Source organism: Leptonotus elevatus, chromosome 5 (assembly GCF_054856555.1).
Source record: "Leptonotus elevatus isolate MCC_2025b chromosome 5, RoL_Lele_1.0, whole genome shotgun sequence".
Classification (NCBI taxonomy): Eukaryota; Metazoa; Chordata; class Actinopteri; order Syngnathiformes; family Syngnathidae; genus Leptonotus; species Leptonotus elevatus.
The window spans coordinates 17,775,285-17,919,463 of record NC_141243.1 but is presented as its reverse complement, the minus strand read 5'-3'; the positions used below and the strand labels follow the sequence as shown (position 1 = coordinate 17,919,463).

Sequence of the window (144,179 nt, the reverse complement as noted above, 5' to 3'; positions counted from 1 at the left end):
CGTTCCTCAAATAAATCTCGTACACACAGAAACATTTCAAGACTTGCGTTTGTCCAAAAGAAGACGCTGAGGACGTTTAACGGCTGTAATGCATATGCCAAGTCTGGAGTGGCGCTGTAGCGCAGCCACAGGGAGTTAACAGAAAGCGTAGAAGAATCAGCATTTAATTATTTCAATCAATTCCACACTGTTCAAAATTCTGATCACAAGAAAAGCAAAGTAATATTTAGTATGACATCAGGTTTATTTTGGTTATATATATATATATATATATATATATATATATATATATATATATATATATATATATATCACAATATCTGATGTTTTTAACAAACCAATCCAGAGTAAATCAAGAGTCAAAATTGGTAAAGAATTGGGCAAGTTTCACTATGATGAATTTATTGGAACGAAACACAGGTACCTCGGTACAAGTGAATACAAGAGGTTGCCGTGGACTCCCGGTTCAAGACGGCGGCTAAGTCTGCACATCCTTAACCAGCCGATGTTTGTCCTAGTGGTTGCGCATATATATATATATAAAATGCTGGCAGTGGCAATGTACTTTGTGCGCCGTTTGAACAGGAAATACAAATTCAGTTGTTTTAATGATAAATGATCATTATTGCATTGAAAAGGAAATCAATGCAAAGCACAGATCTCAGAACAAAAATGGAAGAAAAAAAATGCAATCATGACAAATTTTTGGATCCACAGAGAGCAGCCAACAGGGGGGGGGGGGGGGCAGAGCCTCACTTGCCTACCCCGAGCACACGACCCACCCTACTGCTTCCAGGTGAGAAACAAAGTATCTGACTTAAGAATTCTGAACTTCATTAACTAAATGAAATACTATAATACTAATACTAAACATATCAAGTGTGACTGTTTTTATTTTGTGCAAATGTGAAATATTTGGAATTGTCTTCTCGTTATATCTGCCTATAGTCTGCCTTTCCAACGATGCAGTAGTCAATTAATCATATTGCAGCGGGGCATGTCCTGCCTAGAACCCGAGGAAAGCTTCTTCTAGAACAGTGTTTTGCAATCCTGGTCCTTGGGGCACACTATCCAGCCTGTTTTTCCACGTCTCCCTATTCCAACACAGCTGAGGATCGTTTTCAGGCTTCTCCAGAGCTTGCTGATGAGCTGTCATTGACATGAGACATGGAAAACAGGCTGGATAGTGTGCCCCGAGGACCAGGGTTGAGAAACACTGTTCTAGAAAAGCAACTTGCTGTTTACATCCTAAGTTATGACCAGTGAAAGAGCAGAGACACCTCATATGGTTTTTGTGAAAAGAAGCAGTGAACCAGAAGAAAAATGGATCAAACTAATTCAACTAAATCCGGCTACTGAAAATAATAAGAATGAAAGCTTCCTAAAACTATAAAAGGCAAGACTATAAGAGTCAAGTACTTCTAAAATTGCAGTTAATGTGACGCTCCATGCACTCTCATATCGTGCATGGGTGTTACTTGAAATATTTGTGTGCGTGTGCATGCGTGTGTTTGTTTGGGGGGTTTCATCATCCTTTACTACATAAATATTATTTCATGGCCATGTATTCATGGTGTATGACAGGGCTTTTAACATATTCAAATGAGATGCATGTGTATTCTTTCTCTGAAAAGGCTGGTGCCTGGTCACAGAGAAGTGCTGCGAGGGTAGCTGGTATAGTCATGCATATTCAAATCCACTGCTGGACATGGCTGCCCTAAATAGTCGAAGAGCGTGCAGCACTCAAGGGGGGGGATTGTTTTTCATGTGCTGTTTTATTTTCTTCACCACTTCACTCCTTTATTTCACATAAGCATACAGTATATATTTTATTATTGTTCTTTGCTCTACGTGTATTTATCTGTCTATAGTATAAGTTGGAGAAAAAAAATCTAAATCAAAAAATCATTGATGATGGTCCACAAAACTAGCTGTGCACATATTATAATTTAAACAAATATATCAATGATGACTCTTCTGTTCCACCGTTCTCTAGTCCTTGTTAATTTAATTAATGTTTTTCAACGCTTAAAGTATAAACATGGATCCAATTATTCTCCAAATATAAAAGTTAAAATGATATACAGAGTGAAATTGTGAGTCCCGACTAACGCTGTACATTGTGACACTTTCTTTTATGAGGCATTAAAAGGAAGCTTCTTCTCACACCACCAAACAAAGCCTCTCTGGAAGAGAATCTCATTATGACTCGTAATGACAAATTCAGCCTTTGCAATTATTTGCTGCCATTTCCAGGCTATATCTCGCAGAGAGAAAATTCAGTTAGTGCACGGTGGGCCATAAACTCAGTGAGGTAGTGGCCCAGCCTGGACAGTGATATACTTGCTTAGGGCTATATTACTGATGAAATGCAATGACGTAAATAGGACATTGGTGTTGTTTTCACATAAAAAAAAAAAAAAAACTACGTTTCAGCTTACGTTGCACATGATTGCGGTTGTTGGCATTGTTTGCTATGGCCACTCACACACAACCTTACTGAAGAAGTGCAACATCTTTTGCAGCGAATGCAGCATACTGTATGGTAATCAAATGCACTGCATTGATCTCATGCTCATCAACAAAAAAAAGCTTTTAAAAACATCCGTAGAAGTTAGCAATGGCTTTTCGGGCTTGTTGTAATTTTAATCAAGTCCCATTAGAAGTACATTTAAATGTCTGCTTGACAGACACAAATGGAAAAACATTTGAAGACCATGGCAATGGATTGATTTGCTTTATTTATGTTCATTCCCTTGCTATTTCAGAACAGGACTATAAATCATAATAAGGCATTGCCTTTTCATTCATATTTAAACGTTTTCTTATGACTCGTGATGATTTAGGCGGACATTGTTGTCAGTTCAGTGCTCGGCTGTCGTCGTCCTCTACACATGTGGCCTGTATGCAGGGTCCTGACCTTTGACACTATTATTGCTATGCGGACACTAGTATTAGCCAATTAAACCTAAAGGTCTACATGAGGAATCAGAAAAATATTTCAACTCAAGTCTTGTGTATTTTATGCCTATTCCTCACAGAAATTCTAGGACTAGATTTAATGTAATAGCATTGCGTCTTAAAGCGTCGTTGTAAGCCTCACTGCATAATTTAGCAATTACTAAGAATGAATCTTATCAATTATTGGTATATTTTGATTAGCATTGTTTGAAATCCATAAAACCTGGTGTATTAATTGGCACATACATTTTGTGGAATTAAGTCAATTGCAGTGGTTTTGAACATTTTAGATGAAGTATTAAGCTCATAAATGATTCATTATTTAGTCAAACTTTCTTTTTATATATGAACAAATAAATTCCTGACAGTAAAAAATGCAAGAGTTACAGTATAATGTAAAACATAACATTATAGCAGAGCACTCAGTCTAAAGGGGGTTAACATATTATTGGTAGTTGACCTAAATGTGAACAAATCATAAAGTCCCTCCGTGTTCAATAAAATTTTACTTTGAAAGCTATAGTGAAAATTCATCTTGAGCTAATATCTTTAATGATCTTTTTCAATAAAAGACTCACAGTGAAGGAGCCCATCTATATGAAATAACTACTTCCAGATCGCAGAGGCCATCAGAGTGACAGGCGGGTCAAGAGGTCGTCAGACTGCCGAGCGTGTGCAGTGGGCTGTGTGAAATAAAGGACACAGGGGACAAGTGAGCGCGCCTTGTCTGACCACCCTCAAAATATTGGCTGTTCTTTACTCACTGCATAGAAACCAGTAGAGAACAAAAGATGTACACATTTTCTTTCACTAGATACACAAACAGTGCTCCTGTTTTTATGTCAAAGTGTGGTGCATTTATGGCAAGAAAAAAAATCAGATGCGGATACATTATATGCAGATGACACATCGATAAAAAAATAAAATAAAATAAAAGCTTACAAAAGAATGCTAAACTGCTTATTTAATTCCAAACATTATATCAGTTCTATGGTCCTAAACTGAACACAGTTGAGTGTGCTGAGGAAAAATGTTTTGTTGAAACGTCGCTGTGTTGTTTCATATATCATTGATTAGACAAAATAAAAAAGCCATAACATTGGGTCAGGGAACACAGGGTGCTGACATTCTATCACGGCAGACACATATTGACTGGTCCTCTGAAAGTAGTCACTCACTCATCAGTGTGAGGCAGCCTGATTGAGTTGCCAGCAGCCACTAAATGAGGCCTCCATCCAGCGTGGGACGAAATGAACTGCAATCTTTTCAGACCTTGTTGCAGCTCAGAGACCAAGCGAGTGTCTGAGTGCACGTGTGTGTGTGCGTATGTATGTCTGAAAGACTGCTTGTGTGAGCATGAGGGAGAGACAAAGATAAAACACAAGAGGATTTAGAATAAGTTTACTGAGAAAGAAGAAAGCCATGAAAACAGAACAACTATGGGGTTCATTGATGAGAAAAAAATATATAAATATAATATATAAATATTATACATATATATATATATTACATATAATTAGAGCTGTCAAACGATTAAAAGAGAAATTTACATTTTTTTAATCAGATTAATCACATTTTAGGATTTTGATTAATCACGATTAATTGCATAATTAAAAATACTTTTCAGTAACATTTTTTTACAAATAATGTAATGAGGACGTCTTCAACATTTTCTGATCCACTGCACACTCTAATCCTCTTTTTCTAATCAGTTAATTGGTTGCATCATTTAAAATGACGAATCAATATCACACTTGTTTTTTACAGTCAGTACATCTTTTTAAATTAAATAAATTATTATGAAATTAGTTTATCAATGACTATAAGATGCAGCCATATTACTTACTATTAGTTTAACGTTTTTTTCCACTTTTATGTTAAGAAGAGTATGAAAACTATAGTATGTATTAAAGTATGAGGAAAAAATATTTAATTGTACATTTCAGTGTAGATTTAGAACAGATATAACATTTGCGATTAATCATTAGGTAACTATGAAGCCATGTGATAAAATCTGACACCCCTAATACATACATATATATATATATATATATATATATATATATATATATATATATATATATATATATATATATATATATATATATATATATATATATATATATATATATATATATATATATATATATATATATAAAGCATGCACTGTATCATACTATCTTAAAACCGTTAGATCACACTGATAAATGGTATAAGCAGTGAGAAGCAAAAGGGCCATCCCAGGACACTTTAACACGTTTCCCAGCATCCTCACTTCTCGGACTCTCTTAGTAATGCAAAGAGAGAAAAGCATGCAGTTAATTACGGCTAATGAAGGCGTGTTTGACCAGAAGAGGAGGAGGGGTGCGCATTAAGAGAGAGAGAGTCAAGCGGCTTGAACCAGGGGGTTCCACGCACAATTTGTTTGAACCTGGGTCCTCCTCGCTCTCTGCATGCTAATTTACCTTGGGGCTGCACCGCCTGTTTTTAAATATCGTTAATTGACTTAAGAGCTCATCAACGTGCTTCGTCTTCATTAGGTTAATGAAAAGGCCCAATGTTTATTTTTCGTAACAGATTGTAGCAATGACATAATCTAATCGGTTACTTCCACTTCCTGAAGGATTGAATCTTTCTGATGTGAGCGGTTGGAGCCATTGGGATGCTGCACATTTGTGAGTGTCTCCTACAAAGCAGAGATGGCGTAGGAATGAGAAGAAACACATTTGGCCCTTGGCATCAGTCTGTTTTGCCCCTCTCTAATCGCCAGTGTGAACTAACAAGTACTAATGGTAATTTTTGATGTGTGGTTTGTTGGGGTGGCTAGCTAGAAATGTCTTTTTGAAAAAGAGACACCTCTGACAATGTGACATGTGTCTATGTATTACTAATGGTGAGCAATAATTCAGAAAAAATTCATGTCTAGGACTTGCGTTATTAATTTGTACTCTGTGGTCTTGTGAGTTTTAAATTCATTATTAATAAAGTCTCACGCTTTATTTTTTACAACTGACACAAACTGTATGCACTAATTAATATGCTTTGTGGAGTAATGCAAGCCACAGCTTTTAAGTCTAGAATGTGGCTACTTTTGACATTTCCACATAATAATAACAAAAAATGTTCAAGTCAAGTGTTTGCTACTTATATTTACTGTATATTTATGTAACAAATCATTAGTAAACCAGTTATTAAGGCCACAGTGCATGAGTACTCTCGCTGCATTTGTCAGTATTTCATATTTTATATTTCATGTCGACTGGCGACATTCCCACAGTGGCACACCGAAAAAGTGGTACCAGAAATGACACATTTTACTGACCAGCACAGCCCTTTGTCACCCATTTGTAAAAAGCTACCTAAACATTTTGCCTTTCTGTAGCAGAAAATAATCAAGAATAATTCAATCCAACTTGTCATTTGCCAACTGGAATCACCTGTCAATTACTTTTTTTATTTATTTATTTATTTTTGAGAACCACTGGTCTACATCATATCAAAGCGACAACTTTGTTGTTGTAATGCAGAATTCTACCCTAGGGGGGCGACAGGAGCTACATATTGCAGCTTTAATAGCACACAATACACGACGATACCTTTGTAATTCTCACGTTTGTCTTGCTTCTCTATACATAAACACTGGTAAAGAACATTTTGATTTGATTTTTATTTATTTATTTTTATATTTGCGTGTTTATTTTCTGTGTGTAAGTTAGTCTAATTTGTTTTAACATTTAGGCAAAGTGTGTTCATCTTCCTCTCGAGGCCAGTAACACTGGGGCCTATCTATCTCGTGGTTAGGCCCATAAAGAGTGGCGGGGTGGTAAAAATAAATCAAATCCCAAGCCTGGGCCAGGTCTGGTACTTTTCACAGTATGGACCATGTGGTCATCAGAGGGCTGCAAAAGCTCTTGAGTGAGAACTTGCGAATCCTCCCAGGGGCTGTTCTGGGGTCAGCTCAGCCTCGTATTGCCATAAACAGCTCTCATTGCAGCCAGGTTCCTCCCTAAGCATTCTCTGCTCACCGCCCATCCTCGTACTCCCTTTCCAGCACCCAAAAGCAGACGTTTCCAATAAATCATTTGACCCCACCCCACTCCCCCCTCTTCTTCTTTGCCACTTGTCTAGAAGCCCCCTGTCTGTCCCCAACTTGGCCTGAGATGATGCGTTCAGCTGAAGTCACTTAAATAAAAAGATCGCAGTGGGAGACATAATGTGTTAAAGTAATAAGATGGTCTCTGGCAGGTCATGGCCCCTTTCCCTGCTCCAGTGCTCCTGTGGAGGCTCTTTGAGTTAATGGGCTGTGGTCAGTGCACTGGTGAGCCATAAAGGCTGCCCTCTGAAACTACAACCCCATTCAGAACATGGGCTTCTCCAAAAGCCACTAACTGGCCCATCTTGATAACAGCACACCCAGCACTATTTTCCACAGTACATCTGACACTCCCAGGCCCTGTAAATCTTCCGTATTTATAATCTCCACTTGGACCTTTCTCCCCTGACGGTCATCTTTACACAACTGTCCTTGCTTGTCAACCAGTTTTCTGATGAAATACAATTTCCGAATCCATATCCAGCGAGTCGCTGTGTTGACTGATGAATAAAGTTGTAAGCAGAATAGTGTTACGCAAATCATCCAGTTGGGTTTCAGCAGCAGCAGGTTATTTTTCTGTGTGCTAACCTACAGTACCTCGGCTCGTGTGTGTAATCTTGCTGAACGGAGGGAGTGACTGTTAATGAATGTAGCTTCAGGGATTAATGAGAAGAAGCAGGGAATGTGTCACGGAGAAGTGTTCTGGCATGGCGGCGATGGCACCTCAGCCCCCATCTATGCCTCCACTTACAGTGATTACATGTGAACCCCTGTCATCTTCTATAAGTGGTTTTATGAAATTGTATTAAATGCCATTGTTTATGCCTCACTTTTCACTTCCTCATTGGTCTTCCACCATTGTTTTGTTGCCCACCCTTAACACGCTTCATTTAAGTTTCGCTTTAGCTTTCATCAATGAGGCGCTATCATGTTTAGGCAAATTAACCAATTATTCTTCTTGCCAGATTCACAGAACCTTGTGTTTCTGAGCTCACATTCATCATTTTGGTTGTGAATGATTAATTTTTCATGGTTCACGTGGAGATCAGTAACAACACCAGACTTTTAGTGAAACAGCAGCTGCTAAAGTAGGACAATTTGCCAGAGCCAAGACTCCGACTGATAACATTTCCGTTTATTTAAGCCAGCAGAGCAATCCAATTGATGGCATGGTTGGTGACGGCATAAGAATAGAGGCCTACACTAATATTTTTTCTTTCTTTTTTTTTGTGGGGCATACAACAGCAGAGGTGGTCTGATAAAAGTTAAGTCAAATCCTTCTGGCAATCAGATCAGGAAAATATTTTAAACTGCACCCCACTACAGTTCAGAGGGAATTGTTGTTTTTGTTTCATCTCAATGAGTTTGTCTTTGGGAGAAATTAGTCGATTAGCTCCTAAATATTTCTTATTATATTGAAAGTAATGTCATTGCTTCTCAAAATTATTTAACCACATGCCATAAAAACAAAAAGAGATCGAGCAAAAAATAAATAAATAAAATAAAATAAATAAATACATAAGAGATCGAGCATCATGAAATATGGTGACCAGATGTCCCATTTCGTCTGGGAAAGTCCAGTTTTTTAGCTTTGGGTCCCGCAGCCTCATTGTTTTGTCCCAATATTATGCAAGTCCCATCCCGGTGCCCTGTTTTTGCCGTGTAAAGGCCTATGTAAATCACACAGTTGTTATCGCGATTCGTACCATAAACCCATTAAGACGGAATTTGCTGCTGAAATGTCAACCAAGATAGCATTTAGCATTAGCTTAGTCAACCGCAAGTGACAAAATGGCCGCCCCCTCTGCCTAATTCATGTTCCACAAAAGCAATATTAATCAGAAACATTGTTTAGATTAGTAGGGCTGCTTAGAACATGATTTTGTAAAGAAAATCTTTGGCTTGACTGTCGTCACCTTCTGGATCTTTGTATTCCACCAATGTTTATTTTTTAGAACAGTATCTCACTATCTCTGCAACATACTGACACGTGCGAGGGGGGAAAACAGCCAGACAGAATCCCCGCCTCCCCCCACCATGGCTGTAATAACCTCCTGGCTTTGGAGCAGAGTCTTTGAGAGATATCCTTGAGCCTCACCTCCATCTCTCTAACAGGTCACACAGAGATCCAGGAGATAGTGGGCCATAGTTAAGGTCCAGATCTGCTATCGAGACTTGAATGATGGAGGAAACCATGTGGCGACATGTTTATTGTCACCCAGATGGTGCACAATGCAGAGGCTTGGTGAGCTACATCCGGCCCTAATATAATTCATTGGGTGGCACCATTGTGAGGTGACTGATAAGACCTTCACTTTGCCTTGCACTGGTCACTTGTCTCAAGGAGACTCCAGAGAAACTTCACACTTTACAAATGGTGGCCAAAATATCTAATCCCACCTCTGTTGTACTTGCTAAAACTTAGTGCTGAGAGGTCATTTATAATAAGAGAATTCTCCTTTTGGTCATTTGGCTCTCGTATTAAGAGGAGAAAAGCAATCCCTTTGAAAGAAAAATAATGATAGGCAGACACGAGGGAGTAGAAGTACTTACAAGAGCCCACCCAAAGTGGGACTTGAGGTTTCTCAGTCCATGACTTAGGTGTGGCTGTCCACACAAAATGAGGTCTCCAGAGGGTTTGTGCTTTGCTTTGGCATGTCAAAATATTTTGTCACCTTCAAGTTCAAGAGAAAAAAGCTGAGAAAATATTATTGTCACAAATGATTTAATTGTGCTATGTTTGTTGACATTTGGATAGTGAAGGGCGACTTTTGATATGGTGGTACTGCTCGGATCTGTTTCCCATCCAACCATTGTAGAGCCCTTGACAAGGTAAGTGTACATAATTGCACTCAGTTATCTAGAAATCTGTTCACCATTATTCATTGGCTGATGTCATCTGTGACATAACACTTGAAGTGTTAGTTCAAAGTGATCATGACCGCAGACCAATTGACTTATCAGTATGGACGTTACACTGGAAAATATTGACAATTCATCATCAGTAACCAATTTAATGCACTTTTAGGAATCATAACGCTTAAATTTGCAAACACTTTTGGAGAAGTGTCCCTTATATATGATATTTGTTAGGCAATTTACATAAGCTGTATTTCTTCCCACCTCTTTTTGTGATTTCTTTTTATTGTCTTGTTTGTTCCTTTTGTGCTATTTTTCTGTTTTGCCTGTACAGTTGTTTGATGTACAAAACTTGCATGTTCAGAATTTAAAAAACAAAAAAACAAATAAATAAATAGTAAATACATACATCCTAAGCCTAAGACTTAACTCTCCCCAGCAACTTTGTCCAGCTTTTCCAGGGGTAGCCGTGGCATTCCTGCTTAGAGGACCAAAACTGCCAAAATTAAAAATAAATAAATAAATAAATGACTAAAAGTGAAATAAAAAAACGTAAATAAAAAAATATAATTAGAAATTGAATTGAGGGGGTAGGTCCTAAGCGTGTCTTGGGTTGGACTCTGCCGTTGCAATTTGCCTTTCATTGGTCGAGTGAGCGGCTCGGCGAAAATTTGACGACTATCTTGTCCACTGTCACCACAACTTGCGACTTGAGTTGCTCGACGACAAGAGGAACTCTCTAATGCAAATCTGCAAGACTTCCTTGTTCGCCAAGCCGCTCAATCGACCAATGAAAGGTAATTTGCAACAACGGAGTCCAACCCAAGACATGTTTAGGACCGCCCGCTCATTTGAATAACATTTCAACCTGGAAGTATGGACCAAAACTGCAAAATTTTAAAATAAATCAATGACTAAATGAATAAATAAATGACTGAATAAATAAATAAATAAATAAATGACTAAAAGTGAAAGTAAAAACGAAGATAAAAATATAATTTGAAATTAAATAAATATATATGTATATATATTAGATCCATTTTTATTTTCACTTTTAGTCATTTATTTATGTATTTAGTCATTTATTTATTTAGAATTTTGGCAGTTTTGGTCCTCCATATTCGCTGGCCATCCATCGAGACACATGAAGAGATTTACACGCCTATAGCACTATGCCACGTAAGATAAACACAACAAAATAACCTGTGTAGCGTGAAAATTTATTGCTAAAGATTTGCAGCCCTTTCCTGTGGTCGAATATGTGTTATTTATTACTTAATTAAAACACTTGACCCTACCGTATAAATGTTAGCATCATTTAAATTCGACCGATCGTATGGTAGGGTTTTCGTTTTTTTCATTTTTGTATGTTTAATTTGTTATACACACTGTATTTACACAGTTATATAATTAGTCAAAGAATATGAAACAGCTTACCATTTTATAAAGTTGTATTTTAGTCATTTGAACTGGAAATAAATTATTCATAAACTACTAAATGTTGTTTTTGTTTTTTTTGACAAGCAAAAATAAAAGTAATTTTGTGAAAAGAAAAGCACAAAACACATACGAAAAATCTACCAAATGGTGACCCAAACTCTGCATTGTGCCCTTTGTTCATTAATTATTTCAATCACTTGAGTGTTTCATTCGTTTTAAAAGATGTATCACAGCTCCGGATGCCATCATAGGTGTTTACATTGCAACAACCTTCACAAAGATGATAACCGCGGGGGGCGGGGGAGTTGGGGGGGAGACCTCTGCAAAATAACAACAAAATGAAAGTGAAGACATATGTCATGAAGCATCTGAGTAACCATTGTTTCACTAGTGATACATATATTACATTATAGCTGCCTTAGCAAAGCAACTTCAAAACGTGTTGTACGTTACATATTTGTATGTATTAGATGTCAGCTCGCATAGATGCAGCAGCTTGCGACTCTCCTTCAAGATGCTTTTTGTTAATATTTGTGTTTTTATTGGTCGCTGTTAAAGCTAATCCTAACTACAGTGGACTGGGTCCCCTGACAAAAGGGTTATGGAACAGACTGTTACATTGAATTTTACAAGCTTTTATGTCATACCGGAGTATATAGCTGGGACATAGGGTGCTCTGTGGATTGTTTTGTGACCACACCATTTACTCTTCTTTAATAACCTGAAGCACCTGTGGTCAATGAAATGTATCGTGAGAGAAATTGCGAGAATCACAGCTACAGATCCTTAGATAGTTGTTTTCATCCACTAACATTTTATACTGCTTCTTTCTTTTCACTAGAAAAGCCATGAAGACTATCATCACGTCCCTTGTTGTCTTGTATTGAAAATTTAAATCAAAAGCTTTACAATTTATTCATGATGTTTTCTCTAGGTTGTAGTGGGAAAATATAGTATGATTGACACAGTACATCACACTATGCAAAGCTGGGACATTAATTTAAATATGGTGACACTAAAACATCTTAAATACTTTTAATATTGCATTTATATAGCTGAAAATCTCACAAATAAGAGCACATTCTTGCCCATTTTTAAAAAATTTTTTTTAACTTAATTTAGTGTGACAGGAGATTTTTATGAATGAGCTGTGGAACACTGGTTACAGTATTTTATTTTAAAAGCAAACAACGAAAAAAATGTAAGTGAGTCAAAAATATTTTGTTTTGGCGTATTTGACACAAATACACCAATTCTACTACTGTACTTACTAGATGTATTGTAATACTAGACAAACAAAATTGCACATGGGTGGTTCTTAGGAAGTATGGTCCAGCCAGATGCTCAAACGCTGACCCACTTTGAGAGTGAATATTTTTTCCCCTCACATTTCAATGCTTGCAATTTTACAGAAGTGTGGAACTGCCAATGTGGAGTAAACATTTTTGACAGGCGAGTACGTTCGAATGTAATCGCAAATACCTTCAAACCTATTTAAACTCGCAAATACATTCAAATGTACTTGCAAATAGTTCCAACAAACTCGCAAAAATATTCAAACTCGCGAGTACCTTACAACGTACTTGTAGGCTAAATGCTACAAACATAGCATATTTTCCCATAATGCCACGGGGTATTACTTGCGCTTGTAAAGTCAATACCCTGTTGTCTTACGGGAAATAATGCAGAGCCTAAATCATGCGCTAAGACATAATAATAAATCATAAAATATATGAATAAGCAGGGTTTTTCACTTAATTTTCAAACATGTCGGTGTTGGCTAAATGCTTTAAAAAAGTGTTTGTTTTTCACTCATGCAAGCGCAAGTAATACCCCATGGCAGTATGTTCAAACATATTTGCGAGTATGTTTGATATTTAAATATGATTGAACGTACTCGAAAATACTTTGTAATGTACTCGCCTGTCAATGTTTACTCCACATTGGCAGTTCAGCGCTTACGTAGAAAAATGCAAGACACAAAAATTTGATATGTTGTGTCGCTTGCGTGTGTATGTATTTTGAGTGTACATTAAAATGTCTTAGTTTCGAAAACAGTTGTTACCAATAAACTGGCAGAATGTCAATGCAACACAATATCGTTAAATCAAGTCCCACGCTGTCCATAATGTGACAATATGTCTGCATAACATTTTTTGGGTGTGATACCTTCTGTGTCCACCAGGTGCTTCCAACCATTTACGCAACAACACCATATACTTCCACCGGAACGACTTTAGTAAGTTGAACCAGAAGTTCAATGTGTTCATTGTGCAATATGATGTTAACATAAAAAACAAACAAATAAACAGCTCTTTTGTTTATTCTACAATGACAGCTGTGTGTCGAGTGTGGGGTGTGCAGGTTTATTGGAAATATTTGTATAATAACATGGATCACAGTAGTTACATGCAGTATTTCTTCAGCAGGATTTGACACGTGATCCTCAAACGTAACAATGTGTAAAGTGATGGCCAATGTTCACCATTTGGAGGTAATTTTCTACACATAGTTGGTAATGTGTACCAATTTTTCAACTGAATAATTATGCATGAAGGTTGTGAAGTTTTTCAGGTGTAAAAATAATCAATTTAAAGACTTGAGTGATATGTGCTTGGTGCTCAGGTACAAAGTTCTCCGATATGGAGCGATAGAGTACCACGACATTCAACAATAGGGTTGAGTGAACTATTTTATTTATACATAGCACACTGCAGGAAGGTTTGGGTTAAGCATATATTTTTTTACCAGCATTTTTACCTGGTTTTGAACAAGTTTATGTTTGGGATCTCATGTCACACTTCTGGACCATACATTCTGAGAACCACTCATATGTAAATGGAAATGCATAATAAAAAAAAATCAAATGCATTCAGTCATGAACTTTCAGTTTATGTGTTTTATTTTCAGTGAGATCTGTAGTTGGAGCTCAGCCTATCGAGGCGGCATCTTTATTCAGATGGAAAATGAATCCTCAGGAACCTGGCCAGCAGCTTTATTGTGTATGCAGTGTGTGGCCAGGTTCAAATTGGCAATCAATTATCCAATTAGGACTGACAGAAATGCACATCAGGAATTCCAGCCCATCAGTCCAAGCTTCTGATTGGAACACGATTAGAGGGACTTAATTAAACCCTAGGTGCTGGGTGTTTAAACATCATTTGCAAGCGTCTGAGAGCTTGCAAAACACGCATCGGGACACTGAATTCTCACACTGAATTCTCCATAGCCAGGGAAGGCAAAAATGGTATAAAGAATGTCTCTTGGAATCCATCGTGCTTCTGACCATGATGGTAATTCAGAGAGGTGCACAGAGCAGCATGAAATTGTCACATTACAATGCATACCCTTGGGAAGATCAGACCAAAAGAGATAAATAAATGGCAACATTGCACACAGTACAATGCAATAACAATAGCATCCACGATATTGTGCTACATTAGTCTTAAAACCATCCCCTCAGTTTAACAGGTCCTGAATAATTCAAGAACACCCCCACCATGGAGAGCACTACTAAGTGTGATGTGCGGAATGAAATGCAGCGCGCTGCTGAGATTCTTGAGAATGTTTAGGGGTGTTTACTTGGCCGAGCTCGGCTTCTCCTGTGTCGTTCTTTAGTGCCTCTATTGATTTCTGAGCTGTTCCTTCCTCCCATGTCAGGCTGTGCGAAATGGAAGGCCCTGCATTTTGATGTCCGCTTGTGAATTAATCATTTTTCCCCGATAGTAGAGCTCAGCTCAGTCCCTGCAGAAGAGCACCTTATCACGGCAAATAGGATTCAAAGGGAGAGGAGCTGTACAATCCACAGCTAATTGGATGAAATGGCGATGCTCTTTCCCTCTTTTAGGGGCCAGCGTCCACGGAGCCCCCTCCACAGGGATCTCGCAGCCACCAAACAGGTTATTACAGTTTGTCCTAAGGGAGCATTAATACCTTAGCCCTTGTTCAGACATGCAAATAATCTAATTCAAGGTCTAGCTAATTAACAACTTAGCTTCAGTAAAGATAAAGCGGCTCAATAATAAGGCCGAGCTTTTTTGTAGGGGAGCAATGCAGTGGTAAGCTCAGATTCGCCAATGTCACAAAAGCACTTTGGCCACACAGAGATTAGGAAAGAACCTTGTCCAGTGGTGAAATATAAACCTTACAGCATGAAAGGACTGGCCACATAAGACATGAGGTGACATTAAAAAGACAGCAGGGTTCAAATTTTGGGGCAAGTGGGGGAGGGGCACTAATGATTGCGCCATATCTCTCTCTCTCTCTCTCTCTCTCTCTCTCTCTCTCTCTCTCTCTCTCTCTAGAATACTTCATTTGTCAGTATATTTGAGCAAATTCCACCTTTTAAGTAGAAATGAGACCTACAATAAATACAAACATATATATATTACAAAGAAGAAAAGGGCTCACTCACCAGAGTGCAGAAATCTACTGAACAATCCTAAATTTAATGGGTGTCATAATGTTCATCTCCATCCATCTCCTGCATATCTCAGAATTGTGTTATACATGCACTATGTATAGTATTTAGTGCTGTCAAAATTAAAGTGTTAACTAATTAATTAATCACCCAAAAATTATTGCAATAATTATGTATTAACGCAGATTAAGCTCACTATCTATTTTGACCACAGATGATCCTTCAGCGGATGGTTACGTTAACGGTAACACGGGTTATGCTTCAGCAATAAACATAACTACATGCATTAAAGTCAAGCATTTAATGTTTGCGTATGACATTCAAAACATTTGTTCATGTCAAACTATTGGTGTCATTTTTTTTTTCCTTTTAAATTATGCAAGTAATTAACTGATTAGAAAAAGATGAGGATGAGTGTGTGCAGTGGATCAAATAATATTGAAGACGTCCTCATAACATTTAATGTCAAAAGAATTAAGACAGAACAGGGACTCTTCAAATTTGCTGGGCAAGAAATGTTAATAAAATGACTTTTCAATTAAGTGATTAATCGTGATTAATCAACATTCTAAAATGTGATTAATCTGATTTAAAAAAATTATCATTTGAGAGCTCTAATAGAATTTAATAAAAATTAGTGATGTTCGATACCACTTTTTTCAGACCGATACTAGTATGAGTACTCAACTCTTGAGTAGTCATTGATACCGATACCAAGCACCAATACTACCAGAAACTTTTGATACATGAAAGGGCCCAAAAAAACAATGACAAATGATTTTTTAATAAAGACCGATATATCCCAGTATATGATTTTTCCTTAAAATGTTATGAAATTAACTGCTATTTTGTTATTAATTCCTGGTATTGGCCTTTGTACCACTACGCTCCCATCCCTAATACAAATACACTCACACATAAATATTGGAACACACACATGAAAACAAATACTTATAAATATGGCAAGTTATCCAAAACTGCTTGGCAAACAGAAAACATTAAACAGCAATTAGTAATTTGGCAGAGCTATTAAAGTTGACATAGATACTGAAAATAAATGTTCATTCAACATTTAATGACAAAGTGCAAAGCTTTGACGGGGTTCTATAACAAAAAAATTATTTTTTTTCTTTCTTTCTTTATCAGAGAGTTGAGTGACCAGATGGATATGTCAAAATGTCTTTGACACTTAGCATGCTTAAGTCTAATAAGCGTTTCTACTTGAGTGCTCATGCAGCCCACTGCAGGGCGCTTATTTGAATAGTGTCTGTAGGCTGTTTTCTTGTATCAAGCAGCAGCAAAATGGAAAATGTTTTAAGGCATCTTTAGCTTTACAAGGCTAAAATGTTAATTCCGTTTTAGCAAGGTTACATGGTCAAGGTTGCCAAATTAAAGACAAGCACTAATCACCCCTGCCTGGGAGCAAGCGCAGCTCTGAAGCAAACACTGTAGAACATTGCTTGCAGGCACCACTGTAATGTCTGGCGACACTCAGCCGCTCCGAGCGCCTTCTTCTGTTATGGAATTGGGATTTACAGCATCACATTGGCAAGTGTGACATTCTGATATTGTACTTCTAAGTATTGAAAACACAATGATAGTGTATATCAGACTTAAATAAACACTGACCTTTAGACATTACAACATTACCATCAGGGGAGCATCATCATTTATGCCACTGAAATGATGCAGACAGGAAAATCTGCATCAATACTTTGTTTGACTCAAGTTTAAATAGACCATGAACAAAGTGTGTTCACCCATAATAAAATGACTGACATTTGCTAAAAAATAAACGGACAGGCTGATTTTTTTCAAAGGTTGGGGAAAGTTCAGTGTGTGTTTGTGATTAAATACATGTTTCTAGAATAACATGCACATTATCTATGAGTGGCGTGGGTCAGTGGTAGAGTGGTTGTTTCCCAACCCATAGCTTGTGAGTTCGATCCCATGCCATTGTGACCACATCGAAGTATCCTTGAGCAAGATCCTGAACGCCCAGTTGCTCCTGATGCTGCGTCATCAGGAGGTGAGTGAGTAGTCGAATGTGAAGTGCTTTGCGGGCCTTGTAAGGTGGAAAAGCACTATATAAATGAATTTCCATTATCTGCATCTTCTTCAAGTGTAAAGCAAACACAAGCTCCATCCTCCATGGTGCCGTCAGTTGTCATGGAGGCTTCATGTGCCATAGTCCCGTCTTCCTCATGACTTCTGTCAATAGCTTATTGATGCAAAAAATAAATAAAAAAATCCTAACCCTTCAATATCAAGCGGTATCGTCTTCAACTTGAGTCGTTACAACTTAGGATGGACACTTGTTTCATGCCCAAGAAAGTTGACCTGTCTATCTTAGTGTCTGTCATGTTGTGCACAATCAGCAAATTATCTGCATGCTTCTGCAGCCTGGTGGATGTAAATGACATGGGAGGCTTTCCACCAAAAACGTTTTGCAATGCCACCCAGGCGAGTCTGAACCTTGGGCGTGTGGCATGACTGGTTTTGCGAAGATGTTTTGGTTGACTGCAAGAACCTCACATGGAACAAGGACTTGCAATGCACACAGCATTTCTGGTGTCAGTATAATTGGGGCGGGTCGCATTTGCCTCTGATGATGATCCTTGAGAAGTGCTTACATGGCTTTTTACCAATATTGCAAGAAGTCCCCACGATGTCACTGTGGAGACAGATCTATTTTCCAGAGAACATGATGAATACACACACACACAAACATGCACATCTAATACACATACATGCACAGTTATGCACTTTGAAATTAAGCGAAATATTTCATTCACAATGAGACAACAAATATAGTTTGTCTGTGCATAATATAGTCTGCTTTACTGATTGGTTTACTTTTAGTACCTCTGTATTATTTCCAATCTTAATGAAAGTACAGCAGCATGAAATTTGGTATACCAAGTCTTAGAGTCCAATCACTCTCTTTAATAGCTTTATAGTGGCCAGAAAATCAAGTATTCATGAAGATTGAAGATGATCCAGTGAACTTCAATTTAATTGGTGCAAATTAAAACAATCCATCTTTTGCAGCTGTCTATCTATCTGCTATCACCACTTCATTGCTCGTCTTGCACCTTGATTGCAATTATCTTTTAATAGCAAAACTTGTCAGCGATGTCTCTCCCTTCTGATTTACGTCCCGTCCCAACACTGTTGTTCCACTTATATAATTCATGTTTTAGTGTAATGCGGAGTTAGCCTTCACTGGGAAGACAAGATGTACTGACACCATCCCCTCATCTGCTGCATTGCAGTGACACATGAAGAACTGTCTGTCTGTCGGCTGTTATATGCACCAACTCTTCCACAATTAACAAATAAGCATGTGCGCATCATTCCCACGGAGTTTTTCCAGAGCATGATCCATTAAGGAATTACAAAATAAATGCATAGTCGATCACATTTTAATTTTATTTTATTTTATTTTTTGACGGCACTAAATGATTTGATTATTTTGACAGCTAATTCAAGGTGCATTGTTCACTACCAAGAGACATTTGCTGAGCTATGGTCTGTTCCGACAATATGTAACTGAATCATTATTTTAATAATAATTGAGATCCTGCCAATGGTTAGCAGTGACAAGAGATTAAAATGCTTTTCCTGACAGACTCAAGATTTCATGAATGATGGGTAATGTAGCATTGGGAAAGAAACCCATTAACAATTGCTGAGCAAAGTAATGAATACAATACAGTAGAGATGTTCATGATGACTACTGGCGTTAGCTTCCTAAGGCATCGCTACCGAGTCTTTAATCCAAAACAAGCTTTCTGAAACATAAAACGGACCTCGGAATTACAAATGGATGGAAATTGCCATGTTCATAATTGTGGTGTTTTCTTTCAAAGAGGAGCTTACTTTAACCCGAGGAATATCGAGGTTAGCATATAGCAAGCAGCTAGCTGACGCCCGCCCAATCCTCGATGCACATTCCGACGGACTTTCCGACTTCCGACGTCAGATTGGGTTATCGAGGCTTGAGAGGCAAATGTTGACCGTACCACAAATTCCCTCAAAATAAAGGTGGAAGTCTGCAATTAAAACACATCTTGTCCGTTTCATTTGAAATCCAGTGTGGTGGTGTTACAGAATGTGATTGAAGAGATGACTAAAAGGTTCACTAGCTACTTGAGCTCAATCACACATCATGTAGAGAGAGTAATAATACATGAGATATCATTACTCTATATTATGACACATTTTTGTCTTATGTTCATCAAAAAAGACTTATTTAATAATTGTTATTCTGTTGTATAAATGGCAACAGATGGATACACATAAGTTGGTTTTACCTTTTGCCATCCAATTGAGCAGTTATTTGTTATGCCTGCCACTAGCATAAATAGAATAATAATAATCATTTAAATGAAAAGACAATAATAATAATAGTAATTAGCTGTGAATACTAAATAATATACACTTTTCTTTTAACTCCAAGACATAATTGATTTTTCTAAAACAGAACTGAACTGAAAACCGTGAGCACAAAACTGAAGACCGAACCGAACCGTGGATTTTGTTCTTATCCACCCCTAATATATATATATATATATATATAGTTTTGGGAATTGTGTGTGCATTTCCACTGTGCCCCAAATAAACCAGGATGTTCTCCATCCATCAGGTGACTACATGGAGAGCTGACCTGTCATAAATTCTGTGTGTGGGGATGATGACAGGGCCAGAGAGCCAATCTTCATGAAAGAATAAAAAAAAATTGTACGAGTATCCCATCCCCCATCTCTCCCTAAGCCCTTTGCCTACCACAGCTCACCCTTTACCCTGGCTAGTGGAGCACCCTTTGCTCCTTATCTTTCGGCCTTTCTCTCTCTGTCTCTCTGTCTCTCTGTCTGTCTGTCTGTCTGTCTCTCTCTCTCTCTCTCTCTCTCTCTCTCTCTCTCTCTCTCTCACTCACCCCTTCTCTCTCCATGGGTAAGCAGGTAATCATGAGCTGTCACAGAAAGGTGACCCATTAATGTGATGGATACGGTGTGAAAAACAAATGGTGTGAAACGTGTGGATTGCTGTCCTTACTGCACCTTGGCCTTTTGTTCTGTCATATCAATATCCACACAGGGCCTCATTACACCGCTGCACTACACAATGAGCGGAGAGCCAGCCAGGGTCAAGACTGCACCACGCTCCCTTTGACTGCTCTGACTGGGCTTTTCAGCTCAACTATCACCCCAAAGGACTCCCCCCACAAACAGCCACAGAGCAGCCTCTGGAGCCGTCAACCCAGACTAAATAAGCAACCCCAGCAGTGTATGCATTTGACGCGCTGACTCTTTTGTCCATGCATAGACTGTATGTCTACAAACAAAATTGTCAATTTGGTATAGTTACAATATATAATAGGCTCAAGCCTCGATTAGCTTTTTGTCATGCCATTAACGCGGATCCCAAAAAGTAGACTCAGGTCAAAGTGCAAAAACGGGGGTTATTAAAGAAAAATGCACATGGACAGTGTACGCAACAAAAAGTGTTCACACACACGAGACATGACATAAAAGAAACAAATAGCACCAAAATTGACGCAACAGAAAGTTGCCGCTAATCAATGCTTCAAGTGGGAAAAGTATCAGTACGCTATTTTATTTGACTGCTGCCAGGTAAAATAGGTGGCACTGAGCAGCTAATTATCAAGATCGTTTATGAATAAATAATAGAAAATAAATATACAATAAAAAAATGAATCTTGAATGAGAAATGTGCGACTGCATTTGAATGCATCTTATGTCTCGTGTGCATGGCGAGACGTCCATGTTACGCTGGAGACTTTTGTCATATTGTAGGAAGGCAAACTGAGATGTCAAATGCATCTGAGAAAAGACAAGGCATGCTGACCGTTACGGCACCACGCAGGCCAACTTCAGAATACAAGCCTCCTAATGCTATTATATTGGTGTCAATGTATTATTTGAGAAGCTTATATTTTGAAGTTAGCCCTTGTGTTGGTGGCATTTAGTGTTCTGAGTATTTTTTAAGCCTCTTGGACATGTGTAAATGACGGCACAGACGGCAAATAAATGTTACTAGAGGAAGAAGAAAAAAAAACTTGTTTTTTTATTTTATTTTTTTAGACAAAACATGACAAAGTACAAGAGATAAATAGAACAAGAGAGGTTACTACATGTGATGTTCCGGTATGCCATAAAAAGTCCCAGTGTGTGTGTAAAAAACGATAAACTGAAAACAGAGACATGACAACTTTTTGTAGTTAAACATGAGGTAGTATTTTAAATGGGCATCAATAATGCGACTGAAACATTTTCTGTGTTACAGATACAAAAACATAATAATCATAATCATAATCATTATAATAATCATAACAATTCTGCTAAGATTCACCTTCCTTTCCAATAGATCACGTTTTCCCTAGACTATGACAAGCAACATCATAATAATTGAACACCCACATTGCTAGACTTCGTGTGAAAAATAATCAATAAGTCGGACTTATGGAAAGGTGTATGGACTCATAAATTGCTTCAGGCATACTCCAAGATGGGCACTTACAGTTTCAAAGAACCATACTGCCAGTCAAGGTCAAGAGTAGATGTGGCGAGGAGCTATCACAGTCTTGGCCTAACCCCGTGTTGTCCATTATACTTGGCCACTGGCTGGTCAAGCACTTATTAAAGAGTGAAGCTAATTTCGCTGCCAGGACCTGTGATCCACAGTAGCAGCTAATCAACAATTAAGATATACTATAGATTACAATCAATTGATTTTATGTGCAAAATCTGGGCATCTATTCAGAATTAGACAAGAAGCTAAAAAAGGCCATCAAAGATTGATATTAAGGCCTAAAAACTTTTCAGGCCAGAAACATTTATAATACCAGAATAGCTGAATGGTTCTGGTTCCCTTGCCTTTACATATGAGCATTGCATAACTGGAAGTGAAACACCGCGGTTGTCTGTACACGTAAAGCAGTGTAACTAATGCCAATACACCCTGCGTGTCCCCCTTGGAGGTCTGAAGTGGTCATCTTGAGTGCATCTTGGATGAGACTCTGTTAGGTAAAGTGGTTGCAGGCCACAAACGAATCAACTGGGGGTGTCCTCTTACATCCAGGCCTGGTGATGAATCGAGTGCTGCAGTCACCCAGGCTGTCAAGTCAGAGTCGAGCTGAAACAAACTGTTATGACTGTATTTTGGTTTGGGTCATATCTGACTGTTTTGGGGTTTGGTGGGTTGATGTTGTCAGTTGCTATGTCTCTTGTGATGAACATTTTTAGTTATGCAGTTTCTATGCCGTGATAAAGACGTGGTCAGTTGCTATGCAGTTGATATGGTCCTTTAATTGTTCATCTTAAGTCCTGCATTTTAGGATCTGTATTTGTGACTCTTATTTTGCCCTATACGCCTTTATTCTGTTATAAAGAAGTGTGCATTGCCCTAGCGAGAGTAACTGAATACATACATCAAGGTTCCTTAGCCGAGGTTTTCTCTTAGCACGTTGAGGTTTCTTCCAGGCAAGCTATCTTCCCATGTGTTCTGCATCCAGACCTGCTCGCTATGGTTACCTTGTGACTTTTAAGTTCTGCAACCAGCCCGTTCAAGGCTCTTGGAAGCTGAATAAGTCTATTCAGTCAGGGGTCAACAATGAATTTTGTGGACAACAGAGGAGTGACAATGGTCCATAGCGGTTCCTAGTGTCTATTCTCACCCTTCTCCTCCTTAACCTCCCTTCTCACTTCTCTCCCAGTGATGACCACATCCCCACTGTAATGTACCTGTGTGTGAAGGACACTCCGACCGGAGGGGCTATCACAGACACAATCTCACAGCACTTTAATAACTTTGAGAGCGGTCAGCACCCTGTGCTTTAATAACACTCCCTGTCAACTCACCCCACACAGCACAAAATTGTCTCGTTGGAATTCTTTATGGTGGGGGGCCACAGAGCTCTACTGATGGGGCTGGAATAAAGCTGCGATCACCCGGCTTCTTCCCTCTAAATGGTTTTTCAAGAGCGTATTTTTATCTGTGGCTCAAAACAAACATGAGAGAAGACAGACACTGGCCTCATGACAAAGCAATAAGCTTTGAAAATGAGCGCTGTTGTCCTTGAAAAAAATAAATAAATATATATATATATATATATATAAAACTGCTTTCCGTGAATCTAAAGTTCACTCACACATAAGATAAAAATGTCACAGATTGAATGGCTGTTGAGCGCCCACATCACCCATATAACTCTCTCAGGGAACATGTGAAAGCAATTGACAGGTTACATAAATCCGGTGAAAGCTCAGAAAGGCATCAGAAATCTCCAAAATAAAGTTATGAGTGAACTGTGTACCGGTACTCCTTTTGACTGTTGGTTCCCCCAATCGGTTTCCACCTTTGCTTATTTGGCTTGCAAAATGGTGTATATTAAGATGGATTGCTTAGATTTATGTTCTCACTGCCATTTGCCTTATCATTAAGCAAATATGTGATTATCTGTTAAAAGAGATTACAGCCAGTCGCATCACAAATGCAGCATGTTTGTCTCCAGTGTCCATATGAAAGGAAAATTCAAGCTGAGCAAATGAAGTGTAAATCTCTGTGTGCCGCACACAGTTATTGGCTGTGTTTCCCTGGCTAATGGTGGGCTGGTTCTATGTTCTCTTGTGTGTTTTTCCTTTTTTTTGTGATGCATTTGAGATTATAGCCTCTCCTGCAGCAGTGGAGCTGCAATCCTGCTTGTCCCTCCCTGCCTAGTACTGCTGATTAACATAATCAGCCAACATTAGTTATTCATGTGATGTGCCGAAGCGCTCGGGGGTCAAATCTTTGCCCTGTCTAATAACCTATGTTAAATATTAAAGAAGTACATGGGCTGCCTGATTTACATGCCTCTCATCCTGCCTTTGGATGTGCATGTAGTATGAAAAAAAAGTCACTCTAGGCCTGTGGTCCATTATGCTTAAAATTCAAAATGTATATAATGTTTGAGGAGATTGTTAATGAGAGTAACTGATGAGACCAAAACTGTATCCAATACAAGATTATGTGCACAAACGTAGATGTCAAGGCGCAAAATAAGTGGTTTCGCATTGCAGTTTGTGAGTCAAAATTTGCATTTTGCACATCATTAAAACACATTGAATAACAAAAATGAGAATCACATTCTTTTAAGTTGTTTTGCTGATTGGCTGAATGGGTCTTAATAAGCTTTGCTGGGTTGGACGAGCTCACATCACCTACACACGCAAGTAGTCGGAGGTCAAGGCAAGCTGTGCGCTATTTATGCTACACCAGCTAGCTAGAACAAGCTTTGGCAGGCTAGCTAGTAAGTGTGGCTAAACATGTTACAGAGTCACTATTAAGTCAGTAATCGTCGCCTAAATGGCGACGAATAAGATACACTTCTGACAAGTATCATTCTCACGGGTTACGACAAAAGACGGAGAAGTTATGCTAATTGCTTTAATATTACAAATGACATGTAATCGTTTAAGACCAAAGTAAGGTGCTTGGGCGGCCGAGTTGCACTTTTCACAGTGGTCTGGATGGAATCACATTAAAGCAGAGAGTATACAACTTTGAACAGAAAAATAGCAGGCAAACTAATAAGTGTCTGAACTCTGGAGAATTTCTATTCGATAAACAGAACCGGAAGCCGGAAATTAATTAAGCTCCGTTACAGCCTACGTCATCCAGGAGGAGTAGCCATGAGCTTAAAAGTATATTAATATCGTGTAAAATATTTATATCAATTTAGCTTTGCCAAAAGACCATACAACCGATTAAAAAATGCTATGCTCAAACTACAATTTATATTTGTGTTTAATGTTTCCCCACTAAAAATGCTTTTGGACAAGAAAATACAGTTTGCTGCTACACACCATGTCAAATTAAAAAATAAATGTTGTTGATTAGATAAAAAAGAAAAACAATTGTTAATTTGCTCCTCAAATGAAGTCATTGATATTAGCAAAACTACTTCACAAAGAAAGAAAAAAATATTTTGAGTCTTGCATGTTCATGTACAAATACAGACAACAAACTAGTCAACATAGTAGCACTAATAATTGCACTATATGTGAATGTGCACAGGGGACTTTTTCCACTTGGCTTCTTCTAAATGACCCCAGTGGGCACGCATTAACTGAATTGCTGCATGTTTGTGTGCCTGCATCTCTTGATTAAGGACAATGAGCAGAAAGGCTACCATAGTGCCACGAAGCCCATGCTGGGTGTGCCAAGGCACTGGACGGAGGAGAGCCTATGGGCTGCAGAAAAGGAGGCCGGCCACAAAGCCCGGGGAAGTCATTAGGAGACCAGTGACCTCACTGGTGCTGAGCTCAAAGAAGCTGCCCAGTGGCATGATGTCATACTTCAGATGTCAGTCTTCATCATGGCTTTGCAGTGAAAAATCTAAAACTGTGAAAATCACATCATGCATCTGCTGGCCTCATCTTTTTTTGAATACCAGTTGCTGCTTTACCTATGAATTGTATCTCTAAGTATCACATCTACTCTGTGATCAATGCACACTCATGTGCTGGACTTAAATTAGACTAGATTTTCATTCAACACTGGGATGCATACATACTGTACATACCGGTACATAAAGCATCTGCCTTACTGTGTGGCAGTATAAAAGGTATCCCCAACCTCATTTGAGTCAGTTTTACCTTTCAACTTCAAAGTACTGAGAAAGTCTGCTTGTGTTCCTAGTAGTCTTTGTACCAGGAACTTAGCTGTTCTCCCTGGGAGCTATAAAGTCCCTGAACTTACAGTACAGATCGTTTGTAAGATAAATAGAAACACAGATATAGCAGCAGGTGGATCTCAAAGGTGGCACTACATTTCAGACTGGATTTTTAATGGCAAGCAGGAATGTTGTAGTGAATGGATGCACAATTTCTCACCGTATTCCCACACTGTGTAAGACAAGGAGGACAGAGTATGTAAACTAATGAACCATAAACTCTCCTCAAGGCTTACCTTTGTAATGCTCAAACTTCTTTCTATTTATTTTATTTTTGCCCAAGAAAATAATGGCCCTTACTGTCGGTGCGTATATGTTGGTGTGTTGATATTTAGCAGTAGTTTGCAGTTAGGAGCTACTACTGGCCCAAACACTATCATAAGAACAAATCTACATTCAAAATTCACATGAAATGTGAGGAATAAGTGGTTCAGAAAATGGAGAGATGGATGGTAAAAAATTATTTACAACAGTCTTTCATCTTTATATCATAGCATGCATCTTGGCTGTACAGCTTCCAGTCACGTGTGGCTTTGTCCAATCAGATTCCAGCCTTTATGTGTTGCCATGTTGCCATGAAACCTTCCCAGGGCCTTCAGAATTCTGAGTGCTGGTGCTGAACACACACACAAAGGTGAAATGGTTCCTTCTTATTTTTAACCAATCATATTTTGGACTTGTCACGCTGCACTTTTGCAAAGGCTCCTCAGAGTGATGTCAGCATTTTTCCATTTAGTGACTGCTGTGTACCCCTTGTTGTGCACCATAAGATGAGTTTACATGGAGATGTTTTTCTCATTCTGATTGAAATGTTTACAATAAAGATCTCTGGCCATGTTATGTGCTCAGGCTTGCTCTGCTTTGTTTCAGGTCAGCTGATTGACGGTGGGTGGATCCGCCCAGGCTGCTTTAAAAGGCAGCTGTATCTGTTGGTTACTTGTCGCTTCGCCTCAACCTCGTCTTGTTCTCGGATTTTTGCAGGTTTACACACCCCACAACCGTAACGTGTCAACTGTTTACATGTGCTACTATATCAATCAGAACAGCCGTGTGACACATGGAGATTGATGTAAACATCACATGATTTATCATTATGTAGTTGATTTGTCTATTTAACACAGTAGTTGTGATTGTTTTGACATTTTCATTGGAGCAACAGCTTGATTGAACTATTGACTATATTTACACGCAGTCAGTACTTGACTCATTTAAATATAAGTTAAGATTTTGTCTAGAATTAATTTTATAGCTTCATTATTTTTCATGTACAATTTGAAAATACATTTTGCCACTTACTGTCCACTGAAAATGACATCAGAGGTAGCGACCAATTACGGCTCACCTGTTTTCTGGGTTTGGTCACGTGACGTTTACAAACTGAGCCAATGTGCTAGTCACAACACTGACCCCTGGGGGAAACTACTTGTTAGTCCAAACACTTTGACTGGACTCACCCAGTGTCACACTTTCCTGACCCAGCTCAAGCCTTCCTCCCAAAAACGGCATCATTCAAAATTCCTCAGTAAAATATCATGTTGAGTTATTTTGAAGGGGCAGAAAGTTTGCTTTACATGGTAGCAACCAGTCATGTTTTTAGTGTGGTCCAATGAAAATATATAATTAAATGTTTACAGAAATAGATGTGTACCCACTTTTCAGAGATACTGCACTTTTAACTTCCAGGCAACATAAAGTCTGAAAATGTGCTCAAATTTTGTAGTACAGTTTCCCATCATATTATTGTGTTAATTATACAGCATGCTTTTCCAGAAAGGTAGGGTACATTTTCCAACTTTGGGGAAACATGCAATGTGCACTATAGTGAGTTGGATCAGAGATTACGTGAAAAACTCATATTTTATATATAGTGTTATAATATCACTAAAATCACAAAAATACGCCAAAAAGTAATGGGTCCACACAGCAAAAAATGTAATGTCAACATTTCAGGGTCACATTTTTTAAAATTGTATTTATGTTTGGGTGGGGGTTCTGTAATTTAATTTTTTTTTATTAAAAATGTAAAATGGTGTCTAAAATAAGCATTCTTTCACAGTCACTGTATCATCTCACGCAGACTCTATGGTACACCCAATTTGGAAGCACATCACCCACATTTTATGACGTGGCGACTGAAAAGAATAGACTCCTCGTCTGAATCTCTAACAAACATATTTATTATAAATATTGAAGGTTCCATTCACTTAAATGAGAGCCGCAGGCCAGAGCCTCGATGGCCGCCCAGCCTGACGGCCGTGGCCCTGCCTCAAGTGTGGCGGCTTTCAGAGGGCTCGGACGTCAGAGAATCGTACCTTTTTCTTTTTAATTGTACTTTTACCTTTGCTGTTGGTTACTATAATCGACATTGCATTAGAGCATAAATTCGACCCGTTCTTGGCGTTCTAGTTTAGCACTTACAACATCCCGGACAAGATTGTGCAACCAGCAGGACTTCCGTGAAATGTTCTTCGGTCATGCAAACGACATACGTGGCAGAGGTAATGTAAACAAAGGTGGGGCTATGGCTAGGCTAAGCTAAATGCTAACCACCCAACCTCAGCTGCTGAGCCTCTCGATCTCTTCAACGCCAGACCCATAACACACAAAATGGTTGATCTGGAACAATAACGCTGGTACGCGTGTATTTACTTGTTTACTGAAGGAAAAAGTGGAAATACTCTGGTGCCGCCCATCAATAATTTTGTTACTCATCAGAAAAATGTGCATTCCGTCATTGACCCGGTGTGGGTACCAGATATGCTCGGCCTGCAAAATTGTATTGGGGTCCTTCGGTGGCTTGCACGCATGCTGATGACAACACACTACAAGATCCATGTTTTGTGGCTTTGGGAATCGGTTCGTGGTACTGGTTAATGGTTATTCAGTGGGAAAACATGGACATTTTTTATGAAGAAATATCTCACTTACATACATTAAATCTTACAGCCCGATCATATCTGGTACCGACAGCGGACAGGAAATATCGGGGTTTATGCGAAAGCACCCCGAGTACATCCTCCCCCTTCTCACAATCATAAAAATGTAACTGGCTGTGTTTCACATGGAGACAAATGATCAAGGTGAACGAGAAAAAAAAAAACATTCAATGTTGTTTAATTGGTGTTGCCGTAATGTGACGTCAAAAGGTGCAGGCCGAGCACATCTGGATTATATTGAAGAAAACCCACTTGAGGCAATGCTTAGTCTGTCAATGTTTTATCTTAAATCGTTGATTGTCAACAAAATGGGCATCCATCACTGCCCACCTCTGCTTATTGACACTTTGACTTCAAAATATCTGTATGACATATTCTATGTTTGTTTCTTTTACATTAAATGTGACAACAAAGGCCAGGAGTAGTAGTAAAAAAACAACAACAGCATTTTAATAACACATTGAGGCACTGGCAATAGTCTGCTTGTGTCTGAAGGTTTCTATAGTTTAGATTTCAATGAATGATGTGCACTAGTCATACAGCGCTCATGCAAAATGAGCTCTCTCTCCATATATAAATATGATGGCAAGCCCGACGTACTTGGCAGAGACCAATGTCCAGTGGTGAGTGGATGAATGGGCCACAATATTGCACAGCGTGAACGCAGTCCCACACCGCAGCGGACTGCGTTTAAATCAAGCGGGCGGTCATACTCGATGTGTACATCACCACTGAGGCATGGTGAGCAATGAGACGCCTGTACAAGGCCCCTGCCGGCCCATTGCAAAACTGGACTGCTGAGGCCCCTGGGCTGCCTAATCAAATCTGAAACCATCACATTCACTCGGCTCTCAGGCGAGGATGCATGCAAAAAAAAAAAAAAAAAAAAGTACATCACCAATCATGTGCCCCTCCCCCATCACTTTCTATTATAACCAATTTTTGCTAAGAAGGCAAATGCAGGCTGGAAGTGTAGCATTTATTTTCAACACTAAGAAGCTTTGTGCTCTGGCAGATGTTAAGAAAATAGAATTGCTTAATCCAGCCAATGCAATGCTTATGATGCACACATAGTACAATATCATTCACCAAGTGCAGCTGATAACTTCCCTTTACCCTCAATCCCTAACTTTGCAGACCTCTGAAATTGATGTGTTTATTTAGCGTGTCCAAGCCAAAGCAGACCAGTAATAGCCTTGTCACGGGGGCCAAGATAGAAGCCCATTGCTTCACCATCTATGCAGAATAAATGCTTTCCTTTGATGGAGATTTGGTCCATCTAAATATAATTAGGCAAGCGTGAACAATGATCTCCATGAAGTGCGGAGTACTAATTAAAACAGTTCAGCAATACAGCATTTCAAACATGACAATAAAAATAACAAGAGGATGGATTGCACACTGTGCCAGTGATTCCAAGGATATCAGCTATTCTAATAGAATCATATCTTGGCAGGGAGAACGACTATAAAAATAAACGTAAGTAAAACATCAATCAAGTCCCCTCCAGTTGAATTTATTAAGATCAGTTTTAAACATTAAATAGGCATCCTTTTTTTTCAAAGTATCACTTAGGTCACTTATATACAACGATATGGCAGCATTTTGATGAATAAGTACCTGCAGTCAAAAACTGCCAACTGTCTATCCATATTTAAAGCCGCTAAAGAAGATCAGAATAATAACAAAAAGGTTGTGTGTGCTGTCCATGTGTGTGATTCAAAGAGGCTGGTCTCCAGAGAGCCGCATTGATTCCTAAATGAATGCAAGCCTGGAGAAAAATGGATTTCTTCCTGAAGATGTGACTTTATATCTTTTCTTTAAATCCCCGCAGCACTATGTGCATTTGATTACACTGTGAGGAGGAGGAAATCTTTGCATCTTTATAAAATATTCATCAGCATGGATGGGTGAGGCAAGGCTGCGTTGATGGTTGCTGGGTGATGGTAGAAATCTTTGGAAGTTCAAGCGGATGCAGAGAGAATTTGGTGTCTGTTGTGCAGAGCATAACTCATGCTGTAAGTAGGCCAGGTAGTTCATGCTAAAGCTGCTTTAAATCATCTGGAACACTTTTTGATAATGAGCTTTGTTTATGGTTTTGCCTCATCTTTAATAAATGGTATATTGCATACAGTAAATGAGCTGATCAAGTGATTTAGTGTTGTGAATCAGCCACAGACAAAGGTTGCTTGTGTTACAGCATCTTTCATCCATTTTGCACTGACAACAGATTGATTTAAGATACGATTGTGATTTAATTAGTACTGGGTCTTTTATTATCCACTTGGCAGTCTCTGCTCTGTTTTTCTCGCATATGCGTTATTATCCGCTTGCCTTTACATGCATGTGGTCAGGCAGTTAATTATAAATTCAGTCTTCAACACCCTCTCGTGCATCGTCCCAGTCTGACGTTCTGTACTCCCTTCTGACCCATTCTTTAACTTGTAAAACATGCAAACAATAAATAAATTATTGACTGCCTAAATGAGTGAAGTACTTATTAGATATCTGATAACAGAATGGTGAGTGTAGTGGCAAATACAGCTCACCTTCCTTTGTCACTTTGTCTGCAGGGCAGAAGAAGTGGCTCGTGCTCGGGCTCGACAAGCTGTGAATAATCATAAAATAACAACAAGGATGGAAGCTAATTGAACATTTTAAAATTACTTTTTCACGCTGAGCACGCAAGTTCCAGGATGTTATTTGGACACGTCATCTTGTAGTACTGTTCAAATGTGTAATGAGTTATCCCCTACATTAGTAACCTCAATGTATCCCACAGCGCAGCTTGAAATGTAATAAACAAGAATGGCCACTTCAAAATATAATTCCACAATGCATTGCGCCAATACATGTAAGATTTACCATGTCCGTAATATTCGATTTTTGGCATGAAACAAAGTTGTGATTTGTAGCGCAAACATATCTTAAAAGGGACAGTGTGTAGACTTTAGCGCTATCTACTGAAGAGATAATAATTCATTCATTTTAAAATCCCACTAGTAATTTCAATAATATGCCCCCCCCCCCAAAAAAAAGATACCAAGTAAATACTGGTATCAGTATCGCCGATACCGATACAGTACCGTTACCAATTACTTTTAGGTTCATATAATATAAATGTTTTTTGTTTTTTCAAATTAAACATTATTTTTAGGTTCTTAAACATGCCATAATGTAATATCCTAAACGGAAACATACCTAGACTGTTGTTAAAAGTTACAATGTAGTAATAATAATCTTCATATTCTTATTCCTGTCACGAGTGCGGAGTGGAGGACCCAAATGCAGGGAGGCAGGGGAACCACGGCAGGGAAGCATGTACAACTAAACACAATTTATTTAACAAAAACCCTACCAGGGGTACTGGGTGAACAAAACCAACAAAAATCTGAAAATACCATAAATCTAAATAACAACAAAACACCATAGTGGTGACAGCAACAATGATCCAACAAAGACTGAACAAAACCAGGGAACTAAATACAAGCCAACTGACGAGACAACGAGAGACACCTGGACAAGACACAAGTGGCTGGGGGAGATGATTGGATGACACAAGGGAACAGGATGACGAGTACAGGTGCGAACAAAACCTTACAATTCAGACAGGACACCAATCATAACAATTCCCTGTCGCTCTTCTGCACTCAAAGAAAACGTCAGCCACCGAAGTTCCTTTGGTCTAACACATATATTATATTACTTCCATTTTGTGTTACACAACTAGCTCAACTAGTAGTTGGAAAAGTTCAAATAAAGCATAATATGACTCTTAGTGTAAATTGTCATTCACTGTAAAAAAAAATAAAAAATACAATATATATATATTTGTTACCGCCAGGGCCGCCTACCACTGTCATTGGTGTGCGCCGCATGCACTACAAGGTGATTGTGCGAGGCCCATGAGAAACCTAAATAAATAATTGTAAAGGATCGATACTAGCGCTTTGGTATCGATACAATACTGATACTCACTTTAGTATTGATTCTATCAATACTTGGATCGATCTTTACAGCCCTATCTGATGGTGCTTGCAGGGAGTATCGGACCCACTGGGTCGACCACAACTTGGTGGTCTTGGCTAAATCCAGTGATTTGGGCTAGCTTCTTCTACTAGCCACTCTTGTAAGCTGCTCCAGTGAGTTTTTGCTAGCCACTCCCGCAAGCTCCTGTTTGCCAGACTGCTTGCTCGCTCACTCCAAATTGTAATTTGTAGTCATTGGTGTTAGGCTTGTTAAGTGTGGCACAGCAGTGCACATGCTTCAAAACTGTTGCATTCTATTAGTTCACCATTAGATGGCACTAAATCATACACATTGTCCCTATAACTTCTTCATACCTCAACTGTGTAGACCCCTACCTGGGCGGCCGAATATGAACCCAAATGATTGATGTCAATAACTTAAAACAAACAAACATAAAAGCACTGGAGTGGTGTATTCATTAATGAAAAAAAAATAATAAATAAATAAATAAATAAAGCAGCTTAACAAAGTTGACATGGGGTGCTAGATAATGAAAAATACATTTCTCTCGCCACATTTTAATGTGATCCAAACGTTCTTTCAAAATGGATTCCTGCTATTCACGTGCCAATCAATCACAAAGTTTGATCCTAGGTTGAAAATGATTTCTTTGGCTTTTGCACTTTCATGGTTGGTGGAGGCAAAAAATAGAGGTGGGAAGTGGTAACACACACACACACACACAAATTGAGTGGAAGGGCTTGTCAGAGGAGTAATACCCCTTGCTTGGTATCTTCAAAAGTGACTGGATGACAAACATGTCTGTCAGCTCTGTGCCAATATAGTTTAGAGCCTCTCGTGATGGGGCACACACCCAATGACAGAAGCAGGTCATTTCCGTTGCCTGGCATCATAAATCCACCGTCTGGCCCCTGTCCGGCTGCTGATGCTGCAGAACACCACACACAGTGGACCTGTCGGAGCACCGTGAGCTACTGCACTGTCCCTGTGGCACAAAGACACACGCGCAAACACACGTTCAAAGTACTTTTTTCATCTAAAGCATTTGCCTTGGCCAATATACTGTTATATAGCGTCTTCAGTGTACATGATATGAATCTGTTGTTCTTATGTAGGGTTGAAATTCTTTACAGAGGTTCTTTCCCATGATCCTTGGCAAGAAAGAGAGCAAAGCTGCCATCCTGTGGCTCACCTGTCCTCGATGCACAGCCTGACATCCCCTTCTGCAACAAAAGCTACATTTAATATAGCGTAGCAAAGCCAGAACACGGTGAGAGCACATCAGCTGGCGTTTAACGGATACCGCACGTAATGTATTCATATTTGCTCAAGGTTAAAACAAGGAATAGTTCTCTTGGCGTCACATCTCTTTGGCCCGCGTTTCAACACGAATGCCAATACATGACATCTCCACTCAGTAATACAAGGGAAATAAAGGATGAATGATTGAACGAGTTGGCGTTTTTATAACCTTCCGCTGCACTTGTGCCACTTGTGTTGCTCTCCTCCGAAGACACAAATGCAAATAGGCCATTGAGCATCATTCCCATTTTGCTCTAACACGCAGTGACACTTTTTAAATTCAGATTTGAAGCCACCTTCCTAAGAACAATGATATGGAACTCCTCCATTTAGCATGGGAAGGTATTACCGTTTGCCAGCATTAGGCCAGGGATCAAAATATGCGCTTTAGGGAAGCCATGACCGCATTCAGGAAGCCGTGTCTGGGGTTGAGCGGAATGCTAAATGCCATACATCCTCAAGGTTATCTCTGAAGACAGAGCCCTTTCGGAATCAGCCCCTGCTTTATTTTTCCTGAATGCATGCATCAAGTCAGCTGAACGCAAAAGATGAAGGTGACTCCTGGAATGAGTCAAAAGCTTGTGCTGTGTGCGCTCCGTCGGCGGGTGTATAGCAGGCTACACCTTGCTGTGTCGACAATGAATGGTTGCGATTTGCCGGGTTTGTTCCAGTCCATGCTGTGCATGGACTGGGATTGGGCAGGGGTACAGTAAGCCGGGGGGCTAATACAGTACATACAGTAGCTTGAAATGTGAAAAGTGTCATTTCTATCCCCAAGTCCCTGAATATTGAAATTAGGTCATCAGTGCAGCAGAGGCCAATTGTCACCCTCATATATCATGGCTGCCCCTGCACCCAAGGTCTCATTACACTATACATGGTCAATAAGCTATTAGCATGCAGCGCACATTGTGGAATGTTCACACAAAGACAATGTATCTACAGTTACGGTAAGGAGGAAGCATTTATTTTTTTAGCACCTTATCATCAATTTATCATATAAGAAAGACATTGATAAACATTTAATTGAGGTATATTTTTATGAGAGCGGGGAAGAAGGGAGGAAGCTTAAATAGGCATCATCTTTTTTTCTTTTTTTTCCTTCTCCAGCATCCGTTTACCAGTATGATATTCATTTGGTGGAAGCTGTGCTGCATAAACAAACAACACCCAAGGCTACCAGCGGCTGGTTAAACAACCAGAGGCTGTTTTCTCTTTTCTCCATCACATCACATTTTGAATTCTGTGTTGGACCACAACACTCTCTGCTACGTTTATTCAACAAATAGCTTCTATGCACACACAATTTTAATGTATATTATTTATACTTCTCTCCTTGCAAGTTGATATACTCACTCAAGACAGTACATGTCAAACATCGTGTGAGTTTACTGTAATTGTCTTTGTAATGATTTAATGGTTTTCACTTCACTTCCTTCCATAAGTCGCAATGATATAAACGCCCCTTTGTTTGTCTGCATCCTACGTTTCTTCTGCCATTACGGCGCAATAAAGCGAAGGCATCAACATTCTTCTAACAAAGCAAAGGCAGATTGAGGCCCCTGGCTGCCAGAGCTGTAACAAATGGGCCAAATCATTGTCACGAGCCATGTTTCTTTCTACTTTAACGTGGTTACATGACTGTGCGGGGACATTTATGGACTGTCTGATCCAGTGCTGGCAGATTAAAACTAAATCAAGCCAAACCAGTTTAAACCACTTCTGTGACAACTCATCCAGCACAGTACATTTAAGAACAAACATTTTATTAACAATAAAACAACATTGTTGATTTTATTTTTCACCTCTGATTCAATATATTTTCCTCAACATTTTTTCCACCCTGAGCTGAGTACCTTCTTCCTGCTTGTGAAAATGGGGTTTGTATTGATGAGTCGGGCCCAGTATTGATTTCCCATCATTCCTGGTGTGGACATTTTCTGGTCTATTATACTACAGTCGCAGCATATTCCCACAGCAGCCGTAAAGTGGATATATGGACAACCTGACCTTGGCAATATGGAGATAATGAAATATCCTTAATGACCCTTCCTGAAAGATTTTACAGGCTGGACTATAGACTGCCAACCTATGTACAATAATAGTTAGCAGAGGAGTATTTTAGAGGTCTGACTAAATGTGGAGCTTGCAAGACATATTGGGAGGACTGTTAACTTGTCTGTTTTACTAGGTAAATGTAACCTACATTATATTTAAGGACACAGTTATACAATGAATAAAAAATGACTCTATAGTGGATATGAAAGGTTCACTCGCCCCTGTTAAAATGCCAGGTTTTTGTGGTGACATTTTTATTTGACCAATATAAATAATTTCAGAAGGGTTTCTACAACAAATGTGAAAATGAAATCACTGGAGGGTGTAAATCAAAACTGAAATAATCAATATTTGATTTTGTTACAACAGTCAGTATTCGCTGATTTTCCAACATGGCAATCCATTCAAGAACGTATTTTCCAAGTAACAGGTAGGTAAAGCTGCTTATTTGTCACATGTAGAACATACTACAAACCATGCCATGCCAAACTCGCATTTATGATACATGCCATTTGTATGAAAAGAACATACACAAACAGTAAAGCCCCAAAATTAAATGTACATTAATTAGGTAACTTCTTGCTGTAAGGTAGTTTTGCTAAACACACTTCCGCTTTAATGTGTGCATAATGATTTTCTTCTGGAGAAGTTTTTTGTTTGTTATTTGGATTTTTGTGATGAAAAAGAACAGTTTTTCCATTGGATGTCCAAAGGTCCGCCCCTTTCTTCTCCATTGGCTGCACTATTCTGCCATGGTTGTACAAATCAAACCATAACTTATTTACTCCATACCTTTAGTGGATTATTTTGCAAATATTAGAAAGCCTATCTTTATTAGATATATTGCCCTTTTACCCCTGAGCAGACTGACAGACAGCAAACTGAATAGTATGAAAAAGAAAGGTTTTTCATTTATGTTAAGCAATGCTTCTCACACTGAGCCGTAACTCATCCTCTGTGAAATAATTTGCAATAAATTTTGTGCGTGTGATAAAAAAGTGCCTACTTATACATATGGGAAGAGGTGCACCAATAAAACTAACTTCAGGACAATTAAAAGCTTTAATATGACTGTAATGTTTCACATAAATCCATCATCCCCGCATCAGTGACTTTACTCGTGAATCACTTGCCGTGCATCATTTCTAGCTACCAACAATGGATAAAGCTGTAAATATCATGTACTCCAAGCGGTGCTAAACCCACACTGCTGAAATGCGGAAATATGAATGTTTGAAACTTTTTTCTTTTTAAACAGCATCCTATATGGCATGGTAGTTACAATATGTTTATATGTACAGGATGTAGTTAAGAATTTAAAAAAAAATCCCTTTTAGGGGACACCCCTGCACCCAGTAAGTTTAAAAACCCTTGACGATAAAGAACATAACCGGTCATCGGTAGAAATTGACTAATTAATTCAGAACTCAACCGAGTTAAAACAGTGTGCACACAAAAGTAATTTCTGCGCGTGACTCAAATTTCCCTTCCATACATACATTATAGCTAGATTAAATAGCAAAAATAATCGGTAATATAGCAAAATTAATCGGTTAATCGACAAGTAATCGATTATCTAATTAATTGACAACTATTTTAATAATTGAGTAATTGTTTGGAGCCATTTTTTAATTTTAAGTTGTCCAAATTCTGTGATTTCAGCATATCAATTTGATTAGTCGATTAATCAATTTAATAATGGAAAGTTTATCCATCCATCCATCCATTTTCTAAACCGCTTGTCCCCACAATGGTCGCGGGGGGGGGGGGGCTTGAGCCTATCCCAGCTGGCTACGGGCAGTAAGCGGGGTACACCCTGAACTGTTTGCCAGCCAATTGCAGGGTACACAGAGACGAACAACCATCCACACTCACAATCACACCTATGGACAATTTGGAGTGTTCAATTAACCTGCCATGCATGTCTTTGGAATGTGGGAGGAAACTGGAGTACCCGGAGAAAACCCACGCAAGCATGGAAAGAACATACAAACTCCACCCAGGAAAGCCGAAGCCCGGACTCGATCTCACGTCCTTTGCACTGGGAGGCGGACGTGCTAACCAGTCAACCACCGTGCCGCCCCGCTGTGTTTCATATGGAGACAAATGGTCAAGGTGAACGGGGGGAAAAAAACATTCAATGTTGTTTAATTGATGTTGCCGTAATGTGACATCGTCAAAAGGTGCGCTGGACCCCGATACAATCTTGCAGGTCGAGCACATCTGGATGATATTGACGAAAACCCACTTGAGGCAATGCTTAGTCCGTCAATGTTTAACATGCTAACCAGTCAGCCACCGTGCCATATATATGTACATATATTTGTATTTATATATATATATATATATATATATATTTATATATATACTGCATGTACATATATATGTATTTGTTAGCAATTCCTCGAAACAATTCACAAGTTTCTGATACGTGTCTGAAATAAGTAAAGAAAAAGAAAGAGAAAAAGTTGAAACTCTAAAAAGTGTAGTACAGTAGGTATTTGGGTGTCAGAATTGCTTAGGTGTCAGTACTTGAAAAAAGGAGATCATTATTCCCATGTCATGCTGACAGTTGTTTCAGGGCTCGGCGCCAATAACAGACGATAATCATACCCGCAGCGAGACGGCAATGAACTTGCCCTACCACTCTACTGTCTTCACAACACTTTCATCATTCTCCACTTCAAACACAAAAGCAGCCATCTCCTTTGATGTCATTGTCAAAAAATTGAGTTTTGTTCGGTTGTATTTAAACTCCGCCCCCTCAGCTAAAACCTTGATGGTGCCGTGCAAGAGACAGTTTGAACATGAAAAGAGCAGCTGTGTTGTCTGACACATGCCTTGTATGAGCCTCCATCAGGACACGACGTAGCCTCTGCCCAGCTGAGCTCACCATCTTCATGTATATAAGATCAAGAAATAAAGAATCCACTGGGATAAACTCGGGACTCATCAGGAATCAGGTCACAGTTTTTTGGGAGGTCATTTGAATGAAGTTGTTATAATTGGTTCCCTGAAATGTTTTTTTTTTTTTGCGGCAGCAGCACTATACACTGTGGTCGTTCGTCAATGACTATGAATTTCTATTGGGAATTCGAATCTCATCTCTGTTTTGTAATGACAGAACTTCAGTATAAGTCTAGCGGAGTCACAGAACTTTCCCGTCAGCTAAACAGAACCTAGTTGCAGAGGCATCTGGCTGAGCTTGTCGGCTCCAGCAGATGCAGTTGCTTCATAATGACTATAATCACAGCAGATAAGCAACTAGTGCATGGGAAGGAGGGCGGAGATTAGATGGTGAAAGGAACAGACGGAGAGAAAAAGTAATTGAATCTTTTGGAGAGGCGTTTAGATGAAATCCATTGGCTATGTGGGAGATGCTTTTCAGTGAATGACATTTAGATTACAGAGGTGCCTCGTTCGCCATCACGGTCAATACCTCCTACTTTACAACGGCACTACTCACAGATTTAGCAACACGTACTCTCAGCACCGATTTTAGAGTGTGGATATTCTCAGGAATTAGGGGGAGATGATTTGTGCTGTATTATTGCCGAAATATACAGCATAGCAATAACGCAAACGTTGAAAATTTTTCTGAAAAGGAACAAATCCTGCTCATATTATATCAAATCAAGTCATACGATGTTTATTTTAGTTTTCTTACCATCATTTAACGATTAATGTAACTACATCTGAGGTCCCCATTTAGGTAAATATATGGTATTGATCTCACGATACAATAGTATCGTTTTCAGAACAGGTTTTGTAAAAAATACACTCTTAAAACAGTTGGGACAAAAATATGGGTCAAAAATTGACCGATCCTCTACTTGGGTCTATTTGACCCAAATTGACCCATAAAGTGGATCGGTCCACTTTTGATCCATAATTGGGTTACTTTCCACCCAACTGTTTTTAGAGTGTACACTCTAAAAACAGTAAAGACCAATTTTTATGAGTTGCACTAAAAGACCCATTTCTTGACTCAAAGTTGTGTCAAATTGACCCAAGTAGAGGATCGGTCCATTTTTGACCCATAGTTGGGTTCTTTTTGACTCATCTGTTTTTAGAGTGTGCATCTTCAAATCATATATTACCGTGCACTTCTATCCCCGTACATTTGTAAACCTCCAAAATGCCATGATTGCTGCAGCAATAATCATGCTATGCTTAAAATAACAAAAATGTTAATTGAGAAATTTCTTACCTTCAACAGGTCATTTCATACACTCTAAAAACAGTTGGGTAAAAAATAACCCAACTATGGGTCAAAAATTGACCGATCCTCTACTTTGAGTCAAGAAATGGGTCTTTTAGTGTGAAACAACTCATAAATATTGGTCAGATCCTTTACTTGGGTCAAAAAATCGGGTCATTTTGCATGAAACAACCCAGAAAGTTGGGTCATATTGACCCATGAAGTGGATCGGTCCATTTTTGATCCATAATTGGGTTACTTTCCACCCAACTGTTTTTAGAGTGTACACTCTAAAAACAGTAAAGACCAATCTTTATGAGTTGCACTAAAAGACCCATTTCTTGACTCAAAGTTGTGTCAAATTGACCCAAGTAGAGGATCGGTCCATTTTTGACCCATAGTTGGGTTCTTTTTGACCCATCTGTTTTTAGAGTGTGCATCTTCAAATCATATATTACCGTGCACTTCTATCCCCGTACATTTGTAAACCCCCAAAATGCCATGATTGCTGCAGCAATAATCATGCTATGCTTACAATAACAAAAATGTTAATTGAGAAATTGCTTACCTTCAACAGGTCATTTCATACACTCTAAAAACAGTTGGGTAAAAAATAACCCAACTATGGGTCAAAAATGGACCGATCCGCTACTTTGAGTCAAGAAATGGGTCTTTTAGTGTGAAACAACTCATAAATATTGGTCAGATCCTTTATTTGGGTCAAAAAAATTGGGTCATTTTGCATAAAACAACCCAGAAAGTGGGGTCATATTGACCCATAAAGTGGATCGGTCCATTTTTGATCCATAATTGGGTTAATTTTTCCCCAACTGTTTTTAGACTATATGAGATAGATAATAATAACAGATAGTATGTCGTTGTTATTATATTAAAATTAGATTGGGTTCTTATTTCTTCTTATTTGGCATTCTATTATTGCCATAATCTCGTTTCTGGTCAAGAAATTGACACTATTATACTAAAACCTAAACATTTATTTCCTTCTCTTTACAGCAAACATACAGTGAACTGCTGAACCGACATCAAGTTAATGACCCCACACCCATCGAGCTTTCAGCCATCGCAGCCCCCGTATTGACACAGACCAGCATATCCTTAATGTTGGAGGGATCACATATCGCCCTGGTGACACCCTTCAAATGTATCACAGATTAATGATATATCACAGTGAGAGATCTACAAAAACCATTAGTAAGCCTGACAGCCTGACGCCAGATTTTAAAAAATTTCCAAGTAATCTTTTTGATTTATGAAAGTGTGTCCAGGTTCATCGGGAGTGATTCCAGATTTATCACATCCTGGTTAGAATTATTAATGATTTTCAATTTGTAAATCTAATGCTGCCGTGTTGAGAGGAGCTCCGCGGGATCACCAAAGGCCGCTATCCGAGTCTGATGCTTGCTCCCCGAGCATGATTACTTTATCAAAATATTGCAATCTTATATTTCACTTAGTTTCCACTCTTGCAGAGCCGTCCATGCCGCCTTCATTTCTCCCACCTCACGTACGACCGCCACACACATTTGTCAAAAACTGCTTCTAAACACCAGAGCGGCCACGGCTAATCTTCTGAAGTTACACATTGCACTATTAGTTGCAAGTTCCTGACACATGCACTTTTAAGGACCTACTGTGTCAACATGTCAAATGAGTGTGGCCCGCCGACGGCTGTACATTGCAATCTTTCTCACTGTTGATGAGCAGCACAGCAAAGATCATCATCACTTTCCAAAGATAGCCGAGAAGTGTTGAGCTTTGCTTGAAATGTCACGTCAGTGCATCTATGCGACGGTCCGACTGTGCGTGTTCATAGCGCAATCGGTTCTTTGTGTGGCATATGCCCACTCAGACATGAACAAGAATGGCACTTTGCAAGTAAGCACGATGAACATGCACGACTTGTATGGCCTTGACACCTTTTGCTGAAATGAGCTTTTTTGCAGCGGCAGCCATCAGAACAAAGCACTTGATGTGCCCAATAAAAGTAGAAAGACCTCACATGCAGGCTGGCGCGCAGCAATTACTTGAAATGCTCTTCTCTATAAATAATCACTGGATGAAAATGTTGCCAACCTTTTGTGACAGTTGCTGTTCACATGTTTCCTTCTCTATGGTACATCTCACTTTGGTGGCAATCAATAGATGTGTGAAAGTGGTTGATAACCCTCTCCAGTCCGTGTCCTGGTCTCAGATAAATACATCTCTTGCATGCCACATCCATGATTCATTGCTGATCGTGCCAAAGTGAATGTGTTAGGATTTGGAATAGCATCTCTTATTCAAAAGACTCATTGTTTCCCCTTCTCTGAGCACCATAGACATTACAAGGATATGAGGCTACACTATGGATTATACATTTTGTGTAGTATAAGTAAGTCTTTGATACAATAATTATATTTAGGAAATATAGATGATATTGAGTTTAGATGATGGTTAGGCTCCATTAAAGAATGCAAGTCTCTGTAGCACCCTCTAATTTAATAATTTCATGAACATGTAATGTAGTAACGCTTGAAAACTACATTTTCACTTAACTTGACAAAAAATTGTATACAACTAAATACAAATTCCTGACTGATATTGCAATCACATTTTCACAGATATCAGATAATGTAATACCTTATTAAATTATTATATCATATACTGTATATTATAGCATATCCCAGAAGTCTTTGCGGCACAGCACCACTAATCAAGTGGGTGGAGCCTATTTTGATCAAATCAGACAACTGCAGAGTTCCTTTCACACTAAATAAATCACCCCTGTCCAATAACAGTGACCTCCTTTTAAATCAAACAGTGTTAAAAATACACTTTGGGGGTTGAATCAACTCCGAAACATTTAACACCCAAAAATTAACACTCTAATATTTGTTGTGAATTTATATTACAGTCTTAGATTCTCAAAATACAAACTGTAAACTTAAAATGAACATATATTTTACATTATCTGTCAGTTTTGAAGGGGGAAAGAAACACCTGAAAATATAATAAATCCCCCAAAATGCAATAAGGCACAACATTATCGGTGCAAATCTTATTACAATATCAGTCAAGATTTTTGTTTTACTGCTTTACTGATGAAATTATTACATGAATGGGTTTTACTACATTTTTAATCTAGTTAAACTCAACTTTTATTACTTTTTCAGGCGTTATTAGATTTTCATAAAATGATTACATTATAGGGTGCTGCAGTCCCTGAAGAAAAGTAAGAAAACCAACAACAGCCTAATCCATGCAGATCAGAAGTGTGTAAAAAAGAAAAAGAAAAAAAGTGTTTTAACGGGGTCATATTCTGTATTTTTAGCATTTCTTGGCTCTGTACAGCAACAATTTGAGGATGCCAGCCTTCGAGCAAGCTGTCGACTGACAAATAGCCACCTGCAAGAGCACACATTCTCTCTTTTAAACAGTTTTGTATGGATTGGGGAAACTTGATTTTACATCTTAATTAATGGACCGGATATTGTGATTTTCCAACAGAATCAGGTTAACGGTTACCTGGCTTACCCAGGTCACGTGCTACCATTGGTCAAACTGATATCGGCCTGTTGTTTATCGCAAGTACAAAGATTCTGATTACAGGTTGAAATGTAGCAAAAAATTGTAAAACAGCAAAGCATAGTATAAGGTGTTTGTTGTCCTTTTTCTTCAGCCTTATTATGCACAGTTTGAACATTAACACTGCCTTTAAACATAGCTGAAAAAACAACAACAGTAACTTCAATATGTGTTGTGTTTTGTGTATAAAAAGGAAACATTACACCTAAATAAAGGTGTAAAAACAAACAGCTGTTGAAGATTAAATGAAAATGTATTTAATACAAAAGTTAAACACAATTGACATGAACTGTATATAGGCAGAGATTTTTTTCACGTACAATTTGAGGGTGTCCAGTAGCGTTAACATACCACACTGTGGGAATCACTGTTCTATGTCATACTTCAATGGTAACATTGTTTAATGTGTAATAAAGTCGGGTATCATCTGTGATGCAGTGATTTGCTTTCCGATACACTCTCAAAGCATTTTTACATGTATTGTTAATTTTCTTTGTGAGTTGCCGTTCTGAATTTTCCAAGAATTTTATCAATTTCACCCTTCACAGTATTATTCATTTTTAGAAGCCTCAGATGGCTCAAACTTAAGATAATGTCCCTTATTAACATCTCAAGTAACATGCACAAGTACATTTTACAAATCCAAAGCAATATAAATACTTTACACACATTATACACGAACACGCTTTGATCAATACCTATCAAATATGATCTTCATAAGGGTGAGTAGTTGTATTTTATTTTTGTGTTATACATTATTCATAGCCTGTATGATTAATACAAAATGCTTCATGATGCAGACAGTTTGAGCCTGGAACAGATGGATTTGATTGATGATTTAAAGTTTTAAATTGATTTTTTTTCAATAAGAATTTTTTTCAAGTGAACTACTACTGTAGAATTTAGCGCCATCTAGTGGTGAACTAATAGAACAGTTCGTAGCGCGTGCATTTTGAAGCACGTGAAAACACATTGCCTCAGAAAGGCCACACTTCACAAGCCTACCACTAATTACTGCATTCGCAAAGATCTCCGTCGGGTATTTGTGGCAGAGAGATGGCGGTGAAACATGTCAGCCTCTTGTAAGGCACGGTGCGGCCTATGTAATATAACTGGTGGTTACTAGACCTATGATTATATATTTAAAAAAATTTAAATGGAAAAATTGTGTAGCAAGCATTTATAATAACTTGAAAACCTTATTTCATTTCAATTGCATGTATGTGACCGTTACAACTCCAGATTTTGTTGTACAATAATTGTCATGGTTACTACACTTCCTAGCCACGCATAATGTATTGATTAGTGATGCATTGAATATTCGGCCACAGAAAATTTTGGGCCGAAAATGGCATAAATCAGCATTTTCGGCTTTCGGACAAAATAAAATTAAAGCCGAAAGAATATGGCCGAAAGAGAGTGTTGTGATGACGCAAGCAAAAAAAACCCAAAAAAACCAACAACGCTACAAGCAAGCAAGCATCTGCTTGAATTAAACACCAAACACAGGGTGAGTGTCCGCCTTGCTGCTCGTTGGTGTTTCACCGTGTGAGTACCGGCAGCTTCACTGCGCACACCGGAGGAGAGGGGCGTCGTTTGGTAAACTATTGTCCAGAATTTTGGCGTTTTGAAAAAAGAGAGCGCTGCCGAGAACTGCACTACAGGTGAGCCACTCTTTCTCCTGCAGCGCCTTCCTTTTTTTTTTTTTATTAAAACCCCTCGAGCACTTCCACTTTTTCACTTGCATTCTGGTGACCGTGCTAAATACTTTAGCTAATGTTAGCACTATTGCTATCAACTGTTTTAAACAAGTAAACACTTACCACTATCTCCGGGTGACTACAGACCTGTACAGGACGCTGTGTGTGACTTTGCAGTCCGTTCCCGAAGCCTATTGGCTGGTGCGAAGAAATGTATTTATATAGTTTTAAACGTTGGTGAATATGTAAATGTGCGGATTTTAAAGTGCGCCGCACCATGTCCCGCCCCAACGCGTAATCCGCACCGCACGCATCCGTGCCCGCCAGTGTGAACTACTGTACATTGACTATAAAGTGCAATCGCACCGCCAGAAAATGCTCACCCTGCGTTTAGTGTTTGATGTATCATTCGCCAACATGTCTGTGGTGTGGACGCATTCCAATTTATATTGTGCTTTGGTCAAATGCCAGTGCCAAATAAATATTTCCTAATAATATTAAAATTTTAATTAAATTATAATAAATGCAATGATAGTAAAAAAATTGCATCATTTTTTCCGGCGTTTCTGTTTTCGGTCATACATTTCTCATTTTCTGTTTTTGGTTTCGGACAAAAATTTTCATTTTGGTGCATCCCTGGTATTGATGTATCTAAAATGTTAAAAAAACAAAACAGAAAGAGACACAATGAGAAAATTTCATCTTGGAAGTATTCAACATCTGTTTAGGCTCGGCACATGAAAACCAAATACACCTTTGAGTCTTTGTCCAAAGGAGCAGCAAGATGGTTACACAGCTCTTGGATGCCTTATTATAATATTGTGGTTGGAGAGACAAGACTGCAGAAAGTAGCAGGACTTCATTAGTGTCAGACAAGCAATGATAGTAATGAATTCCAGCGGTTTGGGAGGACTCTCTGCCAAGGTCTTGATATTCATGCAGTGAAGAGCTGTGCGTGTTGATTGCGGATACATGACAAATACAGTGCACAACACATTTATTGCATAAGCCATCTCTTGAATGATTGCTAATCTTTTTTTTCTTTTTTCTTTTTTAAATCATGTCATTGTCAATTTTGTAAATGACATTCCAGCTCCAACGCAATCCCTCGGATACCACTTTATTGCCAAGTTATATTTTGTTATGAGGTTGTGAGGCAATGGAGCCTGATCATTTTGTCCATGTACAATAAATGACCTTTTATTGAGAATGTCAATAGGAGGATCTGGTTACCTATGTTGAGCGAGGGGGAGGAACTTAATTGCTCCCAGTGAGTGCAGTCTGAGGACTTGATTAGACCTTGAACCACTTCTCATGTTTTTCATTTGTGTGGTGACGACCTTCCTCCTGACTCAAATCAGCCCGGGCTCATTCCACATCTAGCGCTCTCTGGAGATTCATGCCCCAGCGACTCTCACTGCTCCGAGAGCTCACTTCATTCTGGTAACTCTTACTCTTGAAAATACCTGTTAGCTCTATCAATAGCATACATCCCATTATATTTATACTGGAGGATTTGTTTGTTTTTTTCAAGATGAGGAAATATGGGCATTTAAATGTCCATCTACTGACTAAGCCAATGACTAAATATTTTTTTTAAATTAGATCAAGGAGCTGCAACAACAAAAAAAATAGAAAGAAGGACGTGGAAATCACAATTACAGCACCCCTCTGACCCACCTGCCATTAGCAAGATGAATTAACTGGGTCCATGCTAGTGACAACAGCTACAGAGGGGAAAATGATCCTGGTGCCGCAAAGACTTGGACTCCCAGACAGCACCAGGAAGCAGACAGGGGCCACTAAACCCCAGGGAAGGGGAGAGAGACATGAATAAGATAAACACCTTCACTAAGGCTGCAATTGTGAAACAGTGACAGAGGTTTGCTCGCATGTTAGAAAATGAAAGAGAGCAGTGCAACACAGTGCACAGTGCCCATACATTTTCTTTCTGTGGAACAGATTAATATGGAGAAAAGGGCCATATTGCAGATGATTTGGGTGAATGTAAGAGCAGTATATCTGTATTTTTGTATTTGTAGTTTAACAGTTAGCAGCCATTCCCCTCTTAAATATTATGACAAAAAAACAATTGGATGTAAGTTCTGCAAAACCAAACATTCAAATTGATTTCATTAAAATGTACATCATAAGGTTCAATTCGGATATGCATCATTGGATATCATCAGATCTCTTCCAAAAGTGGATACAAATGGTTTATTCTGAGTGTACAACCCCACTCCACAGAAATATGTGAAATTAATAAAGTGTACTACATTACTATACAATACTGACATTGAGTATTTTTATGTTACTTTAACTCACGAGATTTTTTTTCATGTATTAACTGTAAAAGGAAAATAGTGTGCTGTGTGTGTGCGACGTGCGTGATTGCATTTTCTATCAAGTGGATGTAAAAAAAAATCTGATTTTACCATTTCAAGGGCTTTTTAAATGGATGGATAAATATGTGACATTAGAATTTTGTCAAATAAGAATTATTTATTTATTTACCTAATCTGCTGTTTAACTTTACTTCTACCCGCCATTGTAATGTGGTTTGGAAGAACACAACATTTTATTGTATGTATAATATTTGTATTATGTGATATTGGTTCAATTTAGAACACTTACATGTCTGCTATATAATTAATACGAGTGCACAAGAAAGAAAAACAAATCCTGTGTTGTCAGGGTTACATTTGTTTTTCAATTCACTGTGTTTGTTTCTTATGCACCACAGTGAAAAGGGAAGCATATCATAATATTGCAATTCTCCTATAGTTGTTCTGTCCTGTCCATCCATCTATCCATCCATCCATCCATCCATCCATCCATCCATCCATCCATCCATCCATCCATCCATCCATCCATCCATCCATCCATCCATTTTCTGCTGTTTCTGCAAACTGCAGTCAAATCCAACTGGCTTTGGTCACCACTTTGAATTGGTCACCAGTCAATCACTGGGCACACATAGACACAAAAAGAAAAAAAAAACTTCACGCCTATGGCTATCAGTTCACCTAGTATACATGTTTTTTTTGTTTTTTTTCTGTAGGATGAATCCAATGCAATCGCTGTAGACAAAGGTCTGAACAAGCCTCTGACTATGAGGCAGACAGGCCAACCAAATGTTCCACTGTGACGACCAATTCTTAATCAATCCCTATCAACTAATGCACACATGTGTTTTCCAGGTGCTAATTAATGTGCCATATAAGTTTTAGAATCTGAATTTTTATTTTCTGTTATTGTTTTTGTACTTTGTGTATTGCTGTTGTGAGAGAGAAAAGTAGAGAAAGTCCCCCCCCCCCCCTCCATAAGTGACAAGAAATTCAAATGAAAACTATATCATTTCAACACATTATGAAGCAAAGGACAGTCTGCATGCAATGTACATGTGAAGTCCGGAAGAAGTCTTCTCCCACTGTTGAATTATGTTGTTATTGACATTCTTTCAATTACCAATCAGGGTTTTGATACGGACAAGTCTAGAATGCACATCATGTAAATACTGCACATTAAATTTCTAATGTAAATTAATGATCCCTCTGGGTGGCTTGTTTAAGACGAGTCAAAACATTATGAAGGTGCTTTTGGACTAATACTATATGTCCTCCATAGGACTGATCTGTATTTGTTCTGCTGTGAATCATAGGTGGCCCAAAGCTGTCTTGATAAATAGCTTCTCCAAGCAAGTATGGTGTATGCTCTCTGACACTATAGGTCACATAACCTTGTTGTCAGGACTAAGACTAATGCAATGTGAAGTGTCAAGTTATTATACTGAAACTAGACTGTGGAGTGCAACCTGAGCCACTGTGGTGATAGCAAGTGGGAGAACAAGCCAAGGTGAATGTAAAAAGGTCATAAAAGGGGAAGATACAGAGCAAATGAGAGGGTACGGACGGAAAAGCCTCGCTACTAAGTGGCTCTTGTTGGAGGGGGAAAAAAGCACCGTGGGTCTCGGTGGCCGGCGTAAATCATAATTGGCCGCCGCATGCACAGCACAATGCTGACTTTATAGTCACACATCATTCTAGGCAGGCGATGTGTGTGTTTATTTCAGGAAAACTAAATAATGCAGTAATAATCCTCCTCGCCCTGTCTCACGAGCAAATGTCTGTGCACCTGTCAAGAATCTGCAGTGCGCTGTCTATTGAGAGAGTTGCAAGAAGAAAAGACGGTATTATTACAAATCTCTGTACTGTAAATTGTCTGCAGATGGCAAAAACAAGGCACAGCTGTTAATACAGTGCGAAACACAAAATATGAAATATAAATACGTAGCCAGGGACTGTGAGCAAACTGCATCATGCACTAGTCTAATGACTTCTTATTACACTTAGCAAGTCTATAACAACACTGCACTCGATGGAGCAGGGAACATCTTGTACACATTATCTTCTTGTTTCTACGGAATACCCAAATCAGTAATTATTGTTAGAGTACAGATTTGAATCCATTTCTGTGAAAACCCAATTTGCCAAAATTCATTAAAAAAACGATATTGTGGATGGCTATTCATACAATATATTTGTATTATCAAAATACTGAGGTATGCCATTCTGAATTATAACGCAGGATCAAGGTTCAAGAAAATGGTATTGTCATTTTTTTTTCTTCATGATGTTCCAAACCCCTGAATGCACCCATATGCATAGTTTAAATTCAATATCATAAACAAGTAAATGTCTTTGTCCTATATAGGTTAACTAACATTGATGTATTTTACCACTCACCCACATAATGGCACCTCCCACCTGATCATAAAACAAACTTGTGAATTGTTTGCACTTTTTGATCAAAGTTAATCTTGGAAAATGTAGTAAGCCTCTTTAAAAGTTAAACAACATTTTTGCAATCTTATAATTGTGCTATGTATTAGCTCAATGGGCTACTATTTTCATGCCCAGTGCATGTCTACAGGAGTGTGAGGCACGGGCTGAATCTGCACAGAGGCGGATTAGACTAGGCTTTGGTATTTTCACTGATGCTTGGTACAGTAAAATTGTGCATTGTTTGTGGCATTGTGAGCGTGAACTCATGGCAGACAGCACAACACAAGAAGGGTAGAGGGAGGAAATTGTGCCTGCTTGCCGTTAAGACGAGTCCGCCATCCTGGTTGTCGCCTGTTTGACGAAACCGCAGCAGTGCATACAAGAGCAAAACTAAAACTACTGTATCGATCTCATCACGCCAATATCGATCAAATATTGATATTGACTTAATATTAATATATGATCAAAATTACCACCAACGCACACACAAGCTCTGTCCAAATTCGTAGGGTGGATTTTCATATTATCTTTTGGACAAACCTAAATTAATTTTAATTTAAGCTGGACAACGTGGATACGCACAGTAAATACTAACACATATACAGTGCAGGAAATGTAGTTTATGTGGATACTGCAGTACTATGTGATCAAGAAAGTAGCTTCACGACCCAAAAGCTATTTGAAAACAGTGACCACACTACTCAGAAATTATAAATGAGTGAAACAGCTACTTTCGTAACATCGAAGTAATGGTGTCCTGAGACAAGCACATGATTATATTGTGGTTTTTATACGTACTGTATGCTTATGCTCATATACCCACATCTATTTGAACTCCCTCACAACTGCAACAGTAATATGATGCAATTATATGTTTTGCATTTCAATATTCACATCCACTCTAGTGTAATCCATTGTAACACGGGTCTGTGAACAATGCACAATGAGCAATACATCAAATTATGAAAACTACAGATTTGATCTAATTTAATAAAGACTCTACTATACAGTAAATGATATATTTCTCTAATTTAATCGACACTTGCTTGGTGCGTATTGCTAATGTAATTCTACATTTCCATATTTAATGAGGCATGCTTTTCCTAGTGCATTTTACTTACTTATATTGTCATCTTTAATGAACTTATGAGAATTCTCTAATAGGTATAATCTCAGAAAACGTATTGTCTTTATTGAAATGGTCCTCGGGCTAATTTTGCTGAGTACAATGCTTAAAATCTAATACTTGAAGTTGAGGAAGTAAATATATCTATTTGTAAAAGTATATTGAGCTAATGGGTTGTAATGCAAATGGCAGAGAAGAGCAGTAATGGACCTTAAACTCCAAATGCTTTCATATTCTATTTCATATTCTATTCTGCTGTATGAACATGCATATGCACTGTGTTATTAGAAATCAGTATTTAGCTTGTGCTTACCAGTTTAGTGCTTGACAGAAAGACAAAAGAGGAACGTTAGCAAACTGCGATACAAATACAAAAATGTCAAGTTTTTTTTTTTTTAATAAATCAAATGTTATCAATAGTTCTCACCTCCGGCATGACTTTCCCCCTTAGCATAAAGCAAGGGTCAACAAAGAAATTGACTAAGAATAGACTAAATCACAAAACATTGACTGAAAAACAAAAATGCAAGTCCTTACCTTTACTCCAATGGTTGGCTTGTGCACAGGAAAGGGATTAAGTGCCAAGATTTAAGAAATGACTTTTCAGAAAGGCATATCATCTTCGAGTTTTATGATAGTTTTTAAAAATATATATTTTTTGTGTTTTTATTGTTTCCAATTGTTTGCTACTTTTTAATGTATTGGTTTATGAATAAAAAATATTCTCATTATTATTATTATTATTAATAATAATAATAATAGTAATTATTATTATTATAATAATAATAATTATTATTATTATTATTATTAAGTGAGTTGTGTGTGTTCTTAATTATGACACAAATGTCATATGTTCACACAGCTCTTTATTAATATGCGGAGGTTGCATCGTAGTCACGTAACGTCGTAAGCCACGGACCTACCGCAAAGAAATGATTTTCACAGAAAGGTGTTCAACGAAGTTCTGCACCGGTTGAATGGACAAATATGCTCTCTTGGGAAGCTGTCTGTACATTGCACTTAAATTAGACTCAAGCTGTTACATCTCACTTGTCTCTTTCCTGCCCATCTACAATTGGGCTAAGACCAAAGAAAATATTTGAAGGTGCCAGTGTGAAATCTATTGATAGCAAAATTGATGACGAAAGTATCCAAGTGGATTGAGCTGAGCACAATCGCGAGTGAACTAGAGAAAATGAGAATAAATGGATGCCAGTTTCCATGTGAAATTGGTACCCAATGATCCATTAACTCTACAGCGACCATAACTAGACTTCACTCCAATGTTAGCTCCATTATTGACCGCAAATCAAGTTACATGCTCAACTTCTATCCTGTACTTTGGATTGCTTCCCGAGACCTCAGGTATGCCTGCGTTACAAACCACCAGACAGTTAATGTGTCGAATGAGTCAATACACACAATAAAACAAACAAAAAAATACATTCTGTCATCAAAGCAAAAGTTTTATTTATGTTTTAAATTACACAACTACCACAAGGAAGACTTTTCAGTCCAGGGTGTCGTCCGGTTAGAAAGCAACACTAAACATGATTATTACATTTGAATCACTGCCACAAATCATTTGTCATGACTTTTCAGTTTCAGAATCACATACAATAGAAAAAAGAGAAAAGAAGTTTGAACCCTGTTGAACAGAGCTGGAAATATACAGTTCTGAATACTGAAACTTCTATGCATTACAGTCTTAATAGTGATTTTTTTTCTTCATTTTTTGGGGTATGCTTTAGTAATAAGATGAGCAACATTCAAAATGTTTTTTTTTAGTATTTACAACAGTTGTACTGTTAATTCATCGCAATTTTATCGCACCCCTTTCATAAAAGCCACAGACCAACAATGCACTCGCTCTGCTATTTTTCATGGTATTAATTGTATCAGATCCACTTTTTGTTTTTTTGTCATTTTAAGCTGCAATATAGCAACAGAGTTTTATTAAAAGATTAAAATATACATTACATTACATAGAGAATGAGGAAGTTTACAGTGTTGCAAGATGTTATCAAAACAAGTAAAAGAATAAAAAAATATGTAGGGCAAAAAACATGGTGATGATGTTTAGAGGTAGTATGTGAGCACTCTAAGCTACATGAATGGTGGAATTTGTTGGTATGAGTTGTAATGAGGCAATAAAGCTGTGTGTTGATTGTTGGGAAGTTTATGTACTTTTAGGTTATGTTTTGTACAAGTTTTGTGTCACGGGCCTTGCGCGTTATGATCAACGGTGGGGGATTCAATGACTTCCACAAGCAGTACAAAATGTTTACATATGTACATACCTCATACATACATACATACATACATACACACATCATCACATGATAAAATATGGGATGGTGTCATGTTGTGGTAACGCAATCAATTACACTTCTTTATGTTCCGGACTATGAATAAACATTGGCTTGCACTCATGGACGCAGCTGTAATGTAAATTAATTCTCGGAAGTAACCACAAAGCTGCCATTGAGCTGTCAACAGTAGCATTGTTACAGTCACATTAACAGCTGCTTTAATCCATTTATTAGAACAAACGCAAAGAAAAAAGTATTTTCAAAATAGAGAGGGGGGAGGGGGGAGTAATACATTTGACATTTTAAATGTCATGTAAATACCCATCCTGTATTTTCAATACAGAAGACAAAATGAAAATTGGACGAATGCCAGAGGGCTGTTTGATATTTGCACATGCATTATGTGCGCTTACCCTTCAACAAACATCTGATTTACAAAGAAAACACTGAGACAATCATGAAAAAGTTGACTCTTCATGATAAAAAAATGTTCATCCTTACATGTGGCATGTAGTCGTTGGGACATTACAAATGCACACAAAAAATACAATAAAAATGTGGCATGAGGCGGTTTTGGAGGTCCTCTGCAGTTGTGCAGCCAGTTAAGAGTCCTTGCCCATCTTGAGGCTTAAATGCATTGAGAGTGGATCAATTGGAGGTATCCGAGTGCACACTGCCGGGTCCTTCTGTCGCAGATATTACTGAAGATGGAGTTGTTGCATCTTGCCACCCCCCGTTAGTCTGAGACACAAACAGGAGAAGGTTGAGATGACTATCACATTCTTTGCAATAAGATTACAGGACAGTTTTAATCCCAAAATTGTCACACTACTCATAACATACTATGAGCCCTTAAATGGCAATTTGTAATTTTAGGCCATTCGAATTATTGTCTGTAACAGAGCGGTATTAGATGTAAACATACATGGGCAAATTTGCGTTGCTTCTCAACCAATAGGAGAGATGCCTCAAATCAGTGTCTAAGCAGAGTTCAGCAGCGTCCGGCAGCTTGTCGCTACATATTCTCCTGCCAGTCAGGAGGAGGGAGGGCTCGGCCTGGCTGAGGTGGGGAGAGCTGAGTGGAAGTGACAAGGCAGGGCCTCGCCAAGAGAGCCAGTCTTAGCCAGCCTGACTTTGCCTCGCTCCAGGCATGACCTAGCCTTTACTGGATCCGTCGACGTCACCATCAACAACGCTAAAGGTTAGTCTATGCTAATATGTCTACAAAGCACTTTCTGGATGAAAACAGATGCAGTGCAACAATGACTTAACCCCAAAAAACATTATTATTTTGTGTGTGACTCTTGATTCTCTTTTTTTTTTCATTTGTATTTCATTTATTTTTTGGGGGGAGAAGGTGAGGATGACTCAGTAGTGCCCGTTGCTATTTTTGTCAGGATTGTGCAAAGCTCCAGTGAGCCACTAGGCACAGGTCTAGAGCGCACGTGGAAGTGAGAAACCTTGTGAGAAAGTGAAAAACACTTGATCTAGCTGGGGGCTGACATGTCGGAAAAGCTTAAAGTAATAAGGCTTCAGCAGAGACAAAATGACACCGGAAGCTGCCGGTACATACGATCGCATTTTCTCGCATAGAGACTGTCAACTATTTTCCACACATATTATGACTCAAATACGTCTTGTGTATATAAGAGAATGTCAAGTTGTGTATTTTAAACAACACTGCTTTAAGAATGGCCCGCTAGCTTAATGTTAACATATATTAGAAAAACACCATCAACATGCTAACAAATAGCATTGATTGTCTTAAAACTCTTGCAGCAATGGGCGAAGCAAAACATGCAGACAGATAATACAACAATACTCACAGGCATTTATTCTTTATCTGCTAAGAAAAATGACTAATATTACAGTATCTTATTGAGTAATATACTTACAGTAATAGTAGTAGAAGAAAAACTGCTATTCTTCTTCGTTTCTGTCTGCATGACTGTATTATACTGCCTTCTGGTGACCAAGGATTGCACACCAGAAGGAGCAGTGCAATGAATTAAATTGCAGCATTAAATTATGATGCACACTTTGTTGAATTACTTACATTCTATTTAATTACATTAGTATGTTTTTTTTTTTTTTTTTTTTTTTTTACAATATTGCTATTGTACTTTTATTGTGTTATTTACCTTTATTTAAGAATGATTCTTTGTTTGGGGGGGAATAGATTAATGGCCTTTAAATTAATGTCAATATAATCAGGGGCAGTTAATTGGAGATACAAGGGCTTTGAGTATTGTGTATGCTCACAGAACAAATTAAACTTGTATCTGAAGGCATCACTATGCATATGTGTGTGTTTTTAATTTATTTTTGTATATCCTATTGAAAGTAGGACACAGTTTTGGACCCTGCACTCACATTTAAACTGTGTGGACTGTACATGGTGTTCCGGCCAAGAGCATCACTGTATCCTGCCGTCTGACTGATAACATGGCGCAGGGTATCCACCTGAAGGAACAGACAAGGTGGACAAGTTGTTTAACTTGGTGTGTGGCAGCTTGACAACATTGACTGTACACATGCTCAGGAACAGACACTAACTTGGGTGAAACAGCATCACAACTCTAAAGACAGAAAGCGTGCTAACCAGACCAGACCTGATAATAAAGCTACAAGATTACTAGCTTGATTACTGTAATTCATTTACATTTGAGAACTCACAAAGAGCACAAGTAACAAAATCTGCAACACTACAACTGCTTTATTTGAGCATGTACCGTTATTTATATTTATACTTTATTTATATTAGGGTTTCTCTAGAAATCAGCAAATCTAATATAATGCTTTTAATGCCGTTTTTAATGCAACTTAAAACAAATGTCATGCCCACGTCATACTGCATATACACACATACATACATACGTAGGGCTGCCAGTCTTTAATAATAATTAATCACATGATTTTCATAGTTAACTTACGATTAATCACAAATTAATCACACGTTATTACATTACACAGTTAAAACGGAATTATGTAGAATTTTCTGCCAATAGGTGGCATTTGTGTTTCATGTTGGATGTTGGTGACAGAAACTGTACATTTTTCTTTTCAAATTCAGAGCAATTGGTATTTGGAAGATGAAGCAACTGGTGGACTCCAGGCCATTTTGTTCACTGTAAATTACAAGTAGTAACCAGTCCCTATAAATACACCTATTTTTTTAATCACATTTATTATTGCTAAATTTTGTTATAGAGACTCCTTTGCCGAGCGTTGTACGTAAAAAGAACATGCACAACAAAGTTTCTACATCAACTGTATTTAAATTTGTAATGCCTCGACATCATCTTTAATGCTTTTTTAAAGGTATTTAGGGCCTTGATTTAGCTAAATCTATTTATGAATTGTAATGCTTTTAATGACCTGCAGAAACCCTGTATATACTCCAAATTGTATAGCGATAAATATATTATAGATTGTGGTTGTAAGTGCACAGTTGTGACCACTGCGCATTAACCTTACAAAATGGCAGACGGCAACAACAAGCAATAACACAATGAGACAAAAGAGGGTAGAGGACAGTAACAAACGGAGAACACGTTACCAAAAACCCAATACCAACCCAAGAGGTCAAGTCAAAGCCAAATGCATTCACCAAATGTTCACTCTGGAATCGTAAATGTATTGTGGTAGGCTATTATAGTTTGTCAGCCAAATCTTCAATCCAAAAATGATATCATCAGTAGAGACTCTGTCGTCAGAGAGCCTGACTGAGCAACTCTGGACTTCACTCACAAGATGTGTTTTTGTATGTTTGCTTTAACGTGCTTCAGACTGCACTGAGGATGGCTCAGTACACAGGCAAGACAAGGACAGCTCTCTGCACCGGCAGTGAGGAACTGTCCCTGATTGTTAATCCTACCTGTGACTGTACATTGGCTCCGACTTGTGCCCCTTGGTAAGAATCCCCATTCAGACTCTGCATGCTCAAGTACATGTCCCCAGAGTTTGGGAGGTTAAAAGAACCTGAAGAACCTAGAGAGGGAAAATGTAAGTAGCTGAATAACATGAACGGGCTACAATAGGACTGCACATTCACGCACAAGTAGACACGCACCACACTCGCACAGCACAGTCTGTCAGTCTGAATAAATGGGACCCAACTCAAAGAGACACATACAAATATACTAGAGAAAATGCCTACAAAGCAAGCAACTACCAGAGTGAAGGACAAAATCAAAAGAAGCAAATAAACAAACGAATGGGGACGATATGCAGGAGGACTGAAGAAGGCTTTATATTTGGACCAACATGATGGGCACAAATGAAGTGAGAATCACACGACACAAGGGGCTCTACATGTGGTTGGTCGCTTAAGCTCCCAATTGCTCCACATCATCTACTCCCAATCGAACACTGGCGGAAGGTATCACATGGTAAATGACAAGAACAATAAGAAGCTTATGAAAAGACCAGTACCAGTAAACATGTTGGTTAAAAGAGTGTTTTTGCTCTCTGCAGAATCCAGCTGAAACTCCTCATCTTTCATCTGGAATCCTGGGTGCAAGAAAAAGGGACCACTTCATAAGCTTACCAAATCCCGGTGCAGTTCATCCCAGTCCAAACCGATCACATTCTACATTTTATTCATCGCACTTAAACGGGCTTTTTGGTATGGAAGGGGAAGTCAACCCCAAAAAATTTCTTTAGAATAATATTTTCTATGCAGCCTCACTAGTCTAATAGAGTATTCTGATTCATATTGAATTTGTGGAATATATGTTAAGTAGAAAAATGTACCTGTTTTTATCGATCTCAGGTGGCTGCCATTTTGTCACTGGCTGTTGTAGGGAAAATGACATCAAAGTTGCTCAGGACTCAGATAACGACCAATCACAGCTCTCCTCTTTTCTGAAGGTGAGCCGTGATTGGTCGTTACCTGGACCCTGAGCAACTGTGATGTCACAAAACGGCCGCCCACTGAGATGGATAAAACCGGTTGGAGTTTACTGCGTAATTCGTATTCCTCAAACATAATACAGTATTGCGGTGTTTAGACCAGTGGGAGCGGCAAAAACATATTGTAAAGATTTTTTTTTTACTCCAATTTAAATAAAATGCAAATACTGATAAAATAAGCAAAATCACAATGCTTCTAGCTGCTATGTTTACGCTTATAAAATGCCCCATTCCATGTGTCTACATACCATTACATTTCAAATGACAGCAGGTTGACAGAAAAGTCAAGAGAAAACAAATCCCATGGCAATATTCAGATATGTTTTTTTGTTCTTTTCCAAAAATACATGTATTCTCGGTTCACAAGTCAGGAACGCTCCCTTTATGCATGAGTTTGCTTGGCACCAAGTGTCTTATAGACGGAAGACACTGTGATCCCCAAGCTGGGAGCTGAGCCTGTCACTCTTGCCTGGGTGAATGGTGCATGAGGGAGGGGGGAGGGGAGGAGTGGGGGAGTGGGGGAGGCGGCAGGTTAAGGCCTGAGGTGTAGGGTAGGTCTACTTTTTTTTTTTATCTCTCTCCTTCATTATGCAGGAGTGCCTACCAGAGTTAGGTGTAGTAGGGGAGTTGGCCTGGCTGTTCTGCACTGCAGCGGCTACGGCGTGCGCCGCGTTTACAGCAGTCTTGGCGGCATACAGGTTGGCCTCCTCCTGAAACTTGCCAATATTTTTCTTGTAGCGGATGCGTTTGTTGCCGAACCAGTTGGATACCTGCGTGGAAGAGCACAGAGGGGAGGAGCAGAGGAGTCAGACGTCAAGCAGCCACAGCAGCGTGCACTGTGCAGTGTGACTGTTTCAAGATGTCATGTTTGGGTCCATCAAGTACCCAATTCCCAGCCCCTGCAGCAATGTCCACTGGGCACACGAGCTAATTAAGCCATAATAAGGAGCCACTTGTGTCTTCTCATGGATGGGAGCCTGACATGCTCTCAGTTCTGTCTCCTGATAAAACCCAAACACGAGGGCCCCCTGCTGCTTTCGACATGTCCGTTTTTTGCGTGGTTGGCTGTTAAGGATACACCCCTTCCTTCAGTGAGATGCACAGACGAGTGAGTGATGGGGGAAAAAATGCAATGCAACAACAAATGCATATGGTTAGTGGTTACCTATGTTTGTCTTTTGAAATTTAAAAGTTATAGTACATTAGATTTCCCACCACTACAAATAATCGACTTTCTTTAAACTTGCATGGGCTTCCAGTTTGATGCACACTTATGACATGTACAGTATATATATATATATATATATATATATACATATATATTTTTTTCAATTTTAAGTTATCAATAATTACTAATTATATCAATCTATGTGAAGGCAGCGATCACGTTAATGTTTTAATGCAGAAATTGATAGTAATTATTAGGGTAATTCAATGCCATTCTTTTTTTCAGTCTGATACCAGTACAAGTATTCCGTTTTTGAACTGATACGAACTGATACGAATTACTTTTGATATATAAATTTTATTTTAACATTAAGACAAAACTTTGCAAACAAAAACATTCTTTGAGAAGCAGATGATGATTTGCCAAAATGTCAAACTGCCAAGGAGGACTATACTCAATTTCAGATTGTCTTTGCCATATATGTCAGTAACTGATATTGGCAAACTGCACGAGTACCCGATACTAGGGATGTTCTTTTGAGTAGCCACCGATACCAAGTAGTGATTCTATTAGTACTTTTGATACTTTTTTATTTTTTATTTTAATATATCCAAACATAGCATTTTCCAATTAATGGCAATTCTTTATTCTTCCAATTTCTAGTTTCTGATCGTAAAATGGCCCTAAGACCACAAGTACCGATACCTTGAAATAAGGTCTGTTATTAGCCCACTACCTGGTATCAGTACTTGCTCATCCCTATACCGATACCTAAAAATAAAGCCAGCATCGGCCGGATATTTGGTATTGATATTTTCCCCATCCCTAATAGTTATCAACAATTATGAAACAAAGTAGGAGACAGATAAGTATCACTTTGCAACACTTTACTTCTATAAATCTCTGCAAGTGTTAGTGAACTGGGGCTACTGCTCTAGCATCTTCCTGTATTAAATACAAAACTGGCACACAAGTTCATATTTGACCCCCTTTACTAGGGTATATTACAGCCAGGGAATAGTAACATTAGTTAGCCATGAAATTATTTTAAAATTACATGTCTATAGGTAAATATTTCAGTAACATAAAAGCAACTACTTGTAGTAAATAGTGCGCATAAAATGCTCTAAGTCTACTTTTAACACCCGCCAGTGTTAAAATGATATGCAAAAAAAAAAAAGAAGATCATTCTGTAGAAATGGAAGTCTACAGAATTGGACAAGGATGAGTTGTGTAAGCAGAGTAGTTTGAAATGCAAATTTCAACATATAAAATGTGAAACATTAGCGAGACCCTGAAAAGTTGTATGAATCTTCTGTGTTGATGCTAGCTCTGTGATAAGAGCAGAATAATGATGAGATGATGCATGCTTTTAATAGTTCTATAAATTAGAGTGTCTCATTGCCGTGCTGCCGCTGCACCCATTCCATCTCGCTGGCCTTGCAGCCCACCGCTGGACCAGCCAAAGAGCAGCTGCCCCTAATGACGCTTTATTTAATTTCCACCCATGTGCTTAAATTTTAATATCCGCAGCAGCCAGCCAATGTTGTGGCATAAAAAGTGACTGGATTTGCAGGACAACAGATCATTTCTATCCTGCACGTCTCTGCGCTCTAAATCTTTAATATCTAAGCAATTAAAATTAATGACCATTCAGGCGAGACCCACTGTCGGCAGCAGGGTTTCCTTGACATCAATTGTTTGATGGCTTTACCTAGAGGTTAAACTAACAAGCAAGGTTTAATTGGAAGCAATGAAAGCCCTGGCTATCATCCTTTTTACTTAACCCGCTTAGAGTGGATTGCAATGATGTAATCTACAACCCAGAAATTGGAAATCACATATTTTACTAAAATGATCATTCTTATCTCACTGAAACTTTTCTTTGATATGCATAATTTAGTGAACATGTTAATCTGTTTGCCAGCGAATATTAAGTGTTTACAGTTCAGGTTCAATCAATTTCTGTGTTTGTGATAACCTATAATATGAGTCCACCACTATATTTGAACCTGAAGAGGCACATTGTGAGGCAAACCCTTAAATGTCACATATTTTCTTCTCCTGCCCATTGAACACCGGCTTTAGAGGTTCTCCGGGTCAGCCTACTATCGAGCAATGCAAGGTGTGGATCACAACCTAATCTATAGAACTAATTCGCTTCCATCTTGGAGAAGGCCACGCATCCAGTCGACTGCTAAGTAAGGGCAGAGCCGGGGTGTTAACAGGAGAATACCTGACATCAGCAGCCTTGAAGCCAGCGATCGTGTAATGAGCTTGTGGACTGTTTGCAAGAACACAATAGAGTTGCTCCACATTTTGAGAGGCTGAGAAGCTGTTATACTCTAATTGAATCAATAATCCTCACTCATCAATGAAAGCACATGATCAGTCTGTGACTACAGTTTGGACAACCGTGAATTTTCAATACAAATGGAACATTTTTCCATCAGTTATCTGTGATCCATAAATAACTAAGCACAAATCTTTGTTTCTCTAAATCAGTGGTTCTTAACCTGGGATGGATTGAACCCCAGGGGTTCGGTGAGTCAGTCTCAGGGGTTCGGTGGAGGTCAAGACACACACCCGACTCAAATGATTTGTGATGATACACTCTACTTAGCCATCATTGGCTGCAGGTGATCACACTACATTGCTTGGCCTATCGGGGACTTCGGTTCGCTCAGTAGTCCACTTGTGGCAATTGTGTGATTTATTTATTATTGTAATCCCTTCATACTAACTAAGGCGAGCCAAAAAAGAAAGTGGTCGGACAAATATGTGCAATATGAATTTGCATGTATTCACGGAAGGCATAGTGTTTCACACGATTCAAATCTGGGCCCTCTGCTATATCTTCTGCCCCTGGGTTCCATCTTAACTCATTCAAACCCAAAAACATGTCAACACTTTTTTTTGATACTTTGTCCTTCATTTCCCCCCCCCCCAATGTATTTACACGTTTTTTAATGTTTTTTTTGTTTATTTTTTTATTCAAGAGGATACAGAATGATTTGATGCAGCTTCTGACATGAAGAGGTGGCTTAAATCAATCGTCATTATTACAAAAAACGGCCAGCAGGTGGCAGAAGAGTATAAAAGATCAGCCAGGACCATGTTGCAACAAGCTCTTTTTGTCAATGTTTTCACCAGGAATGTGAATATTGATGAAACGTAGCTATATTCTAATGCAACAACAAACTAACAAAATCAGTCTGAACAAAATCCATGTTTTTATGACAATAGAACACAATATTCTGTGGGCCTTGCAAAATCAGTCAAAATCTAGTAATACAGCAAAGGGGGTTGCTTAAGTGAAAATGGATGTGAGTGAATGAGTGAAGAAAACAGCTGTGGTTGTTTTAAAGTGCTCTATAAATATGGAGTTAAGTGATGGGAGTTAGCATCCTAACTGCATAGCTTGCATGCCAAGTTGAGCAATTCTTGTCCAGCACTACTGAACCCTATACCTTTGTCTTGAATTTGAAAAAAATCGCATTCAATTATTCAGTAAAGAAGGGTTCGGTGAATGTGTATAGCAACCTGGTGGGGTTCAGTAACAAGGTTAAGAACCACTGCTCTAAATGTAATCATCTAATGCACTGGGGTGTGGCTCAGGAGAGAGAGAAAAAAGGAAATTATTGTTAATTTTCAGATTATATAAAATATCCTCCTAAATTAAATATGCATTGCGGCAAAGAAAACATGAAACAATTTAAATGGCAACCTTACGAACAACAACGCAGGTTGTTTCGTCAGCACTGATGTATTGAGCAAAGCTTCCGACTGATATTGGCATACCGCTCACGATGGATGGTTTTTGCTTGATGAACTGTTTGAATAATCAACAAAGCCCGCAAAAAGAAATCAGGATTTTGATAAATGACTTAACTAAGCCTACGGAGTAGCCACGGCGATTGGATTGTGAGCGTGTAAGGCTGTGGCACTGTGAGGGATAACACACTTAGGGTGCACGAGGCATTAGGGTGAGCCTCGCATTTGGCTACTCACTTAAAATGAGCTAAAGCATTAAGAATAAGTCAATAGTAATGTCTGCTGTGGCCTCTGTTTGTCGAGGAGTGCGCCACTAATGGGGCCTGCGATGAGTTCAAGTGAATTTTTAAAGGCACTCTAATTCTTGCAAGGACTGATTTGTTCTCATGGGGACGGGCACAGCGGCCTCGGAAAAGAAACCTAAGTTCCACTGGTGGCCATTTCTTTAAGTGTTGTAGCGTGATTGTGTAAGAGAACAAAAGGTGGATATTCAGAACACCACACATCCTGTTGATGCCAAACAACAAACAAACAATGGTAAATGCAAAATAGCATGTGACACACACTGTAGTCTGTACACACAAAATATGATGAGGAAAATTAGTGTGCTTGTAAAATATGAGCTGACCAAAATAGTCAATGGAAGTGTGCAATTTAAAGGTGGGATGTGAATTGCACTATTTTAAAAATGTCAATTATATTCAATCTTCTTCTTTGAATTAATAATAACATTAGCAATGATCTAGTTGTGTGAGAGGGAGGGGGTCTGTGCAGTGAAGTGGCTATTACAAACATAAACAAAAGAGGTAACAAAGAAATGAAAACAGTGGATCAGGAGAAGTTATGACATACCTGAGATACTGTGATGGTGCTTCCCACCCCCTGAAGGCAAAAAAGAATGGGCTTTTACAGTATCTGACTCTTCATGACTACACTCAATATACCCCTTAACACTCCCCTCCCCACACATAACAAAACACTGCAGATGAATCGTTACGTTATAGATTCATGTCTCTCTGATATTGTGCCTCATGAGGACGAGCATAGAACAATATAGCCTGTTTGTGTTAAGCGTCGAGATGGTAGTCAGCAGGAAAATATCAGGGGAGTGTGCACAATAATAATTTAGATGTGGGTGGGGGTGGGGGGGTTAGGTGTGAGAGATATTGCCTTCTGGTTTACACCCAAAAAGGAGGCAAAGCTATCAAGCCTTGAAGTCACATTTTGTAAACTTGAAAAAAGATAGCAGTCTTAAAATATCATATTACAGTGTTTAATTTAACAGCGAGAATCGTATTTTTCTTCCCAGTTTATGACCTAAGTGAGTGACAGGCAGGAAAGAGAGGACATGTAGTGGATGGGAATGAGTGTCGAGGGGCAGGTGGATGGCAGGGGAGAAGGCGTCGGGCCAGTTAAGGAAGGACAGCATAGTGCTTTGATTGAGGCCAAGATGATGGTCCTCCCCTCCCTGTGGCCCTGCTCAGGCTGCCTTGACTGAAGCATCATTAGGCAGTCACAATGTCAAGGTTAGCTGAGGACGCTGTGTCTTGCTGGTGTAACCCACGGTAAGGGTCCCTCTAGGCTTCCCCGCTTCCCCACCAGCTAATGTTGGATGCGCGCTACCCACCTGGGAAACTGTGATACTGCACTTCTTGGCCAGCTCCTCTTTGGCCTCCTCGCTCGGGTAAGGGTTGCTGAGGTGCGAGTAGAAGTACTCGTTCAAAATTTCCGTCGCCTGCTTGCTGAAGTTTCTCCTTTTCCGCCTGAGTGGGGAGCAAAACGAGAGAAAGGCCGGGCGAGCCTATTAGTGCGACCAGCATTAACTCATCCATTTGGATCACACAAATTGCACAATCAATCTCGCACATAAATGGTGAAAATGATGAGGAATGGGCTCTAAGGGCCCTGAGGAGCAGGATACTGTACTGTGTCCTGTCCCGTCAAGACAGAGACCGCGTTACGACCAACACACTGACAAGCAGCCACGCAAACAAATGCGCGCACAGGCACAAAACACATACAATGTTTAATTTGGTCTGTTGGTCTCCAATTTCCAGTCCAAGCGTGTAATGTGCAGAGTTTAGCGCAGTGGTTGGGTGGGCTTCGTGATGGAGCGCAAAGCCCAGTCGGAGTGCATCTCGGTGCATTATAGAAATCACGGCATGCACAGTTGAGCATTGTTCCTTAAGTGCCACAGCCCCAGGGATCTCCAGCAGAAACAAGCAAACTCTAACTAGATCTGGGTCCGCTTCCCTCCCAAGGGCACTACTTATCACATTCTTGAGCATTTGCTTATTTGTTGCCGTGTTTACTGCGCCCAGCGCAAGCAGTGGGCAGCAAATGTGCTTCCGCTCGGCTTGTTTGGTCTAAACTTGTGTCGAGCCTCGCAAAATTGCACAATTCCATGCTCAACATTTGCTTTACACATGACCTAACCCTCAATGCACTTTGTTCTCAGGTGGGAGGGGATACAGTCATTGTCTGGAAAAATCTGCATGCAAAATATTATTAAAATCATGCATCTATGCTATAACAGACTGTTTTGACCAGAAAGTACAAAGAATGACTTTGAATAAAAGGAAGGCAGGAAAATAGTAGATTTATTTTTGGAAAATTCAAAAACCTACAATGCATTAACTCAATCAAGGTGAAGTTTTGGGTATGTGTGTACTGTATGTGACACCAATTTTGTAGATTGCTAGATAATCAAACTGAACTATTAATACAATTTTGGAGGTAAGTATTTGAATAGTCCCCCCCCCAAAAAAAATGTTTTATTTATTTGTTCCCTGGACAGTAGCTCAGAAAGTAATAATAGTTCTATTTTTTTTGTAGGATTTCCTACTATTTTTTTGTGAGAAAAAAAAACTATGTATGTATGTATGTACTAGGTATGGTATTATACTTGGGGCTTGAAAATTAATTTTCACATTTAGACCAGGGGTAAGGTCCTCGAGAGCCACTGTCCTGCCTGTCTTCCATGTCTCCCTCCACCAACACAGCTGATTTGATGAACAGTTATCAGGCTGTGTTGGAGGAAGGAGACATGGAAAACAGGAGGGACAGCAGCTCTCGAGGATCAGGGTTCCCTACCCATGGTTTGGATGTTTACCAATACCTAGGTAGGTACCGAACCTAGTACTAGTGCTAAAAATAAATAAATAAATCAACTGGAATCGCTGATTTCAAGTGCATTTTGTACACACCAGAACACATTATGCTTCACATCCTGTAATTTAAAATCCATCGTTTAAAAGCACTTACAAACAGCATTAAAAACGTTTAAAAGCAAAGTATAAAAAAAATAGCTAAATAAAATGACTAAGAGTATACAGCACAAGAACAAGATTTTTGAAAACTTGATTTTAAAAATACCTTGAAAGATCTTTAAGTGACAATGTGTATTTTTTTTGTTACCATCTAATAGCATGCAACAAACTAAGTTTGAAGCGCTTGAATTTTACTACGACGTTTGCTAAGTTTGTCTCTGTCGGGTATCCGTAGCAGAAAGATGGCAGCGAAATACTAGACCTACGATTATATAAAAAAAAAAATAATGTACGTTGATGTGATGGAACATATTTTTTGCATGCTATTGAAAATTAATAGTGGGTTTTTAAAATGAATAAACATTGAAAAATCAAAAAATTCTACACACTGTTACTTTAATTGTGATTTTGGCGTGTGTGTGTGTTACTCACAGGATTTTACGGTAAATGTAAGAACTGTTGCACAAAGGTTTGGGTATATTCGTCAAAGTGAAACTTGAATAACATGCACTGACCTGGCATCGAGGAATCTGGAGCGCAGGATCATGACAGCCTCGCAGGTGCTCTGTTTGAGTTGCATTTGGATGGAGCTGAACTTCCGGTGGATAATTCCCACCATGCGCTCGATCTCTTTGGGCGAGATGGGCCGCGTACGAGACTGTTCCCGCAGCAGGTTCATCACATGGGTAGTGAATTCGTTACACGCCTGTTGAGGTGAAACACAAAGGAAGCCAGTCAGTTTTGTAAATGTCACACTCGTGAGCTCTTTAGAACTCCAAAAAGCCCTTTGATCGCTCCTCCACAATTCTACACATTTTTCATATAGGAAATGAGTTCATTAGATGAAAAGCTCTTCTTGTTAAAAGCTTCAAGTGAGTACAGTGTTTATATATTACTTTGACATATTAGGTGAAGTCATGTATGAATATAAATGCCAATTTGCAATTTGGCTTTGGCCTAATGCAGAGTGAATTTAAACAGCTTTCCGTTAAATCAGTAATTCATACATGATTAATTAGAATAACCCATTTATGCAGTGCACACTTTAGCTCATTACTCTGAGTAAAATTCGTTAAGTATTTACATTTAGATAATTAAAACCTGGAAAGACCCCTAAGAAAGATGCATTCACTCCAGGCAAAGTGGTGCATGCCCCTGTAAACCCACCTCCACTCACTGAGAGTAAATTAAGTCTAATTTACCTCTCTGGCTAGATGAAGCATTACTGCTACATCTTCTTCTATTTATTTTTATTTTTTTACCGTAATGTTTCTGTGTTTAATGGAAGGATCAAAGCACCAGCTGAGATAATCATACTTTTACCAGACAAAGTTCACTTACAGTTACATATACAGTCATTCATTTTCTGTTTCTTGAAAATGCTGCTCTCAGCCTATTACTTGCTAATTAACATTAGAATGCATTTAAGGACCTATAGTGTCCAGATGGCCTATATATTACTATCAACTCCTCTTTTTTTTTTCCTCAAGAAAATTAAACTGGCAGTCATTTCCGATAATATCAATCTGTTTAATTACTAATTGTTAATTACCCAGGGAACAGCACTTTTACATCGCTAAAATCAATATGGCGCCATGTCTTGGTGTGGCGTCGTGACAGAACTGGAGAACAATTTGGTGCATTTGCGGACAAAGGAATGCAAAACTATTAGTTTGATCACACTTCAGTGCATGTGTTTGTTGCCCTGGTCCATGTTTACTTCCAAACTGGTATGGTTAACATTATTAGCAACATAAATAACAAAATAAATACATAAATATATGCACAGAAAGACTACCCTGACTGAAACCTTTTTCTGACCAAAACAGTTCAGTTCATTGAGTCGATCGCTGCAAATCTTTCTGGTCCTTTTCGTTTTGCTCTCTTCAAATTTCTCGAGAAAATGAAGCTTCATGAAGCACTTTTTAAAATGTATTATTTTTATTTGATTTATCTTTTTACTCTTCTGCTCCTGGTTTGAAGATAAATGATTGTGCAATGGAAATTGATTACATTTCAATTGCATCTTTAAATGAAGAGTACTTCAAGGAGTCAAAAAGTATCAGAAGTGCTGAATGAAGCTTCATTAGCCCATCACTACCGTCTAACACCTGGGAGTCTTCCTGCTTTGAGGCACTGGTGCTAGTGCAGTGGTTCTTAACCTGGGTTCGATCGAACTCCAGGTGTTCGGTGAGTCAGTCTCAGGGGTTCGACAGAGGTCAAGAAACACACCCGACTCAAATGATTCGTGTGGATACGCCTCGCTTGGCCATCATTGGCTGCAGGTGATCATGCTACATTGCTTGGCCTATCTGTACTACAGGGAATTTGGTGCGCTCAGTAGTAGACTTGTGGATGTTGTGATGGTACGTCGTGTGATTTATTTATTATTGTAATCCCTTAATACTAATTAAGAGGAAAAAAATGGAAGTGGTCGAACAAATATATGCAATATGAATTCACATGTGTAACGGAACATATGGTGTTCCACCAGGTTCAATTCTGGGGCTTCTTCTGTTTTCATTGTATCTAATATTTAGAAAATAGAATAACATTTCCTTTATATATATATATATATATATATATATAAAACAGCAATTATTATCATCTTGATGCCAGGGAGATCTTAACCTCCAGACAATAGAGACCATGCTTACCTGTTCATATTTCTCCAGCTCCGTGTGGTAGATCTGTCTGATCTGAGTGAGCTTGGCTCTGTAGTCAGAATGTTCAATAGAATTGTCAGCTGCCCCGCCCGAGGCAGCGGCTGCAGCTGCGGCGGCTGCCGATCCGCCGCCCTTTTCTGGTCCCGCCACGCCCTCTGCCAGCAGCATGTTGTCTAAACGCATGAGCTGGGGGTCTGGCGGGTCCTCCTCCTGGGCGCCCCGGATGCTGAGCCCTGCAGCAGCACACAGACAAGAGAGAGAGGGACTCGGATGAAGCGATGCAGTGACATACATATAACAGACACTTCTTTAGGTACCCTACTGAGAGGTGCCCTTTAGGAGTAGCTGAACAAAGCAACCAAAATATGGGAAAGGCTTGTTTTGCATGACAAATTACAGCTGCAATGATATTGGGGTGTTCTTGTTCCTATAATGTTGTGACAGAAGTAGCCCAAGCTGGAAAAGCAGTTACAACCACTGTACACATAGATACATACTGCACATGTATGTACAGTACATTTGCATTTGAAGCTGATTAAAGCTGACTTAGCTGTTGAGAACAATTAAAAGTATAACGTCTACATAGTCTGCCCCAGTGTTTACCCCGCAGGTATGTAGTCAGCGCTTTCTGAGAATGCAGTGTGTTGCTGTCGCCCATGTCTAAGCCTGTTCTTTTATTTACACACAGCAGTGCACACTGTGTACGGTGAGGTTGACATGACAGCAACATCCATAAACTGACAAATGCTCAATTGTGAAGTGGCACTCCTACTTTGTGAAGAGATCCTAAACAGAAAACTATAACTCCTGTGTCTCATTTTTGACACAGTGGATGTCAGGAACTTGGCAATATACCTGCTTGTTTTTTTCTAGTTTTTCTTTGTTTGCTATTAAGATTGAAAGTGCAGCACTGATTTTTCAGCATTGTTTTTTGTTGTTTTTTTTGTAGGACAATGAGAGCCCAATAAATTTTATGTGAAGTGTTCGTTCATTAATTCTGCTCATGCAATCAGACCCTGCTGTTCTCTGTCTCACCGGTCTGTCAGTAGGTTGTAATCACCCAGTAGATAGCATGCATGCACACCTGCACACACTGGCTGTGCAGCTTTGATGCCAGGCTTTATAATATAAAATTAAAACAACACAATGAGTCAATATTAGGACTGTGTACCGATTCAGATGTCCAAAAACAATGTGACACAAGATTCACTTTGATAGATTTTTTGATTCTGTTAAGGATTTCCCGCAGTACCAATTTACAAGTTATATAAATATTTATATTTTAAATTTATATTATATATACTTTTTAGGGCCTGGACAAAGGGCCATTATCAGCACTGGAGATTCAGATTTTATGTCAACGATCTAGTCCCGAATAAACTTGAATGGCTAACTTATTGTACTTTTCCTGAAAACCTCGAAATATTAATATTATTTTACATATTCACTTATCTCATTCAAACATATTGAGTGGTTGAAGCCTACATTGGCCGTTGACACAGCGTACCAACCCCACGAATAACTTACTGTAAATAACTTAAGCACCAGGAAAAGGAAAAAAAATAGAAAAGGATGTCGCATGTTGTACCCTGGCCAATGGGAGAACCAAGGATGTTGTTTTGTCCCATTATAAATCCATCTGCTTCGTGTGTACTAGCTGCTTTTAGCTATGTCCTCGCTAATGCTAAGATTGCTAATGTTACGCTTGTAGCTTCATCCTTGCTAATGCTATGCACGCTAATGCTACGCTAGTAGTCCTTTTCTGTTTCGTCAATATAAGAAAATACGTTTAAATTTCCGTAAATTTCAAGAAAACAGCAAGATACAAAAACAAACTTTTAGGTCTTTAGATAAAATTATATTTTCACTTTATGTAAAATTATATTTTCACATGAATTTATAGGAAAAATATGTATCGAAAGGATTGATTTAAGGTTTTAATGAATCGATATCGGGCTATGAAAAGAAAAATTATTGTGATTCAATTAGTCAAATTTTTAAACCCAGTCCTAGTCAGTACTATAACAGCATTTAATTTGATAAAATATGACTCAATAGTTGGTAAGTACAATGAGTGTCTACTCAAACATTCTGATTGCCACAGTTGTTTCAGTTCAATAATCCCTCTCACAATTCAAGGATTTTAAACAGCTCATTACAGCTACATTAAGATACAACTGGCCTCTGGATTCTAAATAAGAAGATTAATTATGTCAGCTGGCAAGCAAGCAATCAGAGACGGCTTTGACTGACTGGCTGACTGACCCTGTGTATCACTCACAGGAGTGAGCACTAGAAAGAGAACGTGTGTTTTAAATGTGCTCTTTTTAATAACCAAATCAAAAGTAAACAACAAACAAATAAAAATGAGTAACACCTTCTGTATCCACTCCACCGCTGATTCCACGTTCTGTTGAGCTGCAATGTCAGTGAAAAACAAATTTGCCTCTATTTATGGATTGGCTGGCTTTGAGTCTTTGAGGTGTAATGGTGTGAGAGGAGTGGATGAATGTGGCTATTTGTGTTGGAGACATTGAGATGCGGGACAAGGCTCCATCAGGCTCGCACAGCCAAGCCAACCATGTGGACAATATGCCGCTTGCTCCACTAACCCTCGTCCACATCATACAGCATCTGCACAACTCTCACACCCAAGGCTCTCATTGTGAGGGGAACCGTTCCAGGTTATGCACACACAAAAATGGCACACGATTCAAATGTTGATATATTTCAGCATGCTCTAATAGCTGGTGGTTTGTCTGCCACTGTGGTTCATATTTTCCTAATTCAGTATTTACTCGCTCTCAGATTCAAGTCAAGCTCCCAGGCTGCACTTTTCCTTGCTGTTGCGGGTGGTTGTAGGTAGCTAGGCACGTTTTTCATGTCAGGTATATTAAATATAACTCTGGGACGCGGTGTACATTTCCACAGCAAACCCAGTTGTCACTTTTACTCTACTCACTCTGTGTCCAGGGGAAATGCAGCTGGGGGAATTTACAGGGCTTTTCAACTAAATGGACATAAATCACTAGTTTCATTCAAACTAAATAATCACACACCATAAAGAGCTACTTGTCTCTCACCGTATTTTACCACAAAGTTGGTGTGTGCAATAACGTGGCCATTCACAGCAAAGGAAAACAGAGCGCGACATTAGTAAGTGACATGTAATCCTGTTAGTCCGCTGACATGCGTAGTGGCCGTGACATTTTTATCATACGTGTCCATTTCTATTTGGGAAATCAGCAGGATAAAAATGATTACTCTGCTATCCCGTGAAGCCGACTGCCCCGCAGGAGTCCACCGACGGTGTATTTGAGCCACAATCAGCTCCGGCAGGTCATTCATAACACACAGGTTTCAAAGGCTGATGTGTCTGTTTTCCATTCAAGTCAAGATTAGAAAAATATAGCGGGAAAATAGCAAAAATGAACGAATAACAACAGTGCAATGTGTGTCTCTGCATCTTTGTTGGGGAAGCTTATGTTTGCAGAATCACTGTCTCAACTCAGCATCATCACCCGGCTCTCTCCAAATAGACCCCAGCCAGATAATATCTTTAATTTGCTGTGTGGGTGACAAATCTCTATAGTAACTTGCAAAGCCATAGTCACTTTTTGAAATGCTGCTTGCCTGCACAAATCTTTATCCCATTTTTTTTTTGTCTGACGATATGGGTATTAAAACAAGTTTGGGCACCCGGGTTAATCCACCGCCACAGTCAAAGTGGGATTTATCTCAGTGCGAGGGAACGTGCATGAGTCGTGTCACCTTGGCGCACCTCGTTTACCATTGCAACTTGAGAATGAAAAATCCATAATTGTTCTGGTTACTTCACCGAAGGCCAATGACAATGGCTCTTTTAATTACCAGAACTCATTTAATGATGTAAAAAGAAAAGAAAAAACTAAATCAGCCTCATATGTCATTCAAACAATAAAGGTGGCGTATTTCCTCTCTGTGGATGAGACAAAAGGAGAAACGATGTTATTTCTCTATCGCTATCTCTGTCAGTCAGTGGTGGTAAAACAGAGGATCATAGAAGGAGTATGATGTCTCCAGGTAGTTCAATTTCAGAGTGGCAAGGTACTCGTTTTCCGATTGATTGGTTTATTTTTTTGTGGTCTGCTCAACCCGAGATCAAACCACCACAGGTCTGTGCTAGCTAACGTGCTTTATGCTAGTCTTTTGACATGGCATTTGGCTCACACATTGCACATTTAAATTTTCTATGGAGCAGTTTTTAAATTATTAGCATTATGTACAATATCCAGATGACCTAAGAACTCAATTGTATACATATGCAGTTTTGATTCTGTCATTTTTAATAATGTAATAAATACGTGCCTTTTTTTATGTTTGTAAGGACATTCATCTAACGCTACGTCCAATTTCATACTTTTTTCACAGCAGGCAGTTTCCTGTAGTAGTCAAATTACATTTCATCACATTTTGAAATCTAAATAATCTTCACAAATTGCAATGATCTAAAGTCCATAGCTTTTCAAAGACCAGAAAGCTTGTTTTTATTGAGTACGACGGCCATTTTGACTTCTGACGTGAATGTGACGTAAGTCCAAAATTGTCCTTACGTAAACTTCACAAATCACTGTATTCAACAATCAAATATGACCAAATGCATAATATATACAAATTAATTCACATTAATATGAAACACATCATTAGACTAGTTACAATACTCGCCGAAACTAGTAACTAGCATAAACTGACATGACATTACACACAAGCATATGCTAAAATGTACAATAAACACTTGACACGGGCATTTTAAGGGATTAAACCGACCCTTTGGTATCTACACACAATAATCAACATGTGTGATCTGTTTTATGTCACGAATGAACACTAGCAGCAAAATAACATGATTACCTCACTCGGCTCTAGACACGAGGGGCGTTCAATAACCGCTCACAGTGTAGGATATCTCAAACATAGACAGAAACTCAATCAATGAATTAAACGTCAACAACTCGTAATACTTATTAAACAATGTTGGCTTTCTAACACATGGTTCTTTTTGTTGATACAGGTTTTGCAGTTTGATACAAGTAACGCATTTGCTCGACAATGTAGCTTTTAATCCCATATAACAAATTTCATTGTGCGCCTTTAGTCTCGTCCATCACTCCCTGCTTGAATCACTGACAGTGATCCAAGGGCTGCCTCAGGCCGCTTTCCTTTCCTCCCACTTCCCCTTCCCTTGTGCCGTCCGTTATTCTGTGGGCTTAGATGACCTTTGGCCCGCTGCTTGTTTACTCTCATCACTGAAGTGCGAGCAGGAGAGCCATAAAGGCAGAGCCCTGCTGGGTTAATGTGGCCTGCTCAGGAGGAAAGGGGCAGCGTCGGGGTCCTCCACCTCATTCTGCTGCAATGACTGCACCGTCAAACACCAGACAACATATGGGAAGATATACTGCTGCATGTAGATGTAGTCCAGATTTGTGGATTTATGGTCCCAAAAAAACCTTTTCACCGGTGTGTTGCCGTCTGATGACACACTATGCGGTTGTGTCCACCACAGGACATCCTTTTCATTACAAGTAACCCTGACCTCATGCTGCTCTGCTCTCAGCCTGTGCCTTTAGTGCACAGCTCCAGCCACATATCGACACCCTGTTCATCTAATTGCATTGATCCGGAAAGGTCTCCCAAAGCTAACTAATCGAAACAGAATTTATTTTCTGTCAATATTTGCAAAGGTCATCTCTCTTAAAGGTGTGCAGTAGACAGTGCGAGCAGGGGGGGCGTCCGGGTAGGGGAGGAAGAGGAGGAGGAAGAAGGGCGAAGCTGTGGCATCTAGCCTGTAACTGGGTCTCGGCCAAGGTGAGCTTGAACTCCAGGTTGGCAGTCGGGATCCAAGGCTTCTAATCCACCGTGTTATTAAAACTGGCTGCCAAAGCAACACGCTAGAGAATACAGAGAGCTTACAGTATTTATTTCACAAAGGGGCCAGTGTCACCACTGCCGTGTTCCACGTCTCCTTTGACTTCACATCATCGTCTTTGTTGAGACGCCTGGATCAGTGACTTCCAGCTCCAGAAGCTGGGAGCAGGATCAAATTACCACTGAAAATCTTTTGTTCTGACAAATGAAACATAAGGATCCGCTTTCACTGATGTTCTGAAAAGACTTTTTTTTCTCTTTTTTTTTTGAAACCTTGGCCTACATCTACATGGCACAAAGGAAGTGAGCCTGCCTGCGGGCTCTCTATTGCATGTACAGTAATTAACATTCCATTAACACATTAATACACATTAACTATTCCCAATGTTAATGGTAGAGTAATTACCATACCTGATGCCACACTGTAGGGAGGCAAAGCACATTAGCTACTTTGTGTGTCACTGTCTCGGCTGAGTGAGCTAAAATGGAGAGATTTGAAAATTGCTCATAGCCTTTGTCTACACCAGAAATAATATCAATATATTTATACAAACAATTGGGCAAACATTTAAAGAAAAATACTATGACCAACAAGTGTTGCAACATTTGTCAAACCTGAAGCCATGTTGGATGACTGACAATCTCTGATCCACTTATAAAAGGTGTTTGATGGGGTTGAGGTCAAGACTGACATGTTCCCACCAACTGGGTAAAAAATAACCCAATTTTAGTCAAAAAAAAAAAGATTGGACCAACTCACTACTTGGGTAAACTTGACCCAGCTTTGGTGTTGTTTTGTAAATAAAATACAAATGTTTTTTTATCTTTCTACAAAACAACTCAAAGTTGGGTCTAACTGACACAAGTAGCATGTCGTTCCAATATTTTAAACCAAAATTGGGTTATTTTTTAGCTTAAGTGTATGCACCCTTAAAGCTGCTGGGTCTAGAAGTCCCCAATTTGTATTTTAAAAATTAGACCGGCATGCTATTTGGGTGAATTTAATCCAACTTTAGGTTGTTTTGGAGCAAAATAACTTTTGTTGTTGTTGTTGTTGTTGTTGTTGTTGTTGTTGGTATAAAACAACCCCAACACTAAAGCTGTTTTGTTGTTGAGTGAAATAGACCCTAGCATTTTGGTCAAATTTTTCACCCAACATTTTTTTTTCTTTACCATAAAAGTATACACCCTCAAAACTGCTGGGTCAAAAAACAACTACATTTTGGTGAAGAAAACAAAATTGGTCCAAAACGCTACTTGGGTCAATTTGACCCAACTTTAGGTTGTTTTGTTTTAAAATAAACCAAGTGTAAACCAAAAAAAAATAAAAAATATATATATATATATATATATATATATATATATATATATATATCCCAGGTTGAGGGTGAATACAATTTTGTTTAAAAATTGGACCAACACGCTTTGTGGGTTAATTCAACCCAAATTTCTGGGTTTTTTTATAAAGTAACCCTAAAACTTGTGATGTTTTTAAACAAACCAAACCAAAGCTGGATCAAAATGACCCAAGTACTCTGTCGGTCCAATTTTTAACCAAAATTGGGTTGTCTTTTTGACCCAGCAGTTTTAAGGGTGCATACAAAACGCATGCAAGCATGTCTTTGCGGACTTTACAGACCAATCCAGAGCCTCGCAATTGTCAAAAATGTCTTGAAAAGTTCACAAAATAAGATTCATGTGAACCCAAGTGACCTTACCCAAGCCCAATTAATTAATAATTAATTGAGAAGTGTGTCTTAATACTTGTGTACGCACAGTAGCGCACAGCTTTCAGAAGGCATCATAATGCACAACATAATGTTTAAAAATCGATGGCTACATTTTGCGAGTTGGGTGGTTGCGGAGTCAAATGATTCAAGGAAGAACACCACCTAAACAGGGGAATCCCTGTCGAGAATGATGATGTATTTCTCACCACAGTGAGTGATAAGCTAATCAGCTGTGCTGACAGTGAAATGTTAGAGCCGCTCAGTGCCAGAGCTGGGTCAAGACTTCCCCCGTCACACACCCACAGTATACAGAAAACAGGCAGCAACTGGGGTAGCGGTGGGCCGGGCTCGGATGATGAGTGACGAAAAACGGTCGTAAAAGACGATCTCTGTCAGGTCAGGTAGCCTTGATGATCATCCCCACCTTTAACCACCCAACAAATGTCTGCCGGAGTGGCGGAGGGTGGGCTAAGGTGCCACTCATGACCTCCGAGTAAAGACGTGGGGAGCTGGGGTGGGCACAGCGCAGGGAACAACAACCCAAACGAATATCTTAAAGACATTTTGCAAAGCACACTAAAATTAATCACTGTCCTGCAGTGGCATTGACATTTGTGTGAAGTGACACCCTACATGACAAACTAGGATGTGAGGAGGCGGGTGGAGGGCTGCCGAAACAAGAGCCACTGTCACTCTCAGTGATCAGCCGTGCACGTGAGTGTGCGCGTGTGTTTATATTTGGACATGTGAGTGGCCGCTTTGTTTCCAGCTCTCGAAGACTCCATGTGGGCAAACGGCCAAGTGGTACAGTGATGGCTGACCAGGCCCGTTGGTGGCGGCCGCACGCAGCGGTCGGGGAGTCTGGCCAAGTAAGTGGACAGGACCTTTGCTACAGATCACAAAACACACCGACCCACCAGGACTACGGTGCAGGACTTCAACATGGGGCTGACATGGTTCACAAGGTCTGCTTGTCACATGAATGAGCTGCAATCAACGAGATTTTGTATAGCAGAACTGAACATCAAGTGTGATGTACTCAAATGGGTGGATGGATGAATAGTCAGACATATTGTATGACAACATTGAATTTCATCATGCTGTTATTTATTTGCTCACTTTTAAATTGCTTCATTTCATATTGTATATTTCATCAATTGATGGTCTTGAGCTGCTTTCCTCAATTTTCTGCAAAGGTAGACTGATTTGTTATTCAGACCCCAAGCAAATAATGCAAATGTGGCACTGAAAGCCACTTATGAAATACCCCAAGGCATCTAATCAGTCCTCCTCTCGTTCCAGCCTTTCTGTAGCCTCCTAATTAGAGGATGGAGATTGCGTGAAACCAGGTCACACAGCAGGTCTTGTACACACAGATAAACATACAAGATTCGCAAGAAAAACTTTGTCCAGACACCAAGCCAAGACGTATTATTAATTATTCTAAATACTAGAAGTGGACAAAAAAGAATCCAATACATTTTACATTTACTTTCAAGATAAACTGCACTTTTGTCAGTGTTCTATCTTTTATTTTGTGTGTGCGTCTGCATGCATACACATGTTGGCATGTGTGCGTGTGAAGGCTACATGGACGCATAAACAAAGAAACGGCATTGGTAGCATACAGCCAACCATGATCCACTGCCAGAGAGATTATTCTTTGCAATGGCATTCCTACAAGAGAGTTGACAGTCCATCATTTAGATTTTGCAGTGTATTCACGAAAAGGCTGCATTGCCCGAAGCAGAAGGAGCTGCTCTTTCCCCCAGTGTCTTTTGTAGGAACGAATTCAGCTCTAAATTGTAAAGCCCGAATCCTTTGCAAGGCATGCTGGCGTGTTAAGGACTTTGCTGTGAGGCAACCGAGGTTACGACTGAGCTTGATTCTCAGGGAGAACTGCTAAAGCTCACAAAAACACATCCACTTCTTGTGTCTTAGGCTGCACGCACCTTCACAACAGACTTGTTTCGGGAATCATCCGGAGCCTGATGTTGCAGGTTACAACTAGGTCTGCAGAGTGCAGTGCGAGGAGTGGGTGGGCGGATCAGGTCCGGGCCAACAACAGCATGTGACAGAAGCAGGCCAAAGAGGATGCTGAGACACGCACAGACTTAACAGGCAGCCGGCCTGCCATCCACTCTTTTTCAGCTCGCCTTAAACTCAACACATCACTTCACATTCATTGCAAGTGTCTCTCTGATGGACAAAATAGAGTTTGGGATTACCATAAGAAGGAAGTGGAGCAAGATTCAAAACAAATAAAAAGCTGTTTTCATCTAGATAGGATAACCAAAACATTTTAGAGCACCTAGCAGTGCAATGAGTTGTACACCACTGCAACCAAAACAGTAAACATTTTAATAAACCTTTAAAAAAATACATTTTAATCTACAAATCAATTACTCTGCCAAATAAAACTAATGATTTCTGTTGCATTTTCTTATAAACTGAAAAAAATGTGATGCGGTTATTGTATTCGTTCTTATTGGCCCACATATCTCCACTGGTTGGCATGGCTCAGTGGGAGAATGTCCGTCTTCCTTCCGTGAGGTTGTGGGTTCGATCCTCACCCCTGGTGACTATGTCGAAGTGTCCTTGAGCAAGACCCTGAGCCCCAATTTACTCCTAATGGACGTGGTAGCAGTCGGCCATTGTTGTGTGAATGTGAGGCATTGTAAAGCGCTTTGGGCGACGTATGGTGTAGTTTAAAAGAGCACTATATAAAAAGCAGTCAATTTACCATCCAAATATCGGTTATCCGCTTCCTTGACTAAAAAAATTCTGTATCAATCCTGAGGGGAAAAAAACTCAGCACTTATTGCCAGAATTCTATTTTACTATGTAACGAGTTAGACCGGAAGTGAGGCCATTGACTGCGACTTGTTCTTCACGTTATCCAAGATGAACTGCACAGCCCCCCTCATGTCACCCCTTGTCATCTGTACCCAATCCCCCTCTGCATCAAATCCCCTGCTTGGACTTCAGTGGAGCAGAGATGAGGCGCCGCTGAAGCAACACAACAGCTCCCGTTGCGTCTCTGCACGAGGCGAAGGGGGGGTTGGAGGGGGGTAGAGCAGGGAGCCCGTGCCCATAATTACAATAATTAACAGTTGCAGATTTAATTGGATGGGAAGGCATTAACAGGGCGAACACTGTGGACGTGCTTGCAGGGGAAACCTCTGCTGCAAGATGCCTTTGTCTTCCCGGGCACCTAATGGCGCTTTGACTGCGGTTGGCAAGTGCTGACACGACACAACACAACCTAGCGGAGGGTTCAGATGGCAGGGCTTGTCAGGACTCAGATTGGAGGTAGATAATTAGGTGACAGGTTAATGAGAACGGCAGCGCTTGATGCCATTTGGTTACTGTATGTCGGCAATTAATGACTTTGTTTTTATGTTTTTATTGTTCACTTGAGTGGAAAACAATAAATTATTCACCAGATGCCTGAATTCTGTTTCAGTGGCATAGAAACTTAATACAGGTTTGTTTGACTGTGTTGGATCTGTAATGCTTTTATTGTGCCGTAACTCCAGACCAGTTCTTAACCTTATTGGAGGTACTGAACCCCACGAGTTTTCTTTGCACATTCACCGAACCCTTTATTGAAAAATAAAATATGATTTATTTATTTATTTTATTTCAAATTCAACACATAGGTTTAGGTTTATTGGTGAATGAAATAAACAGGAAGAGTAGCCTTTTCATGAAATCTGTCTCTCTTCACCTTTAATTCATAAAGTGTTGTGTTCTTTTATTCCCCTTCTATATGCAGCTTAAACCCCTTCGGACCCATAGATGATTGCAGTAGACATGACATATTTGCGTGTCTAAAATAATAAAATGCATAATTCATGTCAACACTTCTGGTTCATGATTGGATCCTAGCTAACCAATCACAATCGCAAGTTGATTTTCAATTTACAACACGTTACAGCCATACTATCCTGACGTCCACTATAACAAATACAAACAAATTAATATACATTTAAAAAAAATCCATGTTGTTACTATGTGGGAAAAAAGTCAAAATCACAACAACAACAAATGCCCAGCAGAGAAAATGCGGGTTTGAAGGGGTTAAGGAAGTGTTCCTTTAGTTTTGCAAGTTAGCTAGTTGTGCTGGACTAGAATTGCTCAATTTGACATTGGAAATGATGTGGAAAGGATGCTGGACTCACTCAACTCAACTCTATAGCTAAAAAGCACTTTAAAACAACTACCACTGTTTTCTTACGATGGAACCCAGGGGCAGCATGTACAATGAAAACAGCAGAGGCCCAGATTTGAACCCTGTGGAACACCATATGTTTTTATTTTTTATTTATTTGTTCAACAAACAGGGACAATACAATCAGACATAGATACTAATCTAAGCAAAGCTTGCAGCTGATGTTGAGCATACAGAGTTTAGCAAATGCTAATTTACAATCCCCGTCCCTGTTATGTGAATTCATATTTGACATATTCGTCCGACCACTTTCTAATTTATTTATTTATGTATTTATTTATGTATGTATTTATTTATTTATTTATTTATTTATTTATTTATTTATTTAGAATAGAATAGAATAAGTAGAATAAGCAAAATAAGCAAAATAAGCAAAATAAGCAAAAATAAGCAAAATAAGCAAAATAAGCAAAATAAGCAAAATGAGCAAAATAAGCAAAATAAGCAAAATAATAAAGTAATCACACGACGTACCATCACAACAGTCACTAGTCGACTACTGAGCACACCAAATTCCCTGCAGCCCGGATTGGTCAAGCAATATGACGTGATCACCTGCAGCCAATGATGGCCAAGCGGAGTGTGTCATCACAAATTATATGAGTTGAGTCTTTCCCTCCACTAAACCCCTGGGGTTCGATCAAACCCAGGTCAAGATCCACTGCTACAGATTGAAAATTGAGGTCTAATAATCCTAATTTGGATCAACATAGGAAAAATAAATAAAAAATTGGGATCCAACCCACCATGGGTTCTTTCTGAGCCCAACCAATTTTGTGGCATTTAAAAAATATGAAATAATACTCTAATGACATATGATTAGTGTCATTAATTACATGGATCACATTTTTTATTTTAATACATCTGAAAAGGGGTGTTCTGACATACAAAATGTTGTTGTTGATATGTTAAATTTCCAAGTATTGCAGCAAGTGTCCTCACAAAGGGTTAATGCAGTAGGAGTTAGCAAAATGTAATCTCAGTTGGCTCATGGTGATCACACTGCATGACCTTTTCAGAGTGTATTGCCTCATGTCAAGCTCTGAAGATGTCAAGCTCAAGTGAAGTTGGAGGTCAGCAACAGGACATGGTAACCATGAAAATACACCAGAAAAAGGAAACCAAGCCCCGTGGCCTTAAGTGTTCGGGTAATTCAGTGTATTATGTTTCATAATGTTTTTGTGAAATTCCATAACACAACCCCCTCAGAAAAAAAAATGCTGTGCTTTCTTTGTAGGAATTTATTGGCAATGAACCCACTGAGAGGTCTTCAGACATCAGCCCAAGCACTCAACACCTCCTACTTTGTACTGAGTTGTACCTTGCCTGTGGTGGCCAATTAAAGTGCTATGAGATAAATGGGAAGCCACAACTTTGATGTCCATCTTTTTAATAAGCTTTGGTTAAGAAGACATCTCCGTGAAAGGGTTCAATATCTTCACAGTGTGAGAGAAAAGAGGTTTATTCTAAAATGAAATGCCATGTAAATACAACTGGAGGTTTAGGCCGGGTGGGGGATCACAGCGTTGGCTGTGACTTTGGTGTTGCCATTCATTATCTCCTACTGCAGTTGTGCAGATTAGTCAACGAAAGATGATTTTTAGAGCCTCGTGAAATCAAAGCTTTATACCACTGAATCAGCGTTCGCGCAAACAGAGAAAAGTGTTCTTCTTTTGTCACTGTGGTAAAAAAAAAAAAACTAGCAGTGAAAACAAACTGCTGTTTATGTTCCAATTTAAATCACGCAAGCTGTTTAATTGCATGCAAAATGAAAAATCCTTCAAGGTTGGCAATGCACGGCAGTAAGAAGGGCAATCGTATAGTGTAACAATATCTCGAACGGTGCACAGGGCAATAAACTGCATGAGTGTGTATGAATGTAAGAGAGGTGGAACTGGAGCATATATCTAAGCGGGCCAACGGAAGTGCTCCTTTATAAGTGTGTGTAACTCAGTCAGGAATAATGTAAATGTCTGGAGAGTCTTAAGAGCGAGCAGGCCCGTTTAAAAGCACCCTGTTTCAGCCTAGTAAAACAAGTCAATAAATACAGCGGAGAAGCCGCTGCTGTCTTGTGCTCTCTCCTGAATGAAAACAGAGGTGAAGCGCTTATTTTCACTCTGGCATCAGAGCTTGACAGCAGCATTAATGTGCGCTCATACATTCTGACTATCGCTCGTCACAAGCTATTTCTGTCAGCATTACACTCAAGTGCATTTTAGATGCAAAACAAGCGCACCTCGGAAGGTGAATTTATGACTTGTTGCGGTCAGCTGCTGAATGCTTCATATGACCACGCTTGTGATGTTGATACAGGACCCCTCCTGCTCACTCACTTCATCGGTTTGTCTTTTCGTTGATTCTCACAAGCAGAACAAACACAGATGGATTACGCAGCGAGCCTCGGTAGGCCGGCAGTTAGCAGCTTCTTTCTGCCTGCGCTCCAAATGGGAAGCCGATGACACAGACTGAGGCTAAATGGAAACACCATTAGGAAGGCAAACACTTCACCGTGATAACTTGTACCTGATTACCACGGGAAAGCACAGGCTTGGTTCCCGTTTTTTCTCTTTTACTGTGTCAACACTATGGGAAAGCAAATATTTCACAGACTACTCTCCCTGCTCTTTAATCCATATGCTGCATTCTGTTTGACACCAAAGACTCTGCATGGGTTTGCGGACTAGGAAGAGCTACTCGTCCCCATGCTTGGGATCTGTAGTACACAATGAATACACAGAGGTCACACACCATATCACACCAGGGCCAGCGCCAATCCTTTATTAAATTACCTAGCTATCTTATTTTGTGTCAGCACATTGATAGGGGGGTTATCTTTTTCATTTATGCAGCGGATTTTCGGGGGATTATGCATTAAAGATTAAGGGTGTGTATTCCCGATATCTCAGCGCAACAAAACGCAATATGTGAGGAAATACATGGCTGATGTGTGTGCAGAAAGGGAGGCAGTAGCAAACAAATCTTCAGCAGCGAGAGCAGGACAGGGTTTATTCTCCTCAGACAATACAAGCTGTGACTATGCCGAATGTTTCCCACCTAAAATACTGTGGTAAGCAATACAAATCCCTCGGACAAAATGAAATGTATTAAACATGTGGATTTCATAAATCTCCCTTCCCTCTGTCTGCAGGTCAGAGGTATATTCACTGTAGAGCTCAGCAGGCACATTGTTACTTGGAGCCGCAAGTGCTCCGAGTGGCTTCTAAATGAATGTCAGCAAAAGCTGCATGTGTATGGATCTTCACGGCAACACAATTCAAATCATTTACCCCTGCTACTTTAAAAGAGTATTACAGCGGCGGAGCGATTTAAAAGTCTGCTGTTGAAATATAACAGCTGGAACACTGAACTTGATAGGAAACAGGATCTACAAAATTGATATATATACTTCTGAGGTTACCAATTCTATACACATTACTTCTCTCGGCTCATACTATACACTGCGAACAGTGGCAACAAATACAGTACGATGTACATATTTAAAAGTGATGAACACTGTTCACGCGAGAGTGGTGTTAGGACCCAAACACAGACAGAGACTCTTTATGTATACAAAAATAACAATATAGAGCAGGGCTGGATTCAGGTTGACGCTTGTAAGAAAGGGGTAGGAAACCTTGACGTGCTGAGAGATAACCTCAGCTAAGAGACCTTGACATACTGACAAAAGTGTCATTCGGTAACTCTCTCTAGGGCAATGCATGCGTTTATATGACAAATGCCTATATGATCAAATAAGAGTGACCAGACAAACTACGAGTGACTAATACAAGACCATAGCAACTGCACAGCTACTAGCAATATTATCATCATAAGGGACATAGTAACTGCGAAGCAACTGCCAAGTATGAGTAACAGTAACAATGGCATAACTACTAACATCATCAAAAGGGACATAGCATCTGCATAGCAACTACAAAATAAGAGTGACTAGACAAACTAAAAAATTGCTACTGTTAAGCACTCATTTGGGATTTTTTTATTTTATTTTATTTTTTAACCTTGATTGGCATACAAAAGGTAGAGGCGGCCTCAAGTGTATGGAGGTGCCCACAACTGCCATTGCCATGCTGGCATAACATCACCACTTTGCCACAATCCTTCTATAAAGAAACAATATATTAAAACAGCAGCTTTAAAATCACCTAGATGGCACACTGGATTCTCCATTTTTTTTTACATTGTTTTAGTCAACAAATACTCTTTCCCCTGTTTTGATTTGTAATTATTGCAGCAGAATAAAAGTCAATGACACCTCACAACTGTATGGGGAGTCTGGAGCTTGAAAATAATCTTTATTTTACGTTATACAGTATGATATATTTATTCCTGCTCTAAAGCGAATGTTTTCTGATTATGCCATTACTTTATAACCATCACATGAAATCGTTAAAGAACAGAATAGCTCAGAATTATATATTGTCATTAAACAATAATGGGCACTTGAAGAGGTAGGTCTTGGTCTGCTAGCAAGATCAAATGTGGAAGCCTGAACAGACCAACGACATAGAAGGTAGAAGAGACGAAAAGAAGATGGTGGTGAAAGCTAAACCCTTTTCCTGACCTCACGTTCTGGCTGAAGCTAAACAAATACCGTAATACAGCCTACAACGTCTGAGCCACTTAAGTGGCATTGTATAATTCAATCATTATGGTGACGGCCAACAATTACTTCATCATCACATAAAGACAGATTTTAAAGTTGTCAAATTAAATATTAAAAAGGGGCTGCAGGCTGTGTCGAATTTTGAAAGGAATAACACAGATCGGTGATGAAATGAGGCACCTATATGCATATTTAATGCCATAGGGAACAAATGCATATATTATTCCTCGAGGCCACCTACTTTGTAATAAGGAATAGTGAGTATATAGATGTGGTAATGCAGCCCAGTGGAAATATGAAAGAGAAATTGGTTTTACATAATGATGTCAAAAGGAATATGGCTCTGCATGGTCATGCGGAACAAAGATAAGATTCTCTTTCTCAGCCAGTGAATATTGTGCTAATGGTTTCTTCATTTCCTTAAAGCATGAAGAAGCCGGCTTTATGTGAACCTCTGATGAGCTTCTATTGAATGAAGGTAGCGTTTATCTTTCAATAGCAGACAAGATCTGTTGAAAATGCCCGTGTGGTGCAGCATGCAGAATCCAAAAGCTTTGTCGCGTGTTGAAATAAAGAGAAAGTGACAAGTGACAGTAATGTTATCACATTTTCGACACAAGGAGGTTTGAAGTGGAGAACAAAGCAACCAAAGGCAAAGCAAGAGGGTTAACCCTCTATAAGGAACAGAGAGGAGGGTGCATTTCACATCGTCAGCATCCCTCGCCGTAAACAACCACTGATCAATACACATGTGAAAGCTTCACTCCAGCAAAGTCGTACAAGTAAGTTTCATACATTTGGTCAAACAAATGCAAAGAATATTAAGTACACCTTTTCAACTAGACGTGAAAATCTGGAGAAATTCCATGTAAATGCTGAAAGTTGAATGCTACTACTTGAATGCATGTGGAATGCTGTGAATGTTGTCAGTGAAAATATGGAATGATATTGAAAAACCCTAATGATGTCACATGGCATAGAATATAATGGATGTTAAATAATTGGACAATGATTAATATATGTGCATGTGAAGCCCTTTGAGACTCTTTTGTGATTAAGGGCTATATTGTTACGGTGTGGTCACGGAGCGGCGTGGTGTCTGACGGCGTGTGAAGTGGAGGACCCAAAATGCAGGGAGGCAGGAGAACCACAGCAGGAGTGCGGGCGAGACTGGCGTGCTTTATTTTACAGAAAACACTAACCAGGTACTGGTTAATGCTAACTAAACAACAAACTGAAAAGATACAAAAATCAAAATGACAGCCAGAACTCCGGGTGTGGGTGTGACCGTGACAAGCGGCAATGATCCCACGCCGACTGATCACCACCCGGGAACTAAATACACCCACACTAATTGGGTAACTAGCCACACCTGGGGCCAGGCACAAGTGGCCGAGAGCCCGGATTGGTCAACCCGCGGAAGGGCTGGAACCCACTCAGGACCAATCGGGACCCTCAACCAAAACCAGATCTTCCCAGACATGACATATATAACTTGATTTGATATGACATTTAGCTTTAACCCCTGGACTAGTGACTTGTGAAACTCTGTGACATGGTATGTGATTGTATGGAATAACGTGGTAAAATAAAGTATTGAGTTTCCTGAATGCCATTCTGAATGAGTGAAACTTGTCATTGAAAATATGAAATAATATTTAAAGAAAATCTAGTCATGTGAAATGACATGAAATATAATGGATGTTAAATAAATGGACAAAGATTATGATACAAAATTGAGCTTAGGCTAAAATCTGCTCCAACAGGAATATAAACCACACACTAGTCATTTGCTTTAACCACTGGACTATTGTTGACTAGTAAAAATCAGTGACTTGGTATGTAAATGTATAGAATAATGCGGTCTAATTCTGAAAGCTGCCAATGAAGATGAATGCAGATTTTATGTGTTCAATCCACATGTATGTAATTATGTAATGTATTTGATGATACGATATTAAGTATGTATGCATATCATGTTGTGTCCTGTGGAATTTACAATGTACAGTGAGAGTCGGGACTCAAACCCAACCCTTTGGTCACTGGACAGTGCAGTTTACCAACTGCACCGTAATAATGATGTGTGGTATGTATGGGAGTGGAATGCTGGCTTAAAAATTTGAATATCTGTCCCATTGAAAAAAAAAAGAGGAGATTTTCATATTAAACTGTACGTAAGTGGAATGAGAAAAATATAAGCCCAGGTGGCGTGAATTTTTGGAGCATGTTGAAGTTGGAACGGTGTAAATCCGATGTATTATGTGGAAGATGAATGAGTACAAAGAGGTGAGGAGATGAAAAATAAAAATAAAGAATTCACACAATTATCCTTTCTTTTTTATGTTCCTGTGCACAAACACAATATATTCTTGTCGCTACACTCATCCTCGTGCAATAAGCACCATTGTCTCAGAACCTCCCCTTCTAAATGGTTCAGCCTCTACCATCTGCAGGCGTTCCCAGGCACTGCCATAATGATGCATGACTAAGTACAGTTAAAGTGTTGCAGTCTGTTGGCAAAAAAAGCAGTCAAGCACCTTGCTATAGTGTCACTACAGATAAAGCATACAGCTGATGGTTGACATTGGATAAAAGGCAGTGACAGGCCAGCTGATGTGTGTTTGTGCATTAGTGAGTACGCAAGTATGCGTACGTGAGCCGAGAAAGCACGGCGCAGCAGGTTTGGAAGTTACACTTAACGAGGATGTGAAATAGGGTTGGGCACGGTGAAATGAAACGCTGTTGGAAGTGGGACACTGTTTCAGAGTTATTCTCTCTGCCAAAGAGTGGACATTGTGCCGCGCTGCTCTGGTTTTAAGGCACATCACAAATTGTGTTTGTCACACACACTTCAGCAAATGTTTGTTGGATCGAAGAAAAACATTTTCAGCTGCCTTCCCGGTGAATCCTGCTAACAAACAAATGTCAACCTATTTGCACATCTTGAATTAGAAGGCAACTCAGGAAGGGTGCACTTAGGCCAGCTTTACTTTGTTTTTATTTATTTATTTATTTATTTATTTATTTATTTTAGCACCTCTTTGCCTGGTCCCTGCGCCAACCTTAGACAAATTTTGTGGAAATCAGTTACGTAGTATTTTGTAAGTAACAAACAAGCATAAAAACATAAGTCCTTGGCTGATTTGAAAATATGTATTCTTGTCTAACCATCACACAGCCTGGTTAGTTTGATAATTAGTTTCATTGTGTGAGGGCCTGAGCCTTATCAGTGTTATTCTACACCTTCAACTTTATTATATCCGTTAATTTAATCCTCACACTTTTTTTTATGTGCTATTCTTTCCACCTTTTTTTTCAACATGTTTCACGGCAATTCACGGCAAGTGTTTTTACAGTTTCCTCATTCCAAAAATTCACGGTTCTCCCAAAGTTTACAATTTTTTAGATGAAAATTTACCATTCATTTCCAACAGCACATTCAACATTGCAAATTTACATCATTCTCATTTGCAATTCAAATCATTCAGCACATTCGGTTTACCTTGAAAGGGATTTTCAACATTCCAAAAGTTCACAAAAACAAAAAGTTCCACATTTGTCATATTCATATTTCTAAATGTTCACCCAAAATGTTCTCAGTGATTGATCACTTCTGTTTGTTTTTTTATATTTATTCACTGATTCACACCATTCAAATTTCAACACACTCCAAAAATTCATTGTTTGGGGCTACTAATTTTCTCATTCCAAAAATTATCAATTTTCAAAGTTAAAGTCAACTTTATTGTCAATTTCCTTCCATGTGCTGGACATACAAAGCAATCAAAATTCTGCTACTCAAACACAAACAACAAAACAATAGAAAACATAGTCAGCAGTAAAGAAAGTGTACAGGCATAGTATGAACAGGAGAATAAAAATAAGTCATGTGTAAGATGCATGTTCGTTGAGGTATTATTAAGCACAGTTGTCACAAGTCAAACAATGGCACAGTATGCAGTATTTAAAAGAGGTGTAATAAATAGCTAATATGAAATTTGTAAGGTGCATGTATACCCAAAATTCAGCATTTTTCTCCAAACTGTTACCATTAATTCGCAATGACATATTCAACTTAATAGATTCCAACCATTCTTATTTGAAATCAAAATCATTGAGCACATTCAAATCCCTTTGGGAACGATTTTCAACATGACAAAATTCAACATTTTCACCGCTAAAAGACCCACAAAAAATTCCAAAATTACGATACTTCTCATTTTTACATTTTTAGACCAATTAAAACCATTCCAAAATGTCAAAATAAAAGCAAACTATAAAGATGGTTTTGTTTTTCTCTTCTAAGTTTGACATTTTTTGACGGATTCAAACTGTTGAAACGTTAAACTTGTCAGCTTCTCTTTACTGCATTTTTTTTTTCCAGAATAAAAGCCAGCTTTCCAATTTCAACATGTTCAGCTCATTCTAGGTCATTGTATATAATTTCATTTCATTAATTATCATTCCACAATTTTTCATTCGGCCTCTCAGCCCTCACACGTAATGTCTCCAGAAATTGCATTCACTAGTTCATTTATGACATTCAAAAACCTGCTCTTAGACCAGTTTTTAATGTGCGGCCCCTAACATTCTTTATGCTAGATAATTAGCATATACTGTCGTTGAATACAGAGGAGACAAGGAAATGTTCAATATACTGTACTCTATTTGGCAAAGTCTTTAGTGTCAAAACGCTCCGCAGACTTTGTTACTGCCTCTGTCGGGTTCACTGCCGCAGCCGCTTTCATGTAAATGGTCTTGAACGTTATTTTCTAAAGACTGCATTTTAAAGAGAAAATCTCAAATTCTGCCACTGTATCTTGTCACAAACCCTTTCCTTTACTATGCCCCCCCCCCCCCCCACACACCCCTTCTCTCACCCACTTGGTGCTGCTGCAGCCGCAAACTGCATAATTGATGCAAATACTGTCACATGTGTCAAGAGTGGAGACTCTTCTATAGTTTACTTGCGTGGAACATTTTATCGGAGGACATTACGTGGAGAAAGCGGCCTCATGCCAGGGGTGAGAAATCATCTTGTCAGTGGTCTCATTCACAAAGCCTTCAGGATTGTTTTCATCAAGGTGATTGAGAACAAATAGCAGGAGAGAACATTCCAACCTAGTGTATTCGCCTGCCACGATCTCCCTTCCAACATCCTAATATTATACTTCAACAGTTTTGCCATACATTCTTTCATCAACAGCCAACCCACGGCAAACAAAGACGGAATTTTGTATATGACACGGATCTGACAATTATAGATAAATGCTTTTAAGGAGCACTGATGGGCCAGCTGTAATGGAGACTGCGGTGCAGAAACAGGATTCATTTACCATGACAATACATGGAGAGTTATGTAGAATTGTAACATTCCTAGCCATTTAATGAACCATTCTCACTAATGTCTAATTTTACAGTCTATAGTGGTAATAAAACACACTGCCTGCTGCACTGTTTCTGTCTATTTTGAGCTTTGTCTGAAACAATGGTGCATAACAGAACAGGCAAGCAGACGTGCGCGTCATTCCCGTGCACGCAGACAGGCAGAAGCACTTGTCTGCTGTCCTTTCCCCTCCTCCCTCTCCCTCCGTGCTCTCCCTGTCCTCTTTTTGGAGCTGCAGTCTGTGGTGCAGATTAAATGACTTGATCCTACAAACATCTGAAGAATTCAGCTCCACAAAAGGGGGTCAGACTAAGGCCAGGGGATAGCCTGGCAGGTCCTCCTCCATTAGCCGATCCATAGATTTGTCACCTGGATGACTAGACAAAGAAACCTCAAAAAGAGTTGATTGTATGATCAACATCAATGCAAAAAAAAAAATCTGAAAGTAAGGGGGGGGGGGGTTTGTAGTTCAAGTCTTTTGCACAAAATTTTTGAAAGTTTAGTGAGCGCTGCAATACTTAAACCAAGTGCTGACTGTCTCTTTGTTTACACGTCTCTTGATATAGACTACAAAAAAAAAAACACAAAAAATACCCCGAATTTTCCAGGCGATAGCATTCACAAAGAATCTGGGGGCCGCGAGAAAAACATTTCAACTGTAATAAGCCTCCTCCATGAGAGCCTGAAACATTTCAGAGGGCTCCTTTGAAGCTCTCACTATGTTGACTGTTCATTTATGGACTGTGCTTGGAAAGCTTAAGCGCCATATCACTATAACCTCGCAGTGCATGTGCATTAATAATTAATTGTCAGTGCAAGTAAACACCAGTGTAAATATGAGAATTCTCCAATCAACATGAACTCTGCTGCTACCGACTTAAAGCTGCATTTAGAGGAATGCAAGCATATATTTGGTTGGACTGTGCCTTCCATTTGGATGGTGTAGACTTTTTGATGCAAAGACACGATTTAAGCAGGCCGCTCCATCTTTCATGCTGCAGACCATATTTAGTCGAACCTGCTCAAAAGGAGATTTGGAGGTGTTACTCTTGTGTAGTTACCCTTTAGCTTGCAGGCAACACACTGTGAGTTTACGACTAACACAAGCTCATTTATATTACTTATGGTGAGGAATGTATTTGCCGGGCCTGCAGAACATGCTGACCTTGTCATTGTAGCAGCAGCATCCAGCATTGATAGTGAGGAGCCTGCTGGTGTTCAGGTACCAAACGGCTCTCTGCTCATGCTATACATAAAGGAAAAACTAAGGGCCTCTAACTATGACAGCAGAGACATTGCTTATTTAATGTCCAAGCGGTGCAAACTTATTGAGGTCTGATTCAAATGTTTTATTATATATGTGAAATTAAAAAGTAAAAAATAAATATATATATATATATATATATATATATATATATATATATATATATATATATATATATATATATATATATATATATATATATATACGGAAGCATTTTGCATTCACTTGAAAAAAAAAGGAACTTTTTTATGGAGTTTTGTTTTTTTTGAGTATTTTATTTGAATTTTCTGTTTTTCTGAATATTCTTTTCTGTTTTTGAAAAACAGGCTGAAAAAAAAAGAGAAAAAATATTCAAAAAAACAAGAAGAAAATTATTCATAAAAACAGAAAAAAAAATATTCCGAAAAACAGAGCTGGTGTTCTGTTTTTCGGAGTAATTTTATTTTATTTTTTTACCTCTGAACTCCAAGTGACTTGCAGATTCGCTAATAGCGGAAACGGACACTTTCCAGCATACCTCCATATGCAATAAGATGGTCATGTTTACTTACTGGCTCTCAATAAAGGAATGAATGTGTATACTGTATTGTGGTTTATTTTTTAATCTCTGAGGGAAAACCCCTTTAAAAAAATACTCAGAAAAACTGAAAAAAAATATTCTGAAAAACAGAGGAAAATATATATTTTTTGAAACTGAAAAAAAATAACTCAAAAAACAGGGAAAAAAATATTCAATAAAACAGAAAAAATACTCAAAAAAACAAAGCTACCCCAAAAAATTAGTCAGTTAAAACTGGACTCTTTTTTTTTTCAAGTGAATGCAATACGCTTCCGTATTAATATATATATATATATATAATTTTTTTAATTTTTTTTTTTTACAAAATGCCTTTTATTGACAGGACGAAAAATGATGGTTAGTACATGCAAAATAAAATGCACACACTCTTCCTGTTTATGGATCTGTGCATGTATCGTGGATAAGTCTTATTTAGGTTGTTGTTGAGGATGACCTACGATTCAGAATTCCGGAGCAAGGGGAACGTCCTTTTTTTCTTCCTATAAATCCTCATTATTTCTAATAGCACTTGTGAAAGCTAAAGAGTTGAGCAGAGCATGTTCTCTTTATACTGCAGTCACTAACAGACATGGCCAAGCACTATGGGTTAATGTAATATCACAGTTGGATGCCTCCTCAACTCACTTACATTCCCTGTTAGCTGCAGAGACATTCCGTGGGAGGGAAAAATGCATCGTATGAAAGGTGGTGTAGTGAATGTAATCACTTTCTGTATAGTCATATAAGCTACGCAGCCATAACATTAGGTACACCCCCCCCCCCCAAAAAAAAATCAAGCGTGTTCCACTTCCAGTATAAAACTACACTGAAAAAAATTCTGCTTTACAAAGTAGTAATGCTTAATTGTCAGACAATCATTTTTTTTTCAAAATATGTATTAGTGTGGCTATGGGATAAAATTCTACTGCATCATTATTGGTAGTAATGTAAAGTAGGAATAATTTATGACATCATCCCACTCGTTTCAATAAACATTACGGATGGGCGAGTACAGATACCATATTTCAAGGTATCAGTACTCGCTACAGTGGCCAATATCAGTATCGGCCCTCCTCTTGTGGACGTTTTTTACGATTAGGACCTAGAAATTAGAGAGGGTTAACCCATAAGGGTTAATTCAGTCCTTCACAAAGAGAAGGGCCGAGTAATGTCAGGGGTGTGACCCCAGATAACATGTTTGTTTGTTTTGCTGTACTACAATAAAGTGTAATTACACATCCACTGCACTAGGTGGCAGTGGGGCTCTTATTGCCAGATAGTGTACAAGGAGTATTAGCTTCTCTGTAGAATCACACTTAAATGAACAATCCTGAGCTCTCTCAGGAAAAATTATCATAATAAAAAAAAAGAATCACACTTAAAGCAATCTTATAGACAAATGATACTACTACTATCGTTGCAGCGAAGACAGGGAGATGTAACAAAAAAATATTGAGAAGCACTGCATTAATTCCATGCAATTTGAAGGAAAATGCTATATCGGGATACATAGGTCTTTCTTTAAAATTATCTTTATAATTAACTGTATATTGGGGTATATTTGATGCATTACAAGTAGTAGTGATGGTATCAGTGCTTGTCATTGGTGACTGCTCTTGTGTTGAGTACTTGTACTGGTATCGGTCTGGGGGGAAAAAATGGTATTGAACATCCCTATTAAAACAAAAACTGAGCATCATTATTTTTGTCTTTCTGTAGATCTGTTTGAATTGTGCAAGTGTGCTGAAGTTATAAAACCAAGATGATTTCACACAAGCTTTGCATTAGCCCTCAAAAGTTCACATCTGTGATATCCACAGTTCCATTTCGTCAAGGAGAAAACGTTGGTCTAAGAATAGAAATATGGACTGTACAAAGTCCATGGTTCATCTACTGAGACTGGCATATCAATTAGGAATGTGAATAAGAGTGTAATTGAAAGCAACAGGAGCAGAAAGAAGCGGAAATTCATCAAGGCAAGCATGGAGAAGCACAAATGAGCTCCAAGCCAAACACAGAGAGCCTCTTCCCTTATTCTTCTTCTCATTCTTTGCCTTACAGACACACCTAATCTCTCCGGCCATTACCAAACAATGAAATCCGTAAGCAAACAACTCTGCTGACTATCGTTTCCTTTAATAATTCTAAAGAGGCTAATTGTTTTGTTAGAGGTACACATAAATATCTCCTGTACTGTCCCTCCTTCCAGGCACTGCAGATTCATAAAGTTAGTGTTAAAAGCGCACTGGGTGTTAAAGTGTACAGCCGCAGGGACTCAATAAACAGTGGAACGAGATTTATAAAAGAGAGAAAAGCGGAGCTGGATGTGTAACATTAACCAATTACTGTTAGCTCATCAGTCACAACCTCTTGAATTGGATCGGCTCTTCTAAACATTTGGGGACGAGGAAGAACTTGAAGCGGTGGTAAGGTCGGAGGTCAGATTAATGTGACTTTTATCAGCGGGCTTTATTGGGTGTGTTGTTGCTCAGTGTGTGTTTTTCTGTTGCCTGCGCTGGCAAGTGAACACAACAGTGCAGGCCCGCCATGCAACAGTACCGCCGGTCCACTGTCACTAAATGCATCCCCAGTTCTCCCTTTCCTAGACATGGGCTTCTCCAGCTGCAGCCTAATTTCCTGTGACTTGCCTAATTACTGTAATTAAGGATTAATTGCCATTAATTATTCACACATAAGCTCATCGCAAATCATGGGGTAAATGTCTTATGAAAGCTGCCATACAAGCCATGTATAAACACACTAGCATCCTCCAAGCTGCCGGATCGATCAGTCAGCCCCAGCTGTAGCAAATATCCACGCCACACTTAGGAAAACAGTTTGAAATTATTTCATTTAAAAAGCATTGCCTGGTGATAGTGGGATCATTTTAGATGCTGCATATATCGCCTCACATCTGGTTACTCACTTTTACTCCTTGTTGCCTAATCTCAGACATCAAGCAGACACACTGTAAGACTGTATTTGTCAAATGTGAAAGCATAACTTTAAAGTAGCACTATACCAGTAGTTCTTAACCTTGTTGGTGGTACTGAACCCCACCAGTTTCCCATACACATTCACCGAAACCATTATTTGCTGCTGTTTTCTTAAAATGGAACCCAGGGGCAGCAGATACAATGAAAACATTAGAGGCCCCAGAATTGAACCCTGTGGAACACCGTGCGTTGAATGTGAATTCATATTGCACATATTTGTCCAGCGGCTTTTTTTTGTGCTCAATATAGTTAGTATGAAGGGATTACAATAATAACAAAATCACACGACGTACATCATAACAGCCTTAAGTCGACTACTGAGCGCACCAAATTCCCTGCAGCACAGATAGGCCAAGTAATGTAGAGTGAGTTCCATCAATTCTGCTTAGTCATGATATACAGAACACTAACAACTGTAAATAACATGTTAAATTCTAGTTTTAATTAACTCGATTGCTCCCAAAAACTGTTAGGGTTTGGATTTGGTTAGTTGTATTGCTTTGTCTTTTGTTATGATCTGTGTTTTGTTTGGTTTGGCATTAGTTTGGTTTGCATTGTCATTGTTGTCATTGTCTCGATAGTTTGGTCCTATTTAGTTCCCTCCTTCCCTGCATTCTTTGTTGGATCATTCGTTTGTGTCACAGTTTATGTCAGTCGTCCTGGCATTGCCCGTGTGTTTTGTTTGTTACTTTGCATGTACTTTCTGGTCTTTTGTTAATTGAGAGGTTTTTCCACATTCCTTGTATGCCTTTTGGTTGTTCTTTTGGAAATAAATCCCTTTTTGTTGAACTCCTGCAAGCCGGCCTCACCCCTCGAATCCTGCATTTGGGTCCTCAACCCCCAAACGTAACAAAAACGTATAAATACGTTTTTTAAGTGTCCCAAAAACGTATGTATACGTTTTACGGGTGAAGCAATGGTAATAGTTACAAAAACAGCTAGCAGGTGGCAGCAGAGTATAAGAGATCAACTGCTGAAAACAAGCTGATTTCCCCACAGTTCTAAATAAGATTTGTGAATAATGATGAAACTTAGCTATATTCTAATGCTAATTGCGGCAAAACGGAAACATATACAAATATACTTTTTTTTCCTGATGAAATAATAGATTCTAATCTTTCTTTTTGTAGGTGTTAGTAGGTCCATGTTTTTATAGCAATAGAAAACAATATTCTGTGGGCCTTGCAAAATCAGTCCAAATCCAGTAAAACAGCTGGGAGTGAAGGGGATTTCTTATGTCAAAATGGCTGGAAGTGAATGAGTTAAGAACTCTGCAGCAACATAAGGCAAAAAAAGAGAGGAATATATTTAGGCCAAATGTTCCTGATGCTTTTTCAAGCTTTTTAATACTGCATATTATTTTCACTAGATGGCTTTTTACAAGTTCATCATTTGGGCCATGCTGCTAAATGCATGTTCACCAGCATGGGGTAACACAGTCTAGATCAAGACAGTAGGATAACAAGAATTCAGACCTATAGTCAGTGCAGGCAGAATTTGCCCGGATCAGCGTTCTCGTTGCCATTTAATTTACTGAGCTGAGCAAGAACTGTTTTACACGTTTGCTAGATTAATGAGCAGAGCAATATTTTATTTTATTGCTGTGGTCTTAGATCATGTTTGGTTTATTCGGATTAACTTGAGATTTGAGTCCAAGTTATGACAAGGAATCTCCATCTTCTTATTGAGTTCCAGTCCTAGGGTTTAGAGCATCAAATATGTCCTCCATTTAGAGTTGTCGGTTTACATTGAAATGTATCACATTTTGCGACAAACAAACAAAAAATGCCTAACTGTGCTTTGGTGTTACAAAAGACTTGAATTGTACTGGGGCCATGTCATGTCATGCGCTGTGTCAGCATGTGAGTATCCCGCCATTTGTAACTGGTTAGAACCTGCAGCCCCTGCGCATTTCATACTCCAGCATGCAATGCATCATTGCATCCCTGACGTCTAATTGATACTTCCATATTTATTGTCCTAGCATCCTACTCTATGTTACGTTGCGTTTATAGACTCCCCAACAGCTTGATCCTGGTGATTGGAGTTCACATGCTAATTGGTGTAAATACAAAGACGGGAGTTGCAGACACTCACTTCACACTGCAGCTATAAATTGTGACTTTGATGAGTGTGTTGTTGTGCTGCAGTGGCAGCAACACTGTCCGCTAGAAAACAATATTTGTGCCACCAGATTCCTTCTTTATTACATAACTTCACAACATCTTGAAAATATTTTACACTTATTTTCATGGTCTGGATTTACTTTTAGTCAACCTTTTAAGTTTGAATCATCTTTTTAAGAAATGACAATATAAACATTCTGGATTACTTTACATAATAATGTAACAATTGCAACTTTTTTGCTAGTTGCTAATGTACTCTAGTACTCTAGCTGTATCTATACAAAGTAAAAACACAATATACTGTAGCAGGATAGTGTATTTATGTGAATGCTAATGTTGTAAACAAATCAGCCATATTTCAAAGAAATAACAGCAATGTATAAAATAATTTGATTAAAGTAACATTGTATAGTGTGTAATGTCTACATTAAAGTTATTATTATTATTATTATTATTATTATTATTATTATTATTATTATTATTATTATTATTATTATTATTATTATTATCATTAGTATTATTATTATTACATGAAAAGGTATTGATTCCCTGAAAATAGCCGAATATACTAGGCATTAGAAGTTGTTTATAAATGCTTTTGTATCAAGGAAGGTACTACAGTTTTATTTTAATTTTTAGACAGACAACATTAATGGGGATTTCTTATTGACTTTTTCTCTTGCTTCTTATTATCCAACTGGTCAATCCCTTAACAGTTGGTTGGCTTGTTGTTGATACCACCATAGTTCCTATGTTGAAATATTATTTTCTTTCAGTTTCGTATTTATTTTTTTATCTTTAAAAAAGCATGTATTCTATCTTTTAATTTTTTCAAATGTGGAATATTAATACAGCTGTTATTACCAATTGTTATTGCCTAGCTACTTTTCACCCATCCTGTAGCCTATATGTTCAAATGTTATATTCAAATATAATAAAAATGCATGCGGCTGATTTGCAGATAACTTGACATTAACATATGAGAGAATTACCTGTTGTAAGAAAACTAATGGTGTTATTTTTGATCTGTTCGTAAAGCTCTATTGATTGATTAGTTATTTGACGGGCAGAAAAACAGTCTGTGCGACTCCTATTTTGTGCAATGTTTCTTATCTGCTCCAAATGGCTTCATTTCTCTGAAATATGAGACACAATTATGCAGATATGAAAAAGCAAACTTTTGCACTGATTAAAATCATGTTTCACGCAAAGGCTTTTACAACGTAAACACGGCAATGTATGTTTTGATCTTCCCTTTTCAATTTCAACTTGGTTCTTTTTCAACTATGTGCTGTCAGCAGATGTCCTTCTAACGGAGACAAAGAAAATGAGAGGGGGCTGGATATCATCAGCATAGAAATGAGCCTCCTCTCGATGCTCCTTCTAAGGCACAGCCACGGCACCGCTTCAGCCACTGCACTACCTTTTCAACTTGCAAATGACAGTGTCACCAAATGCTATCCTTCCATCAATCAAGTCGGGGGGGTCATGAATATACAAAAGGGAAAGCGGAGGCTGGCTGCCTCCCGCAGCTTTACTTGGCCCAATTATACAGGCTCTGCTTTCTCCTCTGAGCCTCCACTTTTTGTTTCAGTCTAAAGGGTACAGTCTTCGCAGCCCCGGGCTTAATCAAGGTAGGTCACGCATACTGGACCTCTCAAGTGGACTGCAAATGCAAGTTAAATGTGGACACCAAATGTCATCTTTCTTTTATATCATTTCTGCTAGGGGGGGCAAAGACAGCATGGGGTCAGTTGCGCATCCCCCATTTTTTCTGTGCACCCACCACCATGAATCCCCCTCATTACCAAAAACAGAAGCCCAAAGCACTCAGCCGCCATGCTCCCCGACGCTAGGCCCTTTCTTTACCCCAGCTGTCAGATCATAGTAGAGAATTAGCATTCTAACGGCTACGCCTCCACACGGGGATGAATTAGCACACGGGAGTAACTAATGACTGCCCTTCTGAACATGGACCTTATTGCCCATGGCACAGTTGATCAATAGCGCTGTTTTGGATCACTTCACGTTCTCGTTTGTATTTCCAGCTTATGAAAAAGGTATAAGAATATTTATAGAATTACAAATCACAATAAAAGTTGTCTTGAAATCCATTCTATACGGATCAGCAAAATCCCACTTGGACATTCTTTTTGTAGTGAATGAAGAAAACTACTCTCTATGGCCACAGCTGCTGATCAGTGGGCCGCTGTTGTTACTCCCTCTCTATGTGCAAGTCTTCAAAATTCACTGTATCTACGTCATCATTGTTTTGATATGTGCAATTTTTTTTCCTAGGTCCATACTGTGCTCATTTGCCTGTTTTTTTCCCCTTCCACTTTCCTCAGGTCTCCCTTTTTTTTTCATCTAAGAAACTAGGAGAGCTAATTAACAAACCGCCAGGCTTCCCATTCTGTCTCCTTTGGTTATTGTGACCGTGAAGACTAATTATGTGTGTTTTTACATACTTGGCCAATAAATCTAATTCTGATAACATACTTAGGGTCTAATTTACTAAAATCCCCCAAAGTGGGCTTCATGCTAATAGAGTGACTATGTTTACATGCAGTCAATGTTCGGGTTAAAGTCAGAATTCCGGTTTGTGAAACAATCGAGGTAACACATTTACATGTGTGGCGGACCGAGTTACTCTCGTTTGCACTCGATTGGGATATCCCGTTCGCATATGCGATGCACGGACAACGTAATTATGTAAATAACGCAATTTCCGCTTTGAACATTCTACGTTCAATAAAATACATTATATATATGTCACTCAACACGCTAAATAAAGTAGTCAGTTTCCTCCTCGCTCCAGAAGTGTGGTTCTTTGCTGCGGCGTTATGTGTGTTTACAACGGCTTGAGTATTTCCGGTGGGTTTCCACGCCAGAAGCGCGGACATATATACTTGTAAAATAAGCACAAACTGTGGCGTTTTCGCCTTGGAGATACAAAATAATGTGAGAATGCCGCAGAGAAATCAACGTATTCAAGCGAGGCTTCTTTAGAGAGTGGGACAGAGCTGCGCATACAAGTCGTTACTACAAAGACCAAGATTCCTTGCGCATTGAAATAAGCAAGGAAGAAGAAAATGGAAAGCATGCGCACAGCGAAAAACACTGTGCCATTCAATGGAGCTATTTCGAATGCGTTTATATGAGCAAGAATTCAGGTTTTGAAAACCCGAATAGAAGCATATTTGGGTTATTGCGCATGTCTTCATGGCCTTACAAAACTCGAAAATTGCCAATATTCGGGTTTTAAAAGGGTTATTGCCTGCATGTAAACGTAGTCAGTGTGGCAGCTGTTAATAAGTGTGTTGCATATGATCTACAAAGATTGCAGTCTTCTACTTAGATCCTACTGTAAATAGCGGACACTAAATTGCATGTGTACTCACGCTAACAGATTGCGCATGCTGTTCGAAACAGGTGTAAAAGAGGGTTTTGCACTTTAGATAGCTCTGATGGTTTTTACCAAGGTGCTTTTGGCAAATGCTAATTAAAGTTTGAAGTGACAAAATTGGAAGTGTTAGTGGAAGACAAACATATCACATGAATTACCAATAAAAAATCGATCATTCCGAAATTTTTGGGAAAGCCAGCAACCCCATATTTTATTTAAGTCATCCCGAGTGCATGGCAATGGATGTTTGTACCCACTGTGCGGATTGCATAGAATTTTAGCACGATTTGTAGATGCAATCCTGGGTGCGCCGGCTAAATAGTAAATAGTCAGCTTGCATCAGTTTTTGTGCAAACCTTTAATAAATCATCTCCTAAGTGTGGGCAGATATCTACTTTTACTGTAGGAGTTTACAAAAAACCCATAAGAGAATGGGGAAAAGGGTGGGAAGTGAATTACATTTATAAGGTCATGTTAGTATTAATCATCTTTATTAGTATAGTATAGTATAGTATAGTTTAGCATAGCATAGCATAGCATAGCATAGCATAGCATAGCATAGCATAGCATAGCATAGCATAGCATAGTGTATATAATGTAGTATAGTATAACATTTCAGGTGAGTAAAAAGTTGTATTTGGCATATTCTAATGTATTTTTTTTTTAATAAATTTGCCTTCTTGAATTTTGTAGTACATAGAAAAAGAGTTTTAGCACTGTTGAGCAGAGAAAATACTATTTTGTGACTAACAGGTTGTTGTGACTTTTGGCTTGTCCTGTCACGGTCACCTCAGCAAGTCACTCGTATTATATTCTACTAATATTCCGAGTATTGTGTGTAGTGTAGCTTGTTTGTTCAGCTTGGGTAATAAAGAACAGAGTCAAACGTTAGGTACTTATTATTATACTAAATAAACAGAATAAATCCAAGTAAATGTCTTGCAAGCTAAAATCATTATTCAAACATTGATTGTGTTGTTGTGTTTACAGAATGTTACAGGAAGTGACTGGCAGTCCATTGATTCAAAGTGCTAATTTGAGTGTGGCACTAAAATGTAAGTCTATCTTTTTAAATTGAAAGCAACCCTGTTGTTAAAGTTACATAGTAGTTGACGGCGGTAAAGACAGAGGGTACTGCTTCTAATCTCACTGAAATTAAAATTTTACATTCATACATTCAAAGTGAAATTGACTGATAAAAGACAGTAGACGTCTGTCTTTATTTTAAGAATTAATGTCTGAAATGTTGAGTGGCAAAAAGAAAGGGCAAGCATCTCGAAAAGTTACTTTCATCTTCATGTGGACGTGTCAGAGGAGACTGAGCAATCAAGATCCAATACGTCTCAGAGGAGTGTGGGAAAGCAGAGGGTTAATGTGGGTCTACGGCTGGGAAAATAAATTACTGTAAATATGTAAGCGGACATTGGAATGGTCTCGGTAAGAGCAGACTGGGTTTGGGTAAACCAACAGCGTGTCTGCAGTAATTTATAGACCGCTACGATAAATACTATTTGTCCATGACAGTCACATGAAATAATAAACCTTTGCTGGCTATAAACATTGCTAAATCCTGACACTATTGATTTATAATGTCTAACAGTGACATCAAACCTAACCAGTGACAGAAACAATGCCGAGGCTTTAGGAGTGGTTTGTCAACTATTAATTCTGTCAAAGCGGGTTTCGCTCTAAGCAGAGAGCGCTTGTCTTGCACTTGTCAATGCCTACGCTGGGAAATGACTGCAGCACGTCCGCCGGTACGGGCCCTAGGCGCTGCTCCGTTAGCCCTAATTACCTCCATCCTTGCTTTGGCAATGACAAGACCAGCCCCTGTTTAAAATGCATGTTAATTATGCTAATTATTAATTGGGCTGGTGCTTGAGGATTTGTGTTTATGCCTGGATTAGGGTTAATAACTATCAAGCTACGTTTTAAACCTGCCCTATGACAAGTAATGCTGAGGTGCCGAAAGGGATATTTTCCAATACATTACCCTCTCCTTTCTTCCAAGTCCATTTCCCGCTACAGCGTGCTAAATAAATGACATACAGATTCTCCAGCCTCGTAACAACACCCAGACACTTTGGATCGAGCCCACATATGTGTATACCATCCTGCTGCACCAATCGTGCGCTTACATGAAACAATCATGAGGCCACACAGCAGTTTATACACACGGGTGACTATTAGGCGCACATACATCGGCACTTGTGCAGGCAATGGCAGATGCTTAAACGCACATGTATAAACACTTGAGACTTCTATTTCATAGAAGTCCAGGACTAGCTGTCAGGCTAATTGCACACACCTGTGACGGGGACCACACACGCTGCGTCACCACCTGCCATCAAGAGTCCACAACTCCCTGCATTCCACACAACTAACTATCAGCATTCCAAGGCAAAAAGTACAGCTAAGAATATGTTTGCACAGCAAAAGCAAATCAAAGTTTTTTGTTTGTTTGTTTTTCACGTGCAAAAGACTTCACATACAAAAGATTATCCCCGATCACACAGACCTGCAAACATGACTTTGAAACACTAATATGCATGCCAAGTTGTTGTTGTTGTCACTCTTTAAGGAAACACGAGACCAGCAGAAACAGCTTTGTGATCTGCCATTGTTGTTTGGATGGTGAAGTGGACTGCACACTTTAAAAAAAAAAACATTCAGTCAACACATTTTCAGTCATTGGGTTGTTGTTTCAGGCTATTTGATTTGAAAACAATGGTTTCTAGGACTTATTGAACATTATTATTTTTTAGATAAGTGGAAGTAGGAATCTTGTATCTTATTGATGAGTCACTTACAAGTTTTTCAAGATACGAGCCGTTGTTCAGACAATTTTATTGCACTGAATAGCGAGCAACATGTACGGTGGCAGTGAACTCAATTCAACCCACTTCAGAACAAGCAGCGCTCTGGCAAATATTGAACAATTCTTAAAAAAAAGAGGCTTCAAACTAACAAAGTGTAAAAGTAAAATAAAATAATTAATTGTGTCATTGCTATCTTTTTTTACCCAGTAAAATATTATAAAATGCAAATTTTCCTCATTAAAAAACTATTTTGAACATTTCTGGTGTGGTTTTTTTTTGTAGGCTGGAATTGATTAATGGTATTCCCATTCATTTCCATGGGAAAAGATGTATTGAGATATGAGCCTGGTCACTGAAGAAATTAAACTCATATTTCAAGGCAGCTCTGTAAGTGTATAAACAGAGCTGTTACAAGTTGATAGGGCTAAAAATGTGGGCTAGTACACATAAACACTTATGCTTATAAGTTTTACAAACCATTAAGGTATGTAAACGTATTAGCGCAACTGTACATGTACAAAAGTTAAACGTCGCTTAATGCTTACATGCACGTCTCCACACATGCTCACTTCAACCTCTGAAAATATCAAAACAATTTCCACAGTATTTTGGATTGTATGGGCATTAAGCCTTTTTCTTACAGTTGTGCACATGCACTAGGTATGTAAGCTTATTAGCAGAACTGCAGTCGACAAGGTAAACACAGTACATATACCAATTTTATAAATGTATGAAATGTTTGACATCACTGTAATGAAGCACAAAGGGTTTCATCCTTGGTGTCAGCCAGTCAGCAGTCTCCACTTTCTACCACGAGCGAAATGGTTAAGGGTGCATTAAGCTGTTTTGTTCAATGGCCCTTGACCAATATTCAGAAGTAGTGAGATAGCATGCTGAGATTTATGTGCTGTGAAGACATTACGAAAGCACATCCATATGACAACACATAGCTCGAATGGATAGACGGCGGGATGGATAGACAGACGGAGGCAGACGCCACATAGACAAAGACAAACAGACGTACAACGGAGGACACCGTAGATGAATTGTTTTGTTTGGTTGTATCTAAATTACAGCTTGATTAAAGTCTAACAGAGGGCTACAGTAAATCTAATGTGAGCGTTTGCTGCAATTCCTCTAAAATGGGAAATATTGATCACCATGATTTCCCTGGGTAGTAGAGAGCTACAGGAAGAGTGAGAGACATTATTTAAGGGACCTGGAGCCTGGCTTAAAAACAGGAAGCAGGGGGGGGGGGGGGGTCATTATGGATCATTCCTTGAAACATGGCTTAGTCTGAGTGGCCTTTGATGGTAAAGCGAAAAGGTAGTTTATCATTGGCTGCATGAGAACCAGGGGAGTGGTTGTCGTGTGTTGGTTTTACATTATTAATATGAGACACGGAAGGTCATTGAGGCTGCTATAGTCGTGTGAACCAGTTGTTATCTTAACACAGCTGTCGAGCTGGATCCGGATTGACTGATTATACCATTGATTGGTACCACCGTGAGAAGGGAGCCCTTTGCAATCGTTCTAGATTCAATGCTTTTTCAATTCCAAGATTGCATTTTGTCACTTAAGAAAAGGGGCATTATTGTTTTTGAATACATTCTCCGCTGGAGCAAGCAGGCTAGTCAGAATACTTTATGACCAGCTATGTCTGAGACACCCTCAATCTTCTGCCAGCAAATCAAATGTAAATTTCTAATTGTTGCAAACGTATGCTAATGCAGAGGAAACCTGTGGGGGAGAGACGGGATGGGGCGAGGATGAATTGAAAATAAACATTAGAAAAACTGTGAAATGTGAAACAAAAGGGTTGAATCCTGAGCAGCTGGCAAAGAATGAACTCTTCTGGAGAGGGAATGCCAGTTTCAGAGCGCCCCGAGCATCGATTTGGAGCCAAGGCAGTAAACAGCTTTTATCAGCAATAATGATGGCATAATCCCAGCTAAAGAGGAAAGTAGCATATGGTGCAAAGCTTACAACTGCAATCCCAACAAAGTGTGTGTATGTGTGTGTGTGTTGGGGGAGGATTTTCATCACTTTGGCCATTTGCAAGACCCTCGCCAATTATCCCCCCACTCATTCAAGAGTAGATATGAATTTATGGAATAATGGACTTAAATTGTATGTGTATGTAAAGTATCAGTTGATTAAACAATGTCATAAATCGGCACTGCTAGAATAAATTCAGTCATGCTCTCATGTTAAGAGGCTTTGCAAAATGCTGCCCACCAAGCAAGCGGAGGGTCGTTCTGATGCAATGCAGACACATGAAGCGGTGGGAGTGCTGCCTGCTCGAGCCTCAGTAGCAAATTCAAATGAAGTTCAGGCAGTGGAGTGGACCTGCCACTTAAAGCCACGCAAGCGTTCCTGCATGCTGCAGTGTCTATATTTCACTTGTCACTTTTATTGTCTCCGCCTTCATTAAAGCGATCAACTTTTGCTTTTGATCAGCGAGCCCATGCCACAAGACAGCTCTTTTCCACAACCGGTGTAACATTGCTAAGTAGCACACGAGAGTGACTTCAACCTCTGTCATTGATTTTCCTCAGAGCTGTGACCATTCATTGTTTGTGACATTCTCCTGCCGTCTCCTTAACACCCTTCAACTAAATCAATCGCATATTTTGGTCAATGGCTTGTGACTGCAGGAGGCAGATGGAAATGGGCAGCACATCTTTAAGCATTTGTCAATTGTCTGGCAAAATTGTTGAATTCTGTCTTGATGCGTTCATTTACATTTATAGATTTCCTTTTTGAGGCTTTTTTCTGCCTTTTTCTGAATTTTGAAACGTGTTCCTTTCTTTGCACGGCTTCATTTTTAGTGGTTTCTTTTCTAATAAATGATTAATTTATAAGCAACAGAATTCAAAATTTGAACACACTAGAGATTTTATTTTGGAATTTGACTTGTATTTTCAAACAATGTGTTCCTTAAATTTTGAGAATATACAACTTTTTTTTTCAGAATGATTCCAATACCAATACCAGTACTCAACTCTTTATCACCAATACTGAAAGCAAGTTCTGACTCTAGTATTTTGGATAGATGCAATATCCCCCCCTCGAAAAAAACAAAAAAAAACTATGACAGATCATTTTAAATAAAGACCAGTACATCCCAATATAACTTTGTCCCCCCTTAAAATTGCATGAAATTAATGTCAATTTCTAGTTCCTGATCATAAAACAGCCACAAGATTGGCTGTTGTCACGAGAAACGATTCCTTAAATGTATTTATTTTATTTTTAATTTTTTAATTTTTTTATTATTATTATTATTATTTTTTTTATTATTATTATTTTTTTTTAAAGAGCTCAGTATTGTTCATTCGGTAATGTCATCATCATTGCTCTTTTATTATTATTATTATTTTTTTTCTTAAATTCCTTAAAATAAGGGCAGGTATATGGGCCCGATACCAATACCTGGTATCAGGTATTGACCCAATACTGATACCTGGTATCGATTAAGAATGATTGCTGAAACATTGCCTGCACAGTTAATAAATGCTTTTTATGGTTGTGACTCCGGATAAAATAGTTTCTTATGGAAAAAAAAAGTGTTCCTTGTTTTGAAGCTCCCCACAGACCACATTGTTTGCCCTCTATTATACCCTCGAGATCACGTACCAAGAGCGACAACAATTATAGCACAAGTGACCTTGACTTCCTGTCTGGACTCCAAGAATGAAAATTTGATATCAATAATATTAAGTGCAACAATAATGAGATGAATATTCCCTATTTAGCGTGGCAGCTTCAGGACATATTCTGAAGGGAGAAGTGTGTGCAGCTACATGCTGGTCACTCTTAGTTGTCAGGACTGATTTATTGCCTCCTAGCTGTTCAATTTCACATTTTGTCCTCGTCATATCCCCGACTCATGATCATTCTGCACTGACCCTTGTAGGGCAGGCAGGGAATATTGATAAAACAATTATCTGCTCGCCGTTCATTTGATTTTCCATTTCAATTACGGATTGGAGGAGGCAAAAAGAAAAGATTGCAGCATTGATTTTCTTTTTATACCTTCCAACAGGAAGAGGCCGGATTTGATGGGATGCTTTGGTGACATGGATGAGGGGTCGAAAAAATACTCACTAGCTCGAGGAGCAACGCTTCTCATTTTTGGATATGACATTTTTGTTCAAGCACTCCATAATGACCCAAATCTCTTACTTATGTATCTCTACAAGACACGTGGATACATCTCATTTGAGCAAAGGATTTGATATAAATGTTTAATACCCAGGCATGATGAGTGTCATAGTTTTCTCTAAAGGGGAAAGGGGGATCACCGGACAGCATGTTCACACTGCAGCTGACCGGAGGTAAACACTGTATGTGCCGTATACTCTGGAGGCCAAAGGGCCTAAAGGACATAGCAGTTTGTCAGTGACACCATTTCACTCTTCCCTCTTTCTGATGGTCTGCCACTGTCTATTTGTCACTCTAAAATGACAACAGAGCTGCATCATCGTTCTTCCTCCCTGCAGCACTGGCAATGTTCTACCACCTCTATATTTTAAAGTGTTGTACTCAAAAAAAAAATGTCTAGAACAGTGGTTCTTAACCTTTTTGGAGGTACTGAACCCCACCAGTTTCCTATGTGCATTGACTAGACTCTTACGTCTGAAAAATAAAATCACACAAATATATATTTATAGAGCACTTTAACACAACCACTTTTTTTCTTAAGGTGGAACCCAGGGGCGGCAGATACAATGAAAACATTAGAGGCTCCAGAATTGAACCTTGTGGAACACCATACGTTCTGTTATACAAGTCAATTCATATTGCACATATTTGTTCGAGCACGTTCTTTCTTTGCTTGAAATAATTAGTATGAAGGGATTGCAATAATAATTAAAAAAATATATATATGTTACATGGCGTATCATCACAACAGCCACAAGTCGACGACTGAGTGCACCAAATTCCCTGCAGCACAGATAGGCCAAGCAAAGTAGCGTGTTCACGTGAAGCCAATGATGGCCATCATGAATCATTTGAGTCAGGTGTGTGTCTTGACCTCCGCTGAACCCCTGAGACTGGCTCACCGAACCTCTTGGGGTTCAGTGGAACCCAGGTTAAGAACAACTGGTCTAGAGAAAAGTTGCTGTTGCATTGAAATAAACAACCGATTCAAATAAAGCAGACAAAGTCAAAGTAAAGAGAAATTTTGACCTGCGGATGTCGGCAGTTTGGTTCCAGTAAAGTAAGTCATGAATCCATTATCATATTAAGCAAATAGATTCTTCTGCAAATGATTTGGAACATTCCTAATGAGTAAAGAATAAAGGGGAATCCTGGTGAAGTAGCCTTTGGGGAGCCTGGGAAAATTTGCCTCAGTGTAGTGCCCGGCTCGTGGCCAAAAGCCTGCGCAGAGGGGCAGGGAGGAGAGACTCAGCAACACACACAGAAGGAGATTGGAGCAATAGAGCCATTGGACTATCGAATAATCTACACTCACACATGATGGGAAATTTGATTCTTGGACATTATGGTGTAAAAACGCTTGAGATTTGAAAAGGTTAATGATAAATCTACTCTTTTGCATTGATCCAATACGGTCACAGACAGCAGCCGCAGCTGCACTACTACTTCCTATGCTTCAGCACACATGGCAGCTCTCAGGGGATTTCACATGGCTCAACTTAAGTAAACTTGGCTTTGATCAAAGTTTGGCTTTAGCATGATTGGTCTGCTTGCTACAAATCAGGGGATCAGGGAGATGAGACCAGGGCCAGGGGGTCCTGGCAAAGAATCCTTCCCAAAGCTCTAGTGCAGCCTTCCAGCACCAGATTATGTTGGGCAATTAAGGCAATGAACTGCATAACGCAACAGTGTATAATGAACCTTTTAAAGCATTCTCTAAGGTGGCTCTTATAGCTTCTCCAGCATATATCCCCCTCTATCAATTATAACACTGTCTCTTATGATATTTTCAGGAAACTAAAGCAAAAAGTAAACAATAACTGGAATATATTAAGAAGTAAAACATTGTTTATAAGGGTTAAGGGGCATTTGTTGAGCAAAAGCACACCACGTGCACATAGGTGTGTTTGAGTCAAAGTGGTGTATGCAGTGCATAAGCGCAAACATCAGCATCTCTCCGCGTTCGAGTTCCCCCAGTCCACCAACGCGTGATCAGTCCGCCTGCTCCCTTTTCATTTGAACACATTTTCTAACCCCAAATTTTACTTCAATCTCACCTCATCTCTCCATACTACATTAACCCCTGGCAATTGCCTTCCAAATGACCCCATTAAGCTGTAATTGCCTCAGCAGGCTTGCTCCCTCGCTTGTAATTCTGTGCAGCGAACCCACCAGACGTTCCCCCAGCATTGTTTCATGTTCTGGCTCCCATCATCCAGTTCAGATGCTGACCCTCCCTCCCCCTCACCATCTTATGGCCCTCTCTGTCGTGGCCAGTGTTGCCTGCCACTACCAGTGACAGGGCTGATCTCTGACGACGTGATTTCTTTAGCTAACATTAAAATTACAGGTCGTCACAAAAACAAGCATTTACCAAGCAATACCTTCTGCATTCCGTGTTTCAATGATATCTTATGATGGGTTTTGGTTTGTAATCAAAATGAAAAAAGTGTAGAAAGGTGTAATGAGTAGTGATGCAACAGATCGTTGTACGGATCATGTACTACAGTTCGGGCCAATTGTGGTGTGCGGAATAGGTTGGTCTAAGATGACTAGATGAGATGTTCCCAGTCTCGTTTTTTGTTTTTTTTGTCTTGTATCTCAAGTCAGATTTCACCAGCCCCATTGTTTCGTCTCAACCGGCACGGGGTAAACGACACAGCTAACTTCCAATAGCTGCCGGGACCAAGCAAAAAAGGTTGGATAATGGTAAGTGCATTGACCTATTTACAACTTTTGAATTGTCAACCAAGATAGCATTTAGCATTAGCTAAAGTAATGACACAATCAGGTTGACAAGCAATTGCATTTGTTATAAATAGTTCCTGGTGAGAATTGATTGTAGGACTATATTTGATTTTCAGTGAAATTGTAGTGTCGCAGATCTGGTCATCCTAGAAGAAAAAATTATAGAGGATTCTTCTCTGTCTTCCGTAACAGTTTATTTGGTGTGTGCGTGCCATTATTTAGACAAGCTGCAACCATACTCTTAAAGTAACATGCTTCCTGCGCAAAACCTAACTTCAATTTAAAGCCTACCATAATACATTGATGGTGATGCAACAGCCTTTGTAAGCTTTTATTTTGAAGTTGGCCCACATGATTAGACTGCTAGCTTGACTTGTCTTTTCGTCATTTCGGTTTGCCTTATCACAGTTTTTATTCCCACTGCCATCCCGAAATCATATTCAATCGCTAATTTAGGATGCTAAGAAACCGCTGGTTAATTCCACCGTCATTCTATATGATATCAGTCTCCGGCATTCGTGGCCTGCAGCTAGCCACTACTAGCTGCTAGCAAAAAGCGGCTGGCAGGAAAGTAGACTCTAGCTGTTGCTTGGCTTTCTTTATTTACTTCTTTTTCAATGATGCGGCTAGCTTCACAGGCCACATAAACTGATGTGGTGGGCCGGATCTGGCCCCCGGGCCTTGAGTTTGACACCTGTGCTATACATGGACAAATAGTGTAAAATGAAAAGTTACAATTAAAAGTTAGTTATTCATATATATATATATATTTTTATCTGTTGCATTATTACTAATGAGTGGTGTAATGTAGCAAGTACCCTTAGGCCTACAACTATAAAACATGATCTCATCTGTTGTCTCTGTGTCAGTGTAGGATGCTGAGAGCATGACCTGGTGATGACACACAACGCAGCAAAACTTCTGTTTTCACTCGAGATCCCAGCCCAGACGACTTCATTTTTTGACAAAGGCCTCCACGGATAACTAACGGTCAATTGCGGATGGGTGGAAAACACAATTCTGACAGTGATGCATTGCAACTAGTTGCAGATGTCAAAAACAAGATGCTCTGCCCAACAATTGTGCATTCACAGTATACAGTATATGCACATGTGTACATGCATGCCCCCCCGTGTGAGCATGTTTTTCTGTAGATCATAGCTGTGTGTGCATGTGGATGCTCATGTTACCTCCAAGCCGTTACATGTGACATGCTATGAGCAGGGACCAGGACTAATAATCCATTCAGCACTCGCTCCATTTCAAGCAGCACATCCACCATGATGCCCAGAACAGATTGGTTAGCTCGTAAAATCCCTCAGATGACACATACACAAGCATGCATGCACACGCACACACAAACCTACAGCATTAGTTGCATCTTTAAACCTCCTGTTACCTTATGTTATTTTTGTTTTAAAGAGAGTCTTTGCAGCAAACTCTATAACGAGAACTCAGAGTTCGATTTTCCCTTTCACACTGCAGCTATTTACTGTTATATGAAACATGAATTGCAAATTAATTCCAAGCTTGAGCTTTGCTATCTCTGCGTGAACACATAAACCTTCAGAAATGCTTTAGATCATTGCGCTCTCTGGTTGCCTGTTTATTTAAATTCTGCCTTTTCCAAAGCAAATGTTCCCAGGAATCAAGGTGTTTTTGTTGCAAAGCTCTAACTGATCCAGTGGGATTTGCTTCCAACAGCCTGTCTCTCCCCCTCGCCTTTCAACACCAAACTCTGCGCTCCAATCAAAATGAACCACCAGGGACCCCCTTTTCCCTCCCCCCGTGAGCTACGCCGACTCCGAGTGCTGTGATAGCAGCCTCTCTGCCATTGATCGCCGAGTTTAGCGTGGCGCATGCATGCCACCGTTAGCAGAAAACAAAGACCTCGCTGCTTTTAATAGCGACTCACGCCATTAATGCAGCTAATGTCTTCTGTTTGCCTCTGCCCCGAAGAACGGATGAAAGAAAAGCAGACAGCAATTAAAAAGGTTAACGAGGATCATATTCTTCACACAAATCTTTGAACCTCATAAACAGGCCGATATTGTTTGAGGCACGCATTTGCAGGCCACAAGTGATAAAAACCCACCTTCATGTCATAATTTCATATAATCAAATTGTGGATGCTGAATGTGAAAAGGCAAACACGGCGCCATTGGTCCAACCAATACGGACCAGGAGGATCGCTTGAATAAATTATGAAATAAATCAGCATTAACCCCACACAACCCAGCTTGCGGTCCACCACGACACACCGTAAGCATCCTTTTTTGTTTTTTTAATATTCAGAATAATTCTTCCTGGGATTTAATATATATAACTCCTCAATGAATACTACCTGCATGTCTGTTTATTTAATCAGGGGCTGATTTAATTGTGACAGAGAATAATTTTTTTCTATTTTCTGAGCCTCTATAAAATTGCCATCATTTTTAATTAATTCTTAATTAAAATATATTACACCACAGCTTCTACCCATCTCTCTTGATATTGTAACATAATCAATTCAGAACCATTTACATATCATTAATTAAAAGCTTTCCTCTCTCATCCTTAAAATCATAATGAGGGCCGATTCCTCATTAGGAACCTATAAGGGAGAAAATAACAATACAGCAGAGAATAGATGCTGCATCCTGCAGTGACTCCTTTGTATCGCACTATTTGAAACAATTTGAAGCAATGAGGATCATTTTCATTCAAAGTGTTTACTCAGCGGATATCATTATCCATTAGTTGCATGTGGAAAACTAATAAAGTGAACAACACATGGTATTACCATTCAAATGAAAGACAACAACTAAATAACTAGTTGCGATCTACATGTATTGTATCTAGTGGTGTAGTGCTCCCTGGAGAAATGGGTATACTCTAAATTTGCATTTCCCCCCCAAGTAGTCCAGAAAAACATCCTGTTTTAGAAACAGTGACATAAGAAAAATGTATCATTTGTACTTGCTCTCAATAACAAAATTATCATGACTTGATGTCGTTATTACTGGTAACACAAGCAGTAGGAATTAATGTAAAATGTATTTATCATGAGACAGTATAAATAATAATGGAAAACAATATTTCGTAAACAATGAACGAAAATAGCTAAAAACATTCACTATTAGACCTCATTATTATTTTAGCTCAGTTCATAAAGTATTTGTCCCAATTCTAGTGTTTTAACTCACTTTAAAATCAACTACCAGTCTAGCTACTGGTACTATAAAACTTAAACTTAGTTCATGTAGGTTATTGAATAACCGGCGGCGCCCACCCTAAGGATCAAACCCGCACCTCAAGCAAGGCTCCGGTGCATGATCGCAAAGCACTACCATTGAGCCATTGAGCTAAGACTCTGGACGGTTATTACACCTCAGGACCTTTTTATTTTCCCCGCCGTATAGTGGTGTGCGATACTGCAAATTTTGGTATCAATCCGATACCATGTAAATACAGGTACAGTATCGCCGATACCGATACTTTTGAAAATGATGGTATATATATATATATATCATTATTATTATTTAATTAAGGTAGCTGTATCATCAAATTGCTTATTCACAATAAATGTTCAACATTTAAGTGTTTTTGTGTTTCCTTTTTAAACAAAGGACAAAATTACGACAACGTTTATTGATGAATAGAAAATACTTTATCAATGTTTCCCCTCACCCATCAGTAACATTCCAACCATAACAAAATATTTTTTTACAGTCGTTCTTAAACAAAGTGCACAAAGTGATCGTATACTGTTCAGAAACTACAAATACAAAAAATGACTACAAATTCTGCCTTCAGCGCTTCTTTTTCAACCTAAATAAACAAGATTAGTTAGTAAGTAAAAAATTACCATGCAACAACAAATATAAAACGACATACTAAAAACAAAATTCAAGTACAATACTAAACTACTAGATCGATATTATAGTGCCAGTATCGATCCAATATTGATACTGACTTGGTATCGATAATATCAATATTTGGATGGATCCGCCCACCACTACCGCCGTGACACACCCTATTCTGGCCCCGATTTTCTCATCAGTCCTCATGCCTAGCTAGCCAAGCTAATTAGCGAAGGCATGGAGTACCAACCAGTTAGAGGCAGAGGAGTGTGGACAATGGCGCCAAATCCTTAAGTAAAAAATGGGTAATCTGGCTCACCTATTACTGAATGGTGATTTAGAAGTGGGTATACGCCACGTACACCCCGGGCTACACCACTGACTGTATCCACCTGCGGATAATGATAGCAGACTAAACCAATGTCCTAACCTTGGAATTAGCTTACAGTTAGCATGCAAACAAAACAAGGCCCTTTGCGCCTAGCAATAAATAATTCCGTATGAATATAAAACTCTGTTCTATCCTCTTTGATAATTCAGTTGAACTGCACATCTGTTCTGGAGCTATGCTAATAAGAACCCAGGATCATTTATTATCAAGACTTAAAACACACACATGCATATCTTTCTATCTTGGCCTGGCTCTCGAAGGAAGGAGTACTAATATCAAATAATCATGGCCATTGTTATGCAGAGGATTGGGCATATCCTGATTTTTATCAGCCGTCTTTCAAAGGTGTTTGGGCAATACATGTCAGCGTTGCATGTCTGGGGCTTCCACACGTCAGATAAAAATCGCTGTACTTGCTGTTACGGCAGCCTGACAGCAATTTGTTTCAATGTTTTGTCACACCGCTGTTGGCGCAGTTTGTGTGGGCCGCTCGGCGCAACGGCAACAGCTCGCAGTATTTTTCCGATCGTCTTTTACTCTCAGATTAGCAACACATCAAACGCACGACGCATTTGCGGCATTCTACTACACGAGCATGTAAAAATATATTGCAAATGAAATGTGTTGATTATTATCTAACACCTGAATGGCAAGTGTCACTTGATCATTAACGCTTGCATTACTTTTAAAATATACTTGCCAATCATTCACACATCCATGACTGTCTTGCCCTTAAGGCGTTTTCCATATGAATAAGTTCATGGATTTAAATAATAATGTTAAAAATATTTCTGTCATTTAAAAAAGGTTTACTAACTATTTGAATGGATATTTACCAATTGTATTCATGTTTAAAGGAGAATTATTGTCTCCAAACGTACCTCTTGTTTTCGATAACGTATTTTCGTTTGCCAGCTTTCGATAGAAAATGTCCGAAATGTTATCCAGTGCCATCCACTTTGAATTATCAGGCAGGAATGCCGTAAGTAAAATTTTATTATACTTTATACATAAGAGTATGGCTACAAATGTAGACCTTAATGCAATTTTTTGTTTGAAATGGCGCTGCAGCGTAGGCAGAGACTGACGTTATTTTTGTGTTTCCAATTTTCACCACATGCTAATGAAGACAGTTAAACGTGCTGCAAGTCAACTCCAGGGTCTTCATTTGTGGTTTCTCGGCATCACCAACATTTTCATTGAAAACACTACAATGGCTTTATTTATTCTAGAAAAACACACGCTCCAAATATTCAAGCTTCATGTCTGTGTGAACACGTTTCAACAATACATACAGTAAAAACATATTTTACTAGGAATAAACCAGTTATCGGCTGAAACGATTATCAGTGCTGATATTCAGTATTTTGACGAATATCGGGTTCTATCTTTTTTTAAAAACCTGATGGCCAATAAGAGATCTAATTAAAACTGTGTTCACGTAAGGGAACTATTTCACTTTAAGAGAACTATTTTACTATAAGAGATACTGTTGACCCGTGAAAACTCTATGCACCTTATTTTTTTGTTTGAAATCAAAATTAAGATAAGTGAAAAATGTAACGATTTGAATATTTAAAAATTTTGGGCAACTTTATTTACTCTCTAATATATCAATTGTTTAAATAATTTTGTCAAATCTGAAAAATATGTTCAATAAACACATGCCTAAAGACATTTCAACAAAGATTTGAATTTGAGTTTGTGTTGTTGTTTTTTTTACTAATAAACGGAATTGCCCTGGGGGGGGGGGGGGGCATATTGATCTCTATATTTTGCTAATACCTACAGTTCAAGTCAAATTGTCCTGCCTTTAAAAAAAAAAAATTTGACTTTGACATGGGAGTACTGAGTGAGTTAATGAAATCCTATCAAAGACAGGAACTCTATTTTTACACCGTGATAATTAAAGTACGACACAGTTATAATTTACAGCTTGAGCTTAATTGCATCGGAAAAGTAAAATGGGGAAGATCTATGAAAGGAGATTAAAAGTGTGTGTGTTCGGGGGTGGGGGGGATCTGTGTATGTGTGTGTGTCTGTGTCAGTGCACACACCTGAATCAAGAAGAGTGACTATAAAAACGCATCTAAACAACAGGACGGTATCTTTCAGCATCAGAGAACGTATCAAAGATTAGGTAATAAAATATGCATCGTCCTATTTTTCCGCTAGCAAGCCCTTTGACAAATCGAGTACAATCCAAAATCTCCATAAATCACGGTTAAAGACAAGTATATCATCACCAGCGCATATATCTTCCCCGGCCTGACCTGTAGACTAATGAGAAAAGGCCCAGACTATCTTGTCTGATTAATTAATTCAAAATGTCGGCTGTTATTCAAATGTGAGGCCTGTGTTATTTGAATAACACTTGACAGCAATGCCTGAAGAAATCATTTCTGTTTTGTGAGACTGCTGCGACATTACTGATGAGAGCTGGTGGAAAAGAGAAGAAACTGGGACGTTTTTTTTTCTCCTTCTTCCCCCGTCCATTTGCTTCCTCTGCCTCATCTTCGTTTTCATGATCGCTCCAAGAAGTATTTCTTGATTTCGCCACCCACACCCACTCACAATTATGGTTCTGAGGATTTTTTTCCCTGCTGTTTGTATTCCCTCCCACTGCCAGCACAGATCTACAGGGCAGAGCATTGGCTGTGTGAGAGACATGCTGGCAAAGAAGAAGGTCATGATTTTTACAACTGCAGCTCCCCATAGCTGACAGCCCGTGCTGCCAAAGTGACACACTCTGTTTGGCTTTCCCACATTCATAGAGTGCACAAGCGCTTTGTCTTTATCGCCGAGCCTGCCACACGCAAACACAAATTTACACTTGCACAGAAACAAATGCATATTTGTTCTATGTTCACACAAAAAAAGGTGTAAAAAAATAAAAAAGTCCACATAGATGGAAATAAAAAATAATAATGATTTGTCCACATCTATAAATAACAGTAAGGGCAGTAGACCAAGTCTAAGAAAGTATTTTTTAGAAAAGTAACAAAAGCCTAAACGTTCACAGAATGAATTGATGAAAATTACTGATTAAGTTTTCACTCTAGGCTTTTTTACCTTTTTTTTTGTTCTACATTTTAACACATGTACCTGGTTTTAATCAGCACCTGTGCTGAGGAATCATAACTTTATATTGACACAATAGTTAAGCAAAATAAGCACATTATTTGAAAGTATAACTAAATGTTGAAAGTAGTTTTTCAGTATAGACTTCTGTTTGGCTTTTGACGTGTAATTAACATATCCAATAAAAATGTACACATTTTTGTTAAAGATTTTTATTACCTTAAAAAAAAGATCCCTGAAGGGTGATAGAGGAAATAGCCTATTGACTGAAATTGTTAGTCATAGAGTTAAAGAGAAAATTATTTTTTTTAATCTGAAACTTTTTTTTTATAATTATGCAAAACCTGGGTCAAAATGAATCAGGATTATTATAGCTGTTCCTGGGAAATAAAAGAAAATAGAATAAAGAAAATAATCACAAGAGTGCAAATGAAGTATTGGCTTTGTTAGTTAAGCAGGATTACACACATAAAAAATAATAAATAAATAAATACAATTCTGATAATTAAGAAAAACTTAAAAAATTGACCCACGGTGCTATTACTAATCCAGATAAACAAATGTCCCACACGGGTTGAAATTAAGCACTATATTGTCTTTGTTATTAGTAAGTGTGTGTTAACACACACAAAAAAGTTTCTTGACACTTTTGGATAATTAAATACGTCTCTGGGTCATTTTGACCCGGAAACATTATTGCTGTTTCTGAGAAATGCACATAATACACTGGTTAAAACAAACATAAACAAGACAGTAAAACTGAAATTTAGCACATGTGATATGCATGTACTGGGAATAGTCAACATTTAATACAATGGACATTTTGGTAATAAAAGCAGTTGATATTTTGTGAGTAAATAAGTCTAAAGTTGTCTTCTGTCACTGCCTTATTTTAATTCCAGCCAAATGACACCCATTCAACAAATTTTGCACAGCATTAAAAAAGCCACTTTTTGCTCATACAAACATTAAAATTAATGCTGGATGAAGTTTTCTGGGGGACGTAATTTGTTTAAGTTACGTAGAAAAAAGAGCGCAATTTTAAAAGTACCTGTATGTGTGTCATATTTAGGGGTGGGTTATGATTTTCAATTTAGTTAAAGATTTCAAAAATTACCAATTTGACTTTCATGTGGACCGACGACATTCTCAGAAGAACCAATGTTACAAATAGTAGAAACTAGAAGCTGGTGCATTACTAAAAACATGAATATTTAGGCCTCATTAAGATTTTTGAACCCAATGCTATTTATATTAATCCCATATGGTTTATTGAACATGACCTGATCAAAACAATCAATACTAATTTAAATAAATTCGAACCACAGGCCAGGCTGTGTAAATGTAGTAGTAAAAACACACTGTCAACTTATGACACTCACATTTTTGCGATTGCAAATATAAATTAGAAACACTCTTGATTTTTATTTTTTTTTACGCAGCCCTTATCCTGATCAAAGCCCCAAAGTTGCCAACAAGTTGGAGCTACTCTTGCTTTCTTTCTTCTTTTTATATACGTATAATAAAAAAAAGTCTACGGGGGGGGGGGGGGGGGGGGGTTAGTGGGCCAAAAAAAGAAAAAGAAAAGAAAAAGCAAAGCAAGAATGTTCGTGCGAGGGCCCGGGGGCAGTGCGAAGCCCTTCTATCGCTTCCCTCATCAAGCACGGATTCTAATCAGGGCTTGGGAGATATAAGACGCTCAGTCATTAAATAAATTAACTCTGCCACTCCATGCTCTCCTTCAGCACCCGGGAGACGCTCGCCGTGCTCTGCATACTTACACAAGCATCACACACTTCACCTTCACACTGCAGCCTAGCAGGCCTGCCAACACACACGCACGCACACAATTTAACAACTAATGCTGAATATTTAGAGGCGAGGCAACCACACCTCCCTGTCCCTCAACAACTGCTTATGTTTGCATGGAAAGCTTTTACTTAATTGCATTAAGGGCACAAAAACTAACCTAAGGACGAGGGTCGCAAATGCGAGATGACAAGAATGCTCGGGACCGACGCCGCGGTTCCTTGATCACGCAAATGCACCCACAATGAGGACAGGAGCTGACTGCCGGCGCGCACGGCTGACACAGGCGGTCAAAGCTGACAAGCGTCTTCGCCGAGCACCTGCGCTACAAATGGATCAATAAAACGGGAGATTCATTCACTGTTTAACTCATATCCTTGCACCCGCATCATCTTCCGGATGTAAAAAGTGCACGCTTAATGCGCATCAATCATTTTGACAGAAGGAGCGCTTATTTCAAGAAGCCAGCGTGAGGCGCAAGTCAGCAGAACGGCGCTTGACAAAACTTGCCATTTGAATTTCAAACTGCATTTTGCCGAGATAAACGTCCTGAGAAAGTCCTTACGTTGCAATTTATATCATTTTAATTCACCATTACTTAGTGAGGGACTACCTGGGAGGGAAGGCGGCCACATTATGGGAGAGAAAGTAAGAAATGAACAGAAAGGTCTGGGGATTCTCTCTTGCAGACACAATTAAATATTCATGTGGCTCCACCTAGGACACAACAGATACAGATCATTATCATGGCAACAGCGCACCACCATTTTGTTCACACGTTCGGCGCTGGCTCAATACGTGTGTGTGTGTGTGTGTGCGGGTGTGTTTACAATTTCAATGGAATGACTCATATGCTGCCATTGACGGCTATAGACGTCAAAAATTCATTTGAACTATTGCTATTAGTTTCACATTTTTCTCACTTTTGTTAACAAGAGTATGACAACCTAGGGAATTTTGTTTTTACATTTAGAACAGATATTCAATTTGTGATTAATTGTGAGTTAACTATTGAAGTCATGCGATTAATTACAATTAAAAACATTTGATCGTCTGACGCCCAGAATTTTCAAATAATATTTGTTTTCTTTTTTTAATTAGGGCATCAGGTGATTTAAATGTTTAATTGTAATTAATCACATGAATTCACTAGTTAATTCTGGAGTAATCAAGAATTTTGTATCTGTTCTAAATGTACAATAAAAAAAATTCTAGGTTTTCTTACTATTGTTAACAAAAGTGGGACAAAAATGTGAAACTAGTAGAAATAGTTCAAATGAATTTTTGACGTCTATAGCCGTCAATGGCAGTGAATAATAAGGATTTTCATACCACTTTTTTTAGACCAATGCAAGTACAGGTAACGATACCACCATTATTTTTTATACGTACATTTTCCCCAAAAACAATGACAGATACTCTTATAGAAAGACCAATTCAAATACTAAACTCTTGAGTAATTTTAGTAGTAGATACCAAGCGCCGATACCACAATTAAGTTAATGGCAATTCTCTTTTCTTCAAATTTTTAATTTCTAGTTCCTGATCGTAAAACAGTCATAAGAGGGTGGCCCACATATATCGATACTTTGAAATAAGGCCAGGTATCGGCCCAATACCAATACACAAGAATATAAGGAGGTTTGATACCACTTTTTTGCACATGTACTCAATGTTTGATTGATCAACAATACTGGTACCAAATACCGATACCACTACTACTTTTGATACATAAATGTCCCCCTCCAAAAAAATATTAACAGATCATTTTAAAGAAAATTCTATATACCCCAACATATTATTTTCCTTAAAATTTCAACATATTAACTCTTTTGCTCCCAAAAGCGTATAAACATGTTCTATTTTGAATATTACCACGCTCCCAAAGACGTATTGTTTACGTTTTTTAATGGGGTTATTTTTTATGCTAGAGCATACAGAAGGCTTTGATGCAGCCTCCGAACTGAAGAGAATGGTTGAAGCAATGGTAGTTATTACAAAAACGGCCAGCGGGTGGCAGCAGAGTATAAGAGATCAAGCAGGGCCATGTTGCAAACAAGTTGATTTAAAACAGAAAAAGATATATATATATACTATTTTCTTCCTGATGAAAAGAAGAGACTCTAATCTTTCTTTTGGTAGGTTTCATGTTTTTATAGCAATAAAACACAATATTCTGTGGGCCTTGCAACATCAGTCAAAATCCAGTAAAACAGCCGGATTGCTCCAGTTAAAATGGCTGGGAGTGAATAAGTTAATAGCAAATTTCTATTCTTCCAATTTCTACTTTATAATTCCTGATCATCGCCGCCATCATGAGTACCAATATATGGTATCGGTGCTCGCCCATCGCTAAAAAACAATCTAACAATTTTTCACAAACCGGGCTTGTCTGAATGATGATCACAAAATGATAGTACAGGTAAAAATGCAGATTTTCATTTTGTTTTGTTGACAAGGAAAGCAGGCGCTGTTGGACATTTTGCTTAATTTCTCACTGAATAATGCATGAAGCCTAATGACAAAACGCAGACATATGCATGATGTGGCTATCTATGAAGGCTTACGATTTGGTGTGGATCCAAATTAGGATTGTTTGGTCTTGGCAAAGCCCGCGCTGTACTGAGTGCCAATTCAGCCATATTATCACTTTAAATCATCTTGCGTTATATTAGGAAAAACATTAAAAATGCTCTGGGTTGTAATTACAAGAATAACCAGGTTTACGTTGAGCCCATTTCTGTACTCTTGATGACCTCCACTTTGGAACGAGAGGAGACCCTCGTATCTGTGTCTTTTGTTTTGTTTTTCAAAGCCTATCAAAGAGGAGCAAAGAGAGGAACAGCATTCCCCCGCTCGCTGTCATTAATCATCGCTTTCTGGGAGCAAGCGCATATTAATTTCTGTCATCCCAAACATCATTTGGTATTGTTAAGCCTTAGCGCTCGTTCGCCAGCAGACGCCGGCCGCCGAAGACAGGGCCTGTGTGGCTGCGTTTCAGAGCAAGAAGCCTTTATCCCCGGGGCTCTGACACCAATTAAGCCATTTCACCCACAGACGAAAACAGGGCCCGCTGTTTCAGTGTAACATGAGCCAGCACCTAGCCTGCTGGCCCCTTGCCATCTTTCCATTACTTCACACACAAAAATGCTCTTCAAGGACTTAGAATAATAATAATAAAAAAATGGTATGCTCAGCCAATGGTCATACAGTGACAGCTGGCTAAATTACAAAGGCAGGAGAGGCCGTGTTTATGCGCTGATCAGCGGCTGGGGTCATTGCAGTCTCCCACTACAATAGTTAATTAAAAGTATTATACATGCATATTTGATTTCAGAGACAACATCAAAACAATTTAATCGTAGTGTGCCTCAACTCATATAGAAAAACGCGCCGTGTGCACTTCATTTTCCCCACAGTTGCCTCCTGCAAGGCAGCAGTGAGGCGCTTAACTCAAGGCTAACGCAGAATAATGCAAGCTTTGTTATGAATTAAATATTAGAACTCTTAACACAGCAGCCAATAAGAATTATTTGCCTTATTAAAGCGGCAGAAGACGCTGATTAAAATTTCATCACATTGCCGTCTTTTTTTCTATTTCTGCCTTCAATGCATCATTGGTGGAGCATTGCTTGCAAATGAGAGAAATAACAGCATATATTTTCCTTTTTATTTTTATTTTGGAGAAACTGTAAGAAAACAGAGGTGATGTATTTTCATCTGAATATGTGTGATACAAACTGATTTTCAATTAGAGTCTTTGTTGTTCAACAATGTGAACAAAGCAACACGGGAGCACGTTCAAGTAAATACACACCTACAAAGCAAGTTGGGAGAGCGACAGCGAAGGACAGCCGACCTCTTTCCAACATGCCTGCACTCACAAATGACGGGTCATTTAGTTGTCCACATGTAATGTGTACAGAGTAAATGAACATCATGGTGTCTATTGTCCCAGGAGGAAACACTAGAGCTAATGAAATAGGGACCTATAAATAGCAGAGTCATTACTGAGAGAGGACTTGCTTTGCACCAGTCTCACTCTTCTACACTATATACTAATAACTGGCTCTCTGGTTTTACATATGGTGCATAGTGGCTCGCCTATTGAGGGACATGCGAGGAAAAACTGATGCAGGAGAGTGAAGTTAAAAAGATATGAAGGGAAAAAGCATGTTATAGCTCGTGGAACATCAGCAAGCTGTATCAGTTAGTAGTCAGATCTAATTGGCTCATTGTGGCCAAATAAACATCTATATATAATATATTTACACCTATTTATTTATATATCTAAACATCTATATACTATCTATACAATAACCTTGTATCATAATATAAATATATATGAAATTTGTTGATGCGTTCATTCTATGGATCTGTCATTCAAAAGCAAATGTAAATTTTTACAAGCAATGGTTAGTTGAGTAATGAAAGTTGTGCAAGGAATTGGCCTGTATGTCACTATTAAATACACAATTTAATGTCATAGTTTGCTTAAAAACCATAGAAAATAATAATATTAATACAATAAAAACAGTGCAAGGTAAATCAAACATAAACTACTACTACTGGTGATAACACAAACACATACACATATGACAAGGATTAATGTCCTTATAAACTTTATTTATTAAATGCATTGCGCCATGCAATGCATTCTGGGAACTGAAACATTATTATTATTATTTTTTTTTTATAGTATACGGTATACAGTTCACACCCACCAGTCCACAAATAATAAAAATGTGCATATAATTGACACCCATTGAAATGCACTGGGTAAAAAAAAAAATATATATATATATATGTATATATTGTGTGTGTGTTAATTATGTATTTTTTAAATCAATTGACCGATTAATCTTTCTTTTTCTTCTGGGAACTGAAAAGTATTTTTTTAAACACTATATACAGTTGAAAAAACACCAGTCCATTGAAATGCATTAAGAGGGGAAAATGTATATATTTATAAATTAATCGATCGATTAGGTATTGTTTATTTTACCATAAATTGGCATTGGCTTAAAAAAATACCTATCAGTTTGTTTTATCTTTATTTATTTGTTCATTTATTTTTGTTTTTTTATTCATTTTTATTATTTTTATTTTTTATTTTAACATTTGTTTATTTTATTTTATTTTAATTTTACCATAAATCTGCATTTGCTTGAAAAAAAAATACCTATCAGTTTGTTTCCCCTTTTCATTGAAACAAACAGTATGTTTGTTTGTTTTTTACAAAAGAAGTATACTTGTAAGCCCAAATGTACTTTTTTTTTTGCAATCGAGGGTCATTTATTATTAACTATGAACAATGCAATTGTGACTTTGAAGTATTATTTGGTACATTTGATATCAAGTCAGCAGCAGTATTTTTCTACTGGGGTCAACTTTTGATCACCTCTTTTGTTCTCTTTTTTGTTTAAATATATATTTTTTACTTTGGCGCGAGAGCGCAAGGAGTGAAAATGTGCAGCCTGCACACGCTGTAAACTCATTTCAATCAATCCTTCCCTTTTGCATCCCAAGCAGCCTCTGCTGGCTGCCAGCGCCTGAAGATAACTATTTCACCACCTCTGTCATGCCTAATTAACAGCTCAGACGTACAATTCAGAAATTTTGCAATTAACCTACTAAAATATTGTTGGAGGATGCTAATTGTTATGCCAGTTGCCATAAAGGCTCATTTGCATAACGCATGTGCAAAAAAACAATTATGAGCTGTTGATCGCACAGGAGCCGGCGAGAAACGCTTCCAGCGACAGAGGAGGAGGAGAAGGAGAGGGAGAGACGTATGCAAGATGGGTGCAGATGGAGGGACACCACTGGATCATGGTGCAAAAAGCCTGATAGTAGCATGCAAAGACATCTACAGCCGGCGTTTAGCTTTCCAAATGAAAGCGATAAATATTCTTTGTTTTGTTTGGTGCTGTTTTTGCTCCCCTCTGTCTTTGTCATCTCTTCCCTGATTGGGAATGGGAGTGTGTTTGGGAGCTGCTGTGTAGATAATAGCTATATCTTGCCGCGTCCCCATCGTGCTTTCGCAGAGGAAGCGGCCATTGAAGGCAGTGAGGAACCCAGCTGTGCGCGAGCCATTGGCCACAAGACTATCTAGTCAGTGCAGCCGCATCACTGGGGCTCCCTGAGACAAAAAGCAGCCAAAGTCAATTGTCTTTGCTGCTGAATAGCTCGCTGTTTTCTCCTGTGAGCGCACTGGGGCTTTTTCAACACCAGTAAAATTACAAAAGGAAAATTAACTCAATTTAAAAGCACATTTTATTGTGCATTTTGCTGTGTGGATTTAAACAGAAAAATAAGTATATGTTATAGTATCTAAGGTAAAGTTTATGCCAAACATGCACTGAAATAACATTTGTCAATCACTTGAATGTTTCTTTTCTGTTTTGTTTATTATTTTAGAACATATTGTTATCCACAATTTTTAAGAGAAGCAGAGTTATATTATTTAACCACATTATTACTTCTTGACACAAATTTAAAATTATACTTGTTCCGGGACAGAACAGTTTTAGTGGTTGAATATTAATATTGATTCATTTCTGACTTCTCAGAGAATCCAAGTCATTAAACTCAAATGTGAGTAACGTCTATAGGTCACTGAAAATGAAAGTATCCGCATTAAAGCACTATACACTATGCTGATCTGGGAGCAAATACAAGAATTATCAATGCTATAATAAATGCTTCAAGCACTGTATATTTAATAGATCTGTCAAAATGAATGAATGAATCGACAACTAATTGACTATTAAATTAATCGACGACTATTTTATTTTCTGGTTATTTAAAGCCATTATTTAACTTCTAAATCCTCCGATTTCAGCTTCTCAATAGTCATAATTCTCTGCTTTCTGTCTTCCTTTAAGAAAATAGACTAGCACGTTTAATCAAAATAAGACATTTCCAAACACTTGCTTTCAAACCAGTGATGGAATCACTTTCAAAAAGGTTGGTTAGTACAACTTCAATCCCTGTAATATTGCTTAACTGTTGTCTTTATTTAAATCGCTAAATAACACTAAATAAACAACAATAGCTTAAAAAGCGGTATTTGGGGAAAAATTGGTTTCCTAAAATGTTATCTGATTCATCGATGGAATGATCAAATCTAAAAATATTTGCCAGTGACAGCCCTAATATATGATCAAATAATAACCAAGCATGTATTGATCACGACTATAAAGCAATTGAAAGGAGCTGCCTCATTAGGTAACATTGAAACGAACGTTCCCAATAGATTTCAGAAATGCTTAGCGTCTAACTCTATTTGCTGCAGGTAATGCTTTTAGTCTGCCTTGCTTGTGGTTAATTACCGCCTCATCTTGGCCTGCATTTAGTTAACACCGTCTCCCCTGCTCAGCATCACATGGAACACGAAAGACCCCGATAAGCATCTTGAGCTTTTCAAACATACCGCTGGATTCACTTTTTGGAACCTGACGAGTCAAAGGTCAGCACAACAACAAGCCAATACGTAGCCAAAGCAACGCCATGCAGCTGCGAGAGCCGCGGCGAGGACGAAGCCTCTCAGTGGCGCTCCGTGATTTAGCTTGTAATAGTTGTGTGTAATCTCTCGCTATTGATTAAACCTCACTTCAGAGAGGCGTCCTGCAACAGAACCTCTCTCTTCCTGCTCAGAAATACCAGGTCATCTTTCACCTTTGTTATTCTTGCCTCTCCCGCTGCTGCTGCTGCTTGCCGCTGCGAGCCACTCTCACAAGCATGAAAGCAAGACAGGGGAGTCGCCGGTCGGCCGGCAGGTTCGGGTAAACCCGCCGCGGGAATAGCTGCAAAACTCATCTGAATCAATGTATACAGCTGGCGGCCAAAGGGACGACGTGAATTTTCATTTTTTTCCAAAATGATTGAGAATCAATTATTTCAGTTTATGTTAAAGAAAATAAAAGCCTGGATGGGGAGGAGTGGTGCGGGGGTGAAATTCCTGCTAAAAAGACTAAATTTTGTGACAGGCAAAAGACTTCATGCTGCCACTTAATCTCATTTCTTGCATAATGCTTGATTAGCATATCAAAGTGAATTAATACTTCCAGGCCATTAGCAATGCAGAATAATGCTGGCGCTCTGCAAAAACCAAAGTTCTCAAAAGTCCTGAAAACGTCTCGCTTTTGCTTGACAACGTCCTCGTCAGCCCTCCTCTTAACATTATTTACATCGCCGCGTATTTAACAGCTTTCCAGCAAATACATGGACAAACAATTTCCTAAATTATTCCACACAATTTTGTTTTCAGTATTAGAGATGATTTCCATAGCAACCATAGGACCCTGTCCCCCTCCCCGTGTGCCATTTGAGGAGACATGAAAAGGGTCAAGGAATCCCTCTGAGCGATGCTACATGGGCCGGTGAAAGGTGCACTGTGTGCTGCAATAACAAGGCGGTCAACGAGGCTACCACGCCAGCTGAGCTCTGTCACACACTCCAAACCGCAGTCCGCCTCTGGAGCACGCTGAATGCATATACGCACACACGTCTTCACCTTTCTTATCTTCCTTTTTTTGTGTGCCTATTGTTATAGTTGTGGCTGCTTAAAACTGTGCCACATATTTGAAAGCAGAAAATTTCAGGCTAAGCTCGTCATCTGATTTTGCCTGTTTACCAAGTTATTATAAAAAATATAAAACCATACACATAATCCTAAAAAGTCAACAATTCACTGAAAAGCTTGTTACAAAATGAAAATTCACATCCTCATTTTTTCTCCTTGCATTGTCTTAACAGGCGACAATAAGCCAAGCGCCTCGGTTCGAATGCGGACCCTCGGTCTGCCTCCGTGACCGGCACCTGAGTAGGGGGGGGGGGGGGGGGGGGGGGGGGGAGTTCATAAACTTTTATGATCTCCCCCGAGCCAATTTCCTCATAAACCGCACAAAGGTCACAAATCTGGCAAGTTATCGGGGGGTGCTAAAATTACTCCAAAGCCACGACATTGTTTTCTTGCGATTCCATTTTGTTGACATATTGTTTTGCTATTACATACATATTACATATTTTTTACAATGTATTTTGGTTTGTTTTACTATGTGCATTCTGGAAATTTTCAGCAATCGTGTTTGTTCAAAAATGTACTATGCAAGTAGAGAAGGTGCTCTACTAAAATACAGTCCAGTATAGCAAGTTAAAACTTTTGTTTTCCATGATTACACTGTGAATAATTAGTGACAATATCAACATCTCCCCTGAGCCAATTTCCTCATAAATCACACAAAGCTCACAAATCTGGCAAGTTATCGGAGGTGCTAAAATTACTCCAAACACACAACATTGTTTTCTTGCAATTCCATTTTTTTTTTTTTTTGCATAGTTTTGCTATTACATACATATTACATATTTATTACAAAGTATGTTGTTTATTTTTACAGTGTGCTTTCTGGAATTATTTTTAGAAAGTGTGTTTGTGCACAAATATTAATATGCAAGGAGAGAAGGTGCTTTACTAATGTACAGTGTGGCAGCTTTGAACTTTTGTGTTGCGTAATTACACTGTGAATAATCAGTGATAATATTAATATCAGTGACAAATGTTTCAGTTACATACATATTAAACGTCTGGCTAAAATGCAGACATGACGTTCATAAAAAGCAAATGGAATTTACATAGAATAATTAACATGTAGCCTATAGTGAATTTGTAAAATATTTTTCCAAAATTAATTAAAATTGATGTTTACATGAAGTTACAAATTTACAAAGCACGTGGTTGCCATTATGTGCATACAATACAGTACATAATAGACAATATACAGTCAGCTCTGTAGGGCATGTGTGTGGGACTTATGAACCTTAAACAGTGTGTGTGTTTTTTCTTTACGAGCAGCCGAGGTTTGGATAAATAAAGCAGGTATGAGGATGTTTACAAAATAATACATGTCGGCTATATAGCTCCATTTGCTGCCATATTTAAATGGGTGATTGATTACACTGGACAAAGGTCCCGTGTAACCTGGATGGCAGACTGTCATTGGTGCACTGAGAGGGAAAAGTGTCTGATTGCTCTGCAGCTCAACTATGAAATATTTCACTATTTGCTTCAATAGACTTGGAAAACGCTTACCTGTCTTTTCTTTGATTTCGCAGAGAACGCTGAAGAGTGCTGGTTTCATTCTGTGACAGTTCAGTCCATGCTTCCTGTTTCAGTATAAGACAAGAGAAAATATTGATATAAGTTCACTGATAAGTCACATACATCATACACACTAATGATAATTAATACAAAAAAAAAGCTCAATATTTGTCCAATTAACAAAACAAAACATGGCAATAAACTCGATAGCCAATTTGACTTTTGCATTCAATGAACCTTTTGAGATATTTCCAGTTCTTTTACTACTGTTTGGCAACTCTGTGCACATAAACTTTTTGAACAACCCAAGTCATGTTTGCGCTGATAGACAATCATTTCAATTAAAAACTGTTGTCTCCACAGTAACAACCCTCTCATGTGCTTAAGCTTTATGAGGCGCTAAATGCACCTGATCATTGTCACTGTCATTAAACGCACCCCAGCCTGCTCTTATGCCTGGTAGGGGGGCATGTTTTAGTCATAATAATGCGTGTTCTCTGGGAGGAAGGGGGGCTACAAGTTAGAAAATCATCACAAAAAACAACCAACTTTGCTTGCGCCTCGTCCAGACTTTGATCGGTTATGGTCATGATTTGATGAAGAATGTCGCCGATGTCTTGTTTGCGTCCGTCCCCGTCCGTGCCATCGTGTCCATGTGGAGGAGGGAGAGCCATGCCCCCTTGTACCGAATGGCCGGCCAGACTGACGCCGCCGATCGACTGCATGATCCGGGCTTGATCGTCCATCGGAGCCGCTAAAGAGTCCGTGCACTGCGCCACGCAAATTGAAAAACTCATATACGAAATGGGCTAGAACATGTGCCGGAGACAATAAGGGTGCAAGGCAGCGTGGCCCCAAAACACACGCACACAAAAAACAAAAACAAAACAAAAAAAATTAAAAATAATTCTCAGCGATGTGGTGGCGTAAATGTGTCCAAGTTGCCTCTTTACGCGCGGTCCAAAGTGCCAAAACGGGAGACGGCGTTTGAAGAATACTGCCTTAAAATGCGTATTTACTGCAAAACTTCTAGTGTCAAAATTGTCGAAGGTTGTCCATCTTATCCACCGCGAATCTTCACGCCAATGTATCTTCTCGCTGTCTGTGGGATTTGACGGCTTTGGACACAATTGCTCCGTTGGTGATCTCTCATTTATTGACGCTCTTCGTGGGATTTCCGCTGCATCTCCTCGCAAAAATGTCCACAAGCCGGATCCTCATCGGGAGGCAAAAATATCCAACGCTGCAAATAATTCTTTGTAAAATTAAAAACCTTGAAATGAAGTCCACGTATTAAAAAATATGGTGAAGTCCGATTTTGTTTTGTAATTTAAAAAAACACAAAAAAAGTTGTGAGATTAGAAAAAACAAGCAACAAGGTTAGGAAATTAATAATGAGGCAGCGCTGTTATAAAGCGATGCGCCAAAAATAAAATAAAAAAATACCTTGCCTTGCTAAAATTTATGAGGTGCAGCCTGTGTGCCTGTGTGTGTTTTATGTTGTTTGATAGTGAGCGATTGACAGCGTGCCAATGCCACTCACTCAGTGCAGACGTGTCAGAGCAGGCAACACGAGGGGGGAGAGGAAAAAAAAATACACACACAAAATAGAAAATGAAATGCACGCCCCGCCCAACAGAGGAGGGGTCTACGCTCCTGTCACTTCTCACCCGAGCAGCGAAAAAGCCCAAAATGTTTCGAGAGAGTAGTTAGGCAGCTGATTATAGTGATGAAAGCACAGTCTTTGCGGGAAGGCGTCCTCGTGCAGCTACGAGCATATTCCCGCGCAGTAATCAAGATTTACTCCTGCAAGCAAGGCAGGCAAATACATAACGAGACTTTTATGCAGTTTGATGTAGAGCAGCGCGCTCTCCTGCTAAGGCTTTGGCTCACGCTCCGCGCGAGAGGCAGACATGTTTATATGATTGCAAAATGAAGCCGGTTCCACCAATCCACGTCTAGAAGGAGCAAGAGTGACGACGCGCGCGTCCTATTGCTTGGCAAATGCATGATGGCCAAAGCCCACCCACTCAATCCCTCCATCTTCACACTGCCCCTGCACAAGGGGGGGGGAAAAGAATGGCAACTTGTGATTGGTCGTTGCTAAGAGCGACATCCATTGCACAAAGCAGGCGGCGCTGCTCTGTGCTCCTCCGCAGTTGCTATGGCAGCAGACACGTTGTTGGGCTGCACGATGCAAGGCAGCAAGTATACTGTACTGTACGTTCATTCAGGGGGCTTTTTGCAGTTAAACATTTAGAGGAAGAATACAAGTTGATTGGGGGGAGTGCAGATAGAAGAGTTTACATTGTTTCACCATAACCATAACATTTACTTGGCATAAAAAATTTAATAAAAAACATCTAATGAACAAACAAACAACAGCAAAGAAAACTTTAATAGACTATACAGCCGATGTAAGTATTTTCAGTAACTAAAACATATGAATGTAAATATATTTTATTATGTTGCATTCAGTTCACTAATGGCATATAGTACACATGCCAAACTTTGGTGGAGGCAGCGGGTTCAGTTCCCTCTCAATCATGATGTGAGTGGGAATGGTTGTCTCTCTCTCTATATGTGCCCTGAAATTGCCTGGCAACCATGAGTCTATGTTGTAGTCTGCCTTTTGTCTGAAGTCAGCTGGGCTCGGATCCAGATCCCCGACCCTGTACAGGACACGGGAAAACAAACTGCACAATCTAACAAGACAAAGTGCAATTTCTGCAGAAATTGCATGGGAATGCTAAGCTTTGAATGCTTGTGCTTATGAAGTAAATTCAAGTATAAATTACTGAAATGTGGTCCAAGAAGGGTTTGAACCCAAGTATTCCGTAGCTAACATGACTTTTTTTGAAATCATGGCAAATGGCGTATTTATTTTGAAAAGTGTCATCTGATGCTGAAAGATAATTTGCATTTAATCATTTCAGTGACATTATATCACCATGAATAGATTTGCATTGTACAGTAAGCGGTGGGATTTGAACCCAAGACCTCTTGGTTACCGGTCAATGCACTTCACCAACTGCGCCACAGAGCCGTATGAGATAGCTGGTGAAGATGATAAGTTGTATGTATGGAAATTGGGTGGAAAGCAGGGCTAAGAAAAATTGCAACGTCTGTCCCATTGAAATGAATGGGGAAAAAATGATATTTAAGGTTAAATTGTAAAAATAATGTAAGTAATGTGGAATGAGACGATATATTCCCAGGAAGGCGAGAATTTTTGAAGCAAGTTGAAATTAGAACGGTGTACATCAGAAGTATTAAGTTTGGAGAATAAAAAGTGCATGATATAACAATAGAGGTTCGAAACAACATCCCACAATGAGACCCCATACAAGAGCAAAGGGGAGCAGACACAACTTGCGATTTGAGTTGCTTGACAACAAGTCGAGGTGACAGTGGACCAGATAGTCGTCCATTACTAATGGAGATCTCCATTCAAGTCGGCGAGACTTCCTTGTTCGCCGTGCCGCTCACTCGACAAATGGAAGGCAGTTTGCAACGACGGCGTCCAACCCAAGACACGCTTAGGACTGCCCCCTCATTTGAATAACATTTCGTCTTGGCAGTATGGACCAAAACTGCCAAAATTAAAAATAAACCAAAGCCTGAATAAATAAATAAATGACTAATTAAATAAATAAATTACTAAAAGTGAAAATAAAAACGGATATAAAAAATATAATTCAAAAATTAAATATAAATGTATTTATTTCTGTGTGTGTATATATATATATATATATTTGTAGTTTTTTTTTCGAATTATAGTTTTTTATATCAATTTTTATTTTCACTTTTAGTCATTTATTTATTTAATCATTTATTTATTTTTAATTTTGGCAGTTTTGGTCCTCCGTACTCTAAAAGTGCCTTTAACAAATATGTTTATTTTTTTAGTTTGGACTGACTAGACTGCTAAATTCAATTACTGCACACATAAAATACAGTAGTACTGCAGAAAGTAGAATTATATATTATGTTTAGCATTATTTTCTATCCATTGGAATCATAAAAAGACAAAAACACTTTGGATTAGACTGCAAAACCTATGTATAAAATGACCAGTTAGTCTGATATATGGTGCATGTATAAGTCTGATAAGACAAGTCCCAGAATTCATTTAAATTGCTGGTACGTTTGCAAATCTAGTGAAATTGATTTTTGTCAGGGTTTGTTCAAGTTTGCTAAACGTTTAATCAACGTTCGCTAGACATTCGCCTAGAGTTTTAATGTTTTGTTGTTTTTTATCACAAGGAAATTTGAAATTTCAAAGAAAAAACAAAACTCTAGACAAATGTTTAGCAAATATTTAGCGCATGTTTTCGAACTCTGACGGGAACATGCATTAGCTACTTTCGGCAATATGCAAAGGTTTGCCCATCAGTCAGATTTTGGCCAATTGGCCCTCCACGGCTGCAGCCGCAGGTCAACCATCTTACACTGCCACTGTTATAACCAACTTATGTTCGGTTTTCGCTGAAAACACTGTCATGAGCTATTTCCTTAAATGAACAAAAGTGCATCCATCCATCCATTTTCTTAACCACTCATTCCTCAACAGGGTCGTGGGGGTGCAGAAGCCTATCCCAGCTGACATCGGGCAGTAAGCGGGGTACACCCTGAACTGGCTCGAAGTATTTTACAGAAATCACGCCTTTCCCGAGCAAATCACCGTGGAGCAGTCCCAGATTGATATTGTGGAGAACTCCCTTGAGTGAATGACAATTATCAATCTGGCTATTGCCAGGTTAGGTTTTGACATCTCTGGATCTATCAATGCAACGGAATTGATACTCCCATGAGTCCCATCCCTAAATGACACAATAATGCTGTCAAATGGATGTTGGGCTATTTTGTATCAGGGATGCTGTCTGAATTTAACATTCAAACCCAATAACTAATTCAAACCCACTAATGTGTAAACATGTTTTTAAATACTTTCTTCTTCCTTCACTCCCAAAAACGTATTTACACGTTTTTACGTGATTTATTTATGATTTTTTTTTTTATGAAAGAGCCATACAGAAAGCTTTGATGCAGCTTCTGACATGAATATATGGCTTAAAGCAATGGCAGTTGTTATGAAAAATCGTCCAGGAGGTGGCAATGGAGTATAAGAGATCAGCCAGTGCTATGTTTTTGTCAGTGTTTTCACCAGGAATGTGAATATTGATGAAACTTAGCTATAGTCTAATGTTAATTGCTGCAAAACGGAAACAGATACAAATATACTTTTTTCCCTGATGAAAAAAGAGACTCAAATATTTCTTTTGGTAGGGTCCATGTTTTTATAGCAATAGAACACAAATTTCTGTGGGCCTTGTAAATCAGTCAAAATCCAGTAAAACAGCCGGGAGCGAAGGAGGTTGCTTCAGTGAAAATGACTGGGAGTGAATGAATTGAGTACTGGTTATTCTTGCACAGCAAAGATAGATTCGTGACCGTGTAACTTCAATAATTTATCAGAAATACATACATGAAATTCCACTGCCTGGGAAAAAAAGAAAAAGGAAAAGGGTCTTTAGCAGTTAGTATGGTTCATTTGTTTGACCTTGAAGTACAAGAGCAAGGCACTCTTGAGTTTAGTGAACAGGAGTCCCAAGACTGCTGCATTTATCATTGAAATGCTGAGCTGTCAAGTCACACCACATACCTGTCATGGAGGGCTCAAAGGTACACAGCCAGCTCTTCTCTTCTGTTGCAGTGCATGATTCTTCATTGGATTGCATCGCAGGCCTGTTCACTATTGTTTTCAGCCCCGTGTCAACATAATTCATTTCTGTATGTGACAGCTCCTGACTGTAAGAGTCTGGCACTAGTAGTTCAAATGCTCGCATGAGCCTGAGACTGCGCCTTTCACTGTTTGCAGCTATTCCTTATGCCTCGGTTCTCAAATCCACATTCCTCTTTGCATATGTCATTAATATGTAGCAGGTCGGCTTCATAGTAGAAACATATTTACTTTTGAGGTAATTTGACATGCTGCATACACACCGACTGTACATTAAATGAGAGTGAATGAGAGTGAAGGCCCAGGAACGAGCATGCAGGAATGTAGAGACAACACTTTGTCATCATGCTTCTCATCGTGACATCTGAAAAGACCCACAGGTGCTGTACAAAGTGACTGTGTTGTCATATTTCATTTAGGCATCCTTCAGCAAAGCTGTAATTGCCTAATTAGCTTGTTAATTAGAAGATTAGCATTTACTGATGGAGTGGCTTGCTCTGTTGTGATGAGAGTAATGCAGATTAAGTGAGAAGTTAAGGGTGCATAATTTCACACACTTTTACTGTCCACAAAGGGGTCGCAAATTATTCTTACAAGATCTGATTTTGTGTTTGAAGATGATGATCAGCAATGGTTACGCACGCAATGTGTATGTATGTATATATATATATATATATATATATATATATATATATTATCTTGATGGTTTGCACATTCGCCTTACAGTTCTGAGGTTGGGAGGTTCAAATCCACACTCTAAAAACAGTTGGGTCAAAAGTAACCCAATTATGGATAAAAAATGGGCCGATCCACTTTATGGGTCAATTTGACCCAACTTTCTGGGTGGTTTTATACAAAATGACCCAATTTTTTGACCCAAGTAAAAGTTTTACACTAAAAAAACAATTTCTTGACTCAAAGTTGGATCAAATTGACCCAAGTAGAGGATTGGTCCATTTTTGACCCAACTGTTTTTAGAGTGCAGGCTCCAGCTTTCCTGTGTGGAGCTTGCTTATGCCAGTTGTTCTGCAGATAGCCCGGCTTCTACCCACATTCCAATACTATGCTTCTTAGATTAATTAATTAATTAACACTAAAAGTTGTCCTTCTCTCTGGACTGAGAAGAACGGTGATTTCAAAGAGTCGCCAGACTTTTTGTTTGATATGGTTTTGCAGGTTGACCCTGGTCGCTGGCCAGAAGTCAGCAGTCCTCACTGTCTATCTTGAGTGAATGCTAACAAAGCAAATTCAGTCTTTCCAATACAATTTTAAATGGGAAAAACACACAATGTAACACCGAGGAGTCTTCTTCTTTTTTTTTAAGCAGTTGTCAAGACAGATATGAGTGATCACAAGTAACCAGTAAACTGGAATTGGGGGATAAAAGCTTCACTGCTCACTGCGATCAATCACGGTCAATCATACTGTACTTGTCTTCCCTCAACCGACGAAGAGATGTAAGTAGAAAGCTGACCTTATTTATTTATTTATGTATTTATTTATTTATTTATTTTCTGTGTTTTATTTGTCAGGTGACATAATGCAATCTGCACAGTTCCTTGGCAGATATCAGATTGACCTGAAAGTTCTGATTCAGCCTGTACAACTAAACTGTAGACCAGGGTTGACGAGTCAGCTCAACATTGTATACTTTTACTACATTCTAAACTTCATAAAGGTGCTTGAAAAAAAAATCTTCAAACTGTTGTAATGTTGCAATTCTATGACTATAAAAGTGGATTAATTAAATTAAATTATTTGCTTATCAGATTCCTAATAGAATATATTTGTACATTGAACACATGCAGTCCATTTCCTCTCCCTCTATTGTTTTAAAACTAATTTTTGGTTATCTAACATGCTGTAGATGTGCGTAATGACGAGAAAGATACTGGAAAACAAACTACACCACAGCCTGATACAAATAACAGATATATGCATTAGTGTTGTACGCGTATAAATGTAGATTAAACGATTAAGACTTAAATGTATTTATCTATTTATTTATTTTTTTTACCCCTTCCAAAGGACTTTCCGACAAACTAATGAAGAAAAAAAACCTGTGAAGAGGTCACAGTGTACGGTGTCTAAATCACTGCGGCCAAGCTGCCCTGCGTTCAGCTTGAGTATTGACATTATGCCAGCTATGACACCATAACTCAGCCCACTGCGATGGTCATTTGATAAATGGTATCATAAATTGTTGACAAAACAATTTGTGATGTATTATGTTTCCGATGGGTTGTACTGCTTATCAAATCAAGTAATCTGGCAGGGCTTTCCATTCATCAGCATAAGGCCAGCACGCACTGAGGATAGTGATGACTTTGTTGCTTTGGCGGCGCACGTTTCCAACGCAGTGCGGCTGCAGACAGGAGACACTCGTATGCACTACGGTAGCATACTGTACATGAACGTCAACAATGTTGGAATGACAAGTACGACTACCTAACTCCTATTTAATTCTTAATGCAAACTTCAAGAATGGGATTATTTTGGGGTCAGATTTTATGCATGAACATAAGGCAATTGAATGCCCACGTCAAATCTGTTAGATTTTCTTTGCGTGAATACAGCAACTCCACATTGGTCAACATGTGGCAGTGAGAAGTAGACGATAATACATCATATGAATATGAATTAAACATTACACATTGTTTTTAGTTTACCTGGGCTGACTCTTCCCACATAAAGGTAATGTATTTAAATGAGGGTAACCTCCACATTACTCCACAAACCAACATCAGCATTTATTTTGCTTATTTACTTACACCTCTATTGTACCATATTTACACCACAATTAACTTTTCATGCTTTTGCAGGAGTTTAGAATTACAACGGGTGGTTTTTAAACATGTTTATTGTGTTCTTTGGCCAGATGGGTGTGTATATCCGTTAAAACTGGGAGCATTTTCAAACATGCGTTGATGTGCTGCATCATATTGCAGGCTTTACACTGCACTCGGATTTGCTGGTATGTATCAGATTTGTATCCACAAATGAGATCTGCTGGATCAGGATCGGAGGATATTTGGCATTTTTTAATGCAAAATCGGTGAGCAGCTGTAATGTCTGTAATTTACCCGATTGATCAATGACATTGATTGATTCTGCGAAAAAATACATTAGTGTGAATGGTTGTTCATCTGTGTGTGTCTTGGATTGGCTGGCAACCAGTTCACGTGTGCCCCACCTATATTGCCCGAAGCCAGCTGGGATAGGCTCCAGCACCCTGCGCGACCCTTGTGAGGAATAAGCGATTCAGAAAATGGATAGATGGATGGATCCTATATTAAATGTTAATCAGCTTTTTAATTTTTTGGGGTTTATTCTTTTCCCCATTCATTTAATTTGCCTTTTTTTTTTGCTATTCATGGGCAGGGCTAATCCTATCCCTCACGGATATCGGCAGTTGACAGAGAGTACATTTAAATGTTTTTTAAATATAGATGTTGCTCCATCTTCTGATTGAATCAGTGATCGGTTATTGTTTTTTTCAAACTCATTGACCGCTGATCGGTGGTTAGCTTAAGAATTCAGATCCATCCACTTATTATTATTATTATTTTTTAATTGCAAAGATAAACCAGGAAGGAAGCGCTGGAAATTAGACAAAAGGCCTAAAATTGGGGGAAAAAAGCTTCGAGTTGGTGGATTTTGCAATGTATCGATAAAAAGGAAAATGCTAATTTAAGCTATGGAAACGGGTTTTGTGAATAAATATTAACAGGACCAGATACCACGTGGCACGTTTTGACCGGATATTATGTCACACGTACATATTGTAGTCACAAAAAATTAAGGTAAAGTAAGGTAAATGGAAACCCCAATACTTGAACTATGCAGTGTCAGCCCAAATGTTTCAGCAAATGCTCTTTAGTTTTTGAGTAGGTAAGTAGTTAGGTAGCTTGGTAAATACACTGCTACACACACGCACACCCATATCTATGTATTTTATAATTGTATAAAAAAAATTTTTTTTAACTAGCAATCTTTTTTTAGCATCAATCATATTGCAAGCAGCAGTTGACGTTTTTTTTTTAAAACCATGTTCCAGATGTTGATTTTGTATTTATTTTGTGGTGGGGTGGTGATCAATGCCTTTGCATGAACTTGTGTCAGATCAATGATATTAAATCTAAGAGTCAAAAAACTCATTAATGTTGCAGTAGTGACAAGTGTTGGTGTGAATGTGACTGCACTCACCACTGCCTGTCTCCTTTCGGTCCTGAGCAGAAAAGAAGCCTGAAAACAAAAAGAAAGTCTGAGAGAGATCACGTGTCTCAGCAGTCAGTTTTGTGCATGCAGTCATGTAGGCATTTTAATAAATGCAAAAAATAAATGTCTTTATTTTTAGCTTCAATAAAGTCACCAGATAACACTTAATTGTCAGCTTCCTTCAAAAACCTTCAGGTGAATGTGTCCCATTCATATGAAACATACAGTCCAATATTTATGAAGCGTGCCGCCGTACACGTCTGCGCTGCAGCCAATTTTCAGCGGAGATATTTGATCTTAAAAGCCATTGCTCAATAGCGGCTCCACGCTCTTGATCAAGAAACAATTGTTGTATCTTTTCATCATGACGCGCCTTGCTGGGAGTCGCCTGTCCATCCTTTCTCTGACAGTGGGCCGACCTCTGGGCTTCAAAGATACATTGAAGTTCTGCAAATAAACTGTCAAGCATGGAGTCCAACGAATGCTCCTGCATCGGTCCACGCCGTCTTAAGTCCCATTCAGTCGTTTGCTGTTGACACCACGGAATATATTTGTATAGCCTTCAAAGCATTTTAGTACAACGCACTGCATATTCCTCGCTCCCATTTTCCAGCATTTTGCTGAGACAAAAGGATGAGATGACCTGCTGGTTTGTGACATTTAGCGGCCACCATCTCCCTGACGAGGCTGCGGAATTTATGAAATGGGTCATTTACTCGCACATGAGTCTTACTTAAGACTCCTGTTAAAGCCACATGACCTTAAGAGATAGGGAAACGTATCACTGATAAATGCTAATGTGGTTCACATTAATTCTGTGGATGGATACGACATACTTCACAGCTGGGAAAATTAAAATGAAGCATTGTGGCGATTTGTTATTTTCTCCGTCTGGAATGTGATTTTACTCTTTAGCAATTAGCATTGAATTTAATTTGTTAAATGATCTTTTTTTTGTGTGTGTGATGATTTGTGAATAGAGGAAATTGCTGATGTGACAGGCTTCAGTATTCCATCAAGAGGATAAAAAAAAAAAACAGTAATTGCAACAGATGTATATGGAGGTGAAAAAAATCTCTGTTGGACAATTTGTTTGTTTCAAATGATAACATTTGATCTCAATTTTCCTTTTGACTTATGCTGCACATATTTCTCTAGAATGTGTAGTTAAGTAAGCTCTCAAGGTTAATGCCCCTCTAGAGCCTTTACCTCTGGCCCACTGCGCAGATCACAGCAATTATGCTTTCCACATGTGAATTTAAACAGTTTGAAACAAAAGGTCAGCTTTCATCATCTGACCCTATGACCTCAAAAGTGCTTCATTACAGCAGATTAGGTGAATACTCAAATTTGCTCGAATTTGATCTTCAAGAGTTCAAGGTAAGTTTTTAGCTTGCAAAACATTCATTTGTGTGCCCTTAAATGGTAATGACACACAAATGTGGGATTTTACTACAGAGGGTCTTCACTTAAGTGCATGTGTCACAAAAATTGTACAGCTTGGATTTCCTGATTCATTATTGTTATTTATACGGGAGAATTCCAGTGTGTACGTTCTGTTCATATGGAAGTAGTAATGATGATTTAGTCGCAAGATATTTTTGGACTCCCCCCTTTTATTGAGGTTAGTCACACATAACGTTTATTAATCATTTATAGTTATAAACATAGTTATGTAAACACTATTGTCTGCATGACTATGATACATTGGAGAATCTTTGTGGCAAAACAGAGTGAACTATTATGTATTTTTGAGCGGTTGGTAAAAAAAAGAGAAAAATGCTACTTTGGAGAATAACTAATATTACAGTTTTCTGAAAGATGAAATAATAAATAGCTCTGGCTCAGTAATGAAGGCATGGTTACTTAGTGTAAAGGAGTGATATAAATAAAGATTAATGGGGAAAAAAAAAGATGTTCCGTTGCTGTTAACCGTGTTAACCATGTGCCCATTCCTATTTCGCAGCGCTGTAATTAAAATAATTGGGAATGTGCTTTGGTGACTGCGATGTATGACAAGCGATAACACAAAAAGTCTTGTGGATCAGGAACCATTTTTTTTTTGCCTCTCATTGTACAGCAACATATCTTTCATTAAGGTTTAGGCATTAGATTAAACCAGAACCAGTATCCAATAGTAATTAACTTGAGTATATCGCGAGGCCATTTTTCACATTAAAGTAACCTTTTAATAGCTGAGCCTTTAACTCCACTGCAGGTAATGACTTTAAAGAGTGCTTATTAAAAGGGAAATGGTAATGAGCTTTAATAAAGCAGAACAACTTTGAAATAAAGAGCGCTTTTCAATGGAAAAGGATGGAGGGATCGGGCCGTGATTCCATTAACGAGACTAATGATTCTTTATCAGCCCTCTTATGTGTACATGGAGCTAACATTAACAGTGATTGAGGACGGGTCTCAATGAAAAGATGGGCCTTTTCATTGCCCTTTAAAAGATCAGATAGGAGGTAAAAGAACTTTAGTCATTTAAATCATTGAGAATTGATAACACGAGTCATACGACCGCAGACTCAGAAAGCAGAGCGGGAATCTCCTTCAGCACATGTGAACTGTAACAATGCGCTACATCTGTAATTATAAAATACATCACTCTCATTATGTCAGAAAATGGAAAGAGAAGTGGTCGATTAAAGATTAGAAGTGTCCAAATTTGACTTAGGAAGGGTGAACTATAATGCTTTTTTTCAATGTGGGTTTTATGTGTCGCTGG

The 144,179-nt window shown here is 38.8% G+C and overlaps 1 protein-coding gene and 1 long non-coding RNA gene across 8 annotated transcripts; one reads left to right on the top strand and one right to left on the bottom strand.

Moving 5' to 3' along the window:
• Window positions 1-53,638: 53,638 nt before the first annotated feature.
• pbx3b (pre-B-cell leukemia homeobox 3b) lies at window positions 53,639-133,423 on the bottom strand. 7 transcript variants are annotated; one of them, XM_086076209.1, is made up of 11 exons: window positions 132,037-133,423; window positions 131,479-131,558; window positions 70,288-70,529; window positions 68,146-68,336; window positions 65,989-66,124; window positions 65,214-65,243; window positions 60,024-60,189; window positions 58,940-59,017; window positions 58,383-58,495; window positions 56,879-56,968; window positions 53,639-55,246 (listed from the first exon to the last, which is right to left on the bottom strand). In XM_086076209.1, exons 1-11 carry the CDS (start codon window positions 132,282-132,284, stop codon window positions 55,154-55,156), a joined length of 1,467 nt encoding a protein of 488 aa, XP_085932335.1. In that variant the 5' UTR covers window positions 132,285-133,423; the 3' UTR covers window positions 53,639-55,153. The 7 variants fall into 7 exon arrangements, with proteins under 7 accessions (XP_085932335.1, XP_085932336.1, XP_085932337.1 ...); XM_086076210.1 differs by having other exon boundaries at window positions 131,479-131,552; window positions 132,037-133,418; XM_086076211.1 differs by lacking the exon at window positions 65,214-65,243 and having other exon boundaries at window positions 132,037-133,421.
• Window positions 87,469-88,403, top strand: LOC147174000 (uncharacterized). The gene is made up of 2 exons (XR_015094907.1): window positions 87,469-87,570; window positions 87,848-88,403. It is a non-coding gene; the product is annotated as an uncharacterized LOC147174000 (long non-coding RNA).
• Window positions 133,424-144,179: the final 10,756 nt, after the last annotated feature.

Bases quoted from the DNA above. Each gene is read 5' to 3' on its own strand.
- pbx3b (XM_086076209.1), bottom strand. From the start codon at position 132,284: ATGAGTTTTTCAATTTGCGTGGCGCAGTGCACGGACTCTTTAGCGGCT. The intron at 70,530-131,478 runs GTAAGCGTTTTC...GTGCTGCTGCAG, and splicing joins CGAAATCAAAGAAAAGACAG to GGCTCAGCATCCGGGGCGCC. The intron at 68,337-70,287 runs GTAAGCATGGTC...TCACCTCAACAG, and splicing joins AGCTGGAGAAATATGAACAG to GCGTGTAACGAATTCACTAC.